The 138,398-nt window shown below is 51.3% G+C and overlaps 7 protein-coding genes and 3 long non-coding RNA genes across 16 annotated transcripts; 6 read left to right on the top strand and 4 right to left on the bottom strand.

The window, feature by feature from the left end:
- The first annotated feature begins 11,970 nt into the window (after positions 1 to 11,970).
- On the top strand, positions 11,971 to 18,786 carry LOC122696846 (serpin B6-like). Its single transcript, XM_043906965.1, has 6 exons — positions 11,971 to 12,326; positions 13,860 to 13,878; positions 14,033 to 14,151; positions 16,883 to 17,000; positions 18,242 to 18,384; positions 18,574 to 18,786. The coding sequence occupies exons 1-6, from the start codon at positions 12,162 to 12,164 to the stop codon at positions 18,784 to 18,786; spliced, it is 777 nt and encodes a 258-aa protein (XP_043762900.1). The 5' UTR covers positions 11,971 to 12,161.
- A 999-nt stretch (positions 18,787 to 19,785) lies between these two features.
- LOC122697671 (serpin B6-like) lies at positions 19,786 to 20,632 on the top strand. The gene is made up of 2 exons (XM_043908663.1): positions 19,786 to 19,927; positions 20,115 to 20,632. The coding sequence occupies exons 1-2, from the start codon at positions 19,793 to 19,795 to the stop codon at positions 20,517 to 20,519; spliced, it is 540 nt and encodes a 179-aa protein (XP_043764598.1). The 5' UTR covers positions 19,786 to 19,792; the 3' UTR covers positions 20,520 to 20,632.
- Positions 20,633 to 26,993: 6,361 nt separating this feature from the next.
- On the bottom strand, positions 26,994 to 34,112 carry LOC122697667. Of its 2 annotated transcripts, none has more exons than XR_006342147.1 (3): positions 33,861 to 34,112; positions 30,368 to 32,679; positions 26,994 to 27,299 (listed from the first exon to the last, which is right to left on the bottom strand). It is a non-coding gene; the product is annotated as an uncharacterized LOC122697667 (long non-coding RNA). The 2 variants fall into 2 exon arrangements; XR_006342146.1 differs by lacking the exon at positions 26,994 to 27,299 and adding an exon at positions 27,421 to 29,027.
- Positions 34,113 to 34,291: 179 nt separating this feature from the next.
- Positions 34,292 to 49,401, top strand: NQO2 (N-ribosyldihydronicotinamide:quinone reductase 2). The gene is made up of 7 exons (XM_043908656.1): positions 34,292 to 34,448; positions 35,574 to 35,699; positions 37,188 to 37,352; positions 43,424 to 43,554; positions 44,155 to 44,268; positions 45,060 to 45,161; positions 49,138 to 49,401. Exons 2-7 carry the CDS (start codon positions 35,693 to 35,695, stop codon positions 49,312 to 49,314), a joined length of 696 nt encoding a protein of 231 aa, XP_043764591.1. The 5' UTR covers positions 34,292 to 34,448; positions 35,574 to 35,692; the 3' UTR covers positions 49,315 to 49,401.
- A 27,939-nt stretch (positions 49,402 to 77,340) lies between these two features.
- Positions 77,341 to 102,480, top strand: RIPK1 (receptor interacting serine/threonine kinase 1). 3 transcript variants are annotated; one of them, XM_043908654.1, is made up of 12 exons: positions 79,239 to 79,417; positions 80,952 to 81,012; positions 85,164 to 85,362; positions 85,992 to 86,148; positions 86,763 to 86,900; positions 88,182 to 88,407; positions 90,348 to 90,497; positions 93,828 to 93,904; positions 96,509 to 96,599; positions 97,930 to 98,496; positions 99,701 to 99,853; positions 101,549 to 102,480. In XM_043908654.1, exons 3-12 carry the CDS (start codon positions 85,211 to 85,213, stop codon positions 101,833 to 101,835), a joined length of 1,998 nt encoding a protein of 665 aa, XP_043764589.1. In that variant the 5' UTR covers positions 79,239 to 79,417; positions 80,952 to 81,012; positions 85,164 to 85,210; the 3' UTR covers positions 101,836 to 102,480. The 3 variants fall into 3 exon arrangements, with proteins under 3 accessions (XP_043764587.1, XP_043764588.1, XP_043764589.1); XM_043908652.1 differs by lacking the exons at positions 79,239 to 79,417; positions 80,952 to 81,012 and adding an exon at positions 77,341 to 77,477; XM_043908653.1 differs by lacking the exons at positions 79,239 to 79,417; positions 80,952 to 81,012 and adding an exon at positions 77,907 to 78,425.
- LOC122697665 lies at positions 102,336 to 104,999 on the bottom strand. The gene is made up of 2 exons (XR_006342145.1): positions 104,354 to 104,999; positions 102,336 to 102,950 (listed from the first exon to the last, which is right to left on the bottom strand). It is a non-coding gene; the product is annotated as an uncharacterized LOC122697665 (long non-coding RNA).
- Positions 105,000 to 105,106: 107 nt separating this feature from the next.
- Positions 105,107 to 123,990, top strand: BPHL (biphenyl hydrolase like). 4 transcript variants are annotated; one of them, XM_043908648.1, is made up of 8 exons: positions 105,107 to 105,273; positions 106,508 to 106,648; positions 110,492 to 110,595; positions 113,435 to 113,601; positions 114,902 to 115,055; positions 117,810 to 117,941; positions 119,960 to 120,083; positions 120,515 to 121,052. In XM_043908648.1, exons 1-8 carry the CDS (start codon positions 105,167 to 105,169, stop codon positions 120,606 to 120,608), a joined length of 1,023 nt encoding a protein of 340 aa, XP_043764583.1. In that variant the 5' UTR covers positions 105,107 to 105,166; the 3' UTR covers positions 120,609 to 121,052. The 4 variants fall into 4 exon arrangements, with proteins under 4 accessions (XP_043764583.1, XP_043764584.1, XP_043764585.1 ...); XM_043908649.1 differs by lacking the exon at positions 120,515 to 121,052 and adding an exon at positions 123,685 to 123,990 and having other exon boundaries at positions 105,111 to 105,273; XM_043908650.1 differs by lacking the exon at positions 106,508 to 106,648 and having other exon boundaries at positions 105,111 to 105,273; positions 120,515 to 120,903.
- LOC122697660 (vegetative cell wall protein gp1-like) lies at positions 115,111 to 117,778 on the top strand. The gene is made up of 2 exons (XM_043908647.1): positions 115,111 to 116,438; positions 116,473 to 117,778. Exons 1-2 carry the CDS (start codon positions 116,083 to 116,085, stop codon positions 117,143 to 117,145), a joined length of 1,029 nt encoding a protein of 342 aa, XP_043764582.1. The 5' UTR covers positions 115,111 to 116,082; the 3' UTR covers positions 117,146 to 117,778.
- LOC122697662 lies at positions 121,057 to 122,868 on the bottom strand. The gene is made up of 2 exons (XR_006342144.1): positions 122,580 to 122,868; positions 121,057 to 122,045 (listed from the first exon to the last, which is right to left on the bottom strand). It is a non-coding gene; the product is annotated as an uncharacterized LOC122697662 (long non-coding RNA).
- Positions 123,991 to 124,666: 676 nt separating the features above from the next.
- TUBB2A (tubulin beta 2A class IIa) lies at positions 124,667 to 128,693 on the bottom strand. The gene is made up of 4 exons (XM_043908646.1): positions 128,533 to 128,693; positions 127,050 to 127,158; positions 126,606 to 126,716; positions 124,667 to 125,922 (listed from the first exon to the last, which is right to left on the bottom strand). The coding sequence occupies exons 1-4, from the start codon at positions 128,587 to 128,589 to the stop codon at positions 124,862 to 124,864; spliced, it is 1,338 nt and encodes a 445-aa protein (XP_043764581.1). The 5' UTR covers positions 128,590 to 128,693; the 3' UTR covers positions 124,667 to 124,861.
- Between the last annotated feature and the right edge of the window lie 9,705 nt (positions 128,694 to 138,398).

Genomic DNA, 138,398 nt, shown 5'->3' with positions numbered 1-138,398 from the left:
CCATTCTTTGTCCACCTGATGCAAAAAAGTGACTCATTGGAGAAGACCCTGATGCTGGCAAAGATTGAGGGCAGGAGGAGAAGGGGATGACATTGGAAGAGATAGATGGTTGCATGGCATCACTGACTCGATGCGTTTGAGCAAGCTCTGGGAGTAGTTGATGGACAGGGAGGCCTGGCGTGCCGCAGTCCATAGGATCACAAAGAGTTGGCCATGACCCAGTGGCTGAGCTGAACAGAACAGGGGGTTTCTTTTGTTAAGGAATCCTTCAAACGGAAAATGAAGGTGAAACTTCTGGCAAACCACCTGAGGACTTGGGGATTTGAATGTGGCTTTCCTTTGCAGAGAACTGAACTTTTTACCTGCGGAACTCTGTTCTGGATGGTGGTTCAGGCAGCAACCTGAAGGCCAGCCAGCAGCAGTCAGGGGCTCTCTGGGGTTTTGGTTCAGACTCACCTGATTCCTCAGCCACGCATCCCCTGCTTAGAGCTGGGTCACACCTGCCCTGCCCCCGGCGTGGCTCTGAGGCTCTGAGAGCTGAGGGTGGGTGGCTCCCGCTCAGAGAATTGTTGGCGGCTAGAGCAGAGGGAAAGGGGCTCTCGCCCACCGGGGCCTGGGGGCCAGAGTCACCGGTCATGAGCCCGGGCAGTGAGGACACGCTGCTTGTGAGGAAACAGGTGTCTTGGTTTCTGATAACCGATCACCACACACTCACGGTGAATGTGTCCTAGAACCTCGCCATATGCACGACATTAACATACAATTGATATCATGTATATAATTTATATGTAATATAATTAACAACAGCAATTAGTGTCAGGCTGTGTGCACGTTCGCCTGAGACGCGGCCAGGGAACCCAATGGGGTTTCCCAGGGCCCTGGTTCTGCTCATGGAGCAGGTAATCTCTGGGCGGGGTGGGGGTCGGGGGTGGTGGGGGATATAGGAATCACCTAAACTCTCATGGTGACAAAGTCTCCGCTGGGTCTGGAAAATTCTATGACATTGCTGGTGAACCATTTTCACTTCCATTTCTATACATGCTCTTCCCTGTATTCCCCAGGCCAGGTTAGATTCAGCCCCAGAGAGAGTTTTTCTCTCTTCCTCCGCTTATCATGGTTTATGTGCTCCTGGGCTGCATGAGTCTGTGACACCCGTCCTCAGCTGGTGGGCACTGCCCCCCTGAAGACAAGTAGCAGCCCTGGAGGTATTTCTCTTGTCATCACTGAGGGAGGCGCAGCTGGCCTCTCGTGGGAGGTGCCCAGGCAGCCACACCAGGAATGGCCATCTGACCCCACTTGTCAGCGGTGCAGCCTTTGAGAAATGCTGGCTGGACACGTAATCAGCCCCCTTTCACGTCGGAACCCACCACACCTCCAGCACAGTGATGAGTCTGGAGGTTTCTCTTTGGGGGCCTAGTGGGTGAGGTGCAAAGTCAGGGGTGGTATTTCCCATCAACAGTGGTGGACACAGATGTTCACCAAGCTTCCCATCACGTCTCACTGACGTTAACAAACGTGACACGCTGTGTCTTCTGGAAACTGCCCACCAACTCTGTGGAGCAAATAGGTGTAACTGCTGTCAGGAAGTCAGGTTCAGACCGTCCTGAGAAGGAAATACAAGCAACGGTAGCACACGTCTTCACCGCGGGCTTAGAGACACACGTCTGAAACATGAGTTTGAATTGTAACACTGCTTCTGAATTATGTCTGCCTCCCTCTTGTTTCTGCGGCCCCCTCCCTGGCGTCACTCCCGACACGTCCGCCCCGTGTACCCCAGCCTGTGCATCCCCCCGACTCCCTGTTCCCGCTGGGCTGTGGGAGGACCACCCTGGGTCCTCCCTTCCCAGACCTCGTTCCTGGGCAGGTCACCGCCACCCTCACCGCCCCACCCAGGACCTCTTACCCCTTTCTGAGTCACACTGCTATTGCTTTGTTCTGAGTCTCAGGGAATCTGACCCCTATCATCTGACTTGCTTCTTCAGTGTCTCGTTAGGGCTAACCTGGTCCTTTCCTCTGCGTCATAAATCCACATTAGGACCGAACCGGGTTTTTAGAGAGAAACCTCTTTGTGAAACAGAAGCTTTCAATCTGTGTAGCTTTCATAAAATTCCTTGGTCTGGGAAAAACCCTCCCTACGGCCACACTTGAGGCCCCACTTTTCTGCAGTGTGACACGCAGGCTGGTGGTGAGAGATTAGTGAGCCGGAGGAGGGTCCCGGCCGTCTGACGGGGCTGCAGAGCCAAGCGCTCCTCTGGGACTCACACATCCTTCATCTCCGCTCCTGGTGCCGTTTCGGGGGCTTGCCCTCACTGGGGTGGTGCTGGGTCAGCCTGGTGATGCAGGAACCTCCTGGTTCGTCAACGTTCATTTGTAACCATTAGCCTCATCTGTCTTTCAGTGTTGCCGACACTGGGACACCTTCCTGGGCTTGGGGCCCCTCCATCCGGCCCCCTCCTGTTTCTCTCCAGAAGCTGAAACACTTGAGGACAGGGGTGCATGGAGCAGGGGAGCCGACTGCCCAGCTCTTTACGTGCGGAACCCTGGAACCCCCGGGCGCCTTCTCTGGGTTCCGTGTGCTGGGTGCAGGCCCTTCCCGATCTGGCCTGGTGTGGATTTCAAGGCTCCTTCCTGCCACTGTCTGCTCCTCAATCCCCTCCGAAACACATCCCCCCAGAAACCATGCCACCTCCCGGGACCTCCGAGGTCATTGTCAGAGGACCTGTTCTCTGACATCACTGGCAAGACCCGCATCTAAAATGCTATTTCCTTCTGGTTCTGGCTGAACTGTTTTAACATTTGTGCATAATCACATCCCCCAGGAAACCTCACTATCCCTTAGAAATCTGTCCAGACACTGCAGTTGATGGTACCTACACAAAATCAAGTCAAGGAGAATGAGGCTGTCCTGAGGGCGGTCACCTAGTGGGAACCATACTGAACAAAGAATCTCATCCATAAAGTCAGTCCAGACTGAAGTGTCTGCCGGGGACTGTCTTGAGGAATGTGTGTGTGGCTGCCACCATCTAGATATTTTCTCATAACATCTAGGAAGGACCTCTGAGCACTTCTGGTCTCTCATCACCTGTGAGGCACCTCAGCTTGGAGGTCATGTCCTCATCCAGGCGCTCAGTGCCCAGCCCAGTGCCACGCTCGTGGGAGACGCCGTGACATCCCTGCTGTTTGAGTTGACAGTCTTCATTATGCAAGGATGCAGCCCTCATGGAGGAAACACGTTTAGAGGGAGAAAGGTCTTCAAAGGTAAGAAAAATCAAATTTAGAGAGATAAAGGTCTTCAAAGTTATGGGAGAAAGTAGTTTAGAGGGAGAAAGTTCTTCAAAATTCAGGAAGAAAACAGTTTAGAAGGACTAAGGTCTTCAAAGTTTCAGAAGAAACAAGTTGAAAGGGAGACAGGTCTTCAAAGTGAAGGAACAAAAAAGTTGAGAGGGATAAAGGCCTTCAAAGTTCAGGAAGAAAGCAGCTTAGAAGGAGTAAAGTCTTCAAAGTTACAGAAGAAAGAAGTTGAGAGGGAGAAAGGTCTTCAAAGTTCTGAAACCTTTGCAGAACAGGGCCATGCTCAGCATTGCTCTTTGTAGGCTGCTGAGAAGTGGCATCTGAGAGCCCGCAGGCAGAGCTGCAGGCACGGTCTTTTGCTAACAATACCCAGACAGGACTCACTGGGCTGAGAGTCAGGAGGCCAAGAGGGACAGACCTTGGGAGTGATGGGAGATGGTGCTCTGACGGGTTACCCAGACCTCTTGGGGTGCACTTGCCAGAAACCAACTCTGTCTCTTCTCTAGAGCTGAAAGTCAGATCATGAAATAAAGACTTTGAAAATCACGGAAACCTCCTCCCTTCTGGAGAGTGTCAGAAAACTTCTACATAGCTTCCTGAAAACTTCTTATAAGATAAGTGTTGATTGCATTGACACTATGGTTATCCACATTGCATTCCTGGGTCGGGAAGTTCAATGCCTTGTTTACCTGAGTTAGATTAGTAAGTGGCACCTGCATCTCCAGTCCTTCCCTGGCCCCTTGCCCCCAGTCCACCTGGTCCTCACATCCTGTGATGCCCGCCGTCTCATCAGCTCTGGGCAGCACCCCGTCACTGCGGCACGGCCCAGGCTCAGGCCTGCCTGGCTGTGCCCTGGTCCCCAGAGCCACGTCCTCAGGGCCCCTGGGGCCTGTCCCGCGGCACCCAGTCCCTCCACAGGGCCGGCGCTGGAGTCAGAACGGACACGGGAGGGAGGGAGGGGGGGAAACGGATGAAAGCAGGAATCATGTCACTCGTCCAGTCTGAAGCTCACAATGGTTCCCCATGCTGTGGTTCAGCGCTCAGTTCTGTCTGATTCTTTGCGACCCTGTGGACTGCAGCCCGCCAGGCTTCCCTGTCCATCATCATCTCCCAGAGCTTGCTCAAACTCATGTCCATGGAGTCAATGATGCCGTCCAACCATCTCATCCTCTGTCCTCGCCTTCTCCTCCTGCCTCCAGTCTTTCCCAGCATCAGGGTCTTTTCCAATGAGTCAGCTCTTCTTATCAGGTGACTAAGGTATTAGAGTTTCAGCTTCAGCATCAGTCCTTCCAGTGAATACTCAGGATTTATTTCCTTAAGGATTGTCTGGTTTAATTGCCTTGCACTTCAAGGGACTCTCAAGAGTCTTTTCCAACACCACAGCCCCATGACTGACAGATATAACGGCCTCCAGCTTCTCTCCCGTCCAGCCCTGCCTAATCCTTCCAGTCCTGCCTGCCGCACCTTGGCTGCTCCGGCCCACACCCTCTGCGGGGTCCTGAGTGTACCTCGCGGTGCGGGAGCCCTTTCCCACCAGTGACTCTGCCTGGTTGGTTCCTCCTCCAGTCTCCCCCTGGACCTCACCCCTCCCTCGGCCCAGCTCCTCTGTCACCCGGGAGCCAGCCCAAGCCCCACAGCATCACCAGCTCCGTCCTTCTGGCCCCATCGCGCCGGTTATGTGCCCATCAGAGCCGCCACCCGCTGCACCAAGACACAACCCCTTTCCCGTCTCTCTGAACAGACAGAAGAGGAAGGGCGTGTTTGATCAGTTTTATCTCTTGCCTCTTTTGTGACCTGATAGAGTCCTGGGTACAATAAGCGTCCAACACATGGAGCGTGGGGTTTTCCAGCTCTGCTACCTAGCGGGCCTGTGGGGGAAGGAAGATGCTAAGATGCTGTTGCTCCATGTGCAGTCCTAACTGCGGCCCTGCCCTCCGGCATGGCCCGGTCCGGCCCACCCTGCGGCCCGGCCGCCCCGCCCCTCTGGCCGCGGGTTTTGGGCCCCAGGTCGAGGTCCCTGCCCATCCCGCTCCTGCCTGGCTCCAGACACATGCTGCGGTGGGGGCCACAGCACCGGCCTGTGTGAGGCAGAAGGCGGGCGGGGTTTCCTTTTGGACCCAGTGGCCGCGGAGGACATCACGAAGCTGTGAGTATGGATTCTGGATCCCGCACCCGCTCAGAGTCCTGTGAAATCTGTATGTTTCTTCCTGGCATGTCATTGAATGAAGAAGAGCTGTCCCTTAATGTAAAAGTCCCACTAGATTGTTGATCGTTTTCTTTAATATCTGCAATGTCTTTATGATAAACTGCTTAAATTTGGTCCCATGTTTTTTCTTTCTTAGGATTCAGACTTCTTTAATCTTTATATGATTGACTGGTAAGGATTTTTATGTTATTAAAAAGTGATCATGAAAGTCAGCTCATGATTATGTGGCATGTTATTTTCAAATTCATGGCTCAGGACAAATCAGAAGGATCTTAGTAAATGTTACCCAGTGTTTGGACATTTATGTCCCAGTTGACAGAGGAACCAGGTAATAAGCGAAGAAGTGGTTTTTCAATGTGAAAGTATTGTCTCACTCTGCTACAGAAATAGTCTGTAGGCTGGTGAGCATGTGTTCAGCTTCTGTCTCTGGTGTTGTTGTTCAGTCACTGAGTCGTGTCCAACTCTTTACGACCCGGTGGACTGCATCCCGCCAGGCCTTCCTGTCCATCACCTACTCCCGAGTTTACCCAAACTCATGTCCACTGAGTCGGTGATGTCATCCAACCATCTAATCTTCTGTCGTCCCCTTCTCCTCCGGCCTTCAATCTTACCAGCATCAGGGTCTTTTCCAATGAGTCAGTTCTTCCCATCAGGTGGGCAAAGTATTGGAGTTTCAGCTTCAGCATCAGTCCTTCCAATGAATATTCAGGACTGACTTCCTTTAGGATGGACTGGTTGGATCTCCTTGTAGTCCAAGGCACTCTCAAGAGTCTTCCCCAACACCGCAGTTCAAAAGCATCAATTCTTTGGTGCTCAGCTTTCTTTATAGTCTGACTATCACATCCATACATGACTACTGGCAAAACCATAGCTTTGACTAAATAGACCTTTGTTGGCAAAGTAATGTCTCTGTTTTTTAATATGCTGTCTAAGTTGGTCATAACTTTTCTTCCAAGGAGTAAGAGTCTTTTCATTTCATTGTTGCCATCACCATCCACAGTGATTTTGGAGCCCAGAAAAATAAAGTCAGACACTGTTTCCACTGTTTCCCCATCTATTTGCCATGAAGTGATGGGACAAGATGCCATGATATAGTTTTCTGAATGTTGAGCTTTAAGGCAACTTTTTCACTCTCCTCTTTCATCAAGAGGCTTTTTCGATCTTCTTCAATTTCTGCCATAGGGGTGGTGTCATCTGTATTTCTGAGGTTATTGATGTTTCTCCCAACAATCTTGATTCCAGCTTGTGCTTCATCCAGCCCAGCATTTCTCATGATGTACTCTCTGCATATAAGTTAAATAAGCAGGGTGACAGTATACAGCCTTGACGATCTCCTTTCCCTATTTGGAACCAGTGTGTTGTTCCATGTCTGGTTCTAACTGTTGCTTCCTGATCTGCATATGGGTTTCTCAAGAGGCAGGTCAGGTGGTCTGGTATTCCCATCTCTTTCAGAATTTTCCAGTTTATTGTGATCAACACAGTCAACGGCTTTGGCATAGTCAATAAAACAGAAATAGGTGTTTTCCTGAAACCCTCTTGCTTTTTCAATGATTCAACAAATTTAGCAATTTGGACATTGGTTCCTCTGCCTTTGCCATGGCCTGTGTTTGCTTTGACCAGTGCGATCTCTTTGCAAAACTCTATTAGCCTTTGCCCTGCTTCATACTGAAAGGAGGGGATCACAGATCCCGTGGGACCACCCACACTCTACCCTGCCTGCCGCCAGACCAGGAGGCTCCTCCATTTGCTGGTTCTTTAGCAAAAAAAAAAAAAAAAAAAAAAAAACTGCTCTCCCCTAGATCACTCACATCCTGCCATGTAAACAATTTCCAACCTTGTTTTGTGTTTTCTTCTTAATATAACGAGCATCCCAGAATTGTCAGGCATTTGTGGAAAGCCTGTGTATGAAAGAGATCCAAATATTATAAACACCAACCACAGCAACAAAAAACCCAGGAGAAGAGAGACGTTTCAAGGAGTAGAAGACAACCCAGCAGACTGTGTTGACACTCTCCAGGGAACTGGAGCAGAGAGCAGGAAAGAGCGGGAGAGGACAGGGAGTCTCTAGCAATTAGGGATAAAATGGCTAAGGTTGGAGAAGAGCAGCAGAAAAATTGGAAGAGAAAGTCAAGTGGGTCTTCCAGAAAATGAAGAAAACATCAAGGAGATGGAAAATGCAGGAGAGGAGGGCAGATGACTGCAGAGCTCTCTGCCCGCAGCAGGCAGCCACGCCTTCCCAAGTGCCCTGCAGATAACAGCTACTGCGCGTGCCGGGAGGAGGTGCATAAAAGAAGAGCCCGTCCACAGGGGTGACAAGGGCATTAAAAGTGCCCAGAGGGGAAGGGAAGTTTCTTGCGTTGCCAGGCTGAAGAAGGCAGGGTTTAGTCCCTGTCGATTCTGACTCCTTGGGACCCCATGGACTGTACCTTGCCAGGCTCCTCTCTCATGGACAGAGCATTCTTCGGGCAAGAATACTTGAGGGCGTTGTCATGTCCTTCTCCAAGGGATCTTCCTGACCCAGGGATTGAACCCAGGTCTCCCGTATTGCAGGCAGATTCTTTACCATCTGAGCCACGAGGGAAGCCAGGTTGAAAGGGCCCACAAATGCGCAGCCAAATGAACAAAGCTGGCCCATCTGGGGACAGACACAGCGATGGGACATTGAGACTATCGGGGATAGAGGTCAGAGGTCATGCGCTTCCGCCTACTGGGGAGGGTGTGGGTAGGGACTGGGGTGCTGTGTCCCCAGACTTCAGGCTGGGAAGCCACAAGGCAGAGCCTCTGAGGTCCAGTCCAGAGGCACAGTGACCTGCGGACCACTCCGGACGCTGCCGCGCCGTCGTCGCAAGGGAGGCTGGAATAATGACATGCCCAGTGATGCTGGAAGTCAGGATGTGTGCGTTCTGTCAGAACATCCTCGGACCCTTCGCTTCCCCAAAGGAGGGCAGAAACCATGAAGGGGGGAGCACGGGGGCCAGCGAGGAGAGGGCGGGGGTCCAGAGCGGACCGTGCGCAGCGGGCGGGGATGAGCGCGGGGGCCGCAGGGCCCGGGAGAGGGGGGGCAGCCCCTACGTCTCCGAGTGCTCCTGCCTGTGAGGAAGGTGGGGCCGGGGGTGAGCGCTTCGCCTGGCGACCCGTCTCCAGGCCGCGTGTGAGCAGCCTAGGGGTAACACGTTGAGATTACTTTATCACCAGAGAGGCTTTAAAACAAGCCTTACTGTCACCTTAGTGAAAGTTAAAGTCACTCAGTCGTGTCCGACTCTGAGACCCCATGGACTATGCAGTCCATGGAATTCTCCAGGGCAGAATGCTGCAGTGGGCAGCCGTTCCCTTCTGCAGCGGATCCTCCCAACCCAGGGGTCGAGCCCAGGTCTCCCACACCGCACACGGGTTCTTTACCAGCTGAGCCACAAGGGAAGCCCAAGAATCCTGGAGTGGGTTGCCTATCCCTTCTCCAGCTATCTTCCCGGCCCAGGAATCGAAGTGGGGTCTCCTACTTTGCTGGCAGATTCTCGACCTACTGAGCCACTAGGGAAGTCCATGGGTCTATTTTATCTTTGTTATATCTTCTTATACCTTTCCTAAACGTGATAGTGAGCTTTCCTGATAGCTCAGTTGGTCAAGAATCTGACTGCAATGCAAGAGACCCTGGTTCGATTCTTAGGTCGGGAAGATCCCTTGGAGAAGGGATAGACTACCCGCTGCAGGCTTCTTGGGATTCCTTGTGGTTCAGCTGGTAAAGAATCCACCTGCAATGCGGGAGATCTGGGTTTGTTCCCTGGGTTGGGAAGATCCCCTGGAGAAGGGAAAGGCTACCCACTCCAGTATTCTGGCCCGGAGAATTCCATGGACTGTATGTCCATGGGGTTTAAAGAGTCGGACACGACTGAGCGACATTCACTTTCACTTTCATGAATACCTTTGTTCTTGACTTAAGTACAGCTGCAGAAATACATTTCATAGACATTGTACTGGTTTGTGCACTTTGAAATGTCTTTGAGGCTTCCCAGCTGGCTCAGTGGGAAAAATCCACCTGCCAATGCAGGAACTCAGGTTGATCTCTGGGTCTAGAAGATCCCTGGAGGAGTCCATGGCAATCCACTCTAGTATTCCTGCCTGAAGGATCCCATGGACAGGGGAGCCTGGCGGCTCTAGTCCACGGGTCATAAAAGAGTCGGACAGGATTTAGTGACGAAGCAGCAACAGCAATTATTAATTACACTGGAAATACCGGGGTACCGCTTCGCAGCATCATTTGCACAGTGTGAGAAGAAATTCCTATCTTACTTTGTCAGTATGGGAAATGAATGGCTCTCGAACTTTTAAAGGTTCTGTTTTAAAAAGGATGTCTTCAATTTGCTCTCCACCCATCTCTGTGTGTGTCTTTTTTGGGGAGAGGGGGCGCTGCCATATGATGAAGGGTGGACTGCAGAGTCATGACCTGGTGATCAGCTCTCACTCTGCTGCGGGGAGCCCAGCACAACTAAGCTGCTTTTTAAATCAGCTCTTCTGGAGCCCATTTCACCCATTCTTTTCCCAGTTTTAAGACTGCTTCCTAGATTCTGGCTGCTCTGCAGCTCACCATCTGATAGTTTGCTAATCATGCTCACTTTGTGTTGTTTCTGATAACTTTCCTTTGCATTGTTCCTGAGTTGAGTCTGCAAGTCCTAAACTATCAGAGCAATTCACACCAGCCCTGGGTGCCAGGACCCTCCTGAGGTCCTGCCTCTGGTGTTCTGTCTCAGTGCCCCCGGGGAGTGCACGAAGCATCGCTTCCTGTTTGATTTTGCAGCCTGTATCAGCTGGACTGTTCACCTATCTCACGATTGATGTATTTTCTGCCGTCAGAGTATCCTGAATAAAACTCTGGGCCTCACTGCTTCTTTCCTTCCTGTTCAGTTTAGCGATTTTAGAGGGAGTGGGCATGCTCTCACCTTTAATGACCATCAGGAACTGTTGTCAGTGGAGAAAGAGAACTATTACCGGCCTCGCTGTGGCCTTTGAAGACAAGTGAACTTCTGCTTTTTTCTGTATTAGTGTTAAGGTATTGGGTATTAAGGCCTGCCCTGACGGCTCAGTGGAAAAAAACCTTCTGCAATGCAGGGGCCTCGGGTTCAATCCCTGGCAGAGAAAGATCCCCTGGAGAAGGAAATGGCAACCCACTCCAGTATTCTTGCCTGGAAAATCCATGGACAGAGGGGCCAGGTAGGCTGTAGTCCATGGATTCACAAAAGAGTTAGACACGACTTAGCTACTAACCAAATTGGATATAAATGATGGAAGAGAATGTGTGGGGGAAGTGTTTCCTCTCCTCTACGATCTTGCTGCCTGGTCTAGTAATTAAATTGACCTAAGACAAATCAATAGCAGAAAACCAACCCCATTGAATTTTGTGCATATGGTAACCTCGAAGATACAAGACTCAAGAAGGGACAAGGCTGGTGGCTTTGTGTGTGTGAAGATTTGACAAAACAAAGGCTTTTTGCTTGGGTAGCAAGTTCGTGAAATAACAGGGTTTGCTGGTTTCTTTACAGCCTTGTGTTCCCTTCTTTGGCGGTAAAGATGTCTCTCTGCCTCCTGGTACAGGGAGGGTATTTGCACATGGAGATTTATTTTCAGCTTTCAGGGGGAACAGAAGAAGGGCAGAGATGCTTTTTGCAACAGCTGTTTCTCAAGTCTCCTTAATTCAGAGCTGTCACTGTGCTACAGTGGAGTGTTGTGGGGTGAGCTGCCCTGCACCCCACCAGGAGCACAGATTACCTGGTGCCTCCCCGTCCTCATGCAGGGAGCTGATGCAGGGCCTGGAGGGGGGCTGCCAGCCTGCACGCCCTGCGGCTTCGGGCCCTTTCCTCGGGCTCACCTGCTCTCTTTTCCCAGGACGGTGTCTATCACGGATGCTGCTTTCTGGTGAAGACCTGGGGTCTCTCAGCTCTCATCCCTTCCCGCCACACAGATAAGGGCCCTGAACGCTCACGCACCCCCGCCCCTCCCCACAGTGTCCTGTTCTGGACCAGATGCCCTCTGTGGCGGGGGTGTGACCTCCGAGGCCGGTCCCTGCAGGTGGATGTGGGCGCGTCCCAAGGCCCTTGTCCCGAACCGGGTGACAGGGCCTGGGCCTGATCAGCAAGGGCCTGGGCACGGGGCCCTGGATTTGGGCTTCAGCACAGGCGGAGGTCCCAGAGGAGGAGACCTGGCGTCAGGGGGTTTGTGTTTGAGGCTTTCATGCTTCTTTGTATGGGCTTTACTTGTCTTTTCTCTCAAGGCTTCAGGTTATGCTAAGTGGGGTCTTTCTCCCTCTTTACAAAATATTCAACTTGTGTAACTGTTTGGATTGATCATTTTGAGTGATTCTTGTTATAACCTCATACCTATAGGCCTCAAAAACAATCTAGAAATGGGAGCAAAAGCCAACAGCTCTTTCCCAACCCTCCCAGGCCCAGCATCCTCTCTGTATCACCGCTGATCTCAGCCGTGTTTACGTGTTAGAACCCGACAGGGGGGTCTGAGCCCCCCGAGGAAAACGAGTTTTGTGCGTGGACCTGTTTGCTCGTCGAAGCAGAGCGTCAGTGCTCACAACATTTAAGAGCAGATGAGATGCGGTCGACCTGTGGCCTGAATTTACGTGATACTGGTTTTAAAAATCCATCCTTTCAGACTCGACACCATGGATGCGCTGTCAGAAGCAAACGGCACATTTGCCTTGACCCTTCTGAAAAAGCTGGGTGAGGACAACTTGAAAAATGTGCTTATCGCACCCCTAAGCATCTCCTCTGCCCTGACCATGGTCCTCATGGGGGCCAGGGGCAACACCGCAGCCCAGATGTCCCAGGTACATTCGGGAAGCCGGTTCTGAGTGGCGGCAGTCGCTGTTTCTTTGGCCAGTGTGCCGGAGTCCACGATCCGAAACCCAGAGGCCTTGCTTGACAGACAGGCCTCGCTCCCCATCTGCCCATTCCTGGGCCTGCCGTCCAGTGTCTCTCTGGCTGGTGGCCTGGGGCTCCTGACTGCGCAGCACCCGATTCCAGCAGGACAGGCTTGAATGAGCAAGCGTTCATCGAGCCTCTGCTCGGACCCGCTGCCTAAGGCCCTGCTGGCCGAGGCCCGTCCTGCCGAGAGGCCCAGAGCCAGCCCCAGGCGGGCTGCACAGGGTGTGGACGTCAGCTCCTGGGCCACAGTGGCGGCGGGGCGCTGACCTCTGCCCCGTGGGGGTCACAGCCCTCCCTCATGGGGGTGCCCTTACCCCTCCCAGGGCCTGGGGTCCAGAGGGTCTCCAGGTTTAACAGAGTCCTGATCCCCCTCCTTGAGCCTGGACCTTGAGTTTGACCTCTGCCCTAAGGCCATCACTTTCAGGGTCCTCTGCCATCTGGAGAGCCTGGGAGTGAGAAGCATTTGCACTCTCCACCCAGCAAGTGTTAGGACGCAAATATGGGGGAGCTCACGCTCAGTCGTGACCAGCGCTTTGTGACCCGTGGACTCTACCCCTCCAGGTGCCTCTGTCCATGGGATTCTCCAGAGAGAACACGGGCGTGGGCCATGTCCTCCTCCAGGGGATCTTCCCGGCCCAGGGATCGAACCCGCGAGTCTTGAGTCTCCTGCACCAGCAGGTGGATCATTCACCACTGCGCCACCTGGGAGACGCACGTGTTCCCTTTAAGTTCTGCCTGAAAAGGGAGCAGTCCCCTCTGGTGCTCGTCACTGACTCCCCTCCCGCTTCCCAGGCTCTGAAGGGGCCGCCCTCTCTCTGGGCACCTCCTGTGCAGGTTCCGATTCTGGGGGGAGGGCCGGCCTTCCCGCCCTGGATGGGAGTCTCTCCAGGGCTCCTGCCCGAGCTCCTCTCCTCCAGCAGTGGTGCCCCGGGGCCTCAGCCCTTGGTTGTCTGGACCTTCTCTCTGTGGCTCCCGTCAAACTGCCCTTGACCAGGAATGACCGGGACTGGGCCTCAGACTCTGCGTCCTGGCCGCATGGTGCCCGCTGGGCTCCTGTGATCCAGGAGTGGCCCCGGTCCCGCGAGGACCTCTCCTCTGTGTGACCGCTCTCCCACATTGTCACGAGGCCCCAGCAGGATGGCTGGGCATCTCTGCACCCTGGCAAAGGGGCAAGACAGCGAACATGGAGTTGCCAGGCCTTTACGAAGGCCCAGGCCCAGAAGAGCCACTTCTCCTGTGTCCCGCTGGTTGGAGCCCGTCCCGACGCCAGTCCAGACCCAAAGCCGTGGCCTGTTTGTGCAGAGACAGGAGGCCTGTCCGCCGGACCTGTCTGCAGGCAGACCGCGAGCACAGGGCACTGGGCTCGCCGAGGGGCACTTCTGTGCCAGCCGTCACTGTCTGACCCCCACGGGAGGCAGGCTGGGGGGCTCCCAGAGGCCTTGTGCCTTTATCTGGGTGAGTCTTGCTTTAAGCTGCAGGGAGTGTCAGTTCGGTTCCTAGGCTGACTTCAGGGTGGTGTCTATTTCCTGTAGTCAATGCGTATTGCACTTGTGTGTTTTTATCTGTTTTTTATTTCAGACCCTTTCTCTAAGAACCAGAGGTTGCAGAGGTGTAGATGTCCACAAGAGTTTCCAGAAACTTCTCTGTGAAGTTAATAGGACCTGCACACAGTACTTGCTCAGAACCGCCACCAGGCTTTTTGGAGGGAACACTTATGATTTCCTCTCTGTAAGTCATACTGTCATTTTCCCAAAGCAGATAGAGACTGAGGTCATGTGGAAGCAGGAGCTGGGCCTTGTGGTGCAGCTGAGGCCCTATGGGCTGAGACCCACATGGTGGGTGGGGTGTGGGACTCCATTCACGACCTCTCGCTTCCTGGAACTGTTCAGTCATTGCCCTTAAGAGAAGGCATTGTTCACATGTGATAGAATTGTTCACATGTTCGTGAAGCTTCGATGAGATGATTGTCAGAGAACTAACACAGATCATAGCACAGTTGCAGATGAGTTTGCCAAAACAAAGAAGTGATCAAATAGAATATTTCTGATGTTGTTTTTCACATGATGGAAGTTTCTCTGCATTGTGAGACTTGCTCAATTTTTTTCACACATGTAAATAATTTGATTATCTTTTCATGTGCGGAATTTTTTTTGAAGTTTTTGTCTTTTTTACTCTAATTCAATCTAATTGCAGTGCTTTCATGATTTTTAAATTTTTTTCATACACAGCTCAAGTAATCTGTGAGTGTGTTCTTATTATATAAAAATGCAGACAAAGCCAGAGTCCTCCCAAACTCTCTTCCACTCCCTGGCCTCCCACGCTCAGTATAAGGGCTTGTCCCCTGTGCATAGAGAAAGTCTTTGCATCTCACGACATGTGTGTCTGTTGCCATTCAGTTGCTGAGCCGTGTCCGACTCTTTCTGACCCCGTGGACTGCAGCAGGCCAGGCTCCTCTGTCCTCTACTGTGTCCCAGAGTTTGCTCAGACTCATGTCCATTGAGTTGGTGATGCCACCCAACCATCTCATCCTCTGTCTTCCCCTTCTCCTTTTGCCTTCATCTTTCCCAGCATCAGGGTCTTTTCCAATGAGTCGGCTCTTGGCATCAGGTGGCCACAGTGTGGGAGCTTCAGCCTCAGCAACAGCGTGTGTCCGCCTCACCCTTTCCCACGGTGGTGGGCAGCGTCCTCAGGGTGGCTGTACTGAGATGCAGCCGCCAGCCCCCCGGGTGGGCGTGGGGTGGGGCCCAGCCCGGGCCGAGCCAGCAGGAACCGTGTGTGTGTGGATCTGTCCTGTGCGTGCCTGCTACTCCAGACGGACTTTGGAAGGAAGGGACAGAGGGAGGCTCTCAGATCTCAGTGAATTCTGCCTCATTCCCGCCCCGACGGCTGCAGCCCTTCCCGTCGTCCTCAGGAGGGTAGCAGGTGCGCACGTCCACCCTCTGCTCAGCGCTGTGGGTGCTGAGCCTTTAACATTCTGATTGTTCATGAGACTGAGCAGCTTTTCACGTCGAACGAACATTTATATCTTTTCTGAAAATTGCCTATGATATGTCCTTTGTATAGTTTTCCTTGGGGATTTGTGTCTTTTTTTTCGTTAATGAATTCTTTTTATGTTTAGGATAATGATCCTATTCTGTTATATGGTTTTTTTTCCCTTATTTTTCACACTTGTTTCAGGCTCTAAATTAACAGTTTCTAAACAGGGGGTGTAAAGTGCATGTCGTCAGCATGAGGTCAAACATCCGTAAGGCTTTGCAGCACGGTGTGCGTTTTCCTTACCACCGGGTTTACTTGTTTTTATCAGTCTTAGCTACTTGCTAGTTTAGAGTCATCTTTGTATGAGCCTTAGATGTGCAGAAAAGCAAAACTTCCAGTAAACACAAAGAATTGGCTAGTTTTCCTTCACTTCCTTTCTTTCTGGTGGATATTTGAAGAAAAGCATTGATATCTAAAACGTTATTTTGATATGAAGTGTAAAATCAAAAGATGAGAAATATTTGTCAGTTATTTCACAGTGATCGAGGATTCCAATAATTCAATACCAATCGCAGTGTATAATTAGATATTCCTTTAGTTTGCTTTTTGACTGGTCATTACTTACTAAGCAGTAATTTAAGAAGCAGGGACTTCTTTTCAGATGTGCTTAAAAGCTCTTGAAATCACCAAGGGTCTGATGAGGTATCGACTTGTGGGTGACCACTTTGCTTCCTGACTATTGCCTTAGACTGAGAGACTGCCATCTTTCTCCAAAGCCCCGATGAAGAAGTGGAGCAGTAGGCTGGCAGAGCCTGAATGATGTCAGCGTTCTATGAAATGAGGCACCTGGACCAGGAGATAGAGGGTCCACGGTGTGCGGAGAGCTCAGCCACGTGACATCGGACAGAGCCAGCTTCTCCTGGTCCTCAGAGCACCTCTGAGACGCAGCTACTGCTGCGTCCTTGCTTCCAGGGGGCACGGAAGCCAGAGAGACGCAGCAACCTTGCCAGGGTCACCCGGGAGTGAAGCCCGGAACTTGTGCTGCCGGCACTGTTGCCACATGGCCTCTCCTCAGTGGTTGTGTTGCTCTTTAGTGGCTAAGTTGTGTCTGACTCTTTGCACCCCATGGACTGTAGCCCACCAGGCTCCTCTGTCCATGGGATTATCCAGGCAAGAATACTGGAGCGGGTTGCCATTTCCTTCTCCAGGGCTCATCCCCACGGAGAGATCAATCCCTTGTCTCCAACATTGGCAGGCGGATTCTTTACCACTGTGCCACCTGGGAAGCCTGTGATTTTACTGTCATTTATTCAATGTAGCTGAAAACTGAGACACCGGATTGAAGGTTAATTCCTCACATCCTTTGTACATTCCACAAGAAACCGTCAAATGATCAGTGTTGAGGTTTGGCGCCGTGAAGAAGTAAGCTGTTGGCGTGGTCTGTTTCTGTAGCCATGTGATTCTGTCACTCCGTCTCTCCTAGTATTTCAAAGATGCCTGCCGCATATTCTACCAAGCAGAAATGGAAGACCTGGACTTTGTCAGAGCTATGAAGGAGTCCGTGAAGCACATAAACACCTGGGTAGCTGAAAAGACAGAAGGTGAGGACATGTCAGTACTTCTGTTTGCATAGTATTTGAATCAGTCTTATTATCCACCAGTTCTTTCCCAAGACCATCAAATGCAAATAGGAATGGCTTTTTTCTGTAAAGAACTGTAAACTTTCAAAATCCACTCCTGAAATATAATCAGTAATCAATTTCTCTAGCTTTCCCCCCTCCTCATCAGTATTTCGGAGAAGGCACTTGCACCCACTCCAGTACTCTTGCCTGGAAAATCCCATGGACGGAGGAGCCTCGTGTGCTGCAGTTTATGTGGTCAATAAAAGTCGGACACGACTGAACGACCACTTTCACTTTTCACTTGCATGCATTGGAGAACGAAATGGCAACCAACTCCAGTGTTCTTGCCTGGAGAATCCCAGGGACAGGGGAGCCTGGTGGTCTGCCGTCTACGGGGTCGCACAGAGTCGGACAAGACTGAAGCGACTTAGCAGCAGCAGCAGTATTTGGTGCACCTCTTCCAGAGCAAACACACTTTGATTTTTTGCCGGTGCAGTAATGTTCATATAGTCTGCCTTCTCACAAAGGGCGGAAGGGAAACTCTGGACGCGGGCTCCACCCCCCTGCCTGTCCAGCGGAGCTCATGTGCTGCGGGTCGCTGATCATCACTGCAGGACACTCGGTCAAGCCCCGGTCCACCTGCGGTTCTTCGTTCTCGTGCTCGCCACGCTGGCTTCGACCTCTCCCCTTCAGGACAGTCCCCTCACATTGTAGACCGAACATTCCTTTTTCTGTCACTGTGAATTATCCTGCCCTTATTTTTTGTTCATTTTATGTGTTTTATGCAACTCACGGTATCTATCTGAGCAGAGATTTTAAGGTTTTGGTCGCTGATTTTGCTTTAGGGGCCAGGCTGCCTGTATGGGTTTCCCTGGTGGGTCCAATGGTAAACAATCCACCTGCCAATGCAGGAGAGGCGGGTTGGATCCCTGGGTGAGAAAGATCCCTGGAGAAGGAAATGGCAACCTGCTCCAGTATACTTACTTCCCCGGGGAATCCGATGGACGCAGGAGCCTGGTGGGCTGCAGTCCATGGGGTCACAGAGAGTCGGACACAGCTTAGCGAGTGAACAGACAACTCGCTGTCCATGGTTGTCTGGGGGACAGTGAGCCCTCTGGTCAGTGCCTGACTCCTCCAGGGGACGGGCCAGTAAATACTGTGCCCAGCACCTCCTCCAGGAAACGCTGCTAGCTCACTGCTTCTTTAATTCTGCTTTGCAGGTAAAATTAGAGACTTGCTCTCTGCAAATTCAGTTGACCCCATGACTCGTCTGGTTCTCGTGAATGCCATCTACTTCAAAGGAAACTGGGCTAAACCGTTTAACAAAGAGCACACCGTGGAAAGGCCATTCCACATCACCAAGGTGAACAAGAATGTTTCAGAGAACGAAGGAGGTTCTTGGAAATGGTCCCTGGGGTCCCCTTGGTTTATGGAGCGTGCAAGCAGGCTGACCTCAAGGAACCTGTGCCTCTTGTGGCCGTCGTGTCCGAGATGTGGATCCGGGCAAACCCTGGCTTCCTCTCTCCCTGCTCCTCCTCTGCTGTATCCTCAGTGGCGGTCCATGCCGCGGGTGTTCCGTCTTGTATCACACATCCCCCAGGGCAGCTTCCAGGTCTCTGGGCCTCCTAGAACTCCCGAGATCCGGGTCAAACTCGAGACCGTGGCTATGAAGCTCCGTGGGCTGGATCCTAACGTCCGTCCCCATCCCGTCAGTAGCTACCAGCACAGACGCCTTTCTCTGCAGGGCCGTCCAGAAGCCTCCTAGCGGTCTCCCCAGCCCGGGTTCCTGGTTCCTGTGTCCCTCCTCTGAGCTCTCGCAGAGCGCGGGGCCTCTCCCAGTGGCTAATCTCCCAGAGCCCCTCGGGCCCGGGTGCAGGACCAGGGAGGTTACTTGGAAGTTTTCCTGATGACCCAGGCTGGGCTGAGCGTGGCGGGGTAGGAAGCACACGTCAGACTGTATTGTATGTTCATTAATCGCATGTGTTTATTCTCGGCCGTGCCGGCTCTCCTGGCCGCAGCCCCTCCTGCAGCTGCCGTGGCGGAGGCCTTCTGGGCTCCGTGCTGGGGCTCCTCCTGCTGGCTCTTCTCTTGGGGCCGAGCTCGGGCTCCAGGCCCGTGACCTCAGGAGCTGCGGTCCCGGGCTCTCAGCCCAGGCTCAGTAGCTGTGGCCTGAGGGCTTAGAGCCCCAGGGCTGTGGGGTCTTCCCAGACCAGGGGTGGAGCCTGTGTCTCCTGCATTGGAAGGCGGATTATTTACCCCAAGCCACCAGGGAAGCCCTGATGTCTTTAACATAGAGCCAACATGGTTTGTTCATGGGTCAGCTGTGGGGTGGGGGGACAGGGGCCCAGGACACTGCAGGGTTGACTGGGGAGGAGTGGTGTCGCCATGAGCAGAGATGGGAAAGTATAGATGGAGCAGGTGTGGGGGGAACCGAGCCGCCAGTGTGGAAGCCGACACGAGGCTCCTTTGCGTCCAGATGCAGATGTCAGGTAGGCAGGAGCCGGGGAGAGGTCCTGCTGGGAATGTCCGTGCGGAGCCCTCCTGGGTCAGCAGGAGAAGAGAAGCCTGAGGCCTGAGAGCTGGGAACCCGGGGGTGGGAGCTGGAGCCATGCAGATAGCTGACGACGCGGAGCTGGGCTGGGTCTGGAAGACAAGACAGAGTGTGTGTGCCCAGGTGGCCGGCTCTGATGAGTCATCTAGCGTGTCCATGGATCTCGTTTCCACTTAAGGTTTATCCATTTCCTTTATAGAACTTGCAGAAACATGTGCCAATGATGCTCACGAAGTCCACCTTTAAAATGACCTACATTGGAGAGATAAGCACCCAGATCCTGGTGCTTCCATACATCGGCCAAGAGCTGAACATGGTCATCCTGTTGCCCAGTGAAAGCACCGACTTGAACACGGTAACCGGGCATCCTCGGCCCCGGGGCCCGGGCTCTCATCCGGATCCCTGCCGGTCACTGGGCTCCGGGAACTCGTGTGCAGCTGGCAGGCCGCCCCGGGCCCGCAGGGCACAGAGTGTGGGTCACAGCGGACAGTCCCTGGGGCAGCGCTGCTGCAGACCCTGAGATCTTCTACCTTCTCCTCCAGGTGGAGAAGGCCCTGACCTACAAGAAATTCATCGCGTGGACGAAGCCGGATGTGCTGGCGGTGGAGGAGGTGGAGGTGTTCCTGCCCCGGTTCACGTTGGAGGAGAGTTACGACATGGAGGGGGTCCTCCGGAAACTGGGCATGACCGACGCTTTCGACGAGGCCTGCACCAACTTCAGTGGGATGTCATCCGGGCGAGGCTTGCACCTGTCCAAGGTCGTGCACAAGTCCTCTGTGGAGGTCACCAAGGAGGGCACGGAGGCCGCGGCCACCACAGAGGCCAGGATCATGCTGAAATGCCTGAGGGTCGTATACCGGTTCCATGCCGACCGGCCCTTCCTCTTCTTCATCCAGCACGGCAAGACAGGGGCCATCCTGTTCTGCAGCCGTTTCTGCTCGCCGTGACGGGGTGCTGGAGGCGCCCCGGTGCTCCTCACCGCTCTCCCCGATGTCTGGAAGAGCTGAAACCCCAGTGACCTTGGTGAAGGTCCACAAATAAAGGGCTGATGGAGACCGCCTGTGTGTGTGTGTGTGTGTGTGCCCGTGTGGTCTCGTGTCCCGCGCCTTCTCGGAGCTGCAGCCACCATCGGAGGCGGGCGCTCGGTGGTCATGCCGGCAGGAAGCACGGCTGCCTGCTCTCTGGGCCCGCCCTCCGCCCGCCCCGTCCAGGCCCTCGGGGAGAGCGCTGTCTGCTCCGAGCCTGGAAGGATGAGCGGGCCTTCCCTGTCTCCTCTGCACAGTGGCCTCCCCCTGAGAAGAGAGCGAAGCAGGGGCTACAGCAGCCACAGGGAGGAGGAGCAGGCCTCAGAGACCCCCGAACCTGAGCCCTCCAGAAACCAGCAGAAGAGGGGAGGGCCGTGGACCGAGACGGGAGACGTCCGTCCCCGAACCACTGCGTCTGCGTTGGAGGGTCTGTGGTCAGAGGCCTGTTCTAGTGCTTGCCGTCCACGCTCCCTGAGCATGTCCAGTTGCCCCCAGGGGTCAGCGATGAGCAGACAGTTCCTGTTCAGGAGAAGGAGGCCTTCAGACCACGTCATGATGCGTGCCGGGTGACCTTCCATCCTGCCGCTGGTACTGGAGAAAAAGAGGCAGCTAAGGTTTCAACCAGTGCATCCCAAAGGAGATCAGTCCTGAGTGTTCACTGGAAGGACTGATGCTGAAGCTGAAACTCTCATACCTTAGTCACCTGATGGGAAGAGCTGACTCATTGGAAAAGACCCTGATGCTGGGAAAGACTGGAGGCCGGAGGAGAAGGCGAGGACAGAGGATGAGATGGTTGGACGGCATCATTGACTCCATGGACATGAGTTTGAGCAAGCTCCGGGAGATGACGATGGACAGGGAAGCCTGGTGTGCTGCAGTCCTCGGGGTCGCAAAGAGTCGGACACGACTGAGTGCTGAACCACAGCATGGGGAACCATTGTGAGCTTCAGACTGGACGAGTGACATGATTCCTGCTTTCATCCGTTTCCTCCCCCCCTCCCTCCCGTGTCCGTTCTGACTCCAGCCCCGGCCCTGTGGAGGGACTGGGTGCCGCGGGACAGGCCCCAGGGGCCCTGAGGATGCGGCTCTGGGGACCAGGGCACAGCCAGGTGGGCCTGAGCCTGGGCAGCGCCGCAGTGACGGGGTGCTGCCCAGAGCTGATGAGACGGCGGGCATCACAGGATGTGAGGACCAGGTGGACTGGGGGCAAGGGGCCAGGGAAGGGCTGGAGATGCAGGTGCCACTTACTCGTCTAGCTCAGGTACCTGTGCTCGTTGTGACGTGTTAACTGAGAGGAGCCTGCGGGGAAGGGGAGCGTCAGGGCTCTAGTGCAGAATTGCTGTGCTTAGTCGTCAGTCGTGTCCGCCTCCTTGAGAGGCCATGGACTGTAGTCCACCATGGACTGAAAATCCACTCACAGGACTTTCATTTCCTGCACCAGCGGAACTTGCCGACCCAGGGATCAAGCGCGCATCTCCTGTCCAAGAGGACTCATGTTGTCTGAGGAGCATTAGGTGAAGGTGTCCAGGAGACAAGCAGGAAGAGAGCAGGGTATGGGACGTAGGTGCTGGGAGCCACATGTGGGATTCACCGGCCCAGCCGCGGCTGTGTGTCAAAGAGTCACAGCTGAGGACAGAAGCTGGGGCCACGGCGGGGTGAGAGTGAAAGTCACTCAGTCGTGTCCGGCTCTGCAACCCCATGGACTGTATGGTTCATGTATAGAATCCTGCAGGCCAGAATGCTGGAGTGGGTAGCCTTTCCCTTCTCCAGGGGAATCTTGCCAACCCAGGGATTGAAGCCAGGTCTCCCACATTGCAGGCGGATTCTTTATCAGCTGAGCTGATCAGCACTTAAAAAACAAAAAGCGCACCTAGCCAGGAAGAGTGAGGAGGAGAAAGGCAGGTGGAAGCCGGACCATAATGTCCACAAGGGGCCGGCACTCTCCACTGCTGATTGAGGAGGAAGCGGAGAGGTAGGAGGGTGAGGGGCTGCTCCTCACCACAGACCAACACTGCCCTGACAAGCCCCAGAGTCAGTGGGAGGGGAGAGGGAGGACGGAGAGGGAGGAGGGAGAGGGAGGAGGGAGAGGGAGCGTGCTGGCCGGAGCCACAGGAACTGGAAGGAAGGTTGTGTCCTAAGGACAGAATGGAGATGAGCGTGTCACTTGCTTTCTGAATGGTGACAATCAGAAGCAACTGTAAAATATTAGGAATATCTAAACCGGAAAATGATTATTTTCTCAAGAGTAAAAGAGCAAGGGTTCCCTGGTAGCTTAGCTGGTAAAGAATCTGCCTGCAATGCAGCAGACCCCAATTTGATTCCTGGGTTGGGAAGATCCCCTGGAGAAGGGAATGGTTACCCACTCCAGTATTCTGGCCTGGCGAATTCCATGGACAGAGGAGCCTGGCTGGCTACAATGCATGGAGTCACAAAGAGTTAGACACGACCGAGTAACTTCCACTTTCACAAGAGCGAAGCAAAGTAACGCTGCTTTTTCTAGCTTGGTAAGTATTTGTTATTATTTTAGGTCTTTAATCCAGTGGCTCAGATGAAATTTGTACTTTGCAGCTGTACATGTCAACCCAGCACCTGAAAGACGGGTCCCTACAGGTGAAGTCTGTGAGGCATAGAGGGGCTTCATCTAAGATTGAATCACCTGAAACCTGGAAGATGTTCTTCAGAATCTGGGTCTCAGTCATTTTACTGGATCCAGTTGTCTCAGTTCAGTTCAGTTCAGTCGCTCAGTCGTGCCCAACTCTTTGCGACCCCATGAACTGCAGCACGCCAGGCCTCCCTGTCCATCACCAACTCCCGGAGTCCACCCAAACCCATGTCCATCGAGCTGATGATGCCATCCAACAATCTCATCCTCTGTCTTCCCCTTCTCCTCCTGCCCTCAATCTTTCCCAGCATCAGGGTCTTTTCCAATGAGTCAGCTCTTCGCATGAGGTGGCCAAAGTATTGGAGTTTCAGCTTCAACATCAGCCCTTCTGATGAACACCCAGGACTGATCTCCTTTAGGATGGACTGGTTGGATGTCCTTGCAGTCCAAGGGACTCTCAAGCATCTTCTCCAACACCACAGTTCAAAAGCACCAATTCTTCGGCACTCAGCTTTCTTCACAGTCCAACTCTCACATCCATACATGACCACTGGAGAAACCATAGCCTTGACAAGGTGGACCTTTGTTGGCAAAGTAATGTCTCTGCTTTTTAATATACTATCTAGGTTGGTCATAACTTTCCTTCCAAGGAGTAAGCGTCTTTTAATTTCATGGCTGCAATCACCATCTGTTGTTATTTATTTTGCAGTTATGCTCTCACTTAAAATCTGAGTTAAATTAAGGGAATCTTGTTACTCAAGATTTTTTAACATTGCTGATCATAAAATTTTAAGAAATAGTGCAACAACTGAATAGAAGTTTCCCGCCCTTACTTTTTTCTCTTTCCTTCTCTCATCTAGAGACACTCACTTTCTCTGGAATCACCTGGGTGACTCACGTCACAAGAAATGAAGAGCAAGATGAGCCAGGGCCTGCTGTCCGGGACGGGCCCGCCACTGCGCAGCGTCACAGAAGGGAGCTGGGTCAATCTTCGTGAGAAGCTCCAGGAACTGCCTCCTCAAATGCCAAGAGAGACCGAGTGGTTTGATCAGAACAGTCCTCATTGGACCCTGTGGCAACGAAGCTGTCAAAACGGAACAAACAAAAACTGTGGCAAGCAGGGCTCAGCTGCTTCGAGGCCGATTTGCACCGGTCTGTCCTGCCTGGGTCGCGCCAGGACCGCCCAGCTGCTGCCGTCCTGGCGGGTGGACCTGCTCTGCAGGGCATGGCCTCGGAGGTTTAGGAGGGTGCCTTCTCGGCCAGCCCTAGTGGTCCGGGAGAGGGATGGCCTTGAAGACGTGCTGGTTTCCCACGAAGGGCCGGAGGTTACATTCCAAAATGCAAGCCTGAAGGAAACAGACCGCGGGTGTTTCTGCAGCGAAGTTGGGTTTATGCAATTCGGGGTCAGCAGGGAATTGCAGTTAAGGCTCTCTGCCGTGGCGGCCACAGGCAAGTCCCCACCCGGCAAGGGAAGGATCAGCTCTCAGAGAGGGGACCCGGCCGGGGCGGGCTGCGTAACAGAGCCCGGGCCGAGTCCTGGCGGGAGGGAAGGGGACTCTCCCGTCCCCCGTGGGGCTCCGCGGGGGCTGCAGGGCGAGCGCGCCCCCTGCTGGTCCCCTGGCGGTTTACCTAGGGTTTCCCTCCATTAATGCTTCTCAGGCCTCCGGACGAAAACCAAAAGGGACACGAGATACGCACTTTTCCTTACTCCTGCTTGGGGAGGGTGCTCAGAACATTTTCCTTCTTTCTAAAGAAAGCAAGCAGTTTCAGCACATTCTAAGTGTCCATCCGCCCTAGGTCGCCCACCCGCCAGCCCCTCATCAGGAGGGGACAGAGCGCAGCGGGGGAGGGAAGTGCTCTGCCTTCCGCCTCTGGGCCGCCCGCCCCTCGCCCCCAAGTCCCTGCAGCGCACACATTGGCCCCCTTCCAGAGCCCGCCTGACGCCAAAGGCAACGTGAGGCCTGCCCGAGGACCTGGGACCGCTCCTCCCGTGAGCCATCTGGGCCACGCGGCCGGCCAAGCCTGGGGCTCCTCTGCAGAGCATTCTCAGATGACGTGATGATTGCGCATCAGCGTTAACGACTTTTTACCTGAACACCCAGAATTCATGAAACGGCCACGGTGACACCACCAGCCGGTGAGATGATTATTTCATTCATTCCACAAACTTTTTTTTTTTTTAATGTGTAACTTACAGAACTTCTCTTGTATTCTTTTTCATTTCATTTATTTATTTACTCAGCCGCATGGAGTCTTCGTTGCTGTGTGCAGGGTTGCCCCTGAGGTGTGTGGGATCTTAGTTCCTCAGCCAGGGATTCAACCTGCGTTCTCTGCATTGGAAGGCAGATTCTTCACCACTGGACCCCCAAGGAAGGCCCTCTTCCACAGCCCGCTATCAAGCACCTGCTGCAGGCCAGGAGCTGCACTGGGGTCTGGGGACGTCATGGTAGGAGACACAGTCCTGGCCTCGGGATACCAGATAGATATTGTGAGATGGTAGAAAAAAATGTGATTCGTGTCTGCCACCAGCCCCTGGCACAAAGTCCCTGAAACCCTGGTAATCTTCTAAGTGATAAGAAACTGGGAGTGTCTTTTGTTCTAGAATTTGGTCTCTGACCCCATATGCTGACATGGAGCTCCTGAAACCCGTGTAATTTCCTGGGTGATGAGAGTGTCTTCGGGTCTCATGAGATGACTCTGGGTGGAGCTCCCATTTGAGGGCTGCTCCCCAGAAAGACCAAGCCGTGATAAGAAGCTTGGAAACTTCAGCCTCACCCCTCCATTCTCTTGAGAAGGGAGAAGGTCTGAAAATGGAGTTAATAATTGATCAAGCCTCTGTACGTAAAATCCAAATAGTGTGGGGCCTGGAGAGCTTCCAGGTGGGCGGACACATCCTCAGGAGGAGGGGTCACACCCTGAGTCCACGGGGACAGAGGCTCTCAGGACCCCCTGGGTGGGTCTTTGTGAGTGTCCTTTATCACGTCCTTTAGTCAATAGGTAAAGATGAGTCAGCCTTTCACTGAGCTCTAGGAGCCATTCTAGTAAGTTAATCAAACCTGAGGAGGGGGTCGTGGGAACCTCTGATGTGTCGTCATATTAGACAGAAGTTCTGGGTCATCTGCGACAGGCTGGCACTTGTGGGACAAGGGAGCGGCCTTGCGGGACTGAGCCCTTAGCCTCTGGGATCTGACCCTGTCTCCAGGTACGAAGCATCGCAATCGACTTAAACGAGGATGCCCAGCTGGTGTCGTGAGAACTGACTGGAATGGGAAAGCCTCCCACACGTTTCGTCACCAGAAGAGTCAGCAGGGAGGCGCTTTGTGTGAGGAATAAGGAAGAGAGACCCGGGAGGGAGGAACTGGGCTCTTCTCCATTTGGGGAAAGACTGAACTGAGGTTTTTCCTCTCACAGACATGCAAATAAATGGCATTTGACGCGGTGTGATGTGACTTAGCAACTAAACCACAGTGCTGTGATGACGCTGGCGGGGGGGGGGGGGGCAGTGTGAGTAGACACAGCAAGAAGCCTAGCTGGAGACTCAGCGAGGGGGTCCCAAACCCACGGCCTTCAGCAGAGATGTGAAGAGGGGGAGGAGCCCAGAAGACCACGGGAGGAGGGACTTCCAGACCAGCGCACGTGACCGGGGAGACACACAAGTTACTCCTGCCGGGCCACAGACACGAGGCCGTCCGGGCCGGACGTCCACGAAGGGCCTCGTCTGTCAGGCCTACACATGTGCATCTTATCTGACGGGCTGCAGGAGTCCCCGGAGAATTCCGAGTGCTGGGGTCACACAGCAGAGTGGGGCGTCAGGAAGATGACTCTGCAGCAGCGCAGGGGGTGGGGGCGGAGGTTTCCTCCCTGAGTACGGGGCGTCCGGGGCATCCGCGCAGTGATGCTTCAGAGGAAAGGCAGCAGGTGGCGCGCAGGGCCGTGCCTCGGGCACGGGGCCTGGAAGGAGAAGCTGATGAGGGTGACCTGGTCAAGTCTCGGGGGTCGCTGGAAGGAGGGAGAGGAAGGAGGCTCCAGCGGGACTTTCAGACTGCTGACACACCATCAGATGAATGTCGGAGACACTACACAACGTGTTTCACTTCTCCCTGGGAACAAAAGGCATTAGCAGAGCCTGCTCCTTATCTTCTGTTCCTAAGGTCACTAAGGAAAAACACAGGCAAAGTACATTTGCACTGAGGCAGAACATGTAACATCAGCATAAGAGTCTCCACTTAAAGCCTCTTTATTTAAAAAGCCCAACATGAATTAAAAATGCACACATATTTTATTTTGAGCAGTCTTGAGACTGCTCAAGATCATGGCTTATAATTGGTAGGGCTTTGCTCTTAAACACTTCCTTATTTCAGGTTTAACCAGAAAGAAGTAGTTACGGAAGTGAGAATGAATGAACCAGTCTCCCTGGAACACAGTTCCCATAAGGGCAGGAGAAGCAGCTAATTTAGAGCTTAGGTGAGAAAGAGTCAAAAGGAAGATTGAATATAATGCTAAAATTTTTTGAAATGATTAATAGTTCAACAATTATTTACACTTTTAAAATTATTAATTTAAATTAATAAGTTATCAGTTTAAAATTCATGAAGTTTTTAAAATTATTAATAATTCTACAAGTGACAGGAAGACATTCACACTTTTTGAGTATTGTGTGACAAGGAAAAGCAATGATTTAGAAAACATAATTGCCATAATATTTGGAATGATCAGAATATGGGAAAGTCTATCGCAGGAAATAAATTAAGAAACTGTTACATCATTCTGAGGTAGTATGGGCCTGAATTAAATTATACATAATTCTTAACTCCTCAAGTTCCCCCACTGACTCCCCACAAACCAAATATCTCACTTTAATGTTAAGTTTTTTTAAAAAGGAAAACCTCCCAACAAATTCCAGGACCAGGTAGCCCATTGGTGAATTCTCACACTAACCCTTCTCAAATTTTTACAAGAAATTAGAGGAGGGAGGACTTGTGAACTCATAGGCCAATACCAAAGCAAGACATAGACATCATGGGAAAATAAAATTATAGGACAATATTCCTTATGAATATTGATGCAAAAGCCTCAGCAAGATACTAGCAAATTGCATCCAACAAGATATTAAAAGGATTATACATCATGACCAAGAGGGACTTAGTTCAAGAATACAATGATGACTCAATGTAAGCAAGTATCACAGTCACACATCAAATGAATAGTATGAAGAAGAAAAAAAAACACATGATCATTTTGTGAAAACAAATGAAACCTCATCTAAAACATCTATGGTCAACTGATTTCATTCAGTGGGGGATGAATGTTCTCCTCTGCAGGTGATTCTGGACAACTGGATTTCCACACTCAAGGATGAAGTTCTCCCCTTACAAAAATAACTCAAAATTGATCAAAAACCTAACTATAAGAACTAAACTATAAAACTTTTAGAAGAAAGTAGGAGTAAACGTCCAGGACCTTTGGACTTGGCAATGGGCTCTTAGATATGATACCAAAAGTTCAAGACAAAAACAAAAAAATAGATAAATTGGATTTCACCAAAACTGAAACACTGTATGCGTCTAAGGACATTATCAAGAGAGCAGGAGACACCGGGAACCAAGCTTGAATTACGGGCCGACCCGAGGCACGCAGGCACGGGGGTGCTGCACACGCGCTACTCTGAGTCACGTTCACGTGGTCACAGGCTGCTCCAGCCCCAGGAGGTGGCGGAAGTCTTCCCGCGGTTCTCGCCGCTGTTCGCTGCTGTCTGCGGCGCTGAGCAGGTGGAGAACGGCACGTCTCAGCACACCTTCGGTGCTCAGCTCCTTTAGACACAGACTCTACTGTTACAGGGAACGAGGTTTTGGCTTATGTTCTTTTTTTTAACCTTATGAGGAATGAACAACCTGCCACGTCCCTGCACCCCCTTTCAGCCCTATCACTGGGGACACTTATCTTTAATTCATTATCAGAGTGTAAGGTGGGCTCTGGAGCCAGGCTGCTCTGCATCTTTACTAGACTCTTTGGGCCTCAGTTTCCTCATCTGTGAAATGGAACTAACAATAGAACACTGCATTATGGTGCTGCTGCTGGGACTAAGTCAGCTAATCCACATAAAGACCGCAGCGCACCGCGAGCAGTAGGTAAGCACCGTGTTGGTGCTAACGGCACGACCCCACACTGTTCTTGTTTCTGGTCATTACCCAGAAATATCAAGTGCCCTTCTAGCTTGTCCTTGAATAGCAGAGACTTACTCAACTCACATCCTCTCATCCAACATTCATCACGGAGTCATGAAGTAGGAAGACAAGTCATGGAACCGAATTCTGCTTAAATATATTTGCAATTCCAGGGGTACAGTCTTGAAAGTACCCTTTACTTCTAATTTTTAATCAAATTTTCTCCCACCATAGATCACTGTGTACCATGAGAACCTAATATCTCTATTCCCACAGATGTAAAAACACTCTGATTGGTTTGGGGTAGAAACAGGGAGTTTAAGATTTGCTTGGGTCCAAGTACATGCAAAAGTAATTTCAAAAAGCATGTTGAATTTGTCAGTATTTGGTTGTCAACTAACTGCTGAATTGTTCAGTTGCTCAGTCATGCCCCACTCTTTGCGATCCCATGGACTGCAGCACGCCAGGCTTCCCTATCCTTTACTATCTCCTGGAGTTTGCTCAAACTCATGTCCATTGAGTCGATGATTTAAAATAAGTTAAAATATGAAATGCCTGCATTCTCGTTTTTTAATGAGTCAGTTATTCATGGCATGACTGGCCACTTAACATCAAAAACCTATTTAGTCACAGAGTTTTTTACTTGAATCTGGTCTCTAGATCACCATTTTGTTGGGACATTATCCACTTACAATTTATTAATGAAAAAGCCAGTTCATGACATGTTGCCATTAGAATTCCAGCCATAGCTTTTAAGGAATCAAGATCCATGACTCGACAAGCAGCAGGTCTTCCCAAAATACCACAGGAAGTGAAAGTTCTCAGAAACCAGGGGTTTTATAAGGAAATCATCATAATAGCTAATTTCCTAACAAAACTGACCAGGGCCAATGTCTTCTGGCTACATTTGAGAAAAGCCACTAGATTGCTTCTTGAGATTTCAGGGTTTGGATGATCTTCAAAGGGAGACAAGGGACACCTGAAAACACAAGACATCTGCTCACCCTGAAATGTCCAAAGAGACCTGAAAAGACTCAGCCAGCCAGCCTGTTCCCTGAGCAAAGACAATGCCTCCAAACCATCTTCCAAGTCTTTTTCCTTGGGAACTCAGCAGCAAGCTAGAAGTAACTACAGGAGGGAACTAAGAAAAACTCTGGTTAATTGCTTTTAGAGGAATAGGACTCTCCCCACCCCCCCGCAAAAGTGAAAGGCAACCTACAGAATGGGAGAAAATACTTGCAAATTATATATCTGATAACATCCAGAATATATCAAGAATTCCTAGTATTCAACAACAAATAGACAAACAACCCAATTAAATAATGGACAAGGGATTTGTATAGCTATTTCATCAAAGGTAAACAAATGGCCAGTGAGCCCAAGGAAAGATTCTGAACATCATTAGTCACCAGGGAAATGCAGTAATGCAGAACAAAACCAAAATGAGACATCAGGAAAAACATTAGGACAGCTAAAACAATAACTAAAAAAAAAAAAGCAACATAACAAATGCTGACGAGAATGCAGAGCAATCAATTGGGATGTAAAACAGTGGACGTGGCGTGTTAGTCTCTCAGGCTCATGTCTCACTCTTCGGCTTCATGGACTGTAGCCAGTCCACAGAATTCTCCAGGCAAGAATGCTGGAGTGGATTGCCGTTTCCTTCTCCAAAACAATGCAACCACTGTGAAAACCAGTTTGGCAGTTCCTTAAAAAGCAAAACAGTTACTATATGACGCAGCGATTTCACTCCTTGGTATACACCCAAAAGATTTTTTAAAAGGGACTCAGACACTTGTGCACCAACAATTACTTCAACATTATTCACAACAGCCAAATGACCCAAGTGTCCATCCACCTGTGAAAGATTAAAACAACATATGAAAGGATAAAGTGTGGTATAAGCATAAAATGGAATATTATTCAGCAGTAAAAAGGAATGAAGTTCTGATACATGTTATGATACGGATGAACCTTGAAAACATGCTAAGCGAGGAAACCCAGACACAAAAGGCCCCCTGTTGTATGATTCCACTTGTATGAAATATCTAGAATAGGCAAATTCATAGAAAGAAGAATTATCAGTACAGAACCTGGGTGGAGTGGGGAGTTTGGAGTTACTGCTTAAGGATTAGTGAGTTTCTGTTTGGGGTGATGAAAAATTTTCAGAAATTAAAATAGTGACATTGCATAGCACTATGAATGTAATTAATGCCACTGAATATAATTAATGCCATTTACAATGGTTGAAATGACAGATCTTTTGTTACACAGATTTTACCACCATTAAAAAAAGAAAAGATTAAATAGGTGGACTTCCCTGGTGATCAGGGGATAGGATTCCACATTCCCAATGCAGGGGGCCAGGGTTTGGTCCCTGGTGGGAGACTTAGATCCCACATGCCCAGCAAAGACCCAATGCGGCCAGACCAAGAGGTGGATAAATATATTTATAAACACAACCTCAGTTCTCTGGAAGTTTGTTTCCCAAAAGAAGGTGGATGCTGTTTGTAGAGGAAAGAAAAGCCATTAAATAAAACCAAAAGGAACTACTTCTCTGGGAAAACGTTCAAGCTACTTCGATAGTTTTAAGGTAACCCTCAATATTAATTTTCATCTGAAACACAAAACAAGGGGCAGCTGGGGGAAAGAAGCATGCAGCTGGCTTAACTGCCTCCCCCGCCTGGAAAGCCTAAGCCTATTTCTCCACTGCAAGGGGTGAAATGAACACTCCACTCATGACCCTTAGAGGTCATGCTTGCTGTTGATGCTATATCTACATATCTCGTTTTAATAGCACCGTCTCCTCCTTAGGCTCACAGTAGGTATCTCTTGTTTGCAGTAAATGCGAGATTAGCAGGGAATCATATTTCTCTTCGCCAGACGGGCCCCTGTCCAATCCACCGCTGGCGCTTTCACCATCTTGAAGACCCAGGCGAGGGCTGGCTAGCTGACTTTGCCAGAAGGGCGACGTCCCCTCCTCACCTGCGATTCCCGCGCGCGGCCGCCAGATGGTGCTGCCGCGTCGCGGACTAGGATCAAAGCGGGGCTGGACCCAGAAGCTCCCCGCACCTGAGTTTTCAGAGACGGGGTCGCACCTTGGTCTCCCTTCCGGCCCAGCACTTCCAGCCCCACGCCAGGGACTAGACGTCTCCAGGGCTGGTTGCCTGCGGCTCCACAGTCACCGGGTCTTCCCACCACCAGGCGGTCTGGCTGTCTTCCTCATTGGTCCTCACAGCATCCTGGTGGCTCAGTGGTAAAGAATCTGCCTGTCAAGTGGGAGATGCAGGTTCCATCCCTGGGTTGGGAAGATCCCCTGGAGGAGGAAATGGCAAACCAATCCAGTATTCTTGCCTGGGAAATCCCAGAGGAGGCTGGCAGGCTACACAGTTCATGAGGTTGCAAGAGTGGAACAGGACAGCATAAACAACCACAACCTCAGGGCACCAAAGACGTGAACAACCCCCCTCCCAAGGGACAACAGCGTCAGTCACCCTCCTTGGAAGGTTACCCCAGAGTCCCTGCATCCGCCTTTCTTAGTTGCAATCACTTCACGTGACTCAAAGATGATTTGTGGACATCATCTCAGTCTGACAAGAAAGAGGGAAGAAAACTAAACCAGATCTCACCTTTGAGGACGTTCTGGTGCATTTGGAAATGCCTGTACAACTTTTCCCTCAGCTAAAGGTCATTCTAAAATGAAAAAGGCCCCCAGCACGTCCCAGGCTCACAAGACAAGGTGGCCTGTCCACTGCTGGCACAAGGGCATGTCACGCATAGAGAGGCCGTGTCCTCACCATGAACCCAAGAAAGACAGCAGCCTCGGACAGACCGCCCAGACGCTGATGTCGGAACCGCAGCTGCAGCTGTTTGCATCAGGAAAGTTATGCTTGAAGGGGAACCAGCCTTCGCCCTCTAGGCCCATCCTGAAGGTGAAAGAGTTAGTCACTCAGTGGTGTCCAACTCTTTGCAACCCCATTGACCTTCTGTCCATGGCATTCTCCAGGTAAGCATACTGGAGTGGGTTGCCATGAACATCTCCAGAGTATCTTCCCGACCCAGGGATCAAACCTGGGTCTCCTGCATTTCAAGCAGATTCTTTACCATCTGAGCCACCAGGAGAGCCCCAAGGGCCATCCCGGGACACCAGAAATCAAGGCAGAGTTTGGGAGGGTCCTCGAGTGAGTCCCAATGGCAGGGGGTCTACAAATGAGGTGGTGCAGGCCAGAAAGTGCTGGGAAGAGGGGAAAGAGACAACTGGCCTAAAGTGCCCACCAGCAGCCCTCCCCCACACGTCTGCAGGCTCCAGTTCAGTGCCTCTCTGCCCTCCGGGGGGTCTCCCTGACCTTGAAGCTGCCTGTGTGCCCTTCAGCCCCAGCCTACCCAATAAGAACGTCGGGCCAGACCACAGAACAACGCCACACACCGCACATTCCCATCAGCACAAGGTCCCTCTTAGAATCACACCCGGGCACCAGAAACCCGGCAACCACTAACCTGTTCCCCGCTTCTAGAATCTCATCTCAAGAATGTTACATAAACGTGATCGTTCGGGGGAACCCTGGACGATTGGCGATTTTCATGCAGCGTGATTCTCTGCAGATTCGCCCACCCCGATCGTTCATCCTTTTTACGGCTGAGTGTTCTGACCCTTGGTGGGCCTAGGGGCGGAGGCGGCGGGAAGGGCGGACACGGCGGCCCCCCTTCCCAGAACTGCCATCCCTTCAGCCGCCGCGGCGCGGAGCCACCTGGCCCGGCTCCGAGGGACCGGGACAGGGCAGGGGCGGGGCGAAGGGCGTGTGGGCGGGGCTTATGCCGGGGCGGGACGCCGAGCGCGAGGAGAGGTCCAGAAAGATCGGGGGCGGGGCTGCCCTCTGAAGAGAGGCGGGGTGGGCGTGGCCTCGGCGCTCGTGGGCGGGCCGTGGGCGGGGCCCCACCGTCCGAGTCCCAGCGTCCAGCCCCGCGGAGCGCGTCCGCATTGTCCGCTCGCGACGCCTGTGAGTGCGTAGTCCGCGCGGCGGAACGTGGCGTGGACGCCGGACGTTCAGTCTCGTCCTGCCGCTCGTCTCGGGCGTTTTGGCCGAGGTGAGTGTCCGCGCTTGCTGAGGGCCGCTTCTCAGGGCCAGGGTCTCCGCGGGCTCCCACCCCCGCGTGCCCGAGCTTCCCCGCTGCACGTGCAAGGCCTGGGGCGCAGGTGTGCGCAGGCCCGTCGCTGCCCCCAGCCGCTGCCCTCCGCCCTGGACTCGGCCAGCGCTAACCCCACGCGCGGACGGGAAGCGGGCCGCCTGGGGTCAGCGAGCGGGCGGCGCGGAGACCCGGCCTGGGCCCGCGGGGTTCCGGCTCGGCCTTTGCCCCGGGTGCCAGGACCCGAAACTCAGCTTCTCCAACCTTAGTCCCTGAGAATCTCAGCCAGAAAATCCAAGAAGAGGGACGGGTATTCGGTGTGTGCTTCCTGCGCTGCTGTTTATGTTCTAGGGGGGATGGAGGGAAGACAAGGAAAGGAGCAGTCGAGGAGGATGGAACGAGATAGAGTGCATAAAAGGTGTCAGCCGGTTTGGTGTGGTATGATATATGTAGTTTAACACCGCACGCTTCTGTTCCTGTCGGCCTGGTAAGGGTGCCCTCTCCACGGAAGGAGACGGCTCTCCCTGCTGTGGAGCAAGGTCAGTAGGGAAGTGCTGGACAAGTGGCCTGCTTCTTGGGCCTCAGTTTCTCATTCCGTACAACTAGGAGAATTGGACCCCACGAGGAGTCAAAACTCCAAGGTCCGCAGCGGCCTGGCAGGTGATGTAACTAGGTGCCCTGGACCAGGCAGAGCGGTAAGGGGATGCCCCCCTTGCTGTTGTCACTGAAATGAAAGCTTTTCTTCCCAAACCAGAGTGTCTTTGGGCCTGACCCCGGAGATCTCAGGACCAGATGCTCCCTGAGTCTGCAGCCCATCACTCTCCAGACTCGTTCCGGGGGCTTCTGCTAGGCTCAGGATAAAGTTTTCACCCCTGCACTACTGACCCACCCACCCCTTGGACCAAATTCCCCACCACCCTGCACTGTTGTATCCGCATGTCCACTGTGTAGGCTCTCTGAGCACCCCAGGCCAGTCCCAACGCTGCCTCATGCTTGCCGTTCCCCCTGCCTCAACCTGCCCACTGCCGCACGTGGAGCTGCCCACCGAGTCTCCCTACCTCCCTCAGCATTTGTTTCCTCTTCTAGGTCGTTGGCATCACTGAGAGTGACCGTGCCTGAGAGCTCAGGGCCCCCTGCACCCAGGACTAACAGCACACCCTCCTCCCAGCAGGATTCAGAGAGAAAAATACCCATCTTCCTGGGACATGGCAGGTGACTATTAGCTATGGGGGAGTAAAACTTTGTTAAATGAAAAATTTATTAGAAACTGAATACTTTGTTATAAAAACTCCAGACAACACTCGTGTATAAAACTTGTTTATAATGTGGACTGCAACCTGGAATTATCTTGTTTTGTATTTTCTTACTTGTTTGATTGTTCATTTCAGCCCCACCAAAATAGAATGCTTATCTTGTCTTTGCTTTGCCTCCAGCCTCTGGGATGACCCCCTGGGACATAATAGCTGCTCGATCAATAGATACTGAGTGAGCCCCGAGACTAACCATGGGTAGAAATACCGCATGACACATGCATCCCACTGTGACATCTTTTTGTTCAACACTATAGCATGAAAATCCTTGCATTTCATAAGATAAAAATTCATGTTATTTTATGCATATGTTGACCATTAGGGTTTCTCAGCTGCGGCACTGCCGACATTTGGGGCCAGAGAGCGCTCTGTCGGGGGGCCTCTCCTGCGCTGTGTCCTGCAGCAGCCTGGCTCTCTGTCTCCCACATCCCAGCATTGCTCCCTCCAGACGCCACAACCGAGAAATGTCTCCAGATGTTGTGAAACACTCCCTGGGAGGTAACAGTCTCCCTGGTTTAGAACCATCGGTGTGGCTATTTCATTTGTATCCTGTTTCCTGTTAAGCCCCCCGAGTTCCTTTATAACAAATGAGCCTGAGAAGTTAAAACTGTTAATCATTAATTTCACTCCTGCAGTTCAACCTTTACACCCTGCTGAGTGCCCCAAAGCTGTTTGCTTCAAACTAACATTTATATTTTCTCAAGGGCCTAAACAGAATAATATAGATCAAGAGTTTAAATATTTTGGTCTTAAGAGGTTCCCACGGAAAATTTAAACACATCCCCACAGCTGCCTTCTGGAAGGAACTGGTACATGACCTCAGAGAATGTCCTGGAGGACAGTGTGGCTTCAGAGACTGTTGGTATGAATGGCACTGGGTGGGGCCTCTTGTCAGGCTCTCCACCGAAGCCGGGCTTCATGCAGACCCTGCCTCCCCCGGGGACTCATATCTGATTTTTTTTTTTAATGTATCTTATGTGTCAGTTTTCAGTGGAGAGGAAGGAAGCAGAGCTGTGTGTCAGCGACTGACCTGCCAACAAGGGGTTAGCACGAAAGATTAGTCACAGCAGTTTCTAATTCTGATCTTAGGCAACACGCCTAAAACGTCTCATAGTGGATAACCAGAACAGATTGGGCTTTAAAAGAATACAGTTGTGTTATTCTTGGGGATCGTAACTCGACTCCTGTGTCTGTAAACCCAAGTAGTGGTGAACTGATAGAGCTAGGTTCTTAGAATGCACATTGTTTTGCAGCTGTCTCCCGTAAAAAGCGTTGGTCTTTCTCACTTAGCCTCAGCCCTTGTGTGCCTCCTGTTGTCAGCTTGGTCCTTGTTCAGCTTTGACAGAGGGGAGTTATTCTTCAAGAGAAATGGTTTCTTGTCTGGATTTAGGTAAGAAAGTGCTCATCGTCTACGCACACCAAGAGCCCAGGTCTTTCAACGGGGCCCTGAAGGATGTGGCGGTGGCTGAACTGAGCCAGCAAGGCTGCAGCGTCACCGTTTCTGACCTCTATGCCCTGAACTTTGAGCCCAGGGCCACGGGGAAGGACATCACTGGTGAGTCATAGATGCTCTGTGGGTTTTTGTGTTTTTTTTTAACTTTCTTCTTCTTGTGTGTCTTTTCTCTGAGGTACAGTTGACATCACTTTGTATTGTTTCAGATGTGTAATGTAAGGATATGAGGTTTGTATCCATTGCACAATGATCACAGTAAGTCCAGTTGACGCTCGTCACCGTCACCGCACACAGTTCCGCTCCTTTTCCCTCTTGATGAGGACTTTCCCGATCCTGTCGTTGGGACATGTCGTGGTCTTAACTGCAGTCAGCGCACTGTGCGTGACAGCCTGGGGCCCACACTTTGCTCTTCTGACCCTCTTCGTCCATGTTGCCCAGCCCCCACCTCAGCAGCCACCTGTCTGCTTTCTGTATTCCCGAGCTCACTTACTTTTCATTTAGTTTGGTGGCGGAAGTGGCCATTTGCTTATTAAGATTGCACCAATCTCCCATGTGTGAGATCATACAGTATTTTTCTTTTTCTGCGTATTTCATTTAGCAACGCCCTCCACGTCTGTCCATGTTGTGGCCACATGGCAGGGTTTCCTTCTTCTTTATGACTGAACGATAATCCCACTGTGCGTGTGTCACATTCCTTATCCACTGACGGGCCCGCTGTGCGTATCACATTCCTTATCCACTGACGGGCCCGCTGTGCGTATCACATTCCTTATCCACTGACGGGCCCGCTGTGCGTATCACATTCCTTATCCACTGACGGGCACGCTGTGCGTATCACATTCCTTATCCACCGACGGGCATTTAGGTTGTTTTCATCTCTTGGCTATTGTGAGTAATGCTGCAGTGAACACAGGGGTGCAGGTTCCTTTTTGAACGACTGTGTCCCCTTACTTCGGGTAAATACCCAAAAGTGGGACTGCTGGATGGTAGCTCCATTTCCAGCCTGGGGGGACCCTCCACACTGTTTCCCACGGGGGCTGCACTTTGCACCAGCCGCACGCGGGTCCACTCTCGCCCACGTCCTCCCCAGCACCGGCTGCCTTGTCTCACTGGCGGCCGTCCTGAGCGGCGCGAGGTCGTGTCTCGCCGTGGCCCTGCTCTGGTCCCTGATGGTCAGTGATGTTGCGCATCTGTTCACGTGCCTGTTGGCCATCTGTGTTTTCTCAGAAAGACACCCGTTGGAATCCTCTGCCCGGTTTAAAATCAGATTGTTAGGAGTTTTTTTGCCTTCTTGGAATTTTTTTTAATTAAAAAAGTGTTTGTAAACAAAACTCATCACTACGCGTGATGTACAGTACTCATGTCAAAAAGGTCTGCGGTGCATGGCTTTTCCTGCACCCCCAGCCACCTGGTTTCTCTGCTCCCAAAGGAACCAGGGTCTCCCGCTGCCTCTGCATCTTTCTGGGGTGACTTTGTGCTGTCTCTGGGTGTACCTAAAGCAGTCAACAGTCTAATGACTCTTGTCTCTGCCTTTTAAACATGGGAACACGCGTTCCCATGTGTTGCTTTACGTGTTGCTTTCTCTTTTTCTGTCTCAGAAGCCCCCACCGCTGCCTCAGAACCCCCTGCTGCCTCAGAAGACCCCGCTGTCTCAAAACCCCCCCTGCTGTCTCAGAACCTCCCCCTACTGTCTCAGAAACCCCCCCGCTGTCTCAGAACCCCCAGCTGTCTCAGAAGCCCCAGCTGTCTCAGAACCCCCAGCTGTCTCAGAACCCCCAGCTGTCTCAGAACCCCCCCGCTGTCTCAGAACCCCCCCGCTGTCTCAGAACCACCCCCCACTGTCTCAGAACCCCCCCACTGTCTCAGAACCCCCAACTGTCTCAGAACCCCCCGCTGTCTCAGAACCCCCAGCTGTCTCAGAACCCCCCGCTGTCTCAGAACCCCCCCGCTGTCTCAGAACCACCCCCCACTGTCTCAGAACCCCCCCACTGTCTCAGAACCCCCAGCTGTCTCAGAACCCCCCGCTGTCTCAGAACCCTCCCCGCTGTCTCAGAAGCCCCCCCTGCCGTCTCAGAACCCCCTGCCGTCTCAGAATCCCCCTGCTGTCTCAGAATCCCCCCGCTGTCTCAGAACCCCCCTGCTGTCTCAGAAGCCCCCCCCCGCTGTCTCAGAACCCCCCGCCGTCTCAGAACCCGCCCCCCGCCCCCCCCCCGCTGTCTCAGAACCCCCAGCTGTCTCAGAAACCCCCCCCCGCTGTCTCAGAACCCCCCCCCGCTGTCTCAGAACCCCCCCTGCTGTCTCAGAACCCTCCCCGCTGTCTCAGAACCCCCCCCACTGTCTCAGAACCCCCCCCCAGCTGTCTCAGAACCCCCCGCTGTCTCAGAACCCCCCTGCTGTCTCAGAACACCCCCCCGCTGTCTCAGAAGCCCCCCCCGCTGTCTCAGAACCCCCCGCCGTCTCAGAACCCGCCCCCCCCGCCGCACCCCGCTGTCTGGAGGTGCCGAGGTTGAGTAGTGCCCACTCACGCAGTTGTGGTTGTTGCCCACCTCTGCTGCGATCACAGGACCGCAGCAAGAACAGTGGCCGCGCTTCCCCACATGTGCGAGTTATCCAGAGTGGAGTTGCTGGGCAGAGGGAACGTGTGTTCTGAATCTTCACAGACAACGTCAAACTGCTTTCCGTGAGCGCTGCACCAGGGCAGTCTCCAGCCCACGGTGCTCACGAGTGCGCGTGCCCTTGTTTTACCGAGCACTTGATGATTGCCAGCCAGACAGGTGGGAAATGGCCTCTGGTGTAGGGCTTGAAATATGACTTGTAAATATGTTTTTACCTGACTCATTTTTAGTTTTGGCTTTGCTGTGGTGGCTTCTCTTCATTTACTTTTGCTCAGTGTTCTTTGGACGTGTGCATTTTGGGTCATATAAACTCTAAGCTTACTTTTTTAAAGGTGTTATAGTATTTGGCAGCTTCCACTTTTTAAATACTTTCTCTACTCAGAATTTATTTCAATGTGAGGTGTGGGTCCAGTTTTCCCCAAGTACATGCCCAGCTCTCATCCCCATTTATTACATTATCTAGCTATTTGCCTTGACTTAAGAAGCCACCTTTATTGTGACCTGAATTCCCACATGCTTTATTCTCTTCTGCGCTTTGTACTCTGGTTTTGTTTTCCTGTCTATGACTCAGTACCACATGGCTTTCACTATTTTGGCAAATCATTTAACATCTCATAGAGTTAGGTCATCTTCATTTGTGTTACTATTTTTTACAGCTACTTTGACTTTTCCATGAAGATTTTTTGAATTAGCCTTCCAGATTGTTGACTGAAACAATACAAAGCACAACACACCAGTTCTGCTGCGCTTGGTCGCTGAGTCGTGCCCGACTCTGCGACCCCGTGGACTGCAGCCCGCCAGGCTCCTCTGTCCATGGGATTCGCCAGGCAAGAATACTGGAGTGGGTTGCCATGCCCTCCTCCAGGGGGTCCTCCCAACCCAAAGATCAAATCCAGGTCTCCCACATTGTGGGCAGATTCTTTATTGTCTGAGCCACCAGGAAAGACCGTTGTGAGTTAAGTTTTGTTTGGGATAAAGTGAGGACTATAGCCCAGGAGACAGCCTCTCAGCTGGCTCTGAAACTGCTCCAGAGAGGTGGAGGGAAGGTCAGCATATCTGGGGCTTAGGTGGAGAGGGTTCACGTACTCAGGCACACATTTTGGCAGGTTGCTGCTAGTCATAAGGCACAGATGTCACCATTAATGATTTTAGTGCTTTAAAGATATGAGGACTTACAAGAATTGGGCTCATAAAATCTTCTTGTGAAAATACCTACCTGAAGGCATGTTCTTGTAGTTTTTCCCGGAGCACAGAGCACCTCATTCCTGATCTCCACCCTGAACTCCTTTCAGGGGGTGTTGAAGATCAATGGCTACAGCAGCTTGTGACTTAATCCCCATAGAGGCAGATGGCAAGTTCCAGCCTTTAGTTGGCAAGATTCTAAAGGTAACGGATTAAGTTTACAGCGGAACTTTCAGTGCCGCTTCTTTCTGTTCCAGCAACAGGCGTGGTTCCCCACGTGTTCACGTTCTTTTACAACCTTCCAGGTGTAGTTACGAGTTTTCTTCATGCAGATCTTGCATAAACGTTATTTATTAGGTTTTGTTCCTCTACGTGAAGAGGACTAATCTGTGCATGTCTGTGTTCACACGTGCATGCGGCTGCTACTGACTTTCTTACTGTTTGTAGTTTTAAGCTGATTCTCTGGGTCTTTCCTGATATACAGTCAGACCATCTGCAAGTGATAATTTCACCTATGCCTTTCCAGTAATTCCCAGTAAATTAAATACCTTTAGGTTCCTCCTGTTTGCAATTGTATTAACAAGACCCCAGATTTAGTATTTAGTACTGGTGGTAATGGTTGTATCTTTGCCTCTCCTTGTCTTTCTTCTCTTTTAATAAACCAAACAGCTCTTTTCACTGAAAAAGCAACAGAGCAGGAATTGGGGAGGTAGAGAGTATTGTGTGATGGAGCCACTGGTTTTTCAGGGAATCAGGTAAGACACAGGCTCTGTGTAAACAGCATTTTAAGTGTGGTGAACAGTGGGCAGAGGGTGAGCACTAACAGCCCCTTCACACACCCTCCTTGTCCTGCGGCCCCAGGGACAAGCAGGCAGAACTCTTTGGTGTGGCTCATCATAGACCTTACTCCAGATGTTAGCAAAGAGCACATTCCTGTAGGGCTTAGGAGCCCTGTAGATACAGGTACAGATGGGGATGTGCTCCGTTCACTGGAGCTCTCAGGAGCCTTGTTATTGATGGTGTCACTTCATGGTACATGTTATAACTCACCAGTTCCCATGGTGATGTAGCTTCACCTCCATCTTTTGTTTCAATCTGTGAGTCAGTCTGTCTGCATGACTCTGGATTTCCTGTCTTATTAAAAAACTGCGTCCACACCCACACTTATAAAAATATTCCCATTTCCCCGATATTTGCATACATTTGCTATGTACTTTTAAATGTTATCTAGACTACACGCGGCCCATCCACACATACTGTCTGTTTACCACTCTCAGAAGCACGCAGAGTCCACGGTGGGCTCCACACCCGGGGGGTGGCAGCCTGCCTGAGACACAGGCTCTCCTCCGCGGGGTCTCTGGTCGGCACACAACCTCACACACAGAAGGGTCCCAGCCGAGCTTCTGAGTGAAGGTGAGGCCCAGGGAGGTTGGGCTGCGGGATGCTCTCGGCCGTGGCACCCAAGGGCGGGGCCGGCTCTCCTCGGGCCGCCCTGCAGGCCTGTGTGCTGGGGGCCACCCTGAGCCCCCCACTCCTCTCTGGTCGCTTGGGAATTACCCAGCCCCTCGTGTTGTTATGAAAGGTAGAAACAGCCTGTTATGATGAGGTCCGAGCGCAGCGAGGTACGAGGAGACCCTCAACTGCCGGTGACCACTGTTAACACTGGGCAGTGCTTAGGGCAAGTCATGCTGCTGGACGGGAACCCACCACAGGCCTCGTCTTTCCATTTACCTGCGGGCGCCCTGCCTCAGGGCTCAGCCCTGCTGCTGCCTGAGTGCCCCCCTCCACCAGGCCTGCTCCAGAATCGCTGAGGCCACAGCTTTTTCAGAGCCAAATCGAGACCATGTGCCCCCACTGCAACCCACGTGCACGCAGAGCTGAGCCCCCGCGGCCGAGCTGCAGCCCTGCAGGTCACCCACGGCCCCCGGCCTCCTGCCCCTGGCCCTCGGCAGTTCCCCGAGGCCCTCCCCGGGCCAGCCCGGCGGTCCCCTCCGCATCGTCCACCAGAGCGCCCCTCCCTTCCAGTCCTCTGGACCCCAGCGGAGCTCCTGCTCCATCGTCGGATCCCGGGCGCCCTGCTCACCTGCTGCACACGCGGGCGCGGCCCCTGCGTCCAGGCCACGAGGTCCGTGTGCCACAGGGCTGCCCTGAGCCCGTGCCCTGTTAATCATGTGGTCATCTGTCCCTCCTGGACTCTGGCCCCTTGACGGTGAGGACCCTCGCTGCTCCTCTGTGTCCACAGTCTGACCACAGGGCCCGGCCCCCGGTCAGGTCTCGGTGACTTGGGCTGCTGGGGGGCGTCCAGGCCGCAGTGACTGCGGGATTGGTGGGCCGTGGACGTCCGTCTGAGCGGGAGCCTTTGTCCTGCTCCCCCAGGCAGCCTCTCCAACCCCGGCTTCTTCAACTACGGTGTGGAAACCCACGAGGCCTACAAGAAGCGGTCTCTGAGCAGCGACATCATCGAGGAGCAGAAGAAGCTTCAGGAGGCCGACCTGGTGATATTCCAGGTTGGTTTTCACTCTCATTGCGGTACTGGCTCTGTGTGCAGACCCTCTCCCGAGATGCTGCTGGCCACCGTGTACGGCCCTCAGCGTGGGCTCCCTTCCCCTCTGGGAATGGATTGTTGCCTGTGTTTGTCTCTCTTCCCCGACGCTGTTGTTGGACATGATGTTGGGGCTTCTGTGGGGACCACAGTCTCCAGGGAGACCTCCCTGCTGCTATGTGGAGTCAGGCTCAGCTCCTCAGAACCCCCGGGCCCGACTCCGGGATGCCACATCTCACCCCAGGCGGGGAGAGGGGCAGGCTCCTTCCCACACCCTCCCCGCGGCCCCATGTTGGGGTCACGGTTCTGCTGCCCCAGAGCAGGCTCGGTCAGGGGCCCACAGTCACGTCACAGGGACCCAGATCCACCTGCGACAGCCACCAGGGTGCCATCAGCCCTGCCTGCCCAGCCCGCCGCTACTGCCACTCCACACGCCTCGGAGCAGGGGGAGAAGCTGCCCACACGTGCGGCCCCGGGGGCACCCGCCCGCCCAGGCCGGGGAGGAGGCGGCACCCCCGAATCCCTAGCGGACGAACACCCCAGCGCCCCTCCTGGTCCCCCACAGTTCCCGCTGTACTGGTTCAGCGTGCCAGCTGTGCTGAAGGGCTGGATGGACCGGGTGCTCTGCCAGGGCTTTGCCTTCGACTTCCCGGGCTCCTACGACGACGGCCTCCTCAAGGTACGACCCCCACCCCCCAGGATGAGGGGCCCTGTCCATCAGGGAAGGAAGGGGCCTCTCAGCAAGTCCCCTCTGGTTTGCCATTGTTAACCAAACTCCCACGGAGGACCATCCGTGTGCAAGGCTTACACTGGCGAGAAAGCATGGTTCCTGGGGTCACGGCCCTTTGCTCCAGCGAAGGCTGCAGGGCGTCCACGTCCGGCGGCGCGCTCGGCCGGGGGCCCTGGGGGCGGCCGCCCAGGGCGCCTGCTCCCCAGTGCGGACTGGAGCCTGGCTGCGCGCCTGTTCGCCTCTGAGCGCCCAGACCCACCTTGAAAGCAGGATAACGTCAGCGGCTGGTGGACCCAGCTGCTTTACAGGATGTGGTAGCTGTGGATTTCCCATGCAAGCAGACGATGTTCAAGGTCCAAAAGCCTCAGAAGACAAGTGTGCACAAACCAAGCGCTGGGACGTGAGACGGGTTTCAGGTCGTGCAGAGACGCCGCCCTTTGCTGCCCGGCCCTGCTGGCCGCAGGCGTCGTGTGCCCTCCCAGCCGCTCCCCTGCACCTGTGCCCCTGAAGCCCACTCCCCCAGCATCGGGCCTGTCAGCACTGTCCATCCGGCCCACTCGCTCTAGCTGTCCCTCCCCTGCCCCGTTGGATGTCGCTGTCGCCTGTCGCTGGGCCGGACAGAGATGGGAGTGTGTGTCTGTCCGTTAGGGGAGGGGTGGGGGAGCTGGCCTCGGTTTTTCTCCAATCACTATAGACAACCCTTCCTGGGGTCCACGCCCGACTCGTGCTGTCCTCCGCAGGGTAAACTGGCCATCCTGTCCTTGACCACGGCCGGCACGGCCAGCATGTACTCCAAGACCGGCGTCAACGGAGACTTCCGGTACTTCCTGTGGCCCCTCCAGGTACGCCCCCCACACAGCTCTCCTAGCTCCTCCCCGCCCCCCCCCCCACAGAGCTCTCCTAGCTCCCCCCTCCCACACACAGCTCTCCTAGCTCCTCCCCACACACACACACAGCTCTCCTAGCTCCTCCCCACACACACACAGCTCTCCTAGCCCCTCCCCACACACACACACAGCTCTCCTAGCCCCTCCCCGCCCCCCCCCCACAGAGCTCTCCTAGCTCCTCCCCCCCCACAGCTCTCCTAGCTCCTCCCCACACACACACACAGCTCTCCTAGCCCCTCCCCACACACACACACAGCTCTCCTAGCTCCTCCCCGCCCCCCCCCCCCACAGAGCTCTCCTAGCTCCCCCCTCCCACACACAGCTCTCCTAGCTCCTCCCCACACACACACACAGCTCTCCTAGCTCCTCCCCACACACACACAGCTCTCCTAGCCCCTCCCCACACACACACACAGCTCTCCTAGCCCCCCCCCGCCCCCCCCCCACAGAGCTCTCCTAGCTCCTCCCCCCCCACAGCTCTCCTAGCTCCTCCCCCCCCACAGCTCTCCTAGCTCCTCCCCACACACACACACAGCTCTCCTAGCTCCTCCCCCCCCACAGCTCTCCTAGCTCCTCCCCACACACACACACAGCTCTCCTAGCTCCCCCCACACACAGCTCTCCTAGCCCCTCCCCGCCCCCCCCCCCACAGAGCTCTCCTAGCTCCTCCCCACACACAGCTCTCCTAGCTCCTCCCCCCCCACAGCTCTCCTAGCTCCTCCCCACACACACAGCTCTCCTAGCCCCTCCCCCCACACACACAGCTCTCCTAGCCCCTCCCCGCCCCCCCCCCACAGAGCTCTCCTAGCTCCTCCCCACACACAGCTCTCCTAGCTCCTCCCCACACACACAGCTCTCCTAGCCCCTCCCCACACACACACACAGCTCTCCTAGCCCCCCCCCCCCCCCCCCCCACAGAGCTCTCCTAGCCCCTCCCCACACACAGCTCTCCTAGCTCCTCCCCCCCCACAGCTCTCCTAGCTCCTCCCCACACACACACACAGCTCTCCTAGCCCCTCCCCACACACACACACAGCTCTCCTAGCTCCCCCCACACACAGCTCTCCTAGCCCCTCCCCCCCCCCCCCCCACAGAGCTCTCCTAGCTCCTCCCCACACACAGCTCTCCTAGCTCCCCCCCCCCCCACAGCTCTCCTAGCTCCTCCCCACACACACAGCTCTCCTAGCCCCTCCCCCCACACACACAGCTCTCCTAGCCCCTCCCCGCCCCCCCCCCACAGAGCTCTCCTAGCTCCTCCCCACACACAGCTCTCCTAGCTCCTCCCCACACACACAGCTCTCCTAGCCCCTCCCCACACACACACACAGCTCTCCTAGCCCCCCCCCCCCCCCCCCCCCCAGAGCTCTCCTAGCTCCTCCCCACACACAGCTCTCCTAGCTCCTCCCCCCCCCACAGCTCTCCTAGCTCCTCCCCACACACACACACAGCTCTCCTAGCCCCTCCCCACACACACACACAGCTCTCCTAGCTCCCCCCACACACAGCTCTCCTAGCTCCTCCCCCCCCCACAGAGCTCTCCTAGCTCCTCCCCACACACACAGCTCTCCTAGCTCCTCCCCCCAACACAGCTCTCCTAGCTCCTCCCCACACACACACAGCTCTCCTAGCTCCTCCCCCCCCACACACAGCTCTCCTAGCTCCTCCCCCCCCCCCCACAGCTCTCCTAGCTCCTCCCCACACACACAGCTCTCCTAGCTCCTCCCCCCCCCACAGCTCTCCTAGCCCCTCCCCACACACACACACAGCTCTCCTAGCTCCTCCCCCCCCCCCCACACACAGCTCTCCTAGCTCCTCCCCACACACACACACAGCTCTCCTAGCTCCTCCCCCCCCCCCCCACACACAGCTCTCCTAGCTCCTCCCCCCCCACAGCTCTCCTAGCTCCTCCCCACACACACACACAGCTCTCCTAGCTCCTCCCCACACACACACACAGCTCTCCTAGCTCCTCCCCCCCCACAGCTCTCCTAGCTCCTCCCCACACACACACACAGCTCTCCTAGCTCCTCCCCCCAACACAGCTCTCCTAGCTCCTCCCCACACACACACACAGCTCTCCTAGCTCCTCCCCACACACACACACAGCTCTCCTAGCTCCTCCCCACACACAGCTCTCCTAGCTCCTCCCCACACACACACACAGCTCTCCTAGCTCCTCCCCCCAACACAGCTCTCCTAGCTCCTCCCCCCACACACACACAGCTCTCCTAGCTCCTCCCCACACACACACACAGCTCTCCTAGCTCCTCCCCCCAACACAGCTCTCCTAGCTCCTCCCCACACACACACACAGCTCTCCTAGCTCCTCCCCCCCCACAGCTCTCCTAGCTCCTCCCCCCCCACAGCTCTCCTAGCTCCTCCCAAGTGGGAGGAGGGCCTGAAGGCCAGGCCATGCTGATTCCCCTGATAACAGGATATCATAACCTCTTAGCCTTTTAGATGTTTTACTTGGTAGCCCTGGAAAGGCTAGCTGATGGAGAAAAAGCTGTGATTATGAGAACCTTTGATGCTGTTTGGCCAGAGGCCACGCCGAGCCCTTTGGCCGGTGTCCGCTCTGGGTGAACAGGAGCCCTGAGGTGGCTCCGTGCGTGTCATGAGCTCCCTGCTTTTAAAAGCTCTTCACCTTTGTTTCAGTTTTGCAAAAGTACGTATGGGAACAAAGAGACTAAAAAAATAGAACCTCTGTTCTCTTGCTGCTGCTGCTGCTAAGTCACTTCAGTTGTGTCCGACTCTGTGTTCTCTTAATCCCCCTTAAAAAGTCACTTTGAATGATTTAATGTATTTCCTTACAGCCCACGTATATTCTTTTTAAAAAACATGTACCCACGTATTTATTTGGCTGAGCCAGGACTCCGCCAGGGCATGCAGACTCCTCAGCGGTGGCACGCTCACCGCAGGGCTCGCGCCCAGGGGCCCTGCACGGGGAGCACGGAGGGCCGGCCACTGGACCGGCGGGACCAGGGAGGGCCCCGTGTTCTTAGACGTGTACGCTTTAGGACTCAGCTTATCATATTTCTTTTTTTACATGAACGGTGCACCACAAATACTGCTTCACATTTTTTTTTCATTTATTTTTATTAGTTGGAAGCTAATTACTTTACGATACTGTAGTGGTTTCTGCCATACATTGACATGAATCAGCCATGGATTTACATGTGTTCCCCATGCTGAACTCCCCTCCCGCCTCCCTCCCCACCCCATCCCTCTGGGTCATCCCAGTGCACCAGCCCCGATCGCTTGTCTCATGCATCCAACTGCTTCACATTTCTTATTGTTTACACCCAATGCGTATCTTGAGCAGCCTTCCATGGTCGCACATTTAGCTGAAATAACCTCATCCAGGGCTCTGCGGTGGCTCAGTTGGGAAAGAATCCACCTGCAATGCAGGAGACCCAGGTTCGATTCCTGGGTCGGAAAGATCCCCGGGAAAAGGGAACGTCTACCCACTCCAATATTCTTGGACTTCCCTTTTGGCTCAGCTGGTGAAGAATCCGCCTGCAATGTGGAAAACCTGGATTTAATCCATGGGTTGGGAAGATCCCCTGGAAAAGGAATAGGCTACCCACTCCAGTCTTCTGGCCTGTATAGTCCATGGGGTCGCAGAGTCTGGCACGACTGAGTGATTTTCACTTTCATGAGTTGCCATAATTTACCTAACCAATCAAAACCATAAAACTTAGTGTGTGACTCAGCAGCAGAGATTAGAGAGCCGTGTCAGTTAGAGCCGCCCAGCATTCCCTGCCCCCCAGGAGTGGCCAGGTCCTGAGGTTCCGGGGCAGCGCCCTCATTCTCGGCTCCCCAGTAGTGGGAGAGGTCCTCTGAACTCCCTGGAGGTCAGCTGCACGCGTTTCCCCTCGGGCGACTGAGCAGTGGGTGGCCTCTGACCGCTCTCCTCTCTCTGCGGCTGTAGCACGGCACGCTGCACTTCTGCGGATTTAAAGTCCTCGCCCCTCAGATCAGTTTTGGTCCTGAAATGGCATCCGAAGAAGAAAGAAAGAGGATGGTGGCCTCCTGGGCGCAGAGGCTGAAGACCCTCTGGGAGGAGGAGCCCATCCACTGCTCGCCCCCGTGGTACTTTGGGCAGTGATGGGGGCCATGCCGCACTGCGGGGGCCACGCGGGGGGTGTGCACGTGTAATGCCACGCCGGCGCGTGTAATAAAGGGTGTCACGACAGCCAGGGTGTGACTGTGTCTGTGGGGTCCTGCCGGCCGGCTCCTGTCCCCCACTGGCTGTCCCAGATTCTCTCCTGAGGGGTCCTTCTCCCAGGCTTGCCTTTCGTTTCTAACACCTTTCCTTCTCCTTTATTCAGCCTTCGCAGGTAGTGGTGTAGTTTTGGCACAAAATCGGATTTGTTAGATATTTGTCTTATTCTGCAACTCGACTTGGATTCCTGTTTTCAGAGGAAAATGTAATCTGTTCACAGCTTGTGTTGTACTGCTCTCTTTGCACTTCTGTGTCTTTTTCTTTTTATATTGTGAGTGTTAAGTGTTAATTGAGCAGCTACTCAGCATATCTTTACAATCCCTAAGGGCCGGTTACAGTGAGGTGGCGGCCTTAGTGAGAAGGCGCCCCGTCCGTGTGCACGAGTCCCGGGGACAGAGCTGACCGTGAGCCGAGGCGCGGGCACGTGTCGCTGGACTGTCCCCTCCCCACCCCCTGCCCCTGCTCTTCATGGTCGTCGTCACTGCCCAGGACGGGGCCCTTCTCCTCAGCAGTCCCACCACCACCCCCATCACGGTCCCAGCCGCACCTCCTGGTCACACACCCTCACCTGCCTCCTCCCTGTCCGCCTCCCCTCCGCCCCCCGGGCATCTTCAGACCCTTCTCCACCCTCATTTTCTTCCTCCTCTTCACCCGATCCACCACCAGATAGTGTTTCATGTTCTTAGTTCCCCTTTGCATCTTCATCCCTCTCTCGGAGCTGTCATCTTCACATCAGATGGGTTTTTCAGGGTCAGTTCTTTCACTTTCTCGACTCCATTTTCTTCAAGCTTTTTCAGAGCGTCCCCACATTCTCTTTCAGTGCCACCTTCCCAGACCCTCTCTGGGGCCGTCCCCCCAGGTGCCTTCTCAGGGGCCCCTCCAGACTGTCTTCATCATCTCTTTTGAGCCTCGGTTCTCTCGAGATCGTTCTCTCCAGACCGTTGGAACTGGCTTCTTCAGACGCTCTTCGGGCCCTGTTCTTGGGCAACTTTTTCAGACGCGTCTTCTTCAAAACCTCCTCCGTCTCCTGTGTTTTGTATCTTTCACGCGTCAGTTCTTTAAATGCTGTGCCTGCTGCAGCTTCTTCAGCCTTCATCCTGATGTGCTGGGATGTTCAGGCAGGGCCTCACATAGGAGACCCTGCGCTTTGAAGCAAAGACGGGGTTTGAACACTGACCGCCCTTGTGGCCTCAGGACACTGAAGCAACCCTCGTCCTCTTGGGGTCTCCTCAGCCCGGCCCCATCCTGGGACAGAGGTGTGAGAATGACCAAATGTCCTTCCCGTGGAGGGTTTGAATCTAGCCACCAGTCTCCTCTGTGTCCTTGGGACACAGGTCGTATCTGGACACCTGTCCGAGAGGAGCCTCCTAACTGGCCCAGAGCTTGGACACGCTCCTCGGAGGTTTCCTCTGCCCCCTTCAGCACCCGTGGACCATCCTCAAGATCCACACAACGAAGCATCTTTGGTGACATTGGCTTGGTCACAGCTCGCTCGGGACAGTCCTGTGGCTTTTATTGAGAGGCCACTTCCTGGGGAACTTGCACCTCTCCTGAGTCTCGTTCTCCCCTTCTATATCTAGGCTCTAGCTTCTGATTTCTTCTCCATGCAGAGATATTCACGCATGATCCACAGATCCCCCCTTCAGAAAACTGCAGCGCCATCTCCTGTAAGATCATCTCCCTGGTGGTCGTGCTGCGTTAGATAGAAAGGGTAGATGGCTTCGCTGCGATGTCTGGGGACAAGCCAGTCATCAACCCGGGGCCTTTCTCTCCGGCTCCCCTGCTTCTGAGGTTGGGGGTTTGGGGTTTCCCCTGCAGAGGTGTCTCGGCTTTGCTAGCACCATCGTGTGTGTCTGCAGAGGAACCTGACTGACGTGCCATCACGGAGAAGCCAGTTAGCCTGATGTGCGGAGCTGACATCTTCAGCAATGTCAGGGAACCAGCCTTCTTTCCGGGGGTGTCATTGGCTGCTGCCCAGAAGATTAGTTTCTCTGCCGGTATCACCCGGGCTCACAGCAGGGCACCTGGGGTCACAAGCACTCAGGTTTAGAAACCTGGCAGAGGTTGGGGCAGCACTAAACAGGCCCTTTTTGAGAAATGACGTGCAGAGACCCCACGGCAAGTTCATCATGGGAAAGACCCCACAGTGAGTCCATCGTGGGGAAAGAAGAAATCTGAGCCGTGCCCGGCTCAGCAAGGGCCCTGTGTTTGTGGGTCACACGGGTGCTTCTGCAGAGTTTCTGGTTGAGATTGAAACCCTACTGAGACTTCCAGTTCCTGCTCTTGGCAGATGGCAGATGAGATTTCTCAAAAGGCCTCCTGCAGCACTGCCCCCAGAGGCCATTTAAGTCGCAAGAGACACACTTCTAAAAACGCATCGTGGGAAACAGGGAAATGTCCAAGTGTATCCCCAGCTCTGTCTCCCCTACCCACCCCCCCCCCACACACACACACAGCAGCCTTGCCCCATAACAACAGACACCTAACGAGCTGCTGGCGGCACAATGGACAGAAATACGGACCTTCCAGGTCACATGCTGATACCAATACCTGTGTTATGGGTACTCTCTATTAGCAGTGCTCTGTGATACCAGTCGGGCTTCCCTGGTGGCTCAGAGGTTAAAGCGTCTGCCTGCAATGCGGGAGACCTGGGTTTGATCCCCGGGTCAGGAAGATCCCCTGGAGAAGGAAATGGCAGCCCACTCCAGTACTCTTGCCTGGAGAATCCCATGGGCGGAGGAGCCTGGTGGGCTACAGTCCATGGGGTCGCAGAGAGTCAGACACGACTGAGCAACTTCACGATGCCGGTATTCCAACACAGAAAGAAGCGAGAGACCAGACCCTGGGTTTGTGCACTGTGGCAGCTCAGTTGAGACCTTGTGTAGAGAGGGCTGCCCGTCTCAGGAGGCCCTTCTCACAGGAAGACAGGAAGCTGAGCTGTTCCGTCTCAGCTCTGGGTAGAAGAGTCTGTCTCCTGCACTGTGGGGTCCTGGAGTGAGACTAATTCCGCCCACATCTACAGAGCAAGGGGAAATCTAAAGAAATTAAGTGGCCCCAAATGATAGCTCAGTTAGTAAAGACTCTGCCTGCAATGCAGGAGACCCTGATTCTATTCCTGGGTTGGGAAGATCCACTGGAGAAGGGAAAGGCTACCCACTCCAGTCTTCTTGGGCTTCCCGTGTGGCTCAGCTAGTAAAGAATCCGCCTGCAATGCAAGAGACCCCGGTTCAATTCCGGGATTGGGAAGATCCTCTGGAGAAGGGACAGCCTACCTACTCCAGTATTGGGCTTCCCTTGAGCCTCAGCTGGTAAAGAATCTGCCTGCAATGCAGCAGACCTGAGTTCAATCCCTGGGTTGGGAAGATTCCCTGGAGAAGGGAAAGGCTACCCACTCCAGTATTCTGGCCTGGAGAAGTCCATGGACTATATAGTATATATAGTATATATAGTCCATGGACTCACAGAGACACAACTGAGCGACTTTCACTTCACAATGACAGTCCTCAGTAGAGGCAGAAGTCGACAGATTTGCTCCAGAGAAAAACATCATCTTATGCCTGTGAGGATGCTCCCTGAGCAAGTCAGCCTCACAGAAACCCCCAAATGGCCAAATACAGGCAGAGACCGCACGAGACGAGAATCAGCAGAAACACCAGGTGGTAGATTTTACCACCCAGGAGCTTCAGATATCGCTGCTATGAGATAACACAAAGTAACGGCATATAAAGAAATGGAAATGGAATCAAACCTGAGCAGCAGACAAGAGACATTCAAAAGTGACCAAATGGATTTGAAAAAATAACTCAGTGAAGAAGTGAAACAGTAGGTTAGACACGGATAGAGAGAGAATGGATGTATGCATTTCACAGTCATAATGCTGAATGTCACAGAAGATCACTTGACTAAATGTACAAACACACCAAATACAAACTCATCTGGAGATTCTACTGAGGTGGTAGGATGATAATGAAATATTCAGAATAGGAGTGTGATGGGAGGGGCACTCAGGTCTTTACTGTCCTCTGAGAATCAGTCTATGATAGCTATATATTCGAAATCATTTAAGAAAGGAACTGTAGAGTCAGTCTAGGTATTTACTGTTGTAAAGCCTTCTGGGGGAATGAGCTGAGAGAGTTGCTTTTTCAGAGCCTGCCCTGGGGGCCCCGGGGGCCGGGTGGGCTCTGAACCATCTAAGACGGGACTATCTCAGTGGACTAAGTGCAGAGGCCGTGCAGGACGTAAACCCAACGGTGCGCCCTGGGTGGCCGGGTCAGAGGCACGGTGCTGGTGGGCAGTTCAGACCTCCTCAGCCCCTCACCTCTTTGGGGTTATAAGTGAAAGCCCCAAGAAAACCACCAAGAATTTTGTGCAGTTTGGGTAGAAGTGTGGAGCCCAGTGAGTAAGGGCACTTAGGGACTCATGGGATTAACTGGAGGAACACGACGGCTTCATTCCTGAAGCTGGTGCTGCAGGTGGCCCGAGCTGCTGCTGGAGCAGGATCCTGCCAGCCCGGGCCTTTCTGTCCGCCCCTCCTCTGAGGACCGTCCTCTCCTGGCCCACGACCCCTCAGGAGAGAGGGGTCGGGCTGGCAGACAAGCTAGAGCTCACAGAGGCATCCCTTTTGCAACAACCGTATGGGAGCCCTAAGTAAATTCTTCAGGAAGAAGAAAACCATCTTCCCAAGAGGTGGCAGATTTAGAAACATGGGCTGTCAGAGATGAGGATGAAAAGCTTTGACAAGAACTTTGCTTGATTCTGAAACTCCTTGGAAGAATGACCTAAAACATTTTCGTGTTATGTATTATCTTCTTAAGGTCTGATGCAGAACAAGAACTGATGATGTAATTGCATTACTCTGGCCCCCAGCCCAGCGTTTGGCCTTTGGTGCTGCCCCCTGGCACAGTGGGTATTTCCCATTCCACCTCTCGCGAGGACGAACTTCCTCACGGGGCGTCCGCGAGGCCGGAGCTCCTGGCTTGGGACAGCGAGGCACAGGACAAGCGAGCCTGCAGGCCTCCCCAGGCCCTGTGCCTCTGTGTTCACCCTGCCATCTGAGTGTAATGGGTCTCAGTCTCGGGGAGCTTAGGCCAGTCCTTCCCGCTGTGGGGTGAGTCCAGGCCTGGAGGAGAAGAAAATAAAATTCCATCCTTACAATCAGGTCGATACTTGGGGTGTGGCTGTGGCTGAGGGCAGAATGAGTACCCCGTTAGCCTGGGTCTACAACGTGAACTTCTTTTATTTTCAGAAGAGCACAAAGTCGATCACCTAAAATAACAAAGTTAGATGAGGTTTCTAATAGTTTGCTTGTTTCATCATGAGAGGACACGATTTACTCTGTCCTATTTTCCAGTTGTATGTGTTGCGAAATCGAGGGACAGTGAACCGTGCGAGTTACCGCCGAGTGTGAATGATCTGTGTTTAAAGACTGTGCAAGCCTTCCTGCTCAGCTGGGCTGCGGTGATGCCACTGATGCTTTTCTTCTTCCTTGAATTACCACCGAGAGGAATTTTTTCCCCAGGAGGATTTCTTTCTTGTCCGGATTTAGGTAAGAAGGTGATCACTGTCTCTGTCCTTCAGTGGATCCCTGAAGTGCCCCGGAGGTGGCTGAACTGAGCCGGCAGGGCCACGGCCACACCGTGCCATCTCTGTGTAGTGGACGTTGAGCTGAGGGCTGCGGGGAAGATGGTGAGTTTACGGTTGATATTTACACCCAGTCTCTAAAGGTTTCCCTTCTTTTTCTTCGTAAGAAATTATCCAGCTGTGACCACATGTTGAATGGCAAAACAAGGTCCAGGAGTGGGGTTTGCGGAAAGGAGCTGGTGGTACCCCCTTATCATTTCAAAGCCATGAACATCCATTTCCAGTCCAAGTGCAGACAAATGAGCTCTTTGAGCTACCAACTGGCCAAGCTCACGGGCCTGAGATGGGCTTTCAACACTACTGGGACTACTAGACCAGTCCCATCTGACCCGACAGCTTGTAGTGGTTCTGTTTGCTGTCCTCAAAAGGTGGGGCAGCTAGCATAGACATCTGCATGGAGTATGTGTACGCACACAACATTGTTGATTAATACAGCACTGCCTGCTACCACGAGCCTGTAAGTCACAAGTGACTTGAAGCTCTCACACAGGGAGGTTTTCTCGTAAATACAAGACCTCATGTTCCGTCGTTCTCCCTTCTCTCTTTCCTATCCAAATAATAGGTCCCCCCAAAAAAAAGGAGCAGAGTTTTAAACTTAGGACATCAGAACACGTTCTGACTTTCTCCGCTCAAGACAAAGCATGCTCGTAAACTCTTAGGCACGTGCTCCACCACTGACGGCTCTGATCTCTGACTCTGCAGTCCTGGTCCTGCCAGATGCTGAGTCTGGGGTGTCGAGTGGGCCATCTTCCCGGCAGCTCGGGGTCAGTGTCTGTAGGATGGAGAGAACAAGCTTCAGGCTTGTGTTTTTTACAGAAAAAATGTCTCCCTGCCGCAGGCGTTCCATGTCGTACACCATCTGGTACCTCACACGCGTTCCATGCTCAGTAGTTGTGACTGATGTCCAAGGCCACGGGGAGGTGGTCCTGGGGACGCAGTCAGAACCGCAAGGACCACAAAGTTGATATTCTGAGTCTCCAGGCCAAACACAGCTGGGGCTTCTCAGTCAGCCGCATCCCTTCCACCCAGCTGTGGCCAGCTTGGACCCGGCCTTGCCACCACTGTCGAGGTCCCTGGGTTCCCAGGCCCCCTGCCCGACAAGGCTGGCGGGTGGGAGGAGAGTCCCCCTTGTCTCTGTCCGCCCTGACACCTGTCCCTTGCTTGTGTTCTTCACATGTGGACACTGGCCCAAGAGAGTCAGCACCTGCCCATGTATGGATTCTCATCTGAGGTGCGGCCCACCCCGAACCGTGGAGCCCCCTGCTGTGGGCCCCCTACCACACATCCTGGCCTCAGGCCTGTGGAAGAGCAGTCGGGCCCCAGGGCGTCTGGGTCTCCAGCGACTCAGAGCAAGGGAAGACCCGAGCCTGGCCCTCTGACCTGCTCCCCAGCACCGAGGGGGACGGGCTGGGCTGGGTGTTTGCTTCCCTCTGGTGGTGGGTGCTGGAGGGAGCAGGGACCAGGTGGGCTCCCTGGAGGGGCTCCATGACTCTCCCCCACCCCCCGGGTTCCCCCCACCCCAGTCTATTATGAACACCCCATTCTGGGTGTCACTGCAGCTCTTCACCCAACTCTTCTCTTTCCCCTCCTTCATTCCCAGGGGTGCAGCACGACAGAGACACCCCAGCCCAAGCGGGTCCCACTGAGCTCACCTCCTCCCGGCCCCGCTCCCCAAGACAGGGGTGTGAGCCGGGCCATCCCCCAGAGGGCACGTCCGGGCTCTGACCTGCCTTCCTCCATCAGCCCTGACAGTCAGTCAGCCTGGACGATCCGTCATCAGCTTGAAGAGCTGAATCTGAACATAGAGACCAAACTCCGCTGGGACGTGATCACCTACTTTGCCCTCGTGGCCCCCTCTCTGGCGCTGTTTGGAGCTTTGTGCTAAAGCAGGGGTCCCCAATCGCTGGGGTCCAATGCCTGATGATCGGAGCTGGAGCTGATGTAGCAATAATGAAGTGCACAATAAATATAACACACGTAAATCATCCGGAAACCATCCCCTGCCCGCACCATCCATGGGAAAGTTGTCTTCCCCGAAACCAGTCCCTGGTGCCAGCAAGGTTGGGGACTGTTGTGCTAATAAAGAACAGCGCCTTCCAGCGACACCCGCTGAACGCTGACCCCATGAATCCTTGGGACGGAGCCCAGGGCAGCCCTTCTGGCTACATTCTCCAACATGCGGTGCACCAGGCACCCCCAGGCTGAGGCTGCAGCGGGTGACACGCACCAGCATCGTGTCCTGGGGCGTCTGGAACCAACTGCAGCCGTCTCGTGCTGCTTCATGCAGGACGCAGGGTGTCTACATGGAGCAAAGGCCGAAGGGAAGACCGTCTCCAGGAGGAAGCCTGTCTGCTCAGAAAGGGGGAGCCTAACGGAATTCTGAAGTGTGACGGCCGCCACGGGAACCGCCTTCTCGCTCTGTGGGACCTGGACTGTCGCCGGTCTCGGCCACAGGCAGAAGGCAGAAAAGCCGCAGGTGTCACTCCAGGACATCCTGTGCGCTGGGCCTGACCCTGCTCGGGGTCTGCCTGGCGAGGCTGCATAAGGGGGTCTGTTTTGAGCTTAAGGGCATTTAGTCTGTCTTGAAGGAGCCTTGGGATGCTCGTTTCTCTGAGTGAACGTGGTGGTGGGGGTGGGGTCGGGGCCCAGCTGATGGTCCTCTGTGTGATGTCTGTGCTGTGGGCTGCACATTTGTGCATCTGAGGTCCTTGCCGTCAGATGAGTTTTGTTCCCGAGGCCGCCTCAGAGAAAGAAAAATGACAGGCACTCTGGGCCCAGGGGCTGGCAGCACTCTGAGGACGATAACCAATAACCTGGGCAGTAACCGGCCAGGCGCTCAACCCACAGAGGGGGCCACTGGCTCTGGGGCAGTCTCCAGGGAGGCCAGGGGTCCACGGCCTGGTGTCAGGACCCCCCTGGATCCTACCCAGCAGGGGGCTGAACACGCCACCAGCACAGCCCCCTCTGCAGGGGAACCAGACCCCCGGCCACACCCAGCCATCTGTGTCTGGGAGGGAGGGTCTATGCAGCCCCTGTGCTTGGAGGCCTGGCCCCTGTTCACCTGGAGTTTCGGGTGCTGCTCCCCAGGGTGGCCTCTTGCTGCCCAGCAGCTCCATGCCCACTCCAGCCTGAGGTGTACCTTCTCCACCGGGTCTGAACCCCCCACCAGCTGTGCTCTGGTGGGCTGTGTCCCTCGGCCCGGGGGCACCTGGAGAGTTGACTGAGGTCTTCCATTCACTCTTTTATTGCTCCTTTAATATATTCCTTATGTTAAACTCCTATTTAACCTGCTGTGTGCCTTCTGCCTCCTCAGTTCATTTCAGTCCAGTCGCTCAGTCATGTCTGACTCTTTGCGACTCTATGAACGGCAGCATGCCAGACCCCCAACCCCCTGTCCTCCACCATCTCCTGGAGTTTACTCAAATTCATGTCCATCGAGTCAGTGGTGCCATCCAATCATCTCATCCTCTGTCACCTCCTTTTCCTGCCTTCAATCTTTCCCAGCATCAGGGTCTTTTCTAGTGAGTCAGTTCTTCACATCAGGTGGCCAGCGTATTGGAGTTTCAGCTTCAGCATCAGTCCTTCCAACGAATATTCAGGACTGATTTCCTTTAGGATGGACTGGTTGGATCTCCTTGCAGTCCAAGGGACTCTCAAGAGTCTTCTCCAACACCACAGTTGAAAAGCATCAATTCTTCAGTGCTCAGCATTCTTTACAGTCCAGCTGTCCTGGCAGCACCAGGACGGCTCCATTTCATGTTGCACGTAAAGGCTTCGTGATCAATAACCCACAGGGTCAGGGACTTGCATGAATTAGGGTGACTGATAGTTTCCAATCAAGTCAAGCCTTTCCACATCTTCAGAGGCAGTTCCGGAGACGCCTGGATTCATGCCCCATGATGCTGTCTTGTGCTTTCACAGAGTTCATTCTCCACCACGGTGATTTTTCGTCACAGATACGTGCGTGGAGCCATGTTTTCTTCTACCCTTACTGATTCTCCTTTCCGGAAGTAATGAGAATTTATGAAGAAAATATTACATTTAATATTTTAACTTCATTCTTGAGGACTTATCTGAAGAAAATTGTTTAAAAATCACTAAGTTACAGATTTTTTTTAATGAAGAAAATTCTAAGTATTATTTGATGAAGCAAATTTCATTGTATCACACTGACATAACGGTATAAACTGAGAGGAAAAATACATGGTGTTACTCATGACCTAGAAACCTGCTCACTTGAGTTGGAATCAGGTGAAGCAGGATTATGCAGTCATCAAGAATGGGCTTCATGGTGATGTAGGAACCAACACAATATTGTAAAGCAATTATCCTTCAGTGAAAAAGGAATACATTTTTTAAAAAAAGATGAAGAAGAATGGGTTCCCCTGGTGGCTCAGACGGTAAAGAATCCGCCTACAACGCAGGAGACCCAGGTTCAATCCCTGGGTCAGGAAGATCCCCTGGAGCAAAGGAGTGGTACCCCACTCCAGTATTCTTGCCTGGAAAACTCCATGGACAGAGAATCCTGATGGTCTACAGTCCATGGGATTGCAGAGAGTCAGACACAACTGAGTGACTAACACTTTTCACTTTTTTTTTCTTTTTTTCACAAGAAGGGACCTCACTACTCACGGGCTGACAAGCCAACCTGTCACATCCTATTTTGGGGGCCTGGCAGAAGTCACGAGACTCTGGGCAAAAGACAGGACGCTGTGACCCACAGTGAGAGCGATGCTAGAGCTTATCCCCTTCTTTTGTGGCGGTCCACCTCCCCCCACAGCCCCGAGGGGCCCCGCGGGTGCCTTCATCGCAGAGGGAAGCTCTACAGGAGCGGAACCCTAGCTCTAGAAGTCACTGCGTTTAGAGGAAGCCAAGGCGAGCCTGCCGTTTCCGGGGCAAGGATGCTAGCACCTCCCTGGCGGCCCTGGGAGGCCCCTGGGTGAAGACAAGGGACTTGAGCACTCCCCGCACGCTCAGCGGGCTCAGTGCCTTGGGGCCTCGCCCTTTCCAACAGCAGAGTGAAAACTAGGCATAAAGCACAGAGACAGGAGGAAAAGGCATGAAAAACCAGTTGTGTTGACGTGGTACTGCCTCCTTTGGCATTGTTCTTTGTGCTTGCTACCTACATGTATGTGTACACGTGTGTGTAAGCATATTTATGTACGAGGACCTGGCAACAAACACTGTCCGACGTCTGTTTTCAGAAAACCAAGGAAGAGAGTCCTTCTTGCCACCGCCACCTCTGCCTCTCCCCTCCGCCAGCGGTGCGCGGGGGTTGTCGCTCTCCTCGCTGCCGACCACCGGGAGGACCCATCATCTCCCCTCACCCCACGCGGTCCCCGGCTCCGCACCTCCCAGGGGCGGGGCGCCCCGTGAGCGCAGCTCTGGGCTGCCCCTGCCCCAAGGCATCGTCCATCCTTGCGCAGGACGGTCTTGTTTCTTCTTTCCCAACTCTTGTCCACTTTTGCCTTCTTGCATTTTTAGGGAAACTTCCTATACCATAGCTGGACATCCTTATCTCGTTACTAATCTTAATGTGAATGCTTTGAAGGATTCACCATTAGTATGAGGAATCATTGATGAATTTCTCCATTATTTGTATGCATGTATTAAGGTAAGCATGTTTTAAACTTCAATCTGTTGGCTCAGTAAATTTTAGTGATTGCTTTCCTGATTGTAAACTAACCATGCTTTCTTGGGAAACCTACTTGGGCCATTGTGTATTATCTTTTTTATATCTCCATGAATTACATTTGCTAATAGTGGATTTTGCATTTATGTTGATGAATTAAGATTAGCCTGTAATTTTCTCTCCTCTTTCCTTGTCAGATTTTAATATGAAACTTAACCTCAAAAAAATGAGTTGGGAGTGCAGCCTCTCTCTGTATTCTGGATTAACTTAAGAGTGAAATTGTTTGTTCCTTGAATGTTTGGTAGAACTGTCCTGTAAAACCATCTGGATGGGAAGTTCTGACTTGATTTTTTGGTTCTGAATTCAGTAAGAAAGGCATAGTCTTCCACCCAGTCTCTCCTGCTGAGTGCAGCTGTAAAGCCTGGAGATGCTCAGAGAAGCTATTACAGGAGGGTAGCAAGTGAAGCTGCAGACGGACTGGGGATGGCTAGAACTCGAAATCCTACCAGCCTGGCAATGGGTTTACCACTGTTTCCCTCCAGAATTCTCTGAACTCAGCGCAGCCCCAGACCCTGAGGTAGGTGTAGGTTTAAGACAGAACATCTCCAGGAGAAGCCTCTGGTTCTGGCTTGAATGGCAAGAATGAGAATTGCTCCTTTTCAGGGAAAGTGTGAAATCTTCCATTCTTCTTTTTTTTTTTTTTTTTTTTGGCAATCCAGCTTGCAAGTAATCCTGCCATGGCAATTAATGAAGCCTGTGATATCCCAAAGCCGTCCTCTCCAGTCAGTGACACCATGGCCCCAAGACGCTGCGCTCATATCCTGTGACTCTCTTCCCGTCTGTCTCCTCCCATCTCTCGACTCTAGACAGGTGCACTTAGTGGGGCATGTGTCAGAGCCTGTGAAAATTAAACGCCCAGCTTTCTGTCTGCACACGGGAAATAAGGCCCCGTAGTACCACTGGGGAGACCATGGAGAGGCAGAGAGAGGAGCACAGGAAATTCATGCCCTCAGGTTGCCTGTGAACTGCTGGGCTCACCTGCAAGCTGCCAACGTGTAGCTCTGACTCCCATCCGCTGACCCAGGACTGAGAGCCAAGAACGGCTCAGGTTCCAGACTGGACACTAGGTGGCGCACACGCGCCGGGTCAGAACAGCCCGGCCAACGTTTTAAGGCCCGCACTGCCTGGAACCACAGCCCACTGATGGTGTCTGGGACTACCCGGCTGAACCTAACCAGGTTTAAAGGGGAAGTGAAAGGCGCTCAGTCGTGTCTGACTCTTTGCGACCCCATGGACTACACAGTCCACGGACTTCTCCAGGCCAGAATACTGGAGTGGGTAGCCTTTCTCTCCTCCAGGGGATCTTCCCGACCCAGGGATCGAACCCAGGCCTCCCTCATGGCAGGTTGATTACCTGCTTAAAAAAAAAAAAAAACCCACAGCATTCTCCATGGGATTTCAGTAAGACCCAAGGTTTCGTGACATAATATGAAACGTAGCTAGAACACAGTTCAGAACTAACTGCTTGGCATTCAAAGAACCAGGAAGATCTCAAATTGCATGGGAAAGAAAATCAAGAGATGCTAACACCAAGAGGACGCAGGTGTGAGGATGAGCTGACACAGAGACTGCACCGGGGGAAGATCCCACATGCTGCAGGGCAACTAAACCCATGAGCCACAACTGCTGAGCCTCTGCTCTGGAGCCGGGAGCCACAGCTGCTGAAACCCCCGCCCGCGAGCCTGTGCCCTGCAGCGAGAGAAGCCACCACAGTGAGAGGCCTGTGGACTGCAGTGAAGAGCAGGCCCCGCTCGGCACAACCAGAGACCCAGGACAGCCAAAAATAAACAAACACACTAATAATTCACGGGTCAAAGGGGAAGTCTTGAGAGAAATTAGAAAGTATTTTGAACTAAGTGAAAATGAAGATACAACATGAAAATTCGTTAGATGCGGCTAGAGGAGTGCCTAGAGAAATTTATAAAATTCAGTGCTTATATTAGAAAAGAAGGTCTTGAATCAATCTAAGCATCCACCTTAAGAAGCAATAATAAAAAGAGCTACATACAGCCAACATAAACAAAAGGGAGGAAATAATAAAGATGGGAGTAGAAGTGACATAAAAAAACCAAAAACAATGGAGAAAATCAATTAAATTCAAAGCTGGTTCTCTAAAACAATAGTGAGATTGATAAACCTCTAGAAAGACTGAGAAAGCAACAAAGGAAAAGACACAGATTATTGATATAATTATTGAAGACAGGATATCACTACAAACCTGCAGACAATAAAAAAACAAAGATGCCAATAATACTATAAACATCTTTACACACATAAACTTTAGATGAAATGGACCAATTGCTTGAAAACTACAAACCACTAAAATGTGCCCAAGTTGCAATAGACAGAATTAATAGTCCTATGATTACTGAAGAAACTGAATTTATAACCTTTCAAAAAAGAAGTCTCTAAGTCCATATAGTTTTACTGGTGAGTTCTACCAACTATTTAAATGAGGAAAAAAATCAATTCTACACAATCTGGTCCAGAAAATAAAAGAGAGAATATTTCCCAACTCCTTTTATGAAGCTAACATTACCATAACAGCAATTAAGTACATAAATAATTCTATCTCACTATACCTGTGGCATATCACTATACCACTGTGTGTTTTTAACATAAAAGGAAAAATTCTCAGCAAAAAGTTTGCAAATCAGACCCAGTGACGTATCAGTTCAGTTGCTCAGTCATGTCCGACTCTTTGTGACCTCATGGACTGTATGTAGCACACCAGGCTTCCCTGTCTATCACCAACTCCTGGAGCTTATTCAAACTCATGTCCATCGAGTTGGTGATGCCATCCAACCATCTCATCCTTTGTCATCCCCTTCTTCTCCTGCCTTCAATCTTTCCCAGCATCAGGGTCTTTTCAAATGAGTCAGTTCTTCGCATCAGGAGGCCAAAGTATTGGAGTTTCAGCTCCACCATCAGTCCTTCCAATGAATATTCAGGACAGATTTCCTTTAGGATGGACTGGTTGGATCTCCTTGCAGCCCAAGGGACTCTCAAGAGTCTTCTCCAACACCACAGTTCAAAAGCATCAATTCTTAGGCGTTCAGCTTTTTTATAGTCCAATTCTCACATCCATATATGACTACTGGAAAAATCATAGCTTTGACTAGACCGACCTTTGTTAGCAAAGTAATGTCTCTGCTTTTTAATATGCTGCCTACGTTGGTCATAACTTTTCTTCCAAGGAGTAAGCGTCTTTTAATTTCATGGCTGCAGTCACCACCTGCAGTGATTTTGGAGCCCCAAAAAATGAAATCTGTCACTGTCTCCATTGTTTCCCCATCTATTAGCCATAAAGTGATGGGACCGGATGTCATGATCTTAGTTTTCTGAATGTTTAATTGTAAGCCAACTTTTTCACTCTCCTCTTTCACTTTCATCAAGAGACTTAGTTCTTCTTTGCTTTCTGCCATAAGGGTGCTGTCATCTGCATATCTGCATGCATGCTTAGTCGCTTCAGTAGTGTTTGACTCTCTGCGACCCTAAGGACCATGGCCTGCCAGGCTCCTCTGTCCATGGGATTCTCCAAGCAAGAATACTGGAGTGGCCATTTGCTTCTCCTGGCATATCTGAGGTTATTGCGGTTTCTCCCAGCAATCCTGATTCCAGCTTGTGTTTCAACCAGCCCAGTGTTTCTCATGATGTACTCTGCATGTAAATTAAATAAGCAGGGTGACAATATATAACTTTGACGTATTCCTTTCCCGATTTGGAACCAGTCTGTTTGTTCCATGTCCAATTCTAACTGTTGCTTCTTGACCTGCATACAGATTTCTCAAGAGGCAGGTCAGGTGGTCTGGCATTCCCATCTCTTGAAGAATTTTCCAGTTTGTTGTGATCCACACAGTCAAAGACTTTGGCATAGTCAATAAAGCAGAAGTACATGTTTTTCTGGAACTCTTGCTTTTTCAATGACCCAATGGGTGTTGGCAATTTGATCTCTGGTTCCTCTGCCTTTTCTAAATCCAGCTTGAACATCTGGAAGTTCATAGTTCATGTATTGCTGAAGCCTGGGTTGGAGAATTTTTAGCATTACTTTGCTAGCATGTGAGATGAGTGCAGTTGTGTGATAGTCTGAACATTCTTTAGCATTGCCTTTCTTTGGGATTGGAATGAAAACTGACTTTTTCCAGTCCTGTGGCCACTGCTGAGTTTTCCAGAGTTGCTGGCATTGGGTGCAGCACTTTCACAGCATCATCCTTTAGGATTTGAAATAGCTCAACTGGAATTCCATCACCTCCACTAGCTTTGTTGGTAGTGATGCTTCCTAAGGCTGACTTGACTTTGCATTTCAGGATGTCTGGCTCTAGGTGAGTGATCACATCACCGTGATTACCTGGGTCATGAAGATCTTTTTTGTATAGTTCTTCTGTGTGTTCTTGCCGCTTCTTAATATCTTCTGCTTCTGTTAGGTCCATGCCATTTCTGTCCTTTATTGTGCTCATCTTCGCATGAAATGTTCCCTTGGTATCTCTAATTTTCTTGAGGAGATCTCTAGTCTTTCCCATTCTATTGTTTTCCTCTAGTTCTTTGCAATGATCACTGAGGAAGGCTTTCTTATCTCTCCTTGCTATTCTTTGGAACTCTGCATTCAAATGGGTTTATCTTTCCTTTTCTCCTTTGCCTTTCACATCTCTTCTTTTCTCAGCTATTTGTAAGGCCTCTTTGGACAACCATTTTGGCTTTTTGCATTTCTTTTTCTTGGGGATGGTCTTGATCCCTGCCTCCTGTACAATGTCACGAACCTCCATCCATAGTTCTTCAGGCACTCTATCAGATCTAATCCTGTGAATCCATTTTTTACTTCCATTGTATAATCATAAGGGATTTGATTTAGGTTGTACCTGAATAGTCTAGTGGTTTTCCCTACTTTCTTCAGTTAAGTCTGAATTTGGCAATAAGGAGTTCATGATCTGAGCCACAGTCAGAGTCCAGTTTTGTTTTTGCTAACTGTATAGAACTTCTCCATCTTTGGCTGCAAAGAATATAATCAGTCTGATTTTGATATTGACCATCTGGTGATATCCATGTGTAGTCTTCTTTTGTGTTGGAAGAGGGTGTTTGCTATGACCAGTGCATTCTCTTTGCAAAACTCTGTTAGCCTTGTACCTGCTTCATTTTGTACTCCAAGGCCAAATTTATAAATAGCATGACAATGTAGGTATATATACCAGGCATGCAAGGCAGTTCAGTAATTAAAAATCAATGTGATCCATTATACATTAATGCAGAAAAAGTAAATGATCATGTTAATTAGTACAGTAAAGCCTTCATGACAAACAAAAACAAAACTTTCTCAGCAAACTTGGATAGAAAGAAACGTCCCTAACCTGACACAGAGCACTCGGGAGACCTGGGTTTGATCCCTGGTTTGGGAATATCCCCTGGAGAAGGGAAAGGCTACCCACTCCAGTATTCTGGCCTGGAGAATTCCATGGACTGTACATGTATAGTCCATGGGGTCACAAAGAGTCAGACACGACTGGGTGACTTTCACTTTTACAAAAACCTACAGCTAATGTTAAATGTTTTCTGATAAAGACTAGGACAAGGATATCCACCCACAACTCCTATTCCACATTACACTGGAAGAGCTATTCAGGGCAACAAGGCAAGGAAAAGACAATGAAGTTACACACACAGCAAAGGAAAAACTAAACTGTCGCTACTTGCAGATTATATGATTGCTTACATAGAAAATTTTGAAGAATACACAAAAAAACTTCTAGAACAAATTAGTGAGGTCACAAGATACAATAGCAAGCTGTATTTCTTGCTATACTAGCAATATACAGTTGGAAACTGAAACTAAAATATTTATGATAGAAAAATGAAATAATCTAACAAAACATGTACACTGTCTCTATGCTGAAAACTACAAACTGATAACAAAAAATCAGAGTAGATATTTAAATATAGAAACACACTGTAATTGTGGATTGGAAGAATCAATAGTAAATCAATTCTCCCCAGCCACCCCCTTATACATTCCCTTATACATCCATTTAATACAGGTCCAGTCAAAATCCTAGAGGATTTTTGGTAAATACAAAGAAGTTGATGCTCAAAGGTATAGAGAAAGGCAAAGAAGCTGGAAGAGTTAAAACAGTTTTGAGAAAGCATACATTTGGATCCACACTGCCCAGCTTGAAGACTTACCCTAAAGCTGCAGTAATGAACACAAGATCAACTAGAGGAGAGAGGGACAGACCCACACAAATACAGCCAACTGATCTTTTTTAGCATTTTAAAAATTAATAGACCATTTTAAAGAACAGTTTAGATTTCTAGACTAATTGAAAGATAGGGCAGAATTTCTGCATGCCCATGGATACAGTTTCCCCTTTATTATCTTACATTAACATGGCATGTTTGTTACAATTAATGAACTAATTGTGATACCTTATTATTTTTAAAAGTCCATAGTTTATTCAAATGATCTTGGTTTTTTTCTAATGTCTTTTCTTCTGTTCGAGGGTTCCATTCATGATACCATGTTGTATTTAGCTGTCATGTCTTCTTAGGCTTCTTTTATCTGTTATCTGTGAGAATGCTGAGATTCTCACTTTCAATGACCTTAAGGGTTTTGAAGAATGTTGGTCAACTATATTATATGTCCCTCTAATCGAATGTGCCTGATTTTTTTTTCTAGTCATTAGACTGGAGTTACGGTTTTGGGAAGATCAGAGGGAGAGTGCCATTTTCATCACATGTCGAGGGTACATACTCACAATAGGATTTATGATGACTGGTGTTGAACCTGAGCTGGCTGAAGCCATTGTATTCTGTATGCCCCCTTTCCATGGTTTGTGCTTTGGAAAGAAGTCACCTTGTGGAGGCTATACTTAAAGAGTGGGAGTCATGCTCCCCCTTGGCTAGCCTAGGGGGCTAATGTATGTAAATACATTAAGTTTGTAAATAATTTACTTGGAATTTATAATTATAAATATATAATTTATTTGGAATTCTTCTGCATAGGTTTATTTCTTCCCATTTAGTAATTTATTTGTATTAGTATGCACTCATGGATGTTATTTTCTACTTTAGGTTATAATCCAATGCTACTTTTAAAAAAGCAATTTTATTTACTTATTTTTGGCTGCTTGATTTTGGTTGCCGTGTGGGCTTTCCTCTGGCTGCAGAGAGCAGGGGTACTCTCTGCTGCAGTGCCCAGGCTCCTTGCGGTGGCCCCTCTTGCTCTGGAGTACAGGCCGCAGGGCACGTGGGCTTCAGCAATTGCCGCCCCCAGGCTGCCAAGCACAGACTCAGCAGTTGTGGCACACAGGCTGGGCTGCTCCTTGGCATGTGGCATCTTCCCCAAGTGGGGATGGAACCCATGTCTCTGCACTGGCAGGTGGATTCTTTACAACTGAGCTACCAGGGAAGCCCCAGTGCAACTTTTAAGTTATCTTGCTCAATGTCTTCCAGCTTTGGCCACTGAGAACCATTTTGGAAACAAGTTCTGGTCACTGGGACTGCTGGTTGCTATGGTGATTTCTTTAAAGCTCCTTCAGCTGGCAGAGTAAAGAAATGTATGTGTGCAGCCAACCTATGTGTATGCCTGTATCTGTAAATATTTCTCTGTGCAGCCATCTGTATCCACATTAAGTTCTTACCATCGTCTACTCTGTCCCTTCCATGTGGATTATTCTAGCTGCCCCCTGCCCCTTTCTTATCTGTAAATTCTCTGACAAGAAACCTGGCTCCCACCATTCACCATCCATCTGCTCAATTGTTCAGGCCCAGCAAACATGTATAATGGTGTCAGAACTGTGAAACCGGTGCACCATGGGAACTGACTTTATCCCCTGAAGAGCTGTCCTCTGTGAACCAGTGCATCGTGAGAACTGAGTTTATCCATTAAAGCGCTGTCCTGTGTGCACCGGTGCACCATGGGAACCGACTTTGTCCCCTGACGCGCTGTCCTGTGTGCACCGGTGCATTGTGGGAACTTTGTCCCCTGACGCGCTGTCCTGCGTGCACCGGTGCACCATGGGAACTGACTTTGTCCCCTGACGCGCTGTCCTGAGTGCAGTCCCTTCTGCTTTAGTCTTAGGCACTCCTCTCCTTTCCACAGAGACCGAGATCAGCACTTCCCCGCCCCAGCTCTCCTTGGTGTGGTCGTCTTGTACTTTTGTGATACAGTTAGGCTCTCTTGTTACAGTCTACTTTTTTTAAATCTCTAGACCTCCTAAATTATTAGGAGCATACATTAAAGTTCATTCTTGGTGTAGTCAAGTTCTGTGGGCTTGACACGTCTGATCTTATGTACTCATCATGACAGTATCATATAGTTTCACTAGACTGAAATTCCCTGTGCTTCACCCGTTCATTCCTCCCCTTCCATGCCCATACTTCTGACAACCACGGATATTCTTTTTAAAAAACCACTGATCTTTTTATTGCATGTATAGTTTGCCTTTTCCAAAATTTCATAGAATGGAATCAAAAACAGTATGTGGCCTTTTCAGACTGGCCTTTTACTGAGAAATAGTCATTTAAGCTTCATCCATGTGTTTCTGTAGCTTGATAGCTCATTTCTTCCTATTGCTGAATATTAGTCCATTGCATGGATGTACCATAGTTTATCCTTCACCTATTAAAGGACATCTTGGTTGCTTCCAGTTTTGGGCAATTATGAATAAAGCTGCAATAAACATCCGTGTTCAGGTTTTTGTGTAGACTTGACTTTTCAATCCATTTGGGTAAACGAGAATGCAATTGATGCTAAGACCGTGTTTAGCTTTTTAAGAAACAGCCAAACTTTTTCACAGTAGCTGTACCATTTTACATTTCCAGCAGTGATGAAAAAGTTACTTATTTTCCATATCCTCTTCAGTAATTGGTATTGTTACATTTTATGTTTTTAATTTTAGCCATTCTAAAAGGTGTGTAGTGATGGCTACAATAAACAGCTCAGTTGCTGCTTTAATTCCTTTATGACAAATGATACTAAGCACCTTTTCTTATTTTTTTGCCAGCTCCATATTTTCTCAGTGAGCTGTCCAGATATTTTGCACATTTTTAATATGGTAGTTTGGTTTTGTACTATTGAGTTTTAAGAGTTTTTAAAGAATATTTGAATAGAAATCCTCTATCAGATACATGCTTTGCAAATATTTTCTCACAAGATGTGAAACCTCTTCATTTTCTTAATAGTCTCTTTCCAAAGCAGAAGTATTACATTTTAAAAAAGTCTAATTTATCAATTTCTCTATCATAGGTCACATTTTTGATATTATATCTAAAAATTCATTGCCAAACCCAGGGTCACCTAGATTTCCTGTTTTCTCTAGAAGTTTTATAGTTTTGCATTTCAAATGTATGACTGTGATTGTTTAGTTGGTTTTTGTGAAAGGTATAAGGTCTATGTTTACATTTTGGGGGGAATATCATTCTAATTATTCCAGTATCATTTGTTGAAAAGAGTATCATTTCTCTATGGAATTACCTTCGCTTCATTGTCAAAGATTAGTTGACTATATAATAGGTCAATATAAGTAGGTCTTTTCCTGGGTGTTCTATTCTGTTCCAGTGATCTATGTGTGTTTTCTTTCATCAGCACAATACTGTCCTGACCTTTGTGCCTCTGTAGAGTTTTGAGGTCGGGTAATGTCAGTCCTCCAACTTTATTCTCCTTCTACAGTATTGTGTTGGCTATTCCAAGGTTTTCTGCATTTTCATAACATAGTTTTCATATAGAATTAGTCAATATCAACAGAATAACTTCCCAGGCTTTTGTTGGTATCTACATTAAACCTGTACATCAGTTAGAAGAACTGACATTTTAAGAATATATATTCTTCCAATCCATGAATTTGGAATATCTTTCCATTTAATTAGATCTTTGATTTCATTCATCAGAATTTTGTCATTTTTCATGTTCAAACTTTATGTGTATTTTCTTAGATTTATACCTATTTCATTTTTTTATGCTGATATAAATGATATTGTTTCAGTTGAAAAAAAAAGTTTCAGTTGTTCATTGCTGAAATAAAGTGATTAATTTTTGTCTATGAATCTTGTGTTGTGCAACCTTATTAAAATCACTAATTAGTTCAGGGAGGTTTTTTTGTTGGCATTTCTAGTTCTTCGGGATAGTCTACATACAAAATCATGCATCTGTGAGCAAAGATGTTTCTCTCTCTCCCTCCCCAATTTGTATTCCTTTTCTTGTCCTACTGCACTTGCCAAGACTTGTGGTACAATGCTGACTAGGAATGGTGAGAGGAAACTGGCCCTGCCTTTGTTCTTAGAGGAGAAGCATCCAGTCTCTTACAGTTAAATACGCTGTTACCTGAGGATTTTCTATTAGTCGGAGGCCGATCACCTCACACGTCAGCGGGTTCTGTGCGCTGACCTGAGTCAGCCCTGGAGCTGCGCGCCCCACCCCATCTGAAGGCTCTGTGCGTCCAGCTGCTTCAGTCGTGCCCAGCTCTCGGCAGCCCTGTGGACCGGAGCCCACCAGGCTCCTCCGTCCGTGTCAAGCTAAGGAAGTTCTTCTGTATCCATAGTTTGCTGAGACTTTATCATGATTGGGTGTTGGATTTTCTCAAATGCTATTCTGCATCTATTGATGTATCATCTTTCTTCTTTAGTTTATGGATGTGATAGACTACTTAATTGATTTTCTAATTTGAATAACCTATGCGTGCCTGGAATAAATTTCCAATTGATCATGATGTATAATTTTTTATACACGTTGTTGGATTGAGATTTGCAAATATTTTTTCTTATTTTGTATTTATGTTTAAAAGATATAGTTTTCTTTTTCTTATGTCTTCAGCTGATTTTGGTGTTAGGGTAATGCTGACATCATAAAATGCTAAGAAGTAATCTCTTTGCTTCTGTTTTCTGGAGATTATTGAGAATTAATATATGCCTACTCAGATTATTTAAATTTTTGTGTTTCAGTAGTTTGTCTTTTAAGAAATTGGTCCATGTCATCTGAGTGATTAAGTTTGCAGGCATAGGGTTTTTAGTCTTTGTTTACTACACTTTTCGATGGACATGATGGACATGAGTTTGAGCAAGCTTCAGGAGTTGGTGATGGACAGGGAAGCCTGGCGTGCTGCAGTCCATGGAGTCGCAGAGTTGGACGTGACTGAGCGACGGAACTGATCTACTACACTTTTCACATCCACAAAATCAGTTGTGATGACCTCTCGTTGAATTCTGAAATTAATTTGTGATTTCTCTTTTCCCCCCTTGATTAGTGGTTTACTGATTGATGATCTTTTCAAAGAACAACTTTTGATTTTATTGATTTTCTCTGATTTTTTATTTCAATGTCATTAGATTTACCTCTAATTTTTATTATTTCTCTTTTTCTTCTATCTTTAGGCTAACATTGCTTGATCCTTCCTCATGTGCATTTATAACTAAATGGAATGACCCAACTAAAGGCAGTTTAGAATATCAATGGCCATTATGATATTATGGGGAATTTCTGAAGTACCCAAACTTAATTTACTTAAATCCACAAGAGTAGTTCAAAAATTTGCAAAACAGCATGCCTATTTTGATTGGTATTTTCAGACTTCCAAACATTATCAGGAGCCTAAAATTGCCTCTCTGCAAAATAAGATTCTAACTGAGGCAGGCAATTAAAAGAAAGATAAAACAGTCCCCACACATCACGCTCTTCTTCCTCGGCTTCTTGTGTCAGACTCAACCCCTGGCACCACCGTGTCTCTCTCCTTCTGCCCCTCCTGCCCAGGGCCTCTCTCTTGTCTGCCCCTCCTGCCCAGGGCCTCTCTCTTGTCTGCCCCTCCTGCCCAGGGCCTCTCTCCTTCTGCTCCTCCTGCCCAGGGCCTCTCTCTTGTCTGCCCCTCCTGCCCAGGGCCCACACCAGTGCCATCTTCCTCCTTCCCTTCTATGCCACCTTCATCTTCTCCATACTTTCAGCTTCTCCATACTAATTCTCTCACCGAACTTCCCCTTTTCTTCTGAACTTATCACAACCTGTCCTTTTAAAATTAAGCCTCTGTGGATCCAGAGACTGAACTCTTTAATTTCCTGTAACCCATGGACTAAAGCTGAACTGTGAGCCATAATCAAGGATTTTCCTAAAGTAACTGAAGACCCTCACATATTTGCTGAAGAATTTCATTCAGGTACTCAAACCTACTAACCTGGTTTCTCTGGTTTATATCAACTAGTTCGTGTGCTTGTCAGTGAAGCCAGGCCCAGCACTGCGTTTATCACTAACTGGAAAAATCCTGAAAGGTACCTAGGATTACTACTGCAACACTTGGCCAGTCCCTGGACGAGGACATGGCAACCCACTCCAGTTTTCTTGCCTGGAGAATCCCCATGGACAAAGGAGCCTGGTGGGCTATTGTCCACAGAGTTGCAAAGGGTTGGACACAACTGAGGCAAGTTAGAACAGCACAGCACCTGACCACTGATTTATATGATCAGGCTTTGGCAGTCACTCAGTGACTTAACCAGCCAGTTCCTGATGCTTTTCCAAAGCCTGTTGATTAGAACAAAATTCACACTTTCGCACAAAAATCTGATGAACCAGTTCATGATTATTAGAATCCGTTCCAGATTATTTTTAAAGAAAATTCTGATCTTTCTGCAGATGTTGATTCCATTGAGGTAGCTTTTAACTCTTATGTTTATCAATGGGCAGAACTGGAATCTGTCCCTTCTATTCAAAAGGACCACAACAGACTGGAAAACTGTATCCACTCCAGATCTAGTTACTCTGCTGTCTCACACTCTAGATGAGGCACCACAAAGGCAGACTATCAGATTTCTTACCTTTAACTTCTGAAATGGAAGGCTCCTAAATAAAACCATTTCTGCCATTCTTGCAAGCAGTCAAGTTTTTAGAAAACAGATTATTACAACTTCAAATGCTTTAGGTACCTTCAGCATTCTAACCTAAGACTGCCGGGAGAAATATCAGTAACCTCAGATATGCAGATGACACCACCGTTATGGCAGAAAGCAAAGAACAAAAGAGTGTCTTGAAGAAAAAGAGGGGAGTGAAAAAGTTGACTTAAAACTCAACATTCAGAAAACTAAGATCATGGCATCTGGTCCCATGACTCCATGGCAAATAGATGGGGAAACAATGGAAACAGTGACAGACTTTATTTTTGGGACTCCAAAATCACTGCAGATGTGACTGCAGCCATGAAGTTAAAAGACGCTTGCTCCTTGGAAGAAATGCTATGGACCAATGTAGATGGCATATTAAAAAGCAGAGACATTACTTTGCCAACAAAGGTCCCTCTAGTCAAAGCTATGGTTTTTCCAATAGTCATGTAGGGATCTGAGAGTTGGACTATAAAGAAAGCTGAGCGCCCAAGAATTGTTTTTGAACTGTGGTGTTGGAGAAGACTCTTCACAGTCCCTTGGACTGCAAGGAGACCCAGCTAGTCAATCCTAAAGGAAGTCAGTCCTGAATATTCATTGGAAGGACTGATGCTGAAGCTGAAACTCCAATACTCTGACCATCTGATGCGAAGAACTGACTCACTAGAAAAGAACCCAGTGCTGGGAAAGATTGAAGGCAGGAGAAGGCGACGACAGAGAGTTGAGATGGTTGGATAGCATCACTGAATCAATGGACATGAGTTTGAGCAATTTCCGGGAGTTGGTGATGGACAGGGAAACCTGGAATGCTGCAGTCCATGGGGTCACAAAGAGTTGGACACGAATGAACTGAGCCTTCTAACCGGCCTTTCTAGTGTCCACACCATCTTCAGTGATATTTTTAACTGCCTAATGGACCATTCCAGTTCTTGCAAAAAAAACTTCTCATGGATGTATTTTGTTATGGTCTGCATGTTTTCTCACTGGACTGAAACTTTCCCTTGCAGAAAGGCTACTACCCCATTGTGTGGTAAAAGTTATTTTGGAAAACATTATTCCTATCTGGGAAACAACTCTCAAATGTCAAAGTGACCAAGGAGCCCATTTTACTGGTGAGGTACTTCCAACAAGTGTGCACTGTATGGCCAGTTTTACACTTTCATGCACTTACCACCCTCAATCCTTTGGTCAAGTTGAATGCACTGATGGTGCTGCTGCTGCTGCTAAGTCACGTCAGTCGTGTCCGACTCTGTGCGACCCCATAGGCAGCAGCCCACCAGGCTCCCCATCCCTGGGATTCTCCAGGCAAGAACACTGGAGTGGGTTGCCATTTCCTTCTCCAATGCATGAAAGTGAAAAGTGAAAGTGAAGTCACTCAGTCGTGTCCGACTCTTAGCAACTCCAAGGACCGCAGCCTACCAGGCTCCTCTGTCCATGGTATTTTCCAGGCAAGAGGACTGGAGTGGAGTGCCATTGCCTTCTCCCACTGATGGTGCTATTACGACTCAATTAGCAAAATTTGCAGAGGCCCTCCACATACTTTGGTTAAAAGCACTGTCATTGGTCCTTCTGAATCTTAGATCCATCCCTCTTTATTTTTTATTATTATTTTTTTGACTACACCCATGGCTTGCAGGATCTTAGTTCCCCTAACAAGGGATCAAACCCAGGCCCTCAGAAGTGAAAGCATTAAGTCCTAACCACTGAACTGCCAGTGAATTACTGATCTATTCCTTCTTAAATTCATAAATTTTCCTTTGAGACAGTCACAAGACACTCAATGCACTTAGCCCCAGAAATGATAAAAGGAGAGATACTCCAATATTGTAAAGGCCTGATGATAATTACTTAAAAATAACTGTGTTTTGGTAGAGGAGTCTCTTCACTGTTTTTTCAGTGTCTCCCAGAAAATGAAGACCTAAAGCATCACACCTTGCAACCTGGAGATTTTATCTACTAGAACAGATACCTCCAGAAAAACTCTCTTCAGCCTTCCTAGAAAGGCCCCTATCAAGTACTCCTAACCAACTCTTGTGACACAGATTCTAAGGAACTGACTCTCAGATTCACATGACACACGTAAAGAGAGCGCCACACCCTCACTAGACCTGCACATCGTCTGGTGACCTGAAGGTAAAGATTTCTCAGGGTCCAAGCAGATGGCTTCTAATGAGACAGTTTGCCCAAAATATTCAGAACAGGCCTGTTGGAGTTTGTCACCACACCTTTGATGATGACACTTCAGAAGATCGCCACTGTCTATTATCCTGGAAACGTATGAATTTTAGGCAAAAAGTGTTTCACAGTTCTGCTACTCCTTCTCACTCAAATGTAACCTCAATAGGTTTGCAATCCACACTTTCCCTTGGATGTGAGATTGTACAAAGGAAAGGTCCTCCCTGGCACTGAGATATAGTCACTGACACAAAAAAAATCTCACACTTGGATCAGCACTGCTTTCTGAGAAATTTGGTCAAAAGGGGGAAATGTAAAAAACAAACACAGCCAAAAAAAAAAACAAATCTCAAAGAGTCAGGAGATTAGAAAGGCTGGAGAATCTTTTCTAACAGAAATCTTTTTCTTTTTCCCCTGGCAACGATTCAGCCAATGAAAAGCAATGGACTTTTAAAACTACATCCCTCCAACTTCCTTTTCCCCCATAAAGGTCTCCTCTCCATTTCTGCTGGGAGTTCCCAGGGTGGCAGAGCTCAAATTGCAGTTCTTTTCATAATAAACTTGTTTATGCTAGAAAAATAGTTGGCAGTCAATTTATTTTAGGCAGACAATATGTGGTGGCATCTCATTGCTTTTTCAGTTACAGTTTCCTAATATCCTATAATAGAGCATCTTTTCATATACTTACTTGTTATTTGTATGGTGAGGTGTCTGTTGAGATCTTTTTGCTATTCTCAATTGCATTTTTCCTTTTCTTGCATTTTCAGTATATTTTGGATAACAATATTTTATCAGCTATGCTTTCTGAAAATATTTTCTTAGTTTGTGGCATCTCATTATCTCCAGATATCTTTTTATAGTATGTAATCATGCTATATAATTTATTTTTCATCATAACACTATAGCAACCATTTCCCATTTTGCGTCAGACTTCCCAACCATCCTTGTATGATGCTGCTTCCTCCGCAGCCCCACAGAAAAGATTATCCCCACTTTGCAGGTGAAGGAGATAAATGCCTGGGAGCTTGCTGCCTAGGGTTCCCGCGCTGCTGACCTGCAGAGATCAGAATCCCCCGGGGAAGCAGCCCATTGCCTCCGGCCCTGCCTGCCGCGCCCGGCAGGTTTCTGTGAGTGGTTTCTGTGACTCGGCGCATTTCCTCCGTCTCTCGGCCTCCCAAACCGCCCTGACAGCGCGATCCTCAGTCTGAGCGCGCCCCGGGGTTTCAGAACCGGCCCGGAGGTCTCTCCGGCCGCGGGGCGGGCGCTCTCCCCACCCTCCTCCGGGGCAGGAGCGGAGGCGGAGCGAGCAGTCCACGCCCTCCGCCGGTCGGGCTCCCTCAGTCGAAGCGCGGGCGGCGCGGACACCGGACCGGCGTCCCGGAGTGCCGACCCCGGAGCGCGGGGCCCCAGTGGGCCCACTCCGCGAGGATTCCGAGCGCGCCGACCGCCAGACAGCACGCGACGGACCGCTGGCCCGCGGAGCCGAGCAAGGTGAAGGCAGGGCGGGGCGGCCCCCGCCCGCCTCCCAGCCTACGGCTCCGCCCCGGAGACCCCTTATCGGGCCCGGCGTGCCACCCCGGCCTGCGCCGGCCAGGCTGCCGGGCGTCGGAGCAACTCCAGGCTGCCCCGCCGCCTCCGTCCTCACCCGGCCTGGGGCCTCAGGAAGTCTCCCGCGGAAGCGAAAGCAAATCTCTCGGTGCGTCAGCGCGGGACCGCCGGGCCCGGACCAGTCTCTCGGGCTGGCTTCCGGCAGGGGGCGGGGCTTCTGCTTCTGGTGGGTGGAGGGCGGGCGACGCGGCTCCGGGAGTTCGGGCGGTGGGCGTGGCCCGCGATGTTCCTGGAGGTCGGGCGGTGGGCCTGTAGGGTGGTGGGCGTGGCCCGCGAGTTCCCGGAAGTCAGATGGTGGGCCCGTAGAGTGGTGGGTGTGGCCCGCGAGTTCCCGGAAGTCGGGCGCCCAACTGCCCACTGTCGGCGGTCCCGGCGTGGTCTCGTCTCGCCAGGAGTTTGGGTCTGGCGGGACCGGGCGGAGATTTGGCTCCGGCGCGATAACTGCGTGACGTGGAGACGGCTCGTCACGTGGTCTGCGCTGTGGTGTCGGGGGAGGTGGCGGGTCTTCCCTGCGATGTCGTTACAAGCTCTTGCCGCCCCGGGTCACGCGGGCGCCCTGGGGCCAGGCCTCAGCGCCCGCCCTGGGGCAGGGCCTCTGACGGGGGCGCCGGGGCCGCCGCTGCTCGCGACGCCCTCAGACGCCTTCCTGCGCCGTCTTCGACGAGAGCTGGGAAAGAAGGGTCGACGGGCACGGCGGGGAGGGCGTCGTCACCCGGTGGCGCGTGCTTCTACGAAGTGACTGAGCGCACACACGCTCTCGTAGCCTCTTCAGAGTTTTGAAGAGGGTCAGCACCACCCTTTTTCCTCACACTGGACAGCCTCCCACAGAGGCGGGGTTGGCTGTTCATTTCTTTGTCTTTCGCTGTTCCCTCGGCTCTTCCTTGCTCGGAGCTCTTGTGTGTCCTGGACAAAGCCCGAGGCCCGTTACACTCAACCGGCTTTGCAGTAGAACCGCTATTACTTCTCCCTCCATTCACACATGAAGAAATCAAGGCAGGCGTGACTTCTTACTTGATCTGCATTTTGTAACCATCAGGTACGTAGGTGCAAGAGTGGGGAGGAAATTGTAGTCAATTATAAATTTGGGAAACTGCACCCTTCTAAACACAAAAGGTAAAGAGGAAGCTTGTTTAAAACATTGAGGTATCTCATCATTGTAATTATTATTACTGATAAAACAGCTATAACGATTAACTGTAATTTGCATGTTTCTCTCACTGAGCTGTATTGAACACCACAGATATATTGCACTTTCAGAATATTCATGAGAATAAAGAAAAATCCCTAAATAACAGTTTCCAAAATTGAAAATTTTTCTTGGATGCTTATTAATCGACAACGTGGTAATACCACCAGTATGATCTGGGAATTTGAAAAAGCACAGCTTCCCATGCTTTGGTTGGATGTTATACTTTGGCAAAAATGATCGTGTTAACCTGTAGAATACTGATTTTGAACCGCATGTTTTCATATGTTTTTAAAATTTAGTCTGTACTTTCCATATGTTTCTAACTGTAGCATACTTATTTAGTATAGGTGAGCAGAATTGTAAGATTAGGTTTTTGCATCTCATTTTAACGAAGATAAATTATTGTTTGCTCTCTGAAGAAGTAGCTTGTGTTAGTGAACTGATAGTGGAAATTTGAGTGAAGACATTAAGGCTCAATTCTGGGATCTGTTACTCTAGGTGAATCATTAAACTCCAAATTTTAGTTTCTTAATTTGTAACTTGGAGCCAATGTATTTATAAGTTGGTACTTCAGAGGGTCATCATGTGCAAGATAACACTGGGTTGAACTCTTGCAGTCTTCTCTCTTGCTCAGAGCTCTTGTTTATCTGAGGCAAAGCATCAAGCAGTTAAAATCAAAGAACCTGGAGAGATTCCCATTGGATGCCTGAGTAAAAACAGAGTTCCATCTGCAGAGGAAAAGGGGGGCATGATAGTTGGGTAGCCAGTATTTTCTGTCAGACTCATCATGTATGGTCCTCACTGAAAAATTGAAAAAATCGCTGTCAACCACTTAAAAGGTAAATACGAAATTTTTTTAACTTTTAAAAAAATTATTTATTGCGGTACACAGAAAAGAACACACATCCTAACTGTTTGACTCTTAAGTGTCCTAAAGTGAACCTTAAGAAGAAACAAGCATTGCCATCACTCCCCCGCACTTCCTCCCCTTCCCTGCCTCCTGCTTCCACCTTGTTTTAACTACTACCCTGACTGTTAATATTGTAGATTAATTTTGCCTGGCTTTTTGATGTTATATATTGTTAGTAATTTGTATTTTCCCCCAGTTTTACTGAAGTATAGTTGACAAAATTGAATATAGATATGAATATTTTTATATATAGACTTACAGATAATTTGTGAAGTTCTTGGAATTTTCAATTAATTTCAGTGGAGATTTCCTTCCTTAAATCCCTGAATTAAGTACACTTATGCAAAAAACATTTTGAAAATCCATTAAAATAGACCGTTATATTCTCTGTTGAAAGTACTTGATCATAAGATGATATGACAGGTTAGTGTGTGTTCATTAATTCTCTGTAACGTGACTTTACAGTGTGACTTTCTACTTGCCTACTTTCAGAGTTTCTGTGACTCTTGGGTATCTAAGCCACTCATCAGTCCCTCCTAAGATATTCAGTGCTTATAGAGTTGAATCATTCATGGGGAAATGGGGGGGGGGGCAATAAAAACAAAAGAAGTCCTTGGAAACCATGCAGAAGGTGAAGTAAGACCAGGCCAAACCAGCAAACCACAGGTGAGGAGAGCCGGCTGGGGTCAGGAGCCAGCCTCACAGAGCTGCCGGCACCTGGAGGCCCCTCCCCCTGGAGCTGCGTTGCTCCTGCGGGAGGCGCAGCTGGTCCTAGTTGGTCTTGGCAGCTCTGTAGAGAGGAGACCCGGCCAAAGGACAGAGAGCGGGTGGAAGTCCTCATCTAGCTGAGTCTTAATACCCTATGGTCGTAGTTCAGGGCACGGTTATAACTCCTTCCTGTTTCTGTACTGTCTGGGAGCCTGTTTTAATGTTACTAAACATTCATGCTGTGCTTAGCCACCCAGTTGTGTCGGACTCTTTGCGACCCCATGGACTGTAACCCACCAGGCTCCTCTGTCCATGGGATTCTCCAGGCAAGAATACTGGAGTGGGTTGCCATGCCCTCCTCCAGGGGATCTTCCCGACCCAGGGATTGAACCTGCCCACATGGCAGGCAGATTTTTTTACCAGCTAAGTCACCAGGAAAGCCTAAGAATACTGGAGTGGGTAGCCTGTCCCTTCTCCAGGGGAACTTCCTGACCCAGGAATCGAACCAGGGTCTCCTGCATTGCAGGCAGATTCTTTACCAGCTGAGCTACTGGGGAAGCCCACTAAACATTCACACATGACATCATTTTTGAAAACTGCTAGGTGACTTTCATAATGTGAATGAGGCATAACTTACTCTCCCCTGTTATGTATACATCAGTTGTATGTATTATGTGCTTTTGCTGTTCTATCTAATGTTCCTGGGAATATCCTTGTACATAATCTGTATCACTGTCTCTGATTTGATTCCGTAGGATAAAGAACTACTGAGGGAGGAACTTAAGTCCCTTTTAAAAAGGAAATTTTATTATAAAGGTAATTTGTATAAAAATTGCAAAATGTAATAAATGTGTAAAGAAGAAATAAAAGTCACCTGACCATCCAGATATCCTTGCTGACATTTAGGTGTCTTTTCACTGTGTCTTTTTTTCCTGTACATATAGCTATATGTGTACCTAGCCATCTACCTGTTAATGTATTGACTATATAATACTACATTTTATGAATGTGCTATAATTCATTTAACTATTTTTGGATGATTAAATAGTTCTTTTTTAAAAAAAATTATGCATTTAATGACCAGCTGCCTTATGCCAGGTTATGTGCTGGGCACTGTAGATAGTGCATAAGACAGTTTCCTGCCCTCTGTGAGCTTAATTGAAATAACTCCCAAATTATAGCTGTCTGTTTCAAAGTACTGGGCACTGTGAAAATGTCTAACGGGAAGACATAGGATGGCTTCTCTGAGGAGATGCCGTTTCTGAGACCTGAAGGAGGAACACCTTTTAGCCAGGAGAAGAATGTGCCCTCAGAAGCTTGTAGGGGAAAGTGGACACCCCCACCCTGTTTCGCAAGGACTGGGCCATAGAGAGCTGCTGAGAAGAGTAGATCCCAGCTGCACACCCCCATTCTCACAGCCCGGGAAGCAGTGTGAACATGACGAGTAGGGGTAGATGGGTGGGCCAGTCATAGCCAGAACCACAAACAAAGCAGGCGGCCAGTGTGTGTTCACGTTTCTTCTCATACACTTCTTACCAGTCTGTGAGGCAGTCATTATTGTTTCCTTTTGCAAATGAGGAAATCAGGGCTTGTGTGAGTTACCCAAGGACTGATAAATTAGAGGTAGAGTTCATCCCGGAGAAAAGCCTGTGCTCTCTTCACCTCTGTGCCGGCTCCAGCACCTCGCCTTCAGGCCCTGCCTCCCCGCCCCCGCCATGGTCACGCCCTTTACTGGGCAGCCTCCCAGTCTCTGCCCCGAAAAAGATGTGCTGCTTTCCAGAGGGTACTTCCTCTTACTTGGGAATGCCTCCTGTTACAGGAAAAGGGCTCCGAGTGTCATCTGCTGTGCTGATACGTGAGCTTTGTTGGAGTGGCAGGGCCCACAGAAGACTTTGTGCGGGATGTAGAAGGCTGGTTACCTGAGCCACACTGCAGCAGGCCACTGACAGGACTGGCCCTCAGCCTGGGCATTTTCAGAAACCCCTTCAGCCACTTTAAAAAAAAAGCTTCCCATCCCAACATTTTATTAAAAATTTCAAAGTGCCAAGTTAGGTTTTAACACCCGCAGCTAACATCATGCTCGGCAAAAACTGAAAGCTTCTTAAGATCAGGAATAAAAGGGGAATTCCTTGGTGGCCCAGTGGTTAGGACTCTGCTGCCACTGTTGGCCTGAGTAGAATCCCTGGTCCAGGAACTAAGATCCCACAAACCACATGTGTGGTGCTGCTAAACAAAACAAATCAGGAACAAGACAAGGGTGCCCACTCTTGGCAGTTTTATTCAACATAGTATTAGAAGTTCTAGCCAGTTCCATTAGGCAAGAAAAGGCATGTGAATGGGAAAGGAAGAAATAAAGCTGTCACTGTTTGCAGATCATGTGAGATACATAGAAAACTCTAAAACACTCCAACAAAAAACTGTTAGAACTAATGAATAATTTCAGCAATGTTGTAGGATACAAAGTCACTAAGTAAGTAAATGTTAGTCGCTTAGTCGTATCTGTCTCTTTGGAACCCCATGGGCTATAGCCCGCCAGGCTCCTCTGTCCATGGGAGTCTCCAGGCAAGAATACTGGAGGGGTAGCCATTCCCTTCTCCAGGGGATCTTTCCCACCCAGGGACTGAACCTGGGTTTCCCACATTGCAGACAAGTTCTTTACCATATAAGCCACCAGGGAAATCAGTACACAAAAGTATTTTGTATTTCTATATACTAATAAAATGTGCTATCAGAGAAATTAAGAAACCAATTCCATTTATAATTACATCAAAAAGAATAAAATACCTAGGAATTATGTTAACCAGAGAGGTAAAAGATGTAACTGAAAACTATCAGATATTAAGAAATTGCAGATACAAATAAATGGAAATATGGACTGTTAGAATAAGGAGCATTAATATTGTCATACACTCCATTCTACAGATTTGAGTGCAGTTCCTGTAAAAATTCCGATGACATTTTTCACAGAAATTGAACAGATAATCCTAAAATTTGTATGGAACCACAAAGACCCCAAGTCATCAGAGCAATCTTGAGAAAACAAAGCTGGAGATACCACACTTCCCAGTTTCAAACTGTCTTACAAAGCTACAGTAATCCAAACGGTATGCTGCCAGCATGGACACACATGTAGATCAAGGGACCTGAATAGAGCCCAGAAATAAACCCACACATATGATCAATTAACTTACAAAGGAGCCAGGAGCACAGATGGTCCCCAACTTAGGGTGACTTGCTTGGTCACCGTGTAGGTACATGTTTTATAAGAAACTGCCGGAGCTTTTCTCCAAGTGTTGGTACCATTTTGTGTTCCCACCACCGATGTGTGAGATCCTGTTCCCTGGCATGTGGTGGTGACTTTTTTCACTCTGGACACTCTGGTAGGGGTGCAGTGCTGTCACACATTGGACCCCAGGGATTTTTATTCTCCGTTTCAGTCTGGGGAAAATAAATGAACCAGAGAAGAAGGGGAGAAGGATGAAGCAAATAGTTGCGTTTGAGAGTCTATATACTGTACAATTCATGGCCAGTTCCTCACCCTTTCCACATCTTCCTGTCCTTTTTAGATCATGCATTGTTCTTTTTGTAGCCTTCAAATTTATTTTTGTTGTTGTTCATAATTACTTTTAAGCCTGTTTATTTCTAAAGCTATTCACTAGTTTAATTGCCTGAACTTCTTTGGTGCCTAATACAGCTTTTTGTAATACCTGTGGGACTTCACTCATTGTGAACTTTTTTCGTTTGCTATTTTTGTTGTTTTATAATTTTGTAAAGGGAGCTCATGTTAAGTTAAGCTTTATTTGTGGGACTCTTGTCTGGCTTGGAGGTGTTTTGTTTTCTTTATTCTTATAACCCAGAGATGTCATCAGCCTGTGACCACTTTCTATATAAAAGTTCTTAATTTGGGGGATCTTGACCATGAGAGCTAAGAGGAGTATAAATTTAAAGCCCAAATATATTAGAAGACAGGCCCAAGGCTATGAACTGACACAGAATTTTTTTTTTCATTCCCCAATCCCAGTCTAAGACAAACGTTCTTCTGCTGGTGAGTTGAAAAACACCAGCAGAAAACATTCATCAAGCAAGTTTTTCTGTCGTCCACCCTTTCGATGTGGGGTAGGGGGCGCACTGTGAAGTGCAGTGTTGGGGGGAGTCTTTGTTCCAGCCCTCTTCTTGCATGTCCTCACCTCAGCTCCTGCCTCCGGCTGAGTTTCAAACCCTGACCTTTGGATGTCAAGGTTGGCGGTGCCCCACCAGGCCACTGTCTTGGTCAGTTCAGCTGCTGTAACAAATTCCCATAGATGGGGTGGCGTAAATAGCAGACAGTGGTTTCTCACTGTTCTGGAGGCTGGGAGTCCAGCAGGTCCAGTGTCTGGTGCCAGCCCGCTTCCTGGTTTGCAGATGGTGGCCGTCCTCTTGTACTCTCACGGGGTGGAGAGACAGAGGCAGGAAGCAAGCTCTGTCGGGTCTGTTATAAGGACTCTGATCTCATTCATGAGGCCGCCTTCACAGCCCCAATCACCGCCCGGCCCCACATCCTCCATACCATCACACTGGAATTTGGGCTGGACCCCACGAATCTGGGGAGACACACATTGGGTCCACAGCAGCCATCACATGGCCCTGCCCACAGCCTGCTCGCCTTCAGTCCCTAGAGCCCTTTTCCTTTCTGCTGAGCCTACCTGTGCATGTGATTGGATGTTTGCATTACTGTACCCAATATATACGGGCCCTTTATAAGAGGAGTTTTTAGATTTTCTTAATCTTCCATGTTGGTAGAAATGAAAGTCTAAGGAAGAAAGATTGTGGTCTTCTGTGATTCCTGGAGATACGAAAAACATTCATCTTAGAGACTATAAATCTGTCTTCAAAAAATAAAGGCACACCGAGCATGTGGCGGAGCATTATATACACCGTTTGAGTGACGACTTGTCTGTACTGACGTGTACTGACTCTTTTCTTCTCAGGATTGTGTGTTTCCGGGGCATTCTGACCCTTCAGAAGGAAAGCAGCCATGTCCTTGGACGACATTAAGATGAGCTCTACGGACTTCCTGGAGCAGGCAGACCTGGACAGTGGGGGCTTCGGGAAGGTGTGTCTGTGTTTACACAGATCCCACGGACTCGTGATCCTGAAGAAGGTGTACACAGGCCCCAAGCGCACCGAGTGAGTCAGGGGCAGAGCTGGGCAGGCCACGCGATGTGCCAGGGCGGTGGAATCGGGTGGCACAGCCTTTATGAGACAGACCTGGGTGCAAGGGTCAGCCCTGAGGCTTCATGTCGGATGACCCTGCAGGGCGGTCATTGACATCCCTGACTCATGAGGATTCAGACGCTGGCTAGGGGAGAGCTCCGAGCTGGCAAATAACAGAAGAAAACTGAAGAGGAGGGAACAGAGAGGAGGAGGCCCAGGGCGACGCAGGGGCGCTGGGAAGAGGATGGGAGGAGCAGGCAGGAGGGAGCGAAGGCCCTGCTCCACGGTGGGTGAGGACCAGCCCCAAGGATGGGGACGAAGCCCTGGTTCATGAGTCACAGAGTCCAGGAACCCTCTCTCTGAGGCAGTCAGTGAAGTTGGTTTATTTCCCTCTGTTCTCGCCAGAGTGGCCGTGAGAGAGGCCGCGGGTTTAGTCCACTGTCCAGCGCGGTCCTCGTTTCCCGGCCGCCTTTCCTCGCTGCTCTTCACCAGCTTCGCGTTGATTGGTCCTTGGGTCCACGCTTCCTGCGCACTGGCCGCGGTCCCCCGGAAGGAGGGGCAGCCCCTGGCACGCTCGGTCTGACCCCCGCCCCCGCCCCCAGGTACAACGAGGCCCTCCTGGAGGAGGGCAGGATGATGCACCGGCTGCGGCACCGCCGCGTGGTCAAGCTGCTGGGCGTCATCATGGAGGAGGGCAGCTACTCGCTGGTGATGGAGTACATGGAGCAGGGCGACCTCATGCGTGTGCTCAAGGCCCAGGTACGCCTCGCCCGGCCCGCCAGCCCCTGTGCCTCGGAGTCCTGTGTGAATGGCTGGTGGTTTGGGTTTTCTCGGGAATAACAACACTGGATGAGGAAGGTTTCCAACAGCAAGATTCATCCTGTTTACCAAAGCCAAATAACTTTAACGCGTTTTTTAAAAGTGTAGGTACCTGGACTTTCGCGGTGGTCCAGTAGTTGAGACTCCCTGCTTCCACTTCCAGGGGGCACGGGTCTGATCCCCGGTCGGGGAACTAAGATCCCTCCCTGCCCTGTGAGGCAGTCAAAAAAACGACTGTATGTACCTGTTAAGAGCAAGGCCTGTGCTGTTTGCTCAGGAAGCAACAGCAAGTGTGACACAGACGGATAACGCGCGCAGGTCGGGATGTGAATGTCCGGTGTGGTGGTGTGTTGACAGACACGCCCACAGAGCTGTGGGAACACCGGGGAGGCGCTCTCAGCCTGCGAGGTGGTCGGGACGCATCTTCCGGGCCTGACGGAAGGGAAGTTGCTGTCTATGTCCTCAGGTCCGGATCCACTGCTCTTGAAGGAAACTGGTGCTTTGGCTGCTTTGAGTCCCTTTCCGTCTCCCACACTGATTGTCACTCGTTTCAGATCAGCATCCCCCTGTCCGTGAAAGGGAGGATCATTATGGAGACCATCGAAGGGATGCGCTACTTACACGGAGAAGGGGTGATACACAAGGACCTCAAGCCAGAAAATATCCTCGTTGACAGTGACTTCCACATCAAGGTAAACCTCAGGCAGGGCTTCTGGGGGATGGGCGCGATTCTGATTCTCAGCGTTAAGTCCTTCTGGACACTACGTGTGCCAAGAGCAGAGCCAGCCCAGCTCCTCCCTGGTGACGGTGCTCTGCCAGGGGATGGAGAGAGAGAGACTTGGCGGAGGTGGTTAACTTCATTTACTCCTTTACTTACGTGTCCTTTTAAAAATCCGTTTCCTTTTGAAAACTCTGTCCACTGTAGTCAAAGGAAAAAGAGGGAGGGTTTTCTTTTGTCCTCTAGGCGCAGCGTCACATCAGGTCGGCTTTAGCAGCAGGAATCCCAGCCGAGCACGAGGGGCTGAAAGGGGAAGTGGAACTGGGGGGAGGACGTAGGAACTGCTTACCCAGGCATCCCTTTACCAGAAGACTCTGCTTCTAGCACTCCGTTCCAGCCCTGGACAGGGTTCGTTTTTTTGTCCCCCCCCCCCCCCCCCCCCGGTGTCTTTAAAAGAAGGTTCTTTACGTTAATAACTTACCTCTTATGATGTGGGTTAGAATTTGAGGATTTTAGACAATCACATGCCAGAAATCATCCCCAAATGCTTGGATTCCCTGAAGCAAAAGTGAAACTGCCGCTTCTGGTGTCTTAACTGTATTGTTCTGTTGTTCTGCCCTGCCGCCTCCCTCTGTGTTCTGTGTCTGACCTGGGTATTTTTTTCTTTGCCTTTTTGTCTGTCTTTCCCCTCCTCCACATCCCATCTTCTCTCAGGTTCAGGCTTCCAACTCAGCAGCAGTAGCGCCACAGTCCTTATCCTCAGTGTGTCTTTGGGATCCTTGGAAATGCACATCCGTGGGCTTCTGGACACCTTTTGGGGAAACGGAAGGTGCAGTACCACGTGCTATACAAACCTGCTGACAAGAAAGTACCTGTTTTCCCTAGCCTCAAAGAGTCGAAAACATGCAGAATAAATGAGGAGTGCGAGGAGTTAGAATAAACATGTCTAGTTGTTCTTCTCAGGAATATCTTCTGCTTTTCTCCCCATCAACCACCACCCCCCCCACCCCGATATTGCATAAGAATCGAGACACCAGAATTTCACACAGACTTTTCTTATGCGAGATTTTCCAGATGGCTGAGGACATATGGTTTCTACTAGTCTGTTCAGAGGTAGCTGTTTTAAACCTGTCCGGTGCAGCCGTATCTGCCAGTGTTAGAGTCCCTTCATCTCCTGGATAAGCCCCGATGTAAAGACAGATCTGATTTGCCTGCTGCCGTCACAGAAGTATCCCATTGCCTTGCTCTCCTGCAGATAGCTGACCTCGGCGTCGCTTCCTTCAAGACGTGGAGCAAGCTGACGAAGGAGGAGCACAACGAGCAGAGGAAGGCGGGCGGCGGCGCCGGGAAGGGCGGCACGCTGCACTACATGGCCCCCGAGCACCTGAACGACGTCAACTCCAGGCCCTCCGAGAAGTCCGACGTCTTCAGCTTCGCCATCGTGCTCTGGGCCATCTTCGCCAACAAGGAGCCATACGAGAGTAAGGCGTCGATAGAAGAGGGGGGCTGGGGGCCGACGGGAATTGTTCAGTGGGGTAACAGCCTGCAGTGAGGTCGTGGAGGTTTATCACTGTTTGTTCAGTGTCTGTCTCACCCACCGGACTGTGAGCTCCACGGAGGCCGGGACCACATCTCATCCATTCACTGCTCTTCCCCCGGTATCTACACACAGAACGTAGTGGGTACTCGGCAAGTGTTTGTGGAATGGATACGTAATCCCGATTTAGCAATCGGGGGTCATAGGACAGATCGGAGCTTGGATAGTGCATCTCAGCTTGCGGGGTGCTCAACAATCTAGGCTTCCTCCCGGACAGGAAGGCCTGCTTGGTTCTCCTTATGAGGACTTTCAGGGCATACACTCCATACTTTCATCCATCCACTCACTCCTTCGTTCAGGAATTGTTTCTTTTCAGTACTTACTGTGGGCTCTCTACTCAGACTGAGTCTGTAAAGATGAGAACGACAGCGTCTGTGCAGGGGAACAGGGGCATAAGTAGCTGTTCTTCAGTGTCTTAAAGTGAAGTCCCTCAGTCGTGTCCAGCTCTCTGCGACCCCATGGACTGTAGCCTGCCAGGCTCCTCCGTCCATGGGGTTTTCCAGGCAAGAGTACTGGAGTGGGTTGCCATTTCCCCCTTTAGGTCAGTGTGTTAAGAACCTGAACTAATGGCCCGCCTTCTGCCTGCTCTTCCTGGGTGATTGTCAGCTCCCAGGGTTCAATCCCCTCTTTGCTGATGCCACTCAAACCTCCAGTGGTGGCCTGGACATCCTCCTGTCTGTTAGATCGCGTCCATGTACCAGAGGACCCCCAAAGCAGTATCCCCCAAAACAAACCCACATTCTCCACACTGCCCAAGTGGCTCACTCAGCTCTGCTCTTACATCCAGAAAATGGTGTCACCGTCCACCAGCCAAGCTGCCCAACCAAGAACCTCAGTCGCCAGACTCAGCCTTGCCCTCCCACATCCCATCAGACATTGAAACTTGTGAATTTGGGAGTCCCTGGCGGTCCAGTGGTTGGAACTCGCACTTCCATTGCTGAGGGCTGGGATTCAGTCCCTGGTCAGGGAACTAAGATCCTGCAAGCTGCACAGCATGGCCGGAAACAAACAAAAAACTGTGACCTCCACGTCTATCAGATTCAAGATACATCCGTGTCTCTGTCTCCGGAGGATCCTGTCCAGTTCAAACCCTCTGTGGCAGGCTCCTCGTGCCGCCGCCGTTCACACTGCCGTTAAACAGGCCGATCAAACCTCTCAATCATCTGTTTAAAATCCTTCCAAGACACTCTTGACATTCAGGATCAAGTTAAACCCCTCAGTATGGAGCACAGGGTCCTCTCTGATTTGGCTAAGCTGTTCCCTCACTCGCTTCAGCCAACATGCCCAGTTACGCTGAGCTAGTCATAATTTCCAGACACATCTTGATTTCTGCAACTCCCAGTCTATTCAGATCCTGCTTTCTTGGCCTGAAATCTTCCTCTGTGAATACTCCTTCCCAGTTCTTTACCTGGATAACTCCTGTTTATTCTTCTGGACTCAACAAAGCCTTCTCTGACCTTCCAGTAGTGGTCCTGTCACCAGAACCCTTTGTGCTTACTTCTTAAATAGCCAGTATCGCTCTTTAAGTCACCCTTATTCACCTGAGCTGCCCCCATTTGTCTCTGTTTGTATTAAAATCTGGAGTGTGGCCCTGGCTTTATTTACACATTCAGCCGTCTGCCAGGAGTCAGCTCTGCCATGAATCTGTCTTTCACCTGTTTGATCATCTCTGCAAAGAAATAGGTCCGCTCATCGTCCCAGGGCATTCTGCCCCTCCCTGATGTAACCATGAGAGATCAGTGGCTTGGTCCAGGTTCTGTCACCTCCCTGCCCGAGAGGAGTGGGACCTGAAAGTCTCAGCTCTCCTTCCCATTTGCTCTGTAGACGCCATCTGTGAGCAGCAGCTGATACTGTGCATCAAGTCTGGGAACAGGCCGGACGTGGAGGACATCATAGAGTTCTGCCCGCGGGAGGTCATCGACATCATGAAGCAGTGCTGGGAGGTGAACCCGGACAACCGGCCCACGTTCGCGGGTGAGTCCTCTCCGCACCGGCACCGCCCCCCTCCCACGTGGCCGGCTTCCTAGTGAGGCTGACAGGCAGTACTTGGAGTTTTTAGGAAAGCAAGTTCCACTCCTGATTTCAAACTGATTTTCTAGATTCCAAAGGCTTTGTTTGAAGAAAAGCTGCCATCCCTCTCCCAAACATGAAGGCATATAAGGTCCTTTTGTTTCCTGGTGGTATTTTTCCCCATCGTTAAATTTTTTAAATTGTATTAAAATATGTGTGGCACATAATTTACCACTGTAATCATTTTTAGGTGTTCAGTTGTGTCCAACTCTTTGCAACCCCACAGACTGCAGCACACCAGGCCTCCCTGTCCATCACCAACTTCTGAAGCTTCCTCAAAGTCATGTCCATAAAGTCAGTGATGCCATCCAACCATCTCATCCTCTGTCGTCCCCTTCTCCTCCTACCTTCAATCTTTCCCAGCATCAGGGTCTTTTCCAGTGAGTCACCTCTTCCCATCAGGTGGCCAAAGTACTGGAGCTTTAGCTTCAGCACCAGTCCTTCCAGTGAATATTCAGGGTTGATTTCCTTTAGGACTGACTGGTTCGATCTCCTTGCTGTTCAAGGGACTCTGAAGAGTCTTCGCCAACACCACAGTTCAGCAGCATTTAGCACATTAGTGTCTTCACCTTTCACACCTGAAACCATACCCATTCAACACTGACTCCCCACCCCCCTGCCCAGCCCCTGGCAGCCACCATCCTCCTGTCTGTCTCTGTGAACTTGGCTACACGAGATCCCCCATGTTGGTGGAATCCTACAGTGTTTGTCCTGGTTCACTGGGCAGTGTCTTCAGGGCTCCTCCAGGTCATAGCCCGTCAAGATCTCCTCCTGTTTCCTGCTGAGCGGTGTTCCACGGTGTGTGGATCGCACCGTGTCTGTCCAGTCACCTGCTGCCAGATGCTGGGGTGCTTCCCAGCCGTCTGACTTCTTAGCTTCTTTGATCTCGGTTCCTCCCTGTGTGTGGCTGGAATCTCTGGGAGCATTATTTGCCATCTGCATTGGGCTGAGAGCAAGAGGAGAAGAAAAGGGACTGGGGTTTGCCACATCCGTGTACCTCTTCTCATCCCCCTGGGTTCCCTAGGACCTTGCTAAGGTCCTGGAGGCAGAGGAAAAGAGAAAATTGGGTTAGGAAGAAATAAAGAGCAGGAAGGAACTTAGGAGCGTGCAGGGGGTTCTGCGCTTGTATTCCTGCTCTGAGGAAACAGAATGGAAACCCCACCAGCCACTCCCACCAGAGGGCTTCAGGGGTGACTGACTCGCTGCCTGCTTTCTCACTCACTCAGCCTGCATCTTGTCCCGGCCTGGTTTCTTCTCGTGCCTTTTTCACTTTTTTAAACTAAAATTCTTCTTCTGAGATAATTGTAGATCTACATGCAGTTGTAAGAAATAATGCAGACATCCCATGTACCCTTTTACCTAGCTTCCTCCAAAGATCACAGTCTGGCCAGACTCAGTACAGACCACAGCTGGAATACTGACGCTGACACAGTCAGATACAACATACCACCGTCTCCACAAGGGTCCCTCCTGCTGCTACTCACAGGAGTAAAGCTGCTGTGGATACTCACGTTACAGGTTTTTGTGTGAATGTAAATATTTCTCTAGAATAAGTACCCAGGAGTTAAATACGTAAGTCATAGATAGTTTCACAGAGAAGGCAATGGCACCCCGCTCCAGTACTCTTGCCTGGAAAATCCCATGGAGGGAGGAGCCTGGTGGGCTGCAGTGCATGGCGTCGCTAAGAGTCAGACATGACTGAGCAACTTCACTTTCACGTTTCACTTTCATGCGTTGGAGAAGGAAATGGCAACCCACCCCAGTGTTCCTGCCTGGGGAGTCCCAGGGGCGGGGAGCCTGGTGGGCTGCCGTCTGTGGGGTCGCACAGAGTCGGACACAACTGAAGCGACTCAGCAGCAGCAGGTAGTTTCATGTTTAGTTTAGTTTTTTCTTAAAAGAAACTGCCAATCTGGGAATTCCCTGGCTGCCCAGTGGTTAGGACTCTATGCTGTCAGTGCCAGAGGTCCAGGTTCAATCCCTGGCTGGGGACCTAAATAAGATCCCAAAAGCCGTGCAGCGTGGCCAAAAGAAAAAACCCTGCCAAACTGTTCCAGAGTGGCTGTGCCATTTTATATTCTCACCAGCTACATACAGGTGATCCAGTTTCTCTGCGTCCTTACCACCCTTGGCGGTGTTGCCACGTCTTAATTTAGCCCCTCTGGCAGGTCTGGAGCGATAGCTCACTGTGGCCTGGTTTCCCTTCTCCGGGGGCTCACGCTGGTGAGCATCTCAGGCGTGTGTTTGCCATCTGTGTCTCTTCCACCGTGCAGCATCACCCCATGTCCTTTGCCCACTTTCTAACTGGATTTCGTCTTTTCACTGTTGAATGTAGAGTGTTCTCTGTATATTCCATATAGTGTTCCTTCCTTGGACATGTGATTCTCAGTTATCTTCTCCCAACCTGGTGCTTGTTGTTTTTTTTTTTTCCATTCTCTTCTCAGGATCTTTCACAGACTGAAAGTTTCTATTTTGATGAAGTCTTATTCATTAACCGCTCCTGTTGTGGATGATAATTTTGGTGTCAAGTCTGAGGACACTGTCAGGATTAGACCCAAAATACTTTCTTCCCTTTTTTTTTCTGAAAATCTTAGAGTTTTACATTTAAGTCTGTGTTCTTTTTTAATGATTGTCAAGGAAAATTCATTATTGCCAACAAAAGAATGATAGCACAGAACTAAATGTTAGGTTGTCTTTCTTGCCATTTATTTAGTTTATGTCTTATTGGGAAAATACCATGATCCATGTCGAGTTAATTTTTGCACGAGGTGTGAGACTTAGGTTGAATTTTGTTTTTCCTTTTTCGCCTTGTTTCACTGCCATTTGTTGAACCCTCTTCCGGTACCTTGTTTCTCTGAGTCTTTATACCAGATCCCTACCCTGAGTGTTCCATCCTGTATCACCTCTGATGCCAGAGGGACAGAAACAAGGAGCCCACCCTTCCTTTTTCATTTGGATGTTAACCCTCTTAGGCAGGGCTTTGTGCTGCAGCAGAGCAACTGCATTCTGTTAGGCAGGACCCCTTGGTTTCTTTCCAGTGGTATCCCAGCCTTCGTTCTGTCTGCATAGAAATTAGTCTTGTTTGTCTATTTATGAAAGTGATTCGGCATTTAAATTTTTATTCTATTGCTTTGCCCACAGATTAAGGCACGTAATTCAAAGATAATAGACTGTTAATATTTTAATTTTTAGAAAATACTTAAGAAATTTTAAAGTGCTTTTTTTTTTAATGTATAGGCATTGAAGAAAAATTTAGGCCTTTTTATTCAAGTAAATTAGAAGAACATGTAGAAGAGGATGTGAAGAGTTTAAAGGTAGGTAACATAGTAGGTGCTCAAAATGATAACATATTAAAGCATATACCATATCAGTCATGAAAACCAAAGCATTATACTTTACTACTGAGATGTGAGGTAAGCAGTTGGGTAACTGGGAAGATGCCCTGGAGGAGGGCATGGCAACACACTTCAGCACTCTTACCTGGAGAATCCTCACGGACAGAGGCGCCTGGTGGGCTACAGTCCATGAGGTTCCAGAGTCGGACACGACTGAGTGACCAAGAGCAACACACAGCACGGCTTGGTAACCACAAAAAAACAAAACTAGCAGTTTAATGCAGATATCATCAAGTCAGCATTACTGGACCCATTCCTCTGTCAAAACAAATGAAGTGAGAGGAAAATATATCTAGCAATATGGAAAAAGATAAGCACAGCATTACTGGAATAGGATGGAAAATAGCCATAGGTGGGTCAGTCATTTTGAAGAATTCTTGAAAGATTAAAAAGCCAACAGAATTCTCTTTTGAGATATATAACAGGAAAAAAGTTTCAAAAGGCTAACCCAAATATAATACTCAAGAAATACTGGAGGAGGAAGTCTTGGGTCAACGTGTAGAAGAACAAATGTCACCTGGCGCGTGGCGGGCATTGTCACCCGGGAGCCATGCTTGTGTTTGTTTTAGAAGCTGGCTCTTCCCCCCAGCTCCGCCGTGCTGAGCAGCAGATGGGAACAGACCCTGCCCAGGATCAGAATGGTATGTCAGAGACCGTAGCCAGCTAACCAGCCAAGAGGAGCAGAGACCTTCCCCACTCACATGCTCAGGAAACAAGCTATCGTCCTAAGTCTTAACATATTGCTCTAATCATGAAAGACAGACTGCGGTAAATAAAACAGGCAGGAAACAAGAGATTTTAAAATACATACAGACACACACACAGACAGTCAAGAACTGCCAGGCTTTTAAGGGACACCTACACTGTAACAGAGAGGTATCCGGTGCAAACCAAGGAAGTAATCACATCAAAGTAAAGACATCAAGGGAGACAGTCGCTAAAGCAGGAAAGCAGGAGCGAAGCACTCAGGGATATCTCACTGTGATAAAAGCTTCGTTTCACCAGAAAGAGAGTAGCCTAAGTCTGTTGGCCTTTGAAGAACACAGATTTGAACTGCATAGGTCCATTTATACTCAGATTTTTCTCAATAAATACATGATCGTCACTTGGTCGAATTTGTGACATCGCACCACAAATGCAGAGGGCTGGCTGTAAAGACACGTTTGGATTTTCGACTGTGAGTGAGGTGAGTGCCCACTCCTGTGCTGCTCAAGGATCAGCTGCGTAATTTAGCGAAAGCGGCTCAACTAGAGACAGGAAACCTGAATACTCCTGTAACTATTTTCCTATTAAAATCCAGAAGCTACCAAAGAAAAAGAGACAGATTTGCTTATATAAAAATTTAAAACTTACTAAAAGCAAAATAAAAAGACAAATGACAAATTGAAAAAAAAAAAAGAGTTAAGCAGTCTCACAAGAAAATTCCACAACCACATAGCTTCATCAGCAATTTCTATCAACTATTCAGTGAAGAAGTTACCCCGATGTTATACAACTTGTCTGGATAACAGAAGAGGGAACTCTCCTAAGCTCATTTTATGAGATGAGCATAACCTTGATTCCCAAACCTGAAAGGCAGATACAAGAAAGGAAAACTACACAATAATTTCACTTAACAACATGGTTTTGAAAATCCTGAATAAAATACAAAGAAGCTGAATCCACCAATGGACGATAAAGATTGGAAAAGATATGTGATTTCACTAACAGAAAAGCAAAGTGAATTCATTATAATTTTTCATCCATTAGATCAACAACAGTTTTGAAAGACTGATATATCAAGTGTTGGTGAAAATGCAAAGTAACAGACACTTTCAGGCAGTATTAGTAAAAGTGTAAGTTGGTGAGTTTATTGAAATGTGAAGTATCTATCAGACTTTTAAGCATGAACTTTTGCTGCAGCTCTACATGGTAAAATCTATCCTGTTCATGTGTATGCTCAAAGATTTAGCCTCAGATGTTTGCACCTTTGTGAGACTTAAAATTTGGAAATATATAAATTTGGAAATCACCCAGATGTTTCTAAGAAGATATACTAAGTTATGGTTAGTAACTATATAATCATTTAGGAGTGGTGGAAACTAACAAATGATACGGAAAGATCTTCAAGACTTATTGTAAGTGAAAAATCGCAAAACCACAGAGTGTGACTCTTTGTGCATGAGAGCTCTCAGCTGCTCAGTCGTGATAAATAATAAAAAGAAATTTTTTAAAAAATCAATTGGCTTTATATGCAAGGGTTTATTTTGGTTTCATTATATTCATTGGTCTGTATGTCTTTCCTTAGTCCAGTACCACACTGTTTTGATTACTGTAGCCATGTAGTGAGTTTTGAAATCAGGAATCTTTATTAAGACTGTTGTGGCTACTTAGGAAAAAAAGTCTATTTATTTTTTTAATATTTACTGCTTGTAAGAACTATGTGAAATTTCTAGCTTCTGAAAAATTCATTCTTGTAACAATTTTTGGGGGAATTATTTTCTGCTGTTTACCTAAAGTATGTTGTTATGCTCTTAATTCTAGAAAGAGTTTCCAGGCCAAAATGAAATTGTAAAGAGAATGAAGTCTCTCCAAATTGACTGTGTGGCAATAGCTCCAAGCAGGTCAAATTCAGGTAACTTATATTGTGATTGAAAACCTATCTATTCACTTGTTTGCTCATTCACTCACACAACTGCATAAAATGCTATTTACAAGTGTATGAGAAACAGAAGCTATAAAATTTAATGCCTGTCTTAAAGGAATTTATAATATACTTGGAGTTAAGATACATATCTTATGTACATAAGATACATATGGGTTTCCCTTGTGGCTCAGCTGGTAAAGAATCCACCTGCAATGTGGGAGACCTGGGTTTGATCCCTGGGTTGGAAAGATCCCCTGAAGAAGGGAAAGGCTACCCACTGCAGTATTCTGGCCTGGAGAATTCCATGGACCGTATAGTCTATGGGGTCGCAAAGAGTCGGACACGACTGAGCAACTTTCACTTTCAAGATACATATATTTGAAATATTAGGTAACAACAGGTTCATCAAAATCATAAAGTATCCGAACACAAGAGGCCTAATATACCTGATAGGGAGGGAGTGACAGTTCATGAAAAAGAAAGGAACACAGGTAGGAGAAAAGCCCTCGAGAAGGTCAGGGGCGAGCAGATGCCGAGGGCGTGCAGGGAGGCTGGCCTCGGAGTCAAGCAGGGGTGCTTCCCTCATTATAACAAAAGGCAGAGTGGAGTCTCAGAAATTAAAGCCGCTCATCAGTTGTCTGTTCTGGGGCAAATTACCCAACTTATTGTGAGCCTCATCCATCATCACGGTAATAATTGCTCCTGGTGTTTTGTGCTAAGTCACTTCAGTCGTGTCTGACTCTTTGCAACCCTGTGGACTGTAGTCTGCCAGGCTCCTCTGTCCATGGGATTCTCCAGGCAAGTATGCTGGAGTGGGTTGCCATTTCCTCCTCCAGGGGATCTTCCTGACCCAGGGATCGAACCCACGTCTCTTGCATCTCCTGCACGGCAGGTGGGTTGTTTACCACCAGTACCACCCGGGAAGCCCACTCCTAGTCTTACAAGGCTTTTAAAGAATAAAAGAATCCACGGAAATGCTTAGCCCAGAGCTGCTGCCGTTCTCATTTCCAGCCCTCATCACACCAAGGAGACAGCTGCTCTGCTCCAACACAAGTCCCTTTCTTCCTTAGTCATTCCTGCAACACCCACTTTTCTGCTGCTTGGTTATCACTTTTCTTGTCCTCTCTCACCAGCAGCAGGGGCAGCCACTTACCACCTATGCAGCTTGCAGGAGAAAGACCAGCTAGTAAATACTTGTTATTTGTTCTCAGAGTTTTCAGTCTGTTACCCAAGGCACAGATCCCCGATGGTGCCTGGGGTCTGTTTCACTTCTTCATGTTCCATGACGCTCTGTTCGATTCTGGTCATTCCTTTCCAGCCACGGAACAGCCCGGCTCTCTGCACAGCTCACAGGGCTTCGGGATAGGCCCCGTGGAGGAGTCCTGGTTTGCCCCCGCCCCGGATCACCAGCCGGAGGAGGACGACTTCCTGCTGCACAGTAAACTCCAGGAGGAGGCCAACTACCACCTCTACGGCAGCCGCATGGACAGGCGGACGAAACAGCAGCCCGGACCGAGCGCGGCTTACAGCAGCGAGGAGAGGCGGCGCAGGGTCTCCCACGACCCTTTCGCGCAGCAGAGACCTTATGAGAGCGCTCAGGGCCCAGGGATAAAAGGCCTCGCCTACCCCGGTGTGACAAATCTCACCAGTGCAGCCCAGCAGCCCGCAGGGCTGAGCGGCCAACCCCAGTCACCATACTGCAGAGATGGATCATTTCGTCCACTTGAGCTTAGAGTGAGACCACTGGACCTAGGGACCACGAGTCCACAAGTTTGGTATGGGCCAAACCCTGGCCACATGCCAAACCTATATAAAACTCCAGTGCCTGAGACCAACCTCCTGGGGAACACACCCACCATTCCATTCACCTCCTTGCCATCAAGAGGTAAACGGGCCTTGCAGTCACACTGTTATAAATTTTCCTGAAAATAAAGCCAGCCACTAGCTCTGTCATAATCTAGAAGGTAACAAAGGTCAAGCCGTTTGGAGTCTTTGGCCACCAGATGCACCTGGCCACCCCAGAATAGTCTCATCAGATCCCTCAGCCTAGGCTATTTGTTCCGGTGGGCTTCAGGCAGCTACCCACACGTGCGGGGTGACAGAGCCTGGCCTCGAGGGGGATCCTCCGCTCTAAGTCCAATCTCAGTAGTCCACCGTGTCCAGGCTCTGATGTAAGGGGAAGTAACTGCCTGTATTCTTACACTTGCTTGCTGTTTTCTGAAGGGTAAGAAGTAAGTCTCAGACATGTTCATCCTTTATCTCATCCAGGCCAGAGACTACCATTTGTGATGAAAACAACATTGTTGGGCAACCATCCCTCCAGAACTCTTCCTTCTGCCCAAACTGAACCTGTCCCCATCAGACACTAACTCCCCTTTCTCCCTCCTTCCCAGCCCCAGGCAGTCAACCTTCCACTTTCTGTCTCTACGAATTTGATGACTCTAGGGACCTCAGATAAGTAGAGTTGTATGGCATTTCTCCTTTTGTGACTGGCTTACTTCACTGAAGACAGTGTCCTCGAGGTTCATCCATGCTACATCCTGTGCCAGAATTCCCTTATTTTAAGGCTAAATAGTAATGCATTACTATTATGTGGTCCATCCAGAATGGACCACATTTTGTTTATCTGTTCATCTGTTGATGGACACTTGGGTGCTTCCACTTTTTGGCTGTTAGGAATAATGCTATGAACATGCGTGTATAGATATCTGATTAAGACCCTGCTTTCAGTTCTTTGGGGCATATATGAGTAGAATTCCTGCATCGTATGGCAGTTTTTTAAAGTTTTTGAGGAACCACCACTGGTTACCACAGTGGCCGCGTCATTTTATATACCAGCAGTGCACAGAGGTTCCAGTTTCTCCACACCCTCGCTGACACTGGTTGTTTTCTGTGTTTTTGATAGTTTCCAACCTAATGGATATGAGATAATTCAGCCAACTTTTAAAGAAGAAAATTTCAAGTGGTGGCATAGGATAAACAATTTAACTTAAGCACTTGGAGTAGAGTCCCACCCCTTTTACCAGGCTGTACTTTCTCTTCCTTGCAGTCTAGATATACCACTCATCTCTGCATTTCTTTCTAACTAGATGAGTCTGCAAAGTATACCATATACAACAGTTCTGGCATTCAGATTGGCGACTGCAATTACATGGAAATTGGTGGCATGAGTTCATCGGTACTGGACAGCACGTACATGAACTTGAAAGAAGAGCCGGCTTCTAAGTACCAAGCTATCTTTGGTAAGATGCCCTTGAAGGATTCATCCTACAGCAGCGTTGAACTTTCTTACCTAATATTTCTGATTATTCTCCCTGCAGATGCCCTATTGCTCCTCATGTAATTTCCATAGAATTACTGTGTAACTTATTTATGTGTACCGAGGACATAATTAGAATATCTAATTCATGGGTTTTCTGTGAAAGTGAAATGAGTCAATACAAATAAAGCACTTACACACTCTCTGGCACATAGTAAGATCTATAAAAGTGTTAAACACATCATCATCATCAATATGACCACCCGGACCCAGGAGCTCATCAGGCCCTCATCAAAAGGGATTCCGTAAAAGACAGAAGACTATGCCCTCAGCTGCACTTGCATAATAAAAATTAGAGGGCTTTCTCTTATGGGGTTCCACTATACAGCCTCATAACATTAATCCCAAAACACAACCTGGGAAAAACAGGGTGACTTAAGAACCCAGCTTTCTAATTAACCCCAGGATTGCCCTCTTTTTTTTTTTTTTAATCAAGGGCCAGAGAGTAAATGTTTTCGGCTTCGCTGGCCCTGCCATCTCTGTTGTAGCTGCTCCATTGACACTGCTTCCTTGTGGGCCTCCCTGCTGGCCCAGATGGTAAAGAATCCGCCTGCAGTGCGGGAGACCTGGGCTGGATCCCTGGGTAGAGAAGATCCCCTGGAGGAGGGCATGGCAACCCACTCCAGTCTTCTCGCCTGGCGAGTCGCATGGACAGAGGAGCCTGGTGGGCTACAGCCCCGGGGCCGCAGTCGGCCACGACTGAGCGACTGATCAGAGCACACGCCAGGTGACACCGCAGTACCGGGGCCACGGGCAGCGTGCGCACGGAGGGGTGCGGCCATGTCCCAGTGCCCTTGTCTACAAAAACAAGCAGGGGCCACGTCTGGCTCACAGGCCTTAGCTGGCCAACCCATCTAGCCCTCTCAAAGCTAGTCCTTAGCATACTAGAGCAGCGGTTCCCAACTTTTGGGGTGACAGGGTCCCTCTCCTGGAGAAGCAGACAAACTCTGGCCGGGAGGCTGACATCTGGTGGTGACGGCCGGAGCTGCTCTGTGGGAGCCGAGGGAAGAATGGGTGATCTGCAGGGGGGATGTGAGGTGTCTTTTATTATTCCACTTACTGAACATCATGGCATATGGCTTGTTTGTGGTGGGTTTATACTTTTATTTGCTTCATTTTATTATTTTTACGAAGGCCTGAGAGGAAGGAGCCAGGAAGGAGAGAGGGGTCTAGGAGAGAGGGGGACTCAGCGGGGCAGGGGAGGGATGAGCCCAGAAATACGGCACCCGTGAAAAGACGGGGCACTCAAACAGCTTCCACGCGGCGGCCTCAGCTTCCTTGACCAGGTAAGAGGAATGCGCACCGCTGGGTGAAGGTATCCTTAACTCTGGCCAGATGTAAGCAGGAAAGGCCCAAAAGGAACAAAAACGGTGTTTTCCCCCTTGACGTCAGGAAGGTGGTGTGTAAACAGGGGCTGCGGGCTCAGGGGCAGCTCCCAGAAGGAAGCAGGTCCTCGCGTGGGCTGGTAGGTAGGTGAGGATCATCCAGGGAGCCAACAGCCAGGGCATGGGAAGTTACCCTGTTTACTGACTCCTGTACTCTGTACTTCATACAGGTGTTTGAAGCCAGTGTTCACACGGCCATAGCGCAATGCTTTCTCCTCTTTTCTGTTCGGCAGATAATACCACTAGTCTGACTGATAAACACCTGGACCCAGTCAGGGAGAATCTGGGGAAACACTGGAAAAACTGTGCCCGTAAGCTGGGTTTCTCTGAGTCTCAGATCGATGAAATCGACCACGACTATGAGCGAGATGGACTCAAAGAGAAGGTTTACCAGATGCTCCAGAAGTGGCTGATGCGCGAGGGCAGCAAGGGGGCCACGGTGGGGAAGCTGGCCTTCGCGCTCTACCTGTGCTCGCGGATAGACCTGGTCAACTGCCTGATCCGCATCAGCCGGAACTAAGCCCCCAGGCGCTCCTGCGGCCGGAGGCCGCCGCCTGGCCTGGTGAAAGCCTGCTGCCGCGGCGACTCGGACGGACTTCTTTTCTCCCTGATACACGGGGTACTGTGTCTGCGTAGAAATCACTTCCTGCCTTTCACAGCTGGAGTGTGGAAAAAGGAACCTACGGCAAACCACCCACTTCGCAGGACGACCTATCTGTGGCCAAGGCCCAACCCAACAAGAAGTCTAACTGGGCTTTGAAAAGGAGAGAAGAGAGATTTGAGAAACACCTTTTTTTTTCTTTCATATTATCCCATAATCTTCATGCTGTTCATTCTGGTTTCTGGGAGTTTTGTTTGAGCAAGGGAAAAAAAAAAATTCGGAGAACATAACCTAAGTCAGCTTTCTGATTTTACACTGTCTTCTCCACATAAGCGCCTGTTATAACCACAGTAAAAAAAGTTCTCATCCAGTCAGATAGTGGAAAACTGGAGGGGGAGGTGGCCCCCGGCTGTGGGAAGGGGCGGGATGATTTCTTTTCCAGATGCATCAGTTGTGATCACTGTTTTCTAAATTCCAAACACGTTAACTAACCAGTGTCAGAGGCAAAATGCAGACAATATTTTAATGGACTAATTAAAATAAAATTTTGTACCTCAAATAGAAGCCACTGAAATGCTGTGTTTGTATAAACGAAACAGTGTGAGATTCTCCATGGTGACTTCACCCCGGCTACTGGCAGGAGAGGGGACGCTGGGGAGAAAAGAGCTTTCCTGACGGTGCATTTTGACTTTCAAGATGAAAAACCCACAGGCCCGAGAGTCTAAGCCCTGCTGTCCTTCACACCTGGCTCAGGGACCTTTCCTTCAGCCCCCGCTGTCTGAACGCTGGACCAAAGAGGACCAAGTTTACATCTGAGGAGTTTCGATGCCAGGCGCAAACACCACAAAAACACTCGTCTTGGGCAGGAATCAAGGAAGTGGGACGACACAGACTACAACGTGAGAAAGAAGGCGACCCGTTCCTGGCTCCGAGAAAGGTTTCCAGACCCTGAGGTTGATACTGGTGAGACCCGCTCCCAGACCGCAGACCCTGCTCAGCAGGGTCCCCGCTTGTCGTTGTCGTGATAATCTTTGCTGTGGGTCCAGAAGATGAAGTTAGATCTTCAGCAACATGAAAAGGAGTTATTTCTCACAAGGCATTTTAAACAATTTAAAAAGCTTTTCTAATTACAGTAATCCTATAAATAGAATAGGTCTGTATACGGTCAAGGCGTTAGAAGCATCTGATTACAAAGAAATCACTGAAGGACTAGATCTATAGTATAATCCAGACACAAGGCCTCTGAAATCGAGCAGGCATAAGTTCCACTCTGGCCGTGCACCTGGGGCCTGCTTCCTGACCTTTGCCGGCCTCAGTTTCCTCATCTATAAATAGGGTGCTAGGACATAAGGTAGGTGTGAGGATTAAAATAAGATGATGCATCTCATTTTTAGGTGCCTGGCACAAAAAAGTTATTTAAGATGTTTTTTGATATAGACCATGTTTGTCTTTATTGAATTTGTTACGGTATTGCTTCTGTTTTTATGTTTTGGTGTAGAGGCAATGTGGGATCCTATCTCCCCGATCAGGGGTTGAACCCACACCCCTTTGCATTGGAAGGCAAAGTCCTAACCACGGGACCACCAGGGAAGTCCCTAAAAGTAGTATTTTTAAAATTAATTTTTGCTGGAGTCTAGTTGATTTATAATGCTTTGTTAGTTTCAGGCGTACAGCAAAGTGAATGTCATATCCACTCTTTTTTAGATTCTTTTATAGATTCTTTAGGTCATTATAGAGTATTGAGTTCCCTGTGTTATACAGTAGGTTTTTATTAGTTGACACCAATAGCCTAAGACCTCAGCGTTACCATTTTTGCTGCCTAGTAGGATAACTGGTGTTAAAATTGTACAATAATTTTTAACCCTCATCATCTCTGACAAGAAATCCCAATCAACGTTTCATAAAAAAATAAGGAAATGTTGACCCCACCCAAGATTCTGAAAGTCAAACAATAGTAGCTGGAACATCACATATTTCTCTTTCCTTCTCTGTAGGAAATTGATGTGACAGCTTTATGTTGAAAGAACATTTTATCATAGTCGGTGTTTAAATCAAACCTCAGTTTACTGCTCAAGAAACTCCCATGGGTCAGGGAGGACACTGCAGGCAACAGGGTTAGGGTTAGGGTTAGTAACACCAGGAAGCACTGTGCACAGAGGATTCTTACAATGGAAGGGTCTCTGGGAGAAGAAGTAATATAAAATGAAAGGAAGCTGCTGGAATCTCCAATTCAAAACAAGGCTAAACAGCAGCCACCGATGTGCAGTTGTATTCTGTTAAGGGAGAGAGTACCCACAATCAAAGGGTATTGTTTTTTATTTTCCCTATGGAACCTTCAGCTGCAAATGCTATTTATAATCTTTACAGACTGAACTGGTCGTAAGAAGCACACACACTCAACATGTAACACATAAACACATAAAATTTGCCATCTTACCCGTCTTTACGTGTACAGCCCTAAGCACATTCACACTGTCTGCTGCCATGTTCCTGCAAAACTGAAGCTCTGCCCCCATTAGACATTAACCCTGCCCCCGGCCAGCCCGACACCCACCTGGGCCGCATGGGCCTCAGTGACCTGGACTCACACGCGGCTCCTTTTACGACCAAGCCTGCCGTCCTCGCCGCTCCCCCGCCCCGGGGGCGGCCAGGGGCCCCACGCGGACACAACCCCCATCCTCCGCACCCGGCGCCCCCCTCTGCTCCGGCCACAGCGCCGAGAGGCGGTAGCCCCGGCCTGTCTGCGGGATCCTTCGGGGGCTCCGGCTTAGCTCTCGAGGCCCGCCCCCTCCCCCCCGCCCGCACCGCTCTCCAGCCGCCGCCGGCCCCTCCCTGATCTCCGGCAGCAGGTGCCCTAGCGGGCGTGGGCCGGTGCAAGAACGCACAGGGCAAACCCCAGTCCCCGCCAGCTGTCAGGCCGGCGGCCCCGAGCCCACCCCTCCGCGAGGGCGGGACGCCGGTCACCGTTAGGCGAGAGTTGACACCCAGGGGAGACGCTGTGTGCCGATGTCCCCGGGTACCGCGAGCACAGGTGCGGCGAGAAATCTCCTAGAAACCCTGGGTCTCCAGCTCAGCGCCCAGACCGCCCCGCGCATGCGTGCTCGGGTCGGAAGCGGGCGAGCTTGGGGCGGATGGGGGCGGGCTCGGGGAGACCTGCGTCCCGGCGCATGCGTGCTCGGGGCGATGCGCGCTCAGGGCTGCAGGGAGACGCGGCGCATGCGCACTCCCCGGGCCGTCACACGCACCCACTATGGCGGTATCGCTGGGTGGTCGGGCCGCGCGGCGGCTGAGGCTCCTGCTCTCAGCGCTGAAGCCCGGGATCCAAGTGCCCCGGGTCAGGCCCGTCGCCGCGTTCGGGTAATGACGCCGCTCCCCTCCAGGGGCCCCCGTATCCTCGTCCGCGCGCTCGGGGCGGCGGGAAGGGGGCAGGGGCCAGCGGCCGGGACGGGGCCGCGAGTGGTCGCCGCCTCGCCGACCCCTCGCCCGTCAAGTCGTGACCCGGGCGCGGCTGAGGGGGCGCTGCGCTCGGCCTCGGGGCGGCCGTGCGGACGGAGGCCAGGGAGGAGGCGCGCTTGAACCCCGGACCCTGGCTCCTGAGCCAGCCTGCAGTGTTCGCGCCCCGTCAGCTCTCGGAGCCGCGGGCTGGACCTCGAGCTGGGACGTGCGGGAGACCCACCCGGGGATCGGGGGATGCGGGTTCCTGGGCCCGGCTCCCCGAGGGGTGCAGGCCGTGGAGACGCCCGAGAGTCTGCCTTTCTCTCCTCTTACCACCTGCACATACCTTGAGAGAAGACAGCCCCTGGATTAACTTCTGACCCCCAGTCCCAAAGTGGGCGCCCTTGGTTCCAAGTGATAGTGGCCGGTCATGGGGGCGCGCGCGGGTGGTCGCCGCTCACTGCCGGCGAGTCAGTTCCGCTCTTGACGAGGAAGGTGTGTGCGCACTAGCTCGGCGGGTACTTGGCCTTCAGAGCTGCGCTGTACCTGATGGGGAGGCATCCATTCCGAAGGTGTAAGGAGCAGTCTGACAAGCTTTCCGCTTTCGTATTGTGATTCTTTGGGTCTTGAGTTTAGGATTTTATTTTGCTACCATTTTAGGTCTATTAAGATTTTCAGAACTGTTTTCATACAGATGGGAAAATAATGTCAGTGTCTGCAGCCTCTGTAAGTCCACTGAAAAATGCCTGTCTATCCGGTTTCCTGTTTACAGAAAGGAATTGAAATGAGGTTATTGTGATAGCACCAGTATCTGTTACTGTTGGTTAATGGTTGCAAGAAAGCCTCATCCACTTAGCAGTGCAGATCATTCATTCTAAAATATCCCTGGGAAACAGGTTTCTCTGGATTTTGAACCGCCATTTTGTAAATGCAGTTGAAATTGATCTGACCTGTGATGGGCCAAACATGCAGTGTGTTGATTAATCCTGAAACAAGAGTGCAGCTTGTGTAAGTAGGGGAGCGCACTCCTCTAAGACCATGGCTTCAGAGAGGTGGTGCCCCAACCCACGATTGAGTTGTGTTCCAAAAGCTTCTCTGTGCGTCCGCCCTCTTCCACCCCAAGCCTTTTCTACCTGAAGTTGTATGTTATGTGCAGTTACAGTAGTAATAACTTAAGGAAGCCTAACAGCCCACCTGAAGACAGATGTTTTCCGGTCCAATCTGGGGATACTCTACCTGAGGGGAAGAGACAGTGCCTGCCCCTGGAACCTGCCCCAGCCTCTGTCCAGCAGTCACGGTGAGTGCCGGCCTGGTGTCTGGCCCTGCAGGGGACTATTTGGCAGTGCCTTAACAGAAAAAGCATGTACACAGTCAAGTTATGTAACCTCTCTGAGCCTCACGCCTTGCAGAATTGTCCTAAGGATTTGAGACAGTGAATTTTAAAGGCCTGGGCACTCAGTCATGTCCAGCTGTTTGCAACCCCATGGACTGTAGCCTGTCAGGCTCCCCTGTCCATGGGATTCTCCAGGCAAGAATACTGGAGTGGGTTGCCATTTCCTGCTCCAGGGAATCTTCCCAACCCAGGGATCGAACCTGCATCTCTTTTGTCTCCTGCATTGGCAGGCAGATTCTTTACGTCTGTGCCACCTGGGAATCCCCCATACTAAGTAATTAGCAGTTACAATTAATAATACAAATATGACTATCTAGATAATAACATAATGTATGAAAGGTATAAAAATAACTCATCAAAATTCATGTCTATGTTGCTCATACTTCATTGTAGCTAACAGTCCCTTTAGAAAAAAATATACAACCCATGGCTGATTCATGTCAATGTATGGCAAAAACCACTACAATATTGTAAAGTAATTAGTCTCCAATTAAAATAAATTAATTTTTAACAAATAAATGAATAGAAAAAAATATGCAAAAGAAATAGCTGAACATACAAGGTACAGAGAATATGTTGGACTCTCAAAATGAGGACGTATCTTATGAGGTGGCTCCTGTTTTTATTTGTGAGCAGAGTGTGACATTCAGGTGCTCACTTCGACTTTGCAAATTGCAAGCGGGGTGACTGGGGCCGGTTACCTAAAGTCTTAACACTCAGCTTCCTCAGCGGTAAAATTATCCGAGGACATTACCTCGTTTAAATTTAATACACTGACCAGTTCTACTGTAGGTACTGCCCCAAACTGTTCTGTTCTTGCCGGCCCTGCGGTCATCTCTCCCTCGTTGAGGGGGTTTGCTGCGCTATCGCTCCTGCCCCGTGCCCCCACCCCCCGCCACACACACACAGACTTGTTCGTCCAGCCTACCAGAAGGAGGGACAGGACAGATATGAGATGGATGGCTTTCCAGACTGTGTTTAAAAAAGGAGACTGAATTTTTTTGTTCTCCAAAATGAATTCAGTATAACCTTTCTTATCCTTGGTTGTCTATTGGATTCTCTTGGGGAATTTAAAAAATGCAGATGCCTAGATCCCATCCCAGAGATTTTCATTTAGTGCAGCCTGGGCCTCTCGAGATGTAAAGGTTTGCCAGAAGATTCAAATTAAGCTTGCGACCCCCACCCAGGGTATGTGGGGGCAGGAAGTGGTCTCATCCACAAGGGGCTGAGTGGGCAGGTATGTTGGGGTACGGAAGCCATGAACCTGTGTCTGCTGTGCGCACCCCGGGGTCTCCTGTCTCCGCAGCTTCTGTCAGAATATCAGTAGTTGACAGACTGGTCTTCTCTGCCAGCCCCTAGGCAACATGGGGTGCCCAGCACACAGTCGGGGTTCTGGATGTACATGAATGGGTGAATAACACAGCAGTGTCTCAGAAAGCATGTGCCGGGGCTCTACGCCAGAGTCACCGGTGGGTCTCCCGGGATTGCCCTGGGCAAGTGTAGCTTTAACTCCTCAGGTGATTCTAATGAACACACCTGCTTAAGAACACCCGGGTTAGAGAAGCGATTAATAGGAGGGAGAAAGTGCTGGAGGAGCAAAGCCCAAGAGAAAGAGGTTCGTTCTTGTTCTTTTAAGTTTTCTAGCTTTTTCAGGGGCCTGACCACCATCCAAGAGCCCTTTGATAATCTGGAGGGAGAATGCAACACTCATTTCAAGTGTATTGATGTGGAAAGTCATTCAGTAAATATTTTTTAAAAGGAAACTTTTTTCTTTTTAAGTTAATTTGCTTTTGTCCAGTTTTCTGTCCCGTTTCTCCAGCCTGGAGATGGAGGCGAGGTTCTGGGAGCCTCCATTGCCCCGGGGGCCGGCTGAAGTGACAAGGGCAGGTCCCAGTGGCGGTGACAAAGCCCCAGGCGTGCTCCCTGCCCTGACAGCGCAGCCGCAAGCCTGTTGCCATCTAGCCTGACCTTTGCTCCTCTGTGCCCACACTACTGCCGGCCCCACCTGACCTGCCTTCCCCAGGTATGTCCCTGACTCCCGGGCCCTTGAGGGTCCGAGTTCTTCTAGAGGCACCCTCCCCACCCCATTTTGTCTCCAGCATTTTACCCATCTTGGAATTTCATCTCAAAAGTCACTTCTCCACTCTTCTCCAGGTGCCTCTCTCCAACCCCCACGGGGCCTCTCATCTCTGAGACCACCCTCAAAGTCCTCTGCCTCCACAACCCTCCTGTGACACCTAGCGCCCATCACACCCAGGTGTAGACGGCCTGGTTTTATCTGTGTGCTTATGCATTGGGGAATCTACAGATAGGGCAAGGCACAGGCAAGTGAGAGGCTTTTGGCAGGAGAGACATCAGACAGACCACAAAAGGGAAGTCAGTGTGAGCCAGGCCCCAGGCGGCTGGCTCCCAGGCCTGAGAGCCCGCAACTCCAGGTCGTGAAAGCCCTGGGCTCGGAGATAGCGAGAGATGGCGGGGGTGCCTCATATGTGATGCCTTCCCGGTGCAGAACGCCTTTACAAGACGTCCCTCACGCTGCAAGGCAGGGGCCCTGGAGAACCTTGCAGGCCCGACGAGTAGCAGGAGCAGTCCGTGAGCTGAGCAAGCGCCGGGTGTCTGTCTGGGGAGCCGCCTGTTCCCGTGCTGGACAGGAGTCTGACTGCTTCTCTCCTGTCACGACCCTCCCCTCCCTGAGGGTGTGCAGACGCCTCTCTGCAGGTGGCTGGGGGCAAAGGAAACGTCTATAAACCCTGGTCTCTGAGTTGACTCTAGGAGTAGAGCATCAGGCGGTTTTATCTTGTCCTGGAGCCATCCAGGGATGCAGGATGTTAATAACAAGTAACAGCAGGGTCCCTGAGACACGACCCGGCTCAAGGGTCCTGTTATTACCCCTCCTGTGACACTTCTGTGGATCATGAGCCTGTAGTTAGGTCAGCCTTACTACCACCCAGGTCTGTGTGTTCTTTGACTCGCTGCGCCTGCCAGCATCTGTCCTGGTATGCCTTCATGTCCCTCCTGCGTGTCACCCGGCCGTCTGAGGGGCTGCTGGGAGGCTCTCAGAGCCTGAGGCCGGGCTGAGTGTGCGCTGTTGCTGGGTGTCCCGGTGCCGTGGTCCAGGTCCAGGTCCTGGAGCTTCTGGGACAGTCGCTGAGGGGGTTGCCCTGCGCAGGGCCCCCAGGACGACATGGTTAGATGCTGCAGCATGGGCTGTCTTGGGCCAAGAAGGCGGCGGGGCGTGGGACTCTATAGACACAGACTGGCTACTTGACAGTCAGTGCAGACATCTCAGCATCTTACAAACAGATCTGGCCACATACGAGCAGACAGGCATTCTTGACCAGGGCGCTTGTGCGGCTGCCTAGAGAACAGAGAGGCCAGGGGCCAGAAGGTCAGCCTGTGGACCCCACGACCGGCGTCACCCTTGGGATTGCTGCCTGTGCAGCCAAAGGTCCGGGTGGCTCCTCTGGACCTGCCCGGGCCTCGACCAGGGGCTGCAGGCTCTGTGCCAGCGCCCCGCCCACCTGGCCTCCCACCACGGTGGCAGCACTGCGGTGGGAGCACTGCGGGGCTGTGGGCCCGCTGACATCAGTGCTCCCGTGGGTGGGCCCGGAGTTGGTGCTGCAGTGGCCCGCCCTTTCCTTTGGGAAACTGAAGCGCGAAGCCGGGTGACCAGGGGCTGGGGAGGGTGCTGGGGCTGGCTGGCGCGCAAGCTCAGTCACCTCTGGGGTCGGGGCTCCTCTCTTGCAGCTCCTCCGTGACCTCTGCCAAGGCGGCGGTGAATGGCGTCCACCTGCACTACCTGCGCACCGGAGACGGAGAGCGCGCCATCCTGCTGCTCCCGGGGATGCTAGGTGCGCGGGTTCCCCTGGCGGGCCCGGCACGCTGCCCTCTGCTCGGCCCCCGGTCCCAGATGCCCGGGCTCGACGCGCAGCCTCAGTGCTTTGCTGAGATGCTTTCTGTAATATCTGCCGCAGTCAACTTTAGGTGATCCAGAAAGCTACCTTTCTTTTAAAATTTTACTCAGTCATTCCTGGCTGTGCTGGGTCTTCACTGCTGTGGCGGCTTTTCTCTAACGCAGGGAGCGATGGCTGCTGGCCAGTTGCAGCGCTTGGGCTTCTCACTGTGGCGCTTCTCTCGGTGCTGGGCACGGGCTCGAGTCTCGGTTCACGAGCTTAGCTGCTCCGCAGCATGTGGGATCTTTGCGGCTCAGGGATCGAGCCCGTGTCTTCTGCATTAGCAGGTGGGCTCTTTACCACTGAGCCATCAGGGAAGCCCCGAAGATACCTTCCTACCTCATGCAGTTTTCATTCCTTTAAAACCTGCTTTTCTCCGTGGAGTCCCACACTGTGTGGTTTCCTGCAGCCTCAAAGTGAATGTCGCTCACTTGTGTCTGACTCTCTGCGACCGCGTGGACTATACCGTCCATGGAACTCTCCAGGCCAGAATAGTCGAGTGAGGAGCCTTTCCCTTCTCCAGGGGATCTTCCCAACCCAGGGATGGAACCCAGGTCTCCCACATGGCAGGTGGATTCTTTACCAGCTGAGCCACGAGGGAAGCCCAGGAACACTGGAGTGGGTCGCCTATCCCTTCTCCAGCGGATCTTCCCGACCCAGGAATCAAACCAGGGTCTCCTGCATTGCAGGTGGATTTTTTTTCAGCTGTGCTATCCGGGAAACCCCTTCCTACAGCCTGGGGATGACAAGTCAAGGAATGGGTGGGGGAAGGCAGGCAATGAGTGGGTGACCAGCTGGCCCAGTTTGCCTGGAATTGAGGGGTTCCAGGATGTGAGACTTCTGCTGCTGAAAGTTGGACTGATCTCCCTGTTGTGTGTGACTATGTGTTCAGTCAAGGTAAGAACAAAGCTGGGCTTTCACAGCCTACATGAAGGTCAGAATTAGTTTGGCGTGAACAGAGCATGGTAAAAGCCAGATGGATCACCATCGCCTCCTGCGGGTAAGAAGTTTAGGTGTAGAAAGTTCAAGAGGGGAGTTTCCAGTGATCCCAGAGCATGTCAAATTTGATTTTAAGGTTTCTGTTACTGTTTTATTTTTTATTTAGTTAAGTAATCTCATCATATACTTATTTCCTTATGATTTGCTTCTTTATCCTAATAGTAAAATGCTAGCATTTTTCAGTTACCTGGTGGTTCCAGTTGACGTAGCCTCAGCTGATGGTTGCAGCTGTTGCGGCATCTGTGTCCAGACAGTGTTTAGTAATCTCTTTGCCTCGAGCTAGTGTAATAGAGGAGGACATTTACTCCAGTGGTTGATCCCGAGCTAAAGCGATGAAGTTTGCCAGCATAGATGGCCATTGGTTCAATATTGCTGCCATTATCCTGGTATAAAAAGCTTTTGGCAATTTTAATGTTTGCTTGTGTAAAACATTAACCTGATTCAAACATCAAGCACCAAGTCTCTGCCCTGAACCGCTGTCCCCCAGCACCCATTCCCCTCCCCACGGGCAGCCGGTGCTGACGTGTTTCCCTCTCAGGTATCATGTATTGGTAACTACTCTTTAAAGCCCTTTTTTACGGTTTTAGCGCTCTTGGCACTGGTCTTCAGGTGTGTGCCAGGAAGCGTGTGTCTTGTTTCCGACAGTGGTGTTGAGCCCACTGCTGCCCTTTCACACCTTCTCCTGCCCCTCCTGCAGGGCGGTTCCCTGGGAGTCCCCCCAGTTCAGGGATCACAGGAGCAGCCTCCGAGGTCAGAGCCCTAGGCTCGCACTGAACTCCAGTTTGTTCTTGGCTTGGGTTTTCTGGATGGTTTACCTGGGGTTGAGAAGGTACATTTTGTCAGGGAAGGTGACGGTCCTTGATGATGTTAAATGATCCTACAGTATCTTGAAAGACATTTTCTAACAATCGCCAGTTTCTGAAGCAAGGTGTGGCCATAGCTGTGAGTCCATAGAAACCAGGCAGAGCTTAGACGTGAGAAGCTGCCTTGCCCCTGGGCTGGGCTTCTTGGGAGCCTGGCCTTCCACTGTGTGGACCTCACTGGGCAACTCTGCCTGCCAGTCAAGTCCACCACCGGCTTGAGAACACTGTTCTACTTGCTAATATTCACATACTGTTGTCGTGAAGCACACTGATTTATTCCCTCCACATCCTGCCCTCCATCATTTCAGAGTTTTAGTTTAATTTTCTGGTTTCTAGTTATGACCAGAAAATAAAATCTCCAAGGCTATTCTCATTAGCTTAGTAAAAGACATCTGGGATTTTAGAATTTGGCTTTGAATAATTTGGATCAAATCTCATTAATGTGTCTACAGATACTATTAAGATCTCTCTCATTTGCAACAGTCATTTTAAAAAAAGAAAAAATGACCCATAAGTACGTTGTATCAGTAGGTTTATTTCCACACTGTTTCATGAGTTTTTGTTTTTTTTTTTTAATAAAAAGGACAGTTAAACTGAAAAGATACCAGGCGTGCTGGAATATTTGTGATACAGGATCAAGGGAAGAAGTGCGGCGTCCTCAGAGTGGCCGCTAGGGGGAGGCAGGGCAGGCCTGAGCCCCGACAGGAGAGGAAGCCGGGTTCCCTCTCTGCCAGGCTGCTCTGCTGGTTACAAATGTGCTGCAATTTTGACTCGAACCCAGTTACCACGTCCCTTGTTTCTGTTTTTGCTGTAGTGTGTTTGAAGCAATCACAGCGTTGACTGGAGTGTAACCGGATGACCACTTTGATTGACAGGCAGTGGAGAGACAGATTTCGGACCTCAGATTGAGAACCTGAATAAGAAGCTCTTCACGGTGGTTGCCTGGGACCCCCGCGGATACGGACACTCCCGACCCCCCGATCGGGATTTCCCAGTGGACTTCTTTGAGCGAGACGCAAAAGATGCCATTGATTTGATGAAGGTGGGTCTCTTGGGGAAGAGCCGGGAGGAAGGAGGCTGGGCCTGTCTTCATTTATTTTGTTTCTGTTTGTTGTTTCTTGGAGGGTAACTCCTGTAGACACTAGGAGGGTTCAAATCGATACAAAGAGGAAAGTTTTTAGAGATGCTGCTACCATGGCTTTGAGGCTCTGCCTTTATGGGTAGTCCTAGATACACACTTTGTATTGATGGCATCCTTCTATACCTAATGGTTTTCCAGCTTACTGTTTCATTGGACACTTTTATCACAGAGATGCTTCCAGGTTAATAAGGACAGATATACTTCAGTTTGTAACAGGCACTTTGCATCCATTCCATTGTGTGGACACACTGTGTCTTAATTCCCGAGTCTTCTGATGGTAGATACATTATTCCTAAGCTGCTGTGTGTGTGTGTGTGTGTGTGTGTGTGAGAGAGAGAGAGATTACACAGGAAGCGCAGTGAGCACTTGTGTGTGGACACTGTGGCCCTTATTTACTGCTGTAAATAGCGCTGCTGTGGATTTTGTGGGCCTGCCCTGGTGTGTGTGTGTGTGAGTTCCGTGCACGTTTAGGAGATGACTTCCTGCGTGACGGAAGATGCAGGATGGAGCCAAAGTTTACCCCACAGGAGTCACGCCAGTCTACAGTCCCGTCGACAGATATCTCGGACTAATACTTGGTAATTTACCTTCCCAGTCATTCAGTTCTTAACTGCTCGGGAGCGTCTCTCAGGTGTAACCTCTGTCCATTCACCCTGTCAAGCGCATTCTTGGAGCCTGGCCAACTCACCCAAAGATTCAGTAGCACCCCCCACCCTCACCGCTGTGTCTCCTCTGTCCCAGGCGTCCTGCAGCCGGTTCTTCCCAACGCTGTAGTCAGTGACTTGGCCAGATGCAGTGGCCCCAGCCCTCCAACAGCTCGCAGGAGTCCCTCTCTGATCTGCAGACCTGTCCTCAGCATCTTCACTCAGGCCTGTGTGGACACACACACGTTGTCACGACCAAGGAGAGCTGATTCCCACCGTGTCCATTTCCAGGAGATACTAAGCCCCCTGAAGGTGCGGCTCCCTCCCGATTTGGAACCGTACTGGATGCTGTACACACGCTCAGACATCCGTGAAAGTCGTGTTCTCGCCACAGCAGACCCAGAGGAGCCGTTTATGTCACAGACGGCGGGCTCCAGGGTTGCTCTCTGACACCTGCGGACACGCCACAGCTGTGTCGATCCCAGGCACTCTTGATCTCAGGCTCTCTCTGCAGCTAGGAGCCCTAACCGTGCTCTGCGTTTTGCTGTTTGTCACAGACGCTGAATTTTAAGAAGGTCTCTCTGCTGGGGTGGAGTGACGGGGGGATAACAGCCCTCATCGCGGCCGCACGGTACCCCTCGTATGTCAGCAAGATGGTGATCTGGGGGGCCAACGCCTACGTGACCGAGCAGGACTCGGAGATTTACCAGGGTAGGTCCCTCCACTTGGCGCTGCTTGGGCGTGTGCTGACAGGTCATGGAAGGATGAAGCCTTCTCAGCAAAGTCGTGCACTTTAACTGGTCTGCATTTTAAAGTTTCCTATTTCCAGAAGTGACACTCAGGAAAAGGCTGATAAGTCAGTACTTACGTTTCCTGCTGTGCTAGGGACCTTCTGGGAAGGAGGGGGGTTGACATGAATGTTACTTACAGCCTCATCTCAGGTTCCCTGAGTGTGGAAGGGAACGTTGTACTCAGGTGGGAAACCTTAGTTTTGATGAAGAACTCTTGTGCTGTTTACACGTGCTAAGGTTGTCCTTCAGGCTATCTGTGAGGACTTCAGAGACACAGAGCAAGAGCTGGCAGACTGCAGCCCACGGGCCTGGCCACTGCCTGTCTGTGTCCGGCTGAGGCTCCAGTGGATGCGGCTGGCGCCGTGGGGGCCGGGGACAGGCTGGCGTCCCTGCCCAGGCCCCGTGCAGGCAGCTGGCTCATCCACCAGGCCCCCGGTCAGGGCGTCCAGCTGCCAGGTCGGGAGCTGCTGGGCCTCCAGTGGCCGCACCTGCCCCAGTGACCCCAGCCCCGCCCCACAGCTGCCCCTCCTCTCCCAAACCGTGTCCTTCCCCAGTTTGTCAGAGTTTAACAAAACACAAAAAACCCTCCTTCGGGGGGTGGGAGGGGTCTCCTCACTGAGCGGGTGTCCACCACTTACTTCTGCTCCCTCTCCTTCCCGCCTCCTCCCCCTTTCCTCCCCCTTCCTTCCCCCTTCCTCCCTGCCCTTCCAGGGACTGGTTGAACTTTGTAGACTGAGTCTCAAAGTTCCCTGTTCCTGTTCATCTCCATCTCCTCGTTGCTGTGTGTAGGGTTCTGCATAATTTCTTAAGCTTTTTCTTTCAATTTTCTAGTTGTTTCACTAGCTTTATAAAGATTCTGATTGCTTTGTGGTTTTCTGATTAGCAGCAAATAATTGCTTACCCTTAATCTGAAAACAAACAAAATAAATGGTAAGCATAAATCAAGAATGCTTTCCTTCAGAGCTATCCACTTGCTGCCCCTGGGAACCATGGATGGTGTCAGGTGGGGCCCCGGTTCAGCTGTGTCCACCCTCCCCCAGCGAACAGTCACTCTCCCTGGAGGCAGCCCTGCCTTGGAGTGGTCCTACCAGTCTTTGCTGCGTTTTTCAGGGTTCCTGTCTTTTACGCACACACACGCTCATACTCATTTTCATCAATTACTGCAGACTCCAGAGATGCAGCAGAAATTATATGTTATGACAGAGCTAGCTGTTCACCACAAAAGGGCCTGCAGCGGGTGTGGTCCACTCCACGGCCAAGGGCAGAGCCACGGTCCTGGGCTGGCTGTCCGCATGCCTGCTCTCCCCTCCTCCTCGTCTTCCCGCTCCGCGAGCTCCCCTCTTGCAGTCCTGCCCCACCGTGCACTCTCCCCTTCGCGTCCTCCCCCAGCTCGCTCTCCCCCTCTCCCCCTCCCCGCCTTCCTCCTACACCAAGCACTCTCCCCTTCCTTGTCCTCCTCCACCGCTGACTCTCCCCTCCCCACTCTCCTCTTCCCATCCTCCTCCAGCTCGCTCTCCCCCCTCCCCCTCCCCGCCCTCCTCCTCCACCACGCATTTGCCCCTTCCAGTCCTCCCCAGCGTTCTCCCCCTCTCCCCTCCCCGCCCTCCTCCTCCACCACCTGCTCCCCTCCCAGTCTTTCTCCACTTCACTCGCTTCTCCTTCCGGGACCTCAGGCTGCTTCTCTACATCGCCCCCTCCCATCCGAAGTCTCCTCAGTTCTGCCCAGGGCAGTTCTGCGTCCTCAGCCTCTGGACTCAACCCTGGAGGCCCATCTCCTCCATCCTGAGGAGCAGCAGAACGGCGGGCGTTGTCTCTGTCGGGTCGCCCCGCCCCGGACAGCAGTTCGAGCCGTCCCTGCCTCTCAGTTGTGTCCACTCACCCAACGCGTGCTGGGCCTCGGGTGCCTGGCCCTGTCCCGGCCCCTGCTCCGCAGCGCGCCACGTGAGTCCCGCCGTCCTGTCTGCAGGGCAGGTCATGCAGGCAGAGCTCTGCACCCGAGGTGCTGGGTGAGCCCTGTTCACTGTGCTCCGGAGCTTCAGAATCTCCACAGTCACCGTGTTTTACAGAAAAATGGAGAAACTGGGCTAAGGGATTGAATTCGCTTATCCATTCTGAAGCCATCGTCGCCTTTCCCATCAGAGAGTCACCTGTGAGACAGCTTGTAGTTAGTAGTTACAGTTTCTCCAGTGGTAGAACTTGGAGCAAATGATGTTTATGCATTTCTCAGTGTGTGTAAATGCAATTCAGAAAATCTCTGTTATAAGTAATGTCATTTTTACGCTGATGACCCCAGTTAGGGGAATATCCGCTTCTGTCTTATACCTTTAGTGGAAGCCATTATTTTAGATCTGATTTCATTCCCTCAGTCAGAATCTGCTGCTGCCCAAGGGCCGCCATGGGGGACAGAACACAGTGGAACCCTGACACAGCGCTCAGCATTCACCGCGGCTGCAGAAGCCAGTGCAAGCGACCATGCTGGGCAGTGACGGGGGCGGGTCAGGGAAGGCCCGGCCGACCGGGGTGAAGCCTGGCGAGCCACACGGGGACGGGCAGCCGTGCCCACCGACAGGCAGCCAGCGCCACGGCTCCAGCTGCACCGCGCTTGGAGTTTTCACAGATGAGCTCTAGTCTGAGGCTAAACCCATCCTTGCCCACACGTCTGTCTGTCTTCCAGGTATCCGGGATGTTTCTAAGTGGAGTGAGAGGACGAGAAAACCTCTGGAAGCCCTCTATGGGTTCGACTACTTTGCCAGAACCTGTGAAAAGTGGGTGGATGGCATAGAGCAATTTAAGCATCTTCCAGACGGTAGGTCACACAAGCCACTTAACGGTCCCTTTGCCGGTTAGAGAGGCCGAGTCCCCCTAATGCTCGCGAATCCCTTAGGGATTGACACACTCGCCCACCATCCTTCCACACTCACACGTGAACAGAAGGTGATTGTGTACAAAGGCAAGTTCTTGTGCCGCACACCCTCCTGGCATCAGAGACAGACGTGTGTACAAAGTTCACGTTGTTGACTCTCGTAGCACACTAGTCTTTTCCCCTTTGTCTCCAGAAGTCTCACACACTCTTCTAACTCCAGGATGGTCGCTCAAAAACAAACAATGGCAAGGTAGACTTCCCCCTTTTCACATCTAGAGGCATCAGCCCACTGCCGCCGGTTACCCGGCAGGAGAGGGGGGTCTCTGTCACAACCTTCGGCCCCAGTGGAGTCAGGACGAGGAAAAGGGATTCAGCCCTTTCCTGTCTTCCGAGCTAAGCTGTGTCATTTCAGCCGTGACAGGTGTGTTCCGATAACAAGAACTGGCACCCTTGAGAGAAGCCCTGAATTAAAGTCTGTTCTTAGAGCTGGTTTCATTTCTAAGCTCTCATTTTTCTAATTGCCAAAAGAATAGAGAGTAGGTGGGATCTGACCTTGAAACACATCAAGTTACCAAACAGTTATGATTCAGGGCCCAGTTTTGTCTCCCCAGTAGTCATTTCCAGAATGAGTCATCCATCAGAGTCAGAACTTTCATAATAAGAAGGACATTTGGAAATGTTACTTTGTTGCCATAAGTTCAAAACAAGTATATCCTGTTCAAAAGCAGTGTCCACCCATAGAAACGGGGCTGAAATATGTTTCAGGAGGCTGGAAAGACAAGCCACAGACAGGAGTGACTATTTCCCAAAGGACGGGGGTCCAGGGCTCGAGGCTTGTGGGGTCTTCGTTCCCCGACCTGGGATGGAACTCCCCTGCAGTGGAGGCGCAGAGTCCTAACCTCTGGACCGTCAGGGAAGTCCCTGCAAAAAAACTCTTAAAACTGAACAGTAAGAAAACAGCCTGATTAAAATACAGACCAAACAGCGAGATCCCACTACACACCTCTTAGAACAGCCACACAGAGGAAATTCAGGGCAGTGAAAGCTCTCTGTGTAGTATCACTGTGCCGTATCCGTGTCATCCTGCGTTTGTCCAAACCCACGGCGTGAGAACCGCAGACGCGGGGTGGTGGCGACGTGTATGCTGTAACAGATGTCTGATGGGGCGTTGGTGACGGGGGCGGCGGGAGACAGGGCGTGTGCCCGTGCCTGCCTCGCGATTCTGCCGTAAACCTGAAACTCTCAAGAAGGAGGTCTACTGCAAAAGAGAAAGGGAGGGAGAAGGCGTCACGGAGAATCCAGCACCGCAGGAATCATCTTACTGCAAGGCTGACAGTTAACGACCTCTCTCCCTGCGGGGCCGGTTCCGTGGACTGTGGCCCTTGTCCAGTCCTCGGGGTTGCGGCCGCTCAGCGTAGCGTAGGGATGCATCGTGGGTTTGGTGTCAGACAGGCCCGGGTGTGTGCTCTGGCCTGGCTACATGGCTGCCGTCCAAGTGGATTCAGGGAAACAACAGGTCAGGACCCGGAGCCCAGCCTGTGCCTTGCTGCCCAGGAACGCTGTCATCCCTCCGGGCAGGGCCTGGGGTCTCCCCAGGGTGGGCGGGGGGCAGTATGGGTGGAAGGCAGCTTCCGTCCTACTGAAGCTGTGGCTTCGCCGTGAGGAACACGGACTTGGAGGGCCAGCGGGGGCCCCTGTATTTCAAGGGAGAAGCTTTTCAGATGCCCCCTGTAATACGAAGACTTGCAGGTTTTTTTGTTTAACTGCTGTTTTATATGAATTATGAATCTAAATCAGCCAGGACTCTTTGTTCACTAGTAGAGCTTAAAGGAAAAAGGCCAGGAGAGGGAAACCTGGAGACTGGCGGAGCTGGAAGCACTCAGGCCGTCTGATCCAGGCCAAATGCTGGCGGGGGTGGGGGTCCGCCCCGGGCCTCAGGAGAGCTGTCTTGTGTCTTGCAGGGAGCATCTGTCGGGACCTGCTCCCCCTGGTCCAGTGCCCCACCTTAATCGTGCACGGCGAGAAGGATCCTCTGGTCCCACGTTTCCATGCCGACTTCTTACACAGACACGTGAGAGGGTCACGGTGAGTCCGGCTGCAGCCAGCGCTCTGCGCCAGGGCCTTGGGAGGCAAAGGGGAGGCGCTGCAGGAGGCGAAGGCTGAGGGCTGGGCTTTCAGGGTGTACCCCGCCCCGTTTGGGAACAGAGGGGCCCAGGTGCCCTGGGTCTTGGCAGCAGGATTGGGAGCTCCTGCCCTGGTGGCACCAACCCAAACAGCCGTCCACCCCTCGGAAGCTCTCACTGTAAAATCACCACCTGCCCAGCAAGTCCGTAAAATCAAATCAGGGAAGCAAATCGCCTGCCGCTTGCTGTCCACTTAAATACTTCCCTCACTAGCACTTTTGTGTGTTCTGCTTTTCTAGTATTTTTTAACATAGATACAGTCGTGTTCTGTCTTCAGCTTTGATTCCTGCTTTTTTCCTGCTTAAAATTATGTTGTACACTTTTCACATTAAGCCTTAAACATGTACACATCAGAGGAGAACCCGTTCCTCAGAACCACAGGGGAGCAGGGTCTGCCCACCGGCCCCAGGCACGCTGGCAAGCCTAACGAGACGTGTCAGCGGAGTCTGGTCTTCAGTCTCGATCATTTCTGTATGGAGCAGAATTTATCGTTTAAATCCTCGAGCTGATGTGAGAGCCAGCTTCTGCTGGTACTTACTTCAAGATGAAAATTCCGTGTTGAATAAACCTGATGTTTCCCCGATGTGCAGTGATGCACATCCTGAAGGAGAAAGTAAGGTCTGGCCGGGAGGTCGTGGCTCACAATTAACACCCAGGGAGCCTTGACGCGTTGAGAGCCTGCGGTTCACTCCAGAGACGCTGTTGTCATTCCCCTGGCCGTCTTTGGAGTTGTATAGAATTCTTCTGAAAGTGGCCTCATCCTAAGTGGCCTAAGGACATCCTCCTCCTCCCCAGCGTGAGCCACTCCCAGCGCCCACAGCAGGCCAGCCTGCCTGGACGGCCCCCGAGCCAGGAGCAGACTCAGACACAGGCCCTCCACTTCCTAATCGTGCGCTTTATTCCCCAAGAGATTTTAACAAACAGATTTTTTTAACAAACAGTTTTTAAATGTGGGAAACATGCTTATTATTCTGCAATAAAATATCATTAGTATAAACTTGTATAATTTCTGTTTCCAAACAGCATTTCATATTTCAGAAGGTATCTTATTTTACTATAATATCTAATTATACTTTACAGCAAAATCATGGAAAAAAATATTGTCCCCATTTTACAGATGGGGTAAAATCAAGGCTGAGACATGTTAGGTCATCTTCCAAAGTTACATAGCTAATAAATGACAAGTCCTGGATCTTTTTTTTTTTTTCCTCTTAATATATTGCTTCCCTTCCCCAACACAGCTGCCTCTCACAGACATGCTCTTATTTTAATGTGATGGTGAGAGGCCTGAATCACATACTTTCTGACCTGGTTAAGTGTCTTCTCTCTTCAGAAACGACAAGTTTTTGCACACTGACACTCATGATAAACGACGTGTGTTCCTTTAGAGAGCCAGGTTCAATAAAAGTCTGCAAGAAAGTTTAATTTAGGAATTCTGTTCCAGACCCATCTCCTAGCAACTGAATACATCAGTATGGGAGAAAAATATTCCCTTACCGTTCAGATGTTCGTGGTTTCAGTACATTCGTTTATGGGAAGGTCGTTTTCTCAGAGCAGGATTCTTTGGAACAGTTGAGTCGAGAGGAAAGTGTTGCTGCGATGATTGTCTGAAACTGGCTGGCATATTACGCGTGCGCCCTTCCACTGCCAAGGAAGCCTTGTAGGTTGGGCAAGAAGCTAAAACATGGCGGTTCATTTTGGACCCACAGAAGGAAGGTCGATTCCTGGAGCACGAAGGTCCTCCTCTGACTGTGCTCACAGGCCGCCTGACCCCTAGGGAGCCACTTAAGTGCAGGGTGCTTCCCATGAACTTGGGGCTTCATTTCCTTGCCAGAAACACAGTCTGTCCCCTCAAAGGTTTTACCTGCAAATAGATACCAGGTACAAAACAAATGCCTTTGTCTCCTAGAACCGCGCCCAGAAACAGTCGTGCGTGCTTCTGTGTCCGTTTCCTAGATGGGCTCAGTGGTTAGTACCAGCCCCCGCCCCCACCGCTCTCTTCTTGTGGAATGAAGGGGGCCGTACGGGCACATCCGAGACGAGCAGGGACTCAGCACAGAGCACCCGCCTTTGTGGACGGGACGCTGGTGTGGGCATAGGTGGTCAGGGCCCGAGACGGCCATGGGGATCGCGGCGGGCGGTCACTGGCATGGTGCCCTCGGGCCTGCTTGGGAGTCTCCACAAAGGACGGAAGAGGGCTGGCCCCCTCAAAGCGGGGCTCCACGTCAAGGTCTAGCTCGGTCCACACTGGGAGACCTGGGGTGGCCCAGTGGTGCCCCCTTGCCTGCCAGCACGCTCGGTGGCTGGCTCTTTCTGTCCCTTGAGGATGGAGGCTGTGAGCCTCCTGCGAGCCCCGTCCGTCTAGAGGACAGCTCGTCCTCTTAGGAGCAGCACTGACCTTGACTGGAGCAGCACAGAAGGCCTCGGCTACTGCTGATGGCATCACTAACCTTCCCCGGGGGCTCAGAAAGACACCGACCGCAGACCCTCCTTGCAAGCCGGCGATCTTGACAGCCTGGATACCCCCTCACCCCCCTGCCCCATGTGCTCAGTTGCCAGAGACCCAGCATTGCCCAGGGACAGCTCTGTTCCGAGCCTCCCCACTGCCCGCAACCCACGAGTCTTCCCTGACATTCACTGAAGTCCTGGAGCTCCCAGCCCCCTGCTGTGGAATGCAGAGAAGCAGGCGATGTGGTAACTGGCATTCTGCCTGAATACAGCCCTTTTTAACATCCACTGACAGTGGCCAGAGCAAGTCAGAGCTGCAGGTGTACCCTGGAGCCTCTGTTTAAGACTCACTGTGTCCGCACTGTTAGAGGCAGTAATGCAGTTTAGGCCTCAGAGAAGCCTGCCTTTATGAAAGACAGTGCAGGCCATCCACATCTGAGGAGCCCCCCTGAAAGGAAGCGCCTCCCGAGGCGGGCAGGGTGTCCTGACGGCCGCAGATCCAGGGTGTGGCCGGTGGGGGCTCCGGCCGCCCCCCACCCCCAGCCTCAGGGGGCACTGCCCTGCGTGGGGCCGGCCGTGGGCAGACTTACCCAGTCCTCCAGCACTCAGCGCGGCCTGCTCGGGCGGCGCCTTCTGATGGGTTTTCCCACCACCCAGACACTCCAGGGAGCTCCAGTCCGGTGGATGCTGGACACTTTGTATTGTTTACCGTCTTTCCAATCCTCTCTTAAAACCAGTCTGACTTAAGGCGCTTTTTCCCTTCAGTAACCACCAGATTGCATGCGCGCCTCTCAGCCAGGTTTCCAGTCAAACCACCCCTCACCTGACTCAGCTCCGGGTGCAGCGCGTGCGCCCTTCCCTGCTAAGGCAGCCTCGGGCTCCCACTCCCGAGTCTCTCTTCTGGGACCACGCCTTAGGATGGACCTCACACTCTCCCCTGATGGAGGTCGCAGGGAAAAGAAAACGGGGCAGTTGCCCAGTGAGGTGTTCGTGAAATGTCAGGGAGGGCGGCGGGTTTCTAATGATGCACCGCTAATTGTCAGCATTTCCTGCAGGTTCCATCTGATGCCAGAAGGCAAGCACAACCTGCATTTACGCTTTGCAGACGAATTCAACAAGTTAGCGGAAGACTTCCTCCGGTGACCATGTCCCAGGACGCGTGGTCTGGTGAGGTCTGGGCCCGCGGGTCAGCCCTCAGCTCACCGGCCTACCAGGCTCCCTGTGCTTCCCCCCAGACGACTCCTAATCCAGTACCAGAGGACATAGCATCCTCTTTCATAGCTACAGAGCTTGACTCTGATGTTTTCATACTGTGATTTTCTTCCATTGCCTTAAATAAATGCCTGTCGTGATTTACTTTCCTTTCAGGTGAGGTTAAGCATGTGTAGTGTTCACGACTGCTGCTCTAAGATGAGCTGAATGCGCGCGGTGCCCTTTGTCGGGAGGGGTGCAGGCGTGCACTGGCCTCTGGAGTCACCACGTTGTCCACAGAGATGGGGAAGCTGAAAACGGCCCCTGCCCAGGGCCCTGGACCCCACGTGTTCACGGGGTTGCTGGGATCACAGCAAAGCGGGGAGGTCAGCACGGCGCCCTCCCCCCTCTCCACCTTCACACTCCTGGGTGCTCGTCCCTGATACGTGGGGCCAGTGGAGATCAATTTGCTTGCTTGCCTCTCTTTTCCTGGTGTCTCAGATGGTAAAGAATTCACCTGCAATGCAGGAGAGACCCAAGTTAAATCTCTGGTTTGGGAAGATCCCCTGGAGAAGTGAATGGCAACCTACTCCAGTATTCGTGCCTGGCAAATCCCAAGAACAGAGGAGCCGGGGGGGCTGCAGTCCGTGGGGTCGCAGAGTTAGACACGACTGAGTGACTTAACACTTTCAACACTTGCCTGTCTTTACTAACAGAGCAGAAAAGCTATTAATTAAAAATATGAAAATAAAAATCCTATTAAAAGTTACTAAACCCAGACACATACTTAGAAAGGAAGCATTTAGTGAAAGAATAAAAAATTATTTGCAATAAAGAGACCACAGGTCTTGGACACATGCTTTTTTATTAGTATAGATATCTTAGACAATACTGCAATTTCCAGAGGAGTTCCACATTATTACATCAACAGTGAATTTCTGACAGAGGCAAAACTGAGCACCATAGTATACGAATAGAAAGACCATGCTTGATTGAGGACAACAGAAGTCACTAAGGATGCACGATTTATCTGACAAGTTCTCAGGCCTCGTCCTCGCCCTCCTCCTCCTCGAACTCGCCCTGCTCGTCGGCCGTGGCGTCCTGGTACTGCTGGTACTCGGACACCAGGTCGTTCATGTTGCTCTCGGCCTCGGTGAACTCCATCTCGTCCATGCCCTCGCCCGTGTACCAGTGCAGGAAGGCCTTGCGCCGGAACATGGCCGTGAACTGCTCCGAGATGCGCTTGAACAGCTCCTGGATGGCCGTGCTGTTGCCGATGAAGGTGGCCGACATCTTCAGGCCGCGGGGCGGGATGTCGCACACGGCCGTCTTCACGTTGTTGGGGATCCACTCCACGAAGTAGCTGCTGTTCTTGTTCTGCACGTTGAGCATCTGCTCGTCCACCTCCTTCATGGACATGCGGCCCCGGAAGATGGCGGCCACGGTCAGGTAGCGGCCGTGGCGCGGGTCGCAGGCGGCCATCATGTTCTTGGAGTCGAACATCTGCTGGGTCAGCTCGGGCACCGTCAGCGCCCGGTACTGCTGGCTGCCCCGGCTGGTGAGCGGGGCGAAGCCGGGCATGAAGAAGTGCAGGCGCGGGAAGGGGACCATGTTCACGGCCAGCTTGCGCAGGTCGGCGTTGAGCTGGCCCGGGAAGCGCAGGCAGGTGGTGACCCCGCTCATGGTTGCCGACACCAGGTGGTTGAGGTCCCCGTAGGTGGGGGTGGTCAGTTTCAGGGTGCGGAAGCAGATGTCGTACAGCGCCTCGTTGTCGATCGAGTAGGTCTCATCCGTGTTTTCCACCAGCTGGTGCACGGACAGGGTGGCGTTATAGGGCTCGACCACCGTGTCCGACACCTTGGGCGAGGGCATGACGCTGAAGGTGTTCATGATGCGGTCGGGGTACTCCTCGCGGATCTTACTAATGAGGAGGGTCCCCATCCCAGACCCCGTGCCGCCCCCCAGCGAGTGGGTCAGCTGGAAGCCCTGCAGACAGTCACAGCTCTCGGACTCCTTCCTGACCACGTCCAGGACGGAGTCCACCAGCTCGGCGCCTTCTGTGTAGTGGCCCTTGGCCCAGTTGTTCCCAGCGCCGCTCTGGCCTGCCAGAGGGAGAGGATAGTGTCAGACGCGAACACTTCAGTAAGGAATTCCAGATTCTATCTTCCTGACTCTGGATTAGTTTTAGAGATGAAAGATCCTTCTTTTTCAGAAAGACTTTCTACCTACAGAAAAGTTTTCTATATATCAGTGATCCTCAGAAACACTGAAGATCTAATACAACAAAACATTTAGTTCATATGATGTTATTAATTAAGAAAATAGTTTAACAAAGCCCAACTGGTTTAAAACTAAGAATCTTCTGTAAATTCTCATTGATAAATCAATTGCTGTGAGCTGGAAGGGTGGAGGCGCCCATGGTCAGAGGGCCAGCTCAGCTTCTGCTCACAACCTGCGCCTTTGGCCTCGGCTCCTTGAAGGGCTTGCCCGTGTCACGGGTCCTCTGAAATGACTGGTGGCCTGTGAGCTGCTGCTGGAAGCTTCCCTTCGCTCTTTGTTCTGCTCTGTAGGGGGAGGGCTGCAGCAGCCTCTGCAGGCTGACCCTGGCCTTTGAGCTGCGTGGACAGGGGCCAGAAGGCTGACAGCCCATGGACCAGGGACAGTGAGGCCGGGACTCAGGGCCTCTGTGGACACACAGCCTCCCCCAGGTACTCAGCAGAGATCCCCACGGGGTCAGGAGGAAGGGGGCCCACTGAGCCAGGGCCCACACATCACCCCTACGTACCAAACACGAAGTTGTCAGGCCTAAAGATCTGGCCGAAGGGTCCAGACCTAACAGAGTCCATGGTGCCGGGCTCCAGGTCCACGAGGATGGCCCGAGGCACATACTTGTTACCTGTGGGGACAGAGCAGGACTCAGACCTGCAGGCAGAGCAATCAGACAACACCCTGCTCTCCGTGCCTCTCCAGGCAGAGCTCATCCCAGAAAATTCGAGCAAGAGGCAAAAAGGAGATTAGAGGAGGTTTCTATTCTACAAAGGGAGGTGAGGGCCCGCCTGGTTATGACCCTCATGCAGGGGACTTCAGGGGCTCTGAGGGTATTTCTGAGCAGCTGACATTTAAATGCATGCAGGAAGCCTTTCTTTGTCGTGTGTGTGTGTTCCTGCTACACTGGGGCTGCCAGAGAGCCGAACACAAGGAGAGGGGGCCGAGCACGCGGGGTCCTCACCAGCGGCCTCGTTGTAGTACACATTGATTCTCTCCAGCTGCAAGTCACTGTCGCCATGGTAACTGCCAGTGGGGTCGATGCCGTGCTCATCGCTGATGACTTCCCAAAACTGGAGATAGAGAAAGAAGCACGTGATGGTCTGGCATCCTAGGTGTCAGCACGATGGCCCTTCCCTTCCTCTCCTGTCCTTGGAACAGCGGCACTGTGGTCAGACAGGCAGGGAGCCGCAGACAGGCCCGCAACTGCCGCCCTGTTCCTCCAGCAGCTTCTGCGGAGGGGCTCGGGGATGCGCAGAGCATCAGCTATGTCAGGGAGACAGACTGGGAAGCAGGGAGGGGCCCTGGAGGAGGAGGGGGGCACAGCTGCGGAAGCTTGGGAGGCTGGGCCCCCAGGCAGGGCTGAGCGTCAGCATCCCAGCGGACAGACGGGTCCTGGCAAGACCCAGGACAGGTGGACCCCGCCCTGCGGCTGCCTGCAGGGATCGCCCTGTCCTGGCGCAAACCCGACCCGGCCCTCCAAGCAGCGCCGCGTTAGGCAGGGGCATCCGCGGGGCTCCTGGGTCACTGACTGCAGAGGCGGAATGGGGGGGGGGGGGGGGTTGGGGTGAGGGGCAGGGTGCAGCGTGCGTCTGCATCAGGAAAGGCGGGGGGCGGGTGGGCAATATGGCGGTTGTGAAAGAGACCACGTCCTTGTGCGGGCGCCCGCCCACACCCGGGCACCCGGCCCGCGGAGCCTCGCCCACTGCGGCGGCTCGGCCCGGGGCGGCCACCTGCCGCCGCACCCACGGCAGTCAGACTCCGGCGTCACCCGCCACCCCGTCTGGACGGTGCACCCCGTCTATCGGATCCCGAGAACCCTCCACAGCATCTGTCACCCAATGACACTGCAGTTTTTTCATTCGCACTGCAGACAATATATGCAAAATAAATTCCGCAGGAGGCCGCGGGATTTTCACCACCAAAGCCCCCAATCAAATCTCAGAGGCTAATCTACCGGGGAGGTACCAACCGCGTCCCTCACAAGGGCCGGGTCCGGAGCCGTAATTAAACTCCCACAGCTGAGTAGCCCGGAGCATCAGGGCCGGCTGTGAGGCGCCCGGCCCCGCCCCGCGCCCGAGCTCCTCCCGGGGGTCCGCTCCCTCCGCGGTCCCGCTGCGGCCCCGGCGGGCACCCTGGGGACCCGCCGCCCCCTCTCCGTCCCTCCGGGGTCCCCGCCCTCGGGCCCTGCCTACCCTCCCCCGCCCCCTCCTGGTCCCACACCCTGGGGACCCGCCGCCCCCTCTCCGTTCCTCCGGGGTTCTCACCCGCGGCCCCCCGGGACCCCCGCCCTCGGGCCCCGCCGCCCCCTCCCCGGGGGTCAGCTCCCTCCCCGGTCCCTCTCCGGCCCCAGGCACACCCTGGGGCCCCGCCGCTCCCTCTCTGTCCCTCCGGGGACCCCCGCCTTCGGGCCCCGCCGAACCCCCGGCCCCACGCGCCGCGCCCACCTTGGCGCCGATCTGGTTGCCGCACTGGCCCGCCTGGATGTGCACGATCTCGCGCATGGTGCCGGCTGCGGAGCGGGTGGGGGCGCGGGCCTGGACTGAGCGCGGACCGGCGGACTCGGCGCAGACCCCGCCGCCGCCCGGGCCGCGCCTTTTAAGGCGGGGGCCCCGCCCCGGTGACGTCACGGCGGGGGCGGTGCGGGGACTGCGGCACCGCGAGGGGGAGCCGGGGCGCGGCGCGAGGTGCCGGCCGCCTGCCGCGGTGCGCGCGGGGTCCCCTGGGGCGCGTTCCCGTCCCGGGGCCAGTCCCGGCCCATCGGCCTCGGCTTTCTTCATGGGGTGGGGATCACGGCGGCTGTAAACGCCGGGAGGGGGTGCAGGGCGGGGGGAGTGGGGGTCCCCGGTGGGGGCCGAGGCGGCCGTCCCGGTGGGGGGCTGCTGGGGGGCCCTTTCGCCTCTGCCCACATTAGGAAGGTGCTCAGTTGGGGAGGAACTAGGAAAAGTCACTGGGCGCTGGCTGTCCTGCCAAGGGCGCTTAATGTGGGAAATTCCTTGTGTGTGTCTCCATGGCCTCCTTACAGAGCTCCACCGCCGAAACCTATGTGTGTAGGTGTATGTGTGTGTGTGTGTCTGTGTGTGTACGTGAGTCTGTGCGTGTGTCTGTGTGTGTCTCTGTGTGTGTGTCCCCATGGCCTCTTTATGGAGCTCGACATGTGTGTGTGTATCTGTGTGTCCCCATGGTGGCCTTATGGAGCTCGACGTGTGTGTCTGTGTGTGTGTCTGTGTCCCCATGGCCTCCTTATGGAGCTTGACATGTGTGTCTGTGTGTGTGTATGTCCCCATGGCCTCTTTATGGAGCTTGACATGTGTGTGTATATCCGTGTGTCCCCATGGCAGCTTTAAGGAGCATGACATGTGTGTCTGTGTGTCTCCATGGCCTCCTTATGGAGCTTGACATGTGTGTGTGTGTGTGTCTGTGTCTGTGTGTGTGTGTCTGTGTGTGTCTGTGTGTGTGTGTGTCTGTGAGTGTCTGTGTTTATCTGTGTGTGTGTGTCCCCATGGACTCTTTATGGAGCTTGACATGTGTGTGTATATCCATGTGTCGCCATGGCAGCCTTATGGAGCATGACGTGTGTATCTGTGTGTCTCCATGGTCTCCTTATGGAGCTTGACATGTCTGTGTGTGTGTCTGTGTGTATCTGTGTGTGTGTCTGTGTGTGTGTGTCTGTCTGTGTGTGTGTGTCTGTGTCTGTGTCTGTGTCTGTGTGTCTCTGTGTGTGTGTGTCTCTGTGTGTGTCTGTGTGTCTGTGTGTCTCTGTGTGTGTGTGTCTGTGTGTGTCTGTGTGTCTGTGTGTGTGTCTGTGTGTGTGTCTGTGTGTCTCTGTGTGTGTGTGTATGTGTGTGTGTGTATGTGTGTCTGTGTGTCTGTGTGTGTGTGTGTCTGTGTCTGTGTGTCTCTGTGTGTGTCTCTGTGTGTGTCTGTGTGTCTCTGTGTGTGTATGTGTGTCTGTGTATGCGTGTGTGTCTATGTGTGTGTCTGTGTGTGTATGTGTGTCTGTGTCTGTGTGTGTGTCTGTGTGTGTGTCTGTGTCTGTGTGTGTCTGTCTGTGTGTCTGTGTCTGTGTGTCTGTGTGTGTGTCTGTGTGTGTCTGTGTCTGTGTGTGTGTCTGTGTGTCTGTGTCTGTGTGTGTCTGTGTGTCTCTGTATGTGTCTCTGCGTCTGTGTGTGTCTGTGTCTGTGTGTGTGTCTGTGTCTGTGTGTCTGTGTCTGTGTGTCTCTGTGTGTCTGTCTGTGTGTGTGTCTGTGTCTGTGTGTCTGTGTCTGTGTCTGTGTGTCTGTGTCTCTGTGTGTCTGTCTGTATGTGTGTGTCTCTGTGTGTGTGTCTGTGTCTCTGCGTCTGTGTGTGTGTGTGTCTGTGTGTCTGTGTCCCTGTGTGTGTGTCTGTGTGTGTGTCTGTGTCTCTGCATCTGTGTGTGTGTCTGTGTGTGTCTCTGCGTCTGTGTGTGTCTGTGTCTGTGTGTGTGTGTCTGTGTGTGTCTGTGTGTGTGTGTGTCTCTGTGTGTGTCTCTGTGTGTGTCTCTGTGTGAGTGGGTCTGTGTGTCTCTGTGTGTGTGTCTCTGTGTGTGTCTCTGCGTCTGTGTGTGTCTGTGTCTGTGTGTGTCTGTGTGTGTCTGTGTCTGTGTGTGTGTGTCTGTGTGTGTCTGTGTGTGTGTGTGTCTGTGTGTGTCTCTGTGTGTGTGAGTGTGTCTGTGTGTCTGTGTGTGTGTGTCTCTGTGTGTGTCTCTGTGTGTGAGTGTGTCTGTGTGTGTGTGTCTCTGTGTGTGTGTGTCCCCATTGCCTCCTTATGGAGCTCGGCGGCCAGTGTGTGTGTGTGTGGCGCGTGTGCCTTCCGCGCCTTATGTCGCCTCGTCCCCGTGCCCACCTCATGGAGGTGGACGTCCAGCTGCAGGCCGGCAGCCACGTGTGGCCTCTGAGCCCCGGGAGTCTGGGCTGAGATGTGCTTTGATGTAAATGCTCATCCAGTTCCATGGACTCAGGAAGTTAAAAGAATGGAAGAGGTTCCATTACTAATTTTGTATATTGATTACTAATCAATATAATATCTTGGACATATTTTTGAAATTAATTTCACTTGTTTCTATTTTTTTTTTTTTTAGTTCTACCAGTTTCTTGCTACCTACCCATCTCCCTCCACCCTCGTGCACACACGCTCAGTCATGTGATCCCATGGACTGCAGCCCGCCAGACTCCTCTGTCCATCGACTTTTCCAGGCAAGAATACTGGAGTGGGTTGCCATTTCCTTCTCCATGTTTCTGTTCCCCCCCCCCCCATGTTTCTGTTTTTTTAAATGACTGCTACACTCAGAGTGACTACTGGAAAATTTTAAATTACCTATGTGGCTCACAATGTATTTCTACAGTTCCGGAGTAAACATTATTACCATCCCAAGTTAACAGCTTCAAAAAGGAGGCTCATAGTTGACCAGCCACAAAGCTTGTGAGTGAAGGCATAGAACTTCCTTCTACAAAGAAAAAGCACAGGGGCGTTTTAAAGGCTTGGCCAGGATGAGGCTAAGACCCAGCCTTCATCATCCCTAGGGACAGTCCTGAACTGGGGGCCGGGGCAGCAGAGACCAGGGGTTGCTGTTTCCCAGGACGTCTCCTTTCCTCTCTGGGGCCAGTTTCTCCAGCTTTAAAGTGATAATTACAGGTGCCCTGCAGCCAGCTTTGTGAGTAGGAAATGAGAGGCTCTATATGAAAGCGGGTTGAGTTTATGGAGCAAAAATGCCCCTGTAAAACCCAAGGTGATGCTGTCGTTACAAATATTAGGCCCATTTGCCGTGTTAATGGTGGGCAAAGTCACGGCTCTGTCTCCCCTGCCCCAGGAAGCCAGTCCTCGGGGTCCCCCCTGCCCAGGCAGGAGCCTGGCGCCCCCTCGCGGGGGAGGGGCAGCTCCGGGGCGCCCACCATTCAGCCCCCCAGCTGGTTTGCACCCGTGTGCTGAGGGCATGGCCTCCACCCTCTCACCAGCGCTGCCCCCAGCTTCCATGCCCTGGGCTCTTCACGACCAGCGGGGCCTTTCCAGAACCTGTGCAGAGGACAGGCCTGCTCCACGTAACTTCCGCGGCCGCACGGCTCACAGAGGGCTTCTGGAGCTGACTGCCCCTTGGCCTGTGCTGTTTCAGCCAAGGTGGGGGGTTGGGAGCCAGGAAGGGGAGGTACTGGGTAACAGCTGGGCATCTCCCGCGAGGGGCGGGGTCCACTCTCCTGCCTCCTAGTCAGGCAGTTAAGCAGGTCATCTGAGCGCTCAGCCCCCAGCACCAAAACCTGGAAACTGGCTTCGTTACACCGTGAAGACGAGAGAGGCTGTCTGGGGACAGTGAGTGAACGACAGCGCTGGCTCCAGCAGGCCCAGGCCGCGGGCGTCCATCCCTGGCAGCAAAGGCCTTCTCCTCCGCACCCAGCGTGCCCCCGGCCCACCTGTGCCAGCCCCGCCCGTGTCTGAGCCAGGCAGTCAGAGATGCACACGGGCAGAAAGGACGCCTGCCCGACCGCAGGTGACTCATCCGGGGACTCTGCGCCAGCCGCAGTCGGCCATGTGGACCCGGCCCCCGCGAGACTGCAGGAGGAAGTGGGGCCCCGAGCCTCCCCCTGCCAGGACGGGCTTTGACGAGGCCTGGGGAGAAGGTGGCTCTCCCCACGTCCCCCTGTGTTTGAGAAGGGCTCCTCCGGGCCTGGGCAGGGCGACGGGGGCAGGGAGCCACCTCCTCCTGCCCCGAGTCGGTTCCTGTCTTGGGCTGATGTCACCAGTGTTAGAGCCACCCCCACCCCTAAGGCCCCTCGGGTGACAAGACAAAACTCAGGCGGGAGAGGGAAGACGCGCATTCCCTGCGCGAGGCTGGGCGTGCGCCTTCCTGCAGGCTCTGCCGTCCCCTCCCGCTCGGCCTCCCTGCGAGCCTTGCAGCGGACCTGCCCCGAGTCCCTGGTCCTGTGACGGCGGCCACTGCCCTCGGCAGGTGCGTCAGTAAGGGACAGATGTGGTCCAGGGGAAATGTGTGTCAAGCATCAGCTTCCTCTATAGAATAGCGAGGACCCGAGAACCATGCAAGCAGGAGAATGCTATCAGTCATTCTGGAACACCTTCTTTGTGACCTCAGAGAAGGCCCAGGAGATGGGCTCCTCAATCTCTCTTTCCCCTGAAACATCTAAAACAGCCCTGTCTGCTCTTTTATACACACATGTTCAGGTTTTTAATAAAAGTGTCTCTTTATGAAGATGGAGGAATTTTGCTTAAAACATTTGAAGTGTGACTGCCTAAAACATAAAGAGTCTGAACCCCAGTTTGAAGATAGTCAGCTCAACCGAAGTTTATAAATTTTTGCACAATAATAATTTGGAGTAAATATGTAATAATTGTTTTTCAACTACTTTCTGGAATGTTTCGTGTCCCAGTATGAATTATTTTTACTAGAATTGTCAATCTGGACTTTTCTTAACTGAAAAAAATCTACAGTATACTGTGTATGTGTAATATGCACACACATTATACATGTTTCTTGTGGTAAAGATATCTTTCATATACACATATTTTCTGAGTATAAAATTTTAAAAGTTTATAAAATACTAAAGAAGAGATGTATGTCTTCCCACTCTCCTCTAGTTCTATTTTTGATGTTTGATATTTTCCTTTTTTCCCCTTTCACGGGTTATTTAGATGTTTTTATTCCTTTTAATCATGATTTCAATCATTTTTGCCTTGGGCATTAAGAATGAAAAATACTGTTATTTTTACACTATGACTTAAATGATACATAAACCCACAAATTATCAAATACATGTTACCTTCTCCCAACTGCTACCATTTTCCCTGTAACCTAGCATCCCTGGATCATACTAAATTCTCTGAACAAACTCTGCTTCCCACAGCCAAGGCTGTTCATGTGACCGGGCTGAATGTCCCCCAACTCAGCCCACCCCCACATTCCCTGAGGGGTTAGCAGCACAGGCCCTGGATGGTTGGAGTGGGTTCGAATCCGGACTTCGCCTCTTGCTGGCTCTGTGACCTCGGGCAAGTCGCTTACTCTCTCTGCCTTAGTTTCATCGTTGGTAGAGTGGGGATAAGTGTTCTATCAGCTGTTGAAGTTGGCATTGCTGCTCCCTTCTTCCAGGGGGCGCTTCCGCGTGAATCGGGGCTCAGTCCACTGCCCGTGTCTGCGATGCCGCTCCTGTGTGCCTCGTAGTACTCCCACACCTCCACGCGGCCGTCCGGGCCCCTAGTCCACGAGGCTGTCCACAGCCAGGAAGGGGCCGTGGAAATGGGGAGTCATGGAACTCCTGAGTGAGCTGACGCCCCACTGGATGCTCTTCCCCCCAAACCCTGAGCGTCTGGAGGTCAGCTGGGGTCCCGGCACCGTGCGGACGGTTCTGAGCCTGAGCACCCCGAGGCCAGGGCACAGACTGGCCTGGAGGCTGGGACCAAGAGAGCTGTTCCCGCCGCTTCCCAGCTTCCTGGCCCCCTCACACCTGTCTTCTGAAGGCAGGCTTTCTTGCGCCAAAATCTGAGTTGCCAGAGACTTGGGGTGAGGCCAGCCGTGCTGATGACCACAGGGCCAAGCCGGGCACAGAAAGGGTGCTGGTCACTTTCTCGGAAGCTCCAGAGGTCAAGGTTCGCTCTGTTTCAGTTTCAGAGCAGACATGGAAGGATTGCCGGCGGTGTTCCCCTCCCCGAGGTGAGGAGGCCAGGAGTCCCCGCGGAGCCTCGGGCTCTGTGCTCTGCAGCAGGTGTGCAAGGCAGAGGCGGAGCAAGCGGGCTGGCATCCAGCCAGCTGCCCCTCCGCTTCCCCACCACCACGCGCTGCCCTCCGGGGACTCCCTGGCTCGCCAGCACCCCCTCCCCATTGCCAGGGTTCTCACCTGTGACAGAGGAGCCCCCCCATCCCCCTACCCGTGGTCTGCACAGCTTTCTCTAGAATAGTCTTTGCAGTGGGAGCAACAACAACCTACCACCCAACTTGTAAAATCCACCAGGGAAGATGTGACTGAAATATGAAGCGCCTTTTTAACTATAAAAATCACACTGAGGTACAGTTTAGAAGTGTTTATTGGACCTTTGAGCGTTCGAGCTATGGAAGAACACGACCTGCCCTCCTGATGCAGCGGGCAATGTCCATCTGTCTCACAACCTGAAGGTCTTAAGTTCTGGAAAAGTCCAGGTCCCAGGACCACGTCAGCTGTGCAGCCAGGAGTCTTCAGAGAAACCCCAGACGGTTTCCTGCTCACGGTTCCCGTCTTTGCTGATGAAGTCCCAGACATACTTGATCTGATCGTGAAGGAATATTTCTACTTGTTTATAACCAGTTTTTATCTATGCCTGATTGGCATGTGCTAGAAAAATAGTAATGGGAATCATTTCAAATACATGGATTGATTCTGTTAAATGTATTATTCGATCATACAAATTTTGTTTCACACACGTAGGCTGATGCTGTGTCCCTTGCTGCCAGTGTTCTCTTAGTTAGTTAGAAGTTTTTCTTAGTTAGAAGAAATATCTGTTAGGTCCACTCTTCTCATCTTATCAGCAAAGCCAGTTTACCACTGGGCCCTCTAAGCATAGCCCCTGCTTGTTTTCAGGACCTAAGAAAATGAGGGGTTAGGGCTGACAACTGCAAAATACGAAAAGAAACCTGCAGTAGTAAAATTAATACGTGTTTAATTAAATTAAACCTACATCGATTAGCCAAATGCAGCTTAGCATTTATAGCATAACACAAATGACAATGAAGTAAACATTTCACAAGATAGAAATTGAAAAAAACATTTTTGATATGATATGAGTGGTGCCTCCAGAAGAAGGAGTATCCTCTATGCACAAAACTCTTCAATTGGCTTTGCCCGTCCCTCACAGTCAGTATCACTGTCTGGATACAATGAAATAATTTAAACTCTTTTGGTAACGAGAAGGGAGAAGGAGGTTAAAGAAGATGGAGATGGGTAGGAAAGGAGTGGTCCGAGGGAGATTTAACGGAGGGGTAGGAAAGGGGTGGTCCGAGGGAGATTTAACGAAGCCGTGGATTCTGAAAGGGAGGGAGGGAGGCACACCTGTGCACTTGGCCACGGAGGAAATCAGAGGGCTTGGGCCAGTCCTTTCCCCACGCTGGCCAGCAGGGGGCGGCTGGCCGAGGCCCGCCTGGTTGCTGAGTGTCCGGGAAGGAGACGCGAATTACGGGGCAGGCAGGCAGCCAGACTCGCCTGTGTGCTGGGCGTCCACAGTCAGGCTTCTGTTGACTCATGGGAGGCGTGACTACCGTGCAGATTCTCAGGTGACTGTTAAGACTGGGTAGTTTTATAAGTCACCCGGCATTTGGATCCCGCTGAGATGCCGGGACCGAGGTCAGAGGAATGAAGCAAGGATGGGGTGCAGGCTGAGGCTGGCCCTGCTGGGGGGCACGGCGGCCCGCAACTCAGCTGCGGGTCCACCAGAGACGATGCTCACACAGGCCCAGACCTGCTGTCCAGCCTCACCGCCGGGCCGGGAGGACGGGCTGGCAAGGCAGGACCAGGAAGCTCAGGAGGGACTTTGAGTGGGGCCTCCCGCTGAGGGGCTGCTGATCCCAGTCCAGCCTTTGGGAGACAGAAATTTCCATTCCGACTTCCTGCACTTGCAGACTTAAACCGCTGTGTCGGAGCCAGTCGAGGGAAGTTGCAAGGGTGACTCAGCTTCCTTTTCCCACCTCTTGGGACTCTTCCACCAACTTGAGCACAAAATCCCCACCACTCATGAAAATCAGGGCCCAGGAAATATCTTAATACCAATCAAAGGAGGCCTCACTCTGATGAGCAAGTGGGTTAACTCTTCCAAGCATGAGCCCAGAGAGTCACCGACGCCTGTGGTCACAGGGACCTGAAGACCCAACACGCACAGTAGACGGCGCCCCTACTCTGGCCTGTCTGGCCCCGCACGGGACTCCTGACAAGAAGCCAGGGCCTGTCCTGAATGGACGGAGGCCCAGAGAGATGAAGACATGCCCAAAGCCACACAGCAGGTAAGCAGAAAAGTACATCCTGGGAGCACAGGTCCAGGTGTCGGAACCAGAGCGTCCAGAGCCCACGTCTGCTCACTCCCCAGCTGCCCGTTGGTGGCAGGCAGAACACCAAGGCCCCAGGGTTGCTGGTCCGGACTGCACACACCTGTTCCCAGTTGTTCAATCAGGCGCTAATGTCTCTGCAGGTGTCATTAGGGGCCAAGATCAGTTCCCCTTGAAATCAGGAGATCACCTGACTTTAAGAAGGGTGGGCTTTCCCTAATCACAGGAGCCCTCTAAGGAGGGAATTTTCTCCAGCTGGTGGCAGAAGCCTCCAGGGTTTCAACCCAGTGGAGACCCTCTGCAGGCGGCCGTGCTGGGGGCCTCATGGCGGGGTTGGCAGGCACCCCGGAGCCCAGAATGGCCTCCCGCCAATAGGGACCCCAGAGCCAGGACTGTGGGGAACTGGGCGCTGATGACCTCCTGGGGGCCCCGAGGGCCCCGAGCTGCGGATGGAGCGGCCGGGATGGTCAGCTGTGGATGGAGCGGCCACGCAGAGGGCCTGCCGTGCCCCGCTCGACGCCATGAGCGTGTCACGGAGGCCACCCCTCTGGGCTGGGGGCAACGCGTCACGCACTCTGCAGCAGAAGAGTGAACACTGCCTCCCCTTGGGTCTGGGGTCAGTCCCCCGGGCCTGAGGCGAGGATTTCGTTAATGTGTAATTACAGCGCGCTCTTTTAAACATTTAGTGTGCTTGTTGACATGTCACACGATTTACAGAATCGTTTCAGGTGGTCAGCGACATGTTTTCTGTAGTAGCCGCACTGATTTACTTTCCCGTCGCAGTGGACGAGCGTTCCCTTTTCTCCACGGCCTCTCCAGCATTTATCATTTGTAGGCTTTCTGATGATGCCATTCTGGCTGGTGAGAGGTGGTACCGCTTGCATTTTTCTAATAATTAGTGATGTTACGCATCTTGTCATGTGCCTGTTGCCACCTGTGTGTCTTCTTTGGAGAAATGTCTGTTTAGGTTTTCTGCCCATTTTTTGATTGAGTTGCATTTTTTGTTGTTTCTCTTTTTGATGTTGAGCTATAAGAGAGATTATATATTTTGGAAATTAACCCCTTGTTGATTACATTATTTGCATATGTTTTCTTCCAGTCCATAGAGTGTCTTTTCATTTTGTTTTTGGTTTCCTCTGCTGTGAAAAAGCTTTAAAGTTTGATTAGGTCCCATTTGTTCAGTTTTGCTTCTATTTCTATTGCCTTGGGAGACCTAAGAAAATATTTCTATGATTTACGTCAGTGTTTTTTCCCTGTGTTCTCTCCTAGGAGTTTTATGGTATC

This window comes from Cervus elaphus, chromosome 7 (genome assembly GCF_910594005.1).
Source record: "Cervus elaphus chromosome 7, mCerEla1.1, whole genome shotgun sequence".
Classification (NCBI taxonomy): domain Eukaryota; kingdom Metazoa; phylum Chordata; class Mammalia; order Artiodactyla; family Cervidae; genus Cervus; species Cervus elaphus.
Note: the sequence above shows the minus strand (reverse complement) of the source record. Positions and strands in the feature narration are given on the sequence as shown.

Coding starts and splice junctions, on each gene's coding strand:
- LOC122696846 (XM_043906965.1), top strand. CDS start 12,162: ATGGATGCGCTGTCAGAAGCAAACGGCACATTTGCCTTGACCCTTCTG. Junction 14,152..16,882: donor ACACTTATGATTTCCTCTCT/GTAAGTCATACT, acceptor CGTCTCTCCTAG/TATTTCAAAGATGCCTGCCG. Junction 17,001..18,241: donor GGTAGCTGAAAAGACAGAAG/GTGAGGACATGT, acceptor TCTGCTTTGCAG/GTAAAATTAGAGACTTGCTC.
- LOC122697671 (XM_043908663.1), top strand. CDS start 19,793: ATGATGCTCACGAAGTCCACCTTTAAAATGACCTACATTGGAGAGATA. Junction 19,928..20,114: donor AAAGCACCGACTTGAACACG/GTAACCGGGCAT, acceptor CTTCTCCTCCAG/GTGGAGAAGGCCCTGACCTA.
- NQO2 (XM_043908656.1), top strand. Junction 43,555..44,154: donor CCGACCTGGTGATATTCCAG/GTTGGTTTTCAC, acceptor GGTCCCCCACAG/TTCCCGCTGTACTGGTTCAG. Junction 44,269..45,059: donor ACGACGACGGCCTCCTCAAG/GTACGACCCCCA, acceptor TGTCCTCCGCAG/GGTAAACTGGCCATCCTGTC.
- RIPK1 (XM_043908652.1), top strand. CDS start 85,211: ATGTCCTTGGACGACATTAAGATGAGCTCTACGGACTTCCTGGAGCAG. Junction 85,363..85,991: donor ACAGGCCCCAAGCGCACCGA/GTGAGTCAGGGG, acceptor CCCCGCCCCCAG/GTACAACGAGGCCCTCCTGG. Junction 88,408..90,347: donor CAACAAGGAGCCATACGAGA/GTAAGGCGTCGA, acceptor TTTGCTCTGTAG/ACGCCATCTGTGAGCAGCAG.
- BPHL (XM_043908648.1), top strand. CDS start 105,167: ATGGCGGTATCGCTGGGTGGTCGGGCCGCGCGGCGGCTGAGGCTCCTG. Junction 105,274..106,507: donor AGGCCCGTCGCCGCGTTCGG/GTAATGACGCCG, acceptor TGTTATGTGCAG/TTACAGTAGTAATAACTTAA. Junction 113,602..114,901: donor ATGCCATTGATTTGATGAAG/GTGGGTCTCTTG, acceptor TGTTTGTCACAG/ACGCTGAATTTTAAGAAGGT.
- LOC122697660 (XM_043908647.1), top strand. CDS start 116,083: ATGCTTTCCTTCAGAGCTATCCACTTGCTGCCCCTGGGAACCATGGAT. Junction 116,439..116,472: donor GCTGTCCGCATGCCTGCTCT/CCCCTCCTCCTC, acceptor TCCGCGAGCTCC/CCTCTTGCAGTCCTGCCCCA.
- TUBB2A (XM_043908646.1), bottom strand. CDS start 128,589: ATGCGCGAGATCGTGCACATCCAGGCGGGCCAGTGCGGCAACCAGATC. Junction 127,159..128,532: donor GCAACCAGATCGGCGCCAAG/GTGGGCGCGGCG, acceptor CTCTATCTCCAG/TTTTGGGAAGTCATCAGCGA. Junction 125,923..126,605: donor GCCTGACAACTTCGTGTTTG/GTACGTAGGGGT, acceptor TCCCTCTGGCAG/GCCAGAGCGGCGCTGGGAAC.